We start from the raw sequence: 144,179 nt of genomic DNA on the forward strand, positions 1-144,179 counted from the left end.
CCATGTCCCAGTGGCATTCGTTCAGCATTCACTAATTCACTTGTGTGTGTTGAGAGTCAACCGATGCCAGGATGGATCCCAGTCTTGGAAGTATCTAGCGCTCTATAGGAGGATAAGGGACTACCAGACAAACACAATGGAGAGGTAAGCCTCAAAGGGGAGCACCAAGCTTCCTCTGAAGAGCTTGAGGATAGCTTCCTACAGCAAGCTGAGTGGAAGCAGAGAGGAACAAGTGTAGTCAGAGCTGTCCAGGGTGAGCAGAAAGTGGATGGAGAGGAAAATGGAGTTCAAGGCAGTGACACAACAAAGAGAGGGCCCCTGTGTTGGCTTTTCATAGCAGTGGCAAAAGCCTTGAGGTGTCAAGTTACTTAGGAGAAGGAGGAGGAGGAGGAGGAGGAGGAGGAGGAGGAGGAGGAGGAGGAGGAGAGGTTTCTTTTCAGCTCATAGTGTGAGGACCTTAGTCCATGATGCTAGTTTTGGCCTGTCATGAGGCAAAACATCATGACAGGGAGCATGTGGTAGAGTGGAGCTTCCTATTTCATGGTGGCCAAGATGGAGAGATGGGTGGAAAAGGAAAAGGAAAGAGAAAGGAGGGTGGTGGTGGCACCGAGTCCTAATATCTCTTCCATGGGCACAATCTCAATGACATAACTTCCTTCCATTAGACTCCACTTCCTCAAATTTCCACCATTTCCTAGTTGCACCATAGACTAGGGACCAAGCCTGCAACGTGTGCCTTTGGGACCATGGAAGTTCCAAATAGTCGTCGACTAGGTAGTGAGGTTGGGAGTGGGGCCTTGCTGGGACTGGGCTGAAATGCACCTATCTACTTATGCCCCGGGTGACTTGTGCCCAGCATAGCTTGGGATGGTCCCTTTTCACACCTGTGCACTTGACCTTTTACATTCTCAATCATGATTGTTGTGGCCAATGCATGCCACCCTATTTAATCTATATTCAGAAACCTAAACTTAATCCCAATGGTTTAAGGAGCCAGGGAAGGACTTTGAAAAGGGAAGACGTGATCACATTTGCATTTTAGACAGGTCACTTTGACCATAGTAGGAGATATGCTTTGAAAATAGCAACATCAGAAGCCTAGAAAATTTGGGGAGAGGAGGGGAGGGGTATTGTACCGGTGAAGATGAGGGTCATCAGGGAAGATTTGGACAACAATGATTGTCAGGTTCCATGTGCACAAGAAGCTCCAGGACTGGATGACTCTCTGTCCATTCACCATTTATATATGGACTCCTAAGGTTTGAACATGGGACTGTGCTGGTAGCCTGGCTCCTTCCAGTAGGAAGAACTCCATCATAGCTGAGAGGAGAGGATGAGAGCAGGCCCCAGCTGGGTACCACTGTCTTGACCACGGAGCTTCACTGTGCTGGGCAGGGTCCCAGCAAACTGCCCAGGTTGAAGCCAGGGTCAGGACTGGGCAGGGCAGGCCTGGCTTGGGGATGTAGGAGCATCTTGGTGGGAGTGAGGTTCTCTGCCAAGGCATCGTCTTTGACAAGGAGGAGGGTTTACATCCTGTAGGCTGAGGAATGTTACAGGCTTGTGAATTACATTTTCAAAACTGTTTTATCAACACCTCTAAAGTAGAAAAACTCCAGTCAAGGCCACATGTGCCGACCATGTGTGTTACCACTGCAAAGAGCAACCAAACAACTCAGCACTGAACTTGTCAGAGCATAATCAAAAACTCCACTAATGGCTCCAGCATGAACCCCACCAGGCCCTCCCCCAGCCACCAGAAGCAGGGCCAGCCCCAAGCACCACCCTCAGCACCACCCACAGCAGCCACTTTACTGGGCTTTCTGGACAAACGCAAAAGCTTGCCTTACACTGCAAGGTTTTCTAAGTTCCCATGAAGGCCATCCTTCGTAAGTTTGCTGGGGTACGTCGCTGGGGGAAGAAGTACTACTGAAATCTAGTGCACCAGCTCCAACTCCAAGAGCAGGAGAGTCAGCAATAGGAAAAGCTTGGAAATGTTCTGAGCCTAGGAGGAAGAAGTAAGAAGTTTAGAACATACACAAAGAAAAACATCTCTGACTTAAAAAAAAAACAAAACTCTATTGTTTGATCGTCCTCACATTCCTTCATGCATTGGTATAGTCTGAGGAACATATAAACAACAACAACAAAACCAAAAAAAAAAGTGAAATAATTGAAAAGGAACCAGTCCGATCTGACACGGAGAGAAAGGGGGATTATTTATACAGATACAAAAGAACCATGGTGCACAATGTGTGATATTTGTATTTGGTTTTTAAATTAAGTATATGGTAAGCCCCATTTACTATTCAGAAATCCAAATTTATAAAGCAGATTTCTTTAGGGTCATTCTTGTTAGTGGGAAGAGGAGGTGGAATTGGAATAAGAGTGTATTACTATTGCAAAAAAGGGAAAAAAATCCATTAGTTTGTGAAACGAATTCACCCTAAGCTTTGTTTAAATAACAGCCTGCTGGTGCATTTAAACACACACACACACACACACACACACACACACACACACACACACACACACACACACAACTTTAAACAGAGTTTAAGGAATAAAGTTTGTGTTACATGGTAGAAATTTTGCAGCATTTTAACATAAACAGATTGGATGACTATTCAAACATATTTGCCTTTCTTGAGTAAACTTTTAGTAGGCAAAAAGGACAGTGACTTCAGACTGATGGCAGGGTCCGTGTAAGGAACAAAGACAGAGGGACAAATAGGGAGGAACAGAGGGACACTTGCATCTAAAAACTGTAGGTGCTGGGGAGATCCAGGGGGGAATGGTGGCTACATGTGGTCATATGTCATTGTATACATGTATGAAGTTCTTAAGAACAAAGAACACTTTAATAAATTAATGCGTTATTTATATCCAGAACTGTAGATTATATAAGCAGAAGTTAGGCGTTGGAGGAAAGGTAAAAGGCTACTCAGGGTCTTGTTTTGCATGAGGAGGAGGTTGTAGGGAGGATAATGAATCATCACGACTTCACATTTACTTGGTTGAGATCAGGGACATTGTTTCAGTACTGGGGAATCAAACTTGCAGGCTCGGCAACTCCTACTGAGCTACAGCTTCACACTGTGTGTTTGTGTCAAGGTATTTTTACGTAGCCCAGGCTGGTCTCGTGAATGCTGGGATTATAGGTGTGTGCCACCATCCTGGTTAGGTGCATTATCAGGATGATGATTAATGTGTGTGAATGTGCAAGTGCAGGTACATATTCATGTGGGTGCTGATGTGTGTGCGCATGTATGTGGGTGCATGTGGAGGTCAGAGGTCAGTCTCCAGTGTCATTCCTCAAACACTGTCCACCTTGTTTTTTGAGATGGGGTCTCTCATTGGCCTGAACAAACTGAGGAAGTGAGGCTGGCTGGCCAGTGAGTCTCTGGAACCTTCCTGTTTCCACCTCCACAGTGCTAAGATGACAAGTGTGTACAACCACTTATGGTTTTTTTATGAAAGTGCTCTGGGTGGGGGTGCTGAACTCAAGTCCTAATGTTTGTGTGGCCAGCACTTTAGGGATCCTTAAATATTATTGAAAGGCAGCCCACTGCAGAACACACTGGGAAAAAATTGACAGTAAGTCAACAAAATTGTTAGTATCGGTTCTTCTCAGTATGTAGAGGCAAGTGAGGGACATACTGAAATCCAGGCACAGGCATCGATAAGCATAAGGTCTGGAACACACGTGTTTCTTTTCTGGCATGGGGTGTTGATCAGGTTTGGGGTGTTCACATGCAGGTAAAGTTGGAGAGAGATGAAATGAGGTCTGTGCAAAAGTTGGGGTCCAACGAGAGAAAGTTAGCACTGGGGTAGACAGTTTAGTAAGGATCCAAGGATCCCCGAGAACACTCAAGGAAGGGTTCAGCATCCTTGACTCTGCCTTTCCTGTGCTTTGGATTCACAGTTCCCTCATGATGACAGGTCTTCAGTTCAGCTTTGAAGAGAGCTTGGGGGCAATGAAAACCTTGGTGGAAGATTTGGGGTAATGTGGATGTTGCAGAAGGTTTTTTTTTTTTAGAGAGTTGTGAACACACCTGGCCTGGTGTGAAGCTGAGGACATGAACCCACCTGGCCTGGTGTGAAGCTGTGAGGGCACAGGACTTCAGAAGCAAAACTCTCCATGAAAACTTAAGAACCCCAAATTTGTCAGGAGCTTGGAGAAGAGTTTCCATTGAGTGTGGCCAGCAGAGTTAATGGCTTTGCTGTTTTGGTGATGTCAGAGGGTTGAGTGTACTGAACAGTTTTACTATCAGAGCTAAAAGATAGATCTATTCAAATGCAAAATGAAAAATACTCACAAAGCATTAAACTAGACTTTGCATTTTAAGTTAGATTAAACGGGGTGCAGGGGAGCTCAGGCTGTAAAATGCTTGTTATGTAAGCTTGAGGACCCGAGTTTAGAACCCAGAACCTAAATGAAAGCCCGCCATGGCAGTGCATGCTTGTAATCCCAGAGATGAGAAGGCAGAGACAGGGAAACCCGTGGGGCTTGCAGGTCCAGCTGAACCAGGGAGCTGTAGCTTTACAGAAACCAGGGAGTTGAGCCTTCTAAAAAATTAAGGTGGAGAGTGTGTGAGGAAGATACCCAGTGTCAACCTCTGGCCTCCACGCCCATGTGTTGCCCATACACAAAGGTTCATGTGCATGAGCACTTCCACACAGACATACACACACTTCAGACTGAGCAGCGGAGAGAGAGCACTCACTCCGAGAGGCAAACCACACCTGGTCCTGGTGGGGTACAAAGGCAGATGAGCCCAGGTGAGCTTGCACAGGACAGTTAGGGTGCATCCTTCTAGGTCCAGAGCGTCCATGGGTTTGGCTGAGGTTATGAGCCCCACGGGACCTCTGTGACCCTTTCCTTATACACAGGCACTGATCCTGAGGGTACGACACAGACCACCTTGGACGCTAAAGCTGTTACAGAGGTGACTTCAGTTCTCTTCAGGTTCTGTCCAGGTTCACACAGAGTCACACTGAGCAGAGGTGGTGGCAGCTCTTTTTTTGTCTTTTCAAAAGCTCAACTGGGGGCAGTGGCACTCGCTAAATCAAAACATCAAGACAAACACGAAAATAAACACGTCTGCCTTTCTGTCTTGAAAGAAGGTGAAAGATGGCTGCAGTGTGTCCGTCCTGCACCTCCGGGGCCCAGGGGACGCCCGCAGCTTTTGGACATGCACCGTTTGTTTTCAATGGGAAATTACTCGAAATGTAATAAGGAAATATTTTGCTGAGTAAATAGATTCATTTACATTTTGCGGCCTGGATGGCTAAAAAGAATCCCAGCCCTGCAGCTCCCTGGGCTGCCGTCCCTACTCAAAGAGAGGGATTTCTCTCTTCACCAGTGTTTCTGTATTTCCAAGGGTGTTCTCCCTTTGAAATAAGATATTTTAAGACACTTGGAATGCAGAGGGGGGAAAGAGACTTTATTCTACTGTGATGGGGGAAAAATCATTAACGTTCTGTGGCCCCAGCCCTTCCTGCATTCGGCCTCTCTGAAGAGAATTCTGTTGTCTGGGACTCTGGGGTTTTTATAATGCAGACTTGGGGGCAACTGTGCCCCAAGATGCTGCTGGAGCAGCGAGGATGAAGTGTTTACATTGGAGAGGACAAGGGTTTTTCCTGAGAATGCGAAGTGGAGAGGGCTAAGCCCGGTGAGGGCGAGTAGAGAGGAGCCGCACATGAGGAGGATGTGCTGTGGAAGCTGAGAGAGGCAGGCTTCAGGCCAACAGGGATTTCTGTGGTGAGTCTGGGCTAGAGGAGCCTCAGAGAGGATTTGAGATGATTGGCTTCGCTCTGGAAGGGTAGTTCCTTCCACATTTTCTGGCAATTTCCCTCTTGTCTCACTAAACGTTGGAACTGATTTCATTTATGTTTTTCAGCACTGCAGTTCTCTGAATCGAAACGTATGTGCTGAGGCCAGACCAGGCTCTCTCCTGTCAGCTTGGGTTGTACCACAAGCACCAAAGACTGGTCGAGCTTGGCCCTTCTCTCCTGGCTCTTGCCTTGCATGGACAGTTTCGCCTCACGGGAGAGGTCGCCTCCCTTTGCTCTGTTCTCTGCCACGTGTGCTAACCCTCACTGATTGCTCGAGTCCCAGCACAAGAGAGAGGGCATTTTGAAAACATCCATCTAGGGGCTGGGAATAGGGCTCAACAGTTAGGGGGGCTGCTGTTTTCGAGTTTGGTTCCCAGCACCGGCATGGTTATGCAGCTTGCCACTGTAGCCTGTAAGTCTGGCTCCAGGGGATCCGCTACCCTCTGGCCACCTCAGGCTCCTATTCGACTTGGTGTGGGCACAGACACACATGCAAAATGAAAATAAACAGTTTAGTTTTTCCTTCCTTCCCTCTTTTCTTTTTCTCTTCTTCTTCTTCTTTTTTTTTTTTAAATGCATAGTCTTGCTAAACAGCCCAGGCTGACCTTGAATTCACCTTCTTCCTGACTCAGCCTCCTGAGTACTGGGATTACAGGCACGCACTACCATGCATGGCAAAACACCCATTTCAAATGTCCCGTCCAAGTCACCTCCTCTTTGTCCTCATTTGTTGAGTCCTTGAAGAAAGTCTTGAAATGACTACTCCTTTCAAGTGGCTGGGGGATCCCTTCTCAGCGATCTGCCTAAAGACCTCAGGACACTCCTCGGGTTTACTAAGCCCAGGTCCACAGTTGAAACATTTAACAGGGTTCCTGGTTTCCTTGCACGCATTTTTCTGGCCTCCAAATGACTCGTCCTTGGGCAGAGAGCAAAGCAGAGGGAGAAGAAATCCTCTTGCCAGGCTGTTATCGGTATACCTCGTATTCACAGAAAGCCGCTGGCCTCGGGCGGATGAATTAGTGAAAACGCAGAAACCATAGAGGTTTTGCAGATGGGTGTGGCGGCAGGAACTTGTGGAAGATTGCTGTGGTTGCTTCTGTTTTCCTGGTGAATAATGAAGGCTGTTCATCGCGAGGGAGGAGGAGAAGGAGGCACGGAGTAGTTTTCTAGAGCGGTGGGGAGGAGAACAGACTGAAGAAAGTGCTGTGTAGCCGCCAAAGACCAGAGTGCCCACCGGAGCTTAGGGATCCGGAAACAAAATCTGTGAATGTGGCTGTGCTTTTACGAGGCAGGCTCCTGATGGCTCCCCCAGGGCGGTGGGCTTGCTCACCTCCACCCCTGACCCACCCCCTTCCTCAGTGTGGGACAATGGATGGCTTATACCTTTGGGTTAGCTGTTCATCTTCTTACTTATTTTAAAACAAGGTCTCTCTGCATACAAAGCTCAGGCTGTCCTTGAACTCATGATTCTTCCACTCAGCCTCTCGAATGCTAGGACTCTAGGCCTGTGCCACTGTATCTGCTTGCTCCTCCTCCCCCTCCCCCTTCCCTCTTCCTCCTCCTCCTTCTCTTTCTTCTCCCCTCCTCTTCTCCTCTCTCCCTTTTCATCCCCTCCTCCACCTCCTCCATTGCCCCCTTAGCTCCTCACCTCTCCCGTCACCCCCCCCGCCCCTCCCTAGACCATCACATTGCATGATTTGCTTGATGATGTTGCACTATTTTCTTAGGCTCTGCTTTTATGTTTTTGTGTGCTTGACATTTACCGCCTCGGTTGACTTGTGAGTTCGCTGATTATTTCACCTGCTCAGTCCGCCTCCGCCCCATCTGTTGAACGTTTCATTTCAGCCATCGCAACCCCCCTGTTCCAGGATTCTCTTTGTTTGTGATTAAGCTTTCTGTCTTTTCACTGTACTGTGTTCCTGACTTTGTCCGTACCTGACTTTGCTTTCTTAAGACAGCTGGTTTCCGATGTTTGCTTTGTGAGTCCACCATCTGCTAGTCCTCAGAGACAGTGACTTTCAATATTTTTTCCCTTTGAGGGAGCCTTAGTCTCTGGCTACTTGGTATGCCTTGTGCTTTGTTGTTTAAAACCGGACATTTGAATCTGATAGCATGGTAATTCTGGAAATCAGAGTTGACTTATGCCTCGGAGTCTGCTGTTTTTCTAGCTGTTTTATTTCGTTTGTTTAGTTTTTAATTATTAGTTTGTGTCTGTGCTGGTAATCAGCCCCAGGTGTAAATTCAGGGTGTCCTTGGGTCTTTCTGAGCCTCGGTCACCCTCTAGAATTGTGCAATGACTTTCTAAAGGTCCCCTCGTGTGCCTCAGAGTATTCTGGTCCTTAAACATACAACTCCCAAAGCAAAGAAAGTAGGAAACAGGGGGACACAGGCTCCTTTCCATGCCTTGGAAGTCATTGCCCGGCAGAAGGAGCGTTCAACAAGGCTGCTAGCCTCTGCGCCTGCGCCTCTGCAACCAGATGGCAGCCACTCGGCAAAACCCAGATCCAGACGTTCAAGGAACAGATTTCTCTTGGCTACCTGAGATACCACTAAAACACCAGAAAAGCTGAGTGCCACAGGGCTGGAGACTGGAGCTGTGATGACGCTATCTGCTGGAATAGCCTGAATTAACCAGGATTTGCCAGACAAAGCTCTCAGGAGGTAATAATGGACTCCAGCGTTCCGAAGCATTCTACCAGGGCGATTCCACCAGCTGTCTAGAGGCACTGCTCTGCTACCTGCCCTGCTGACTTCTCCCCACTATTGATTTCAGATAGCCAGTGCCAGCAACAGAGCCATAACTTAAGGTTATAAATAAATGCCTGCACACCGTCCAATTGAGCAAAGCGCACTCACGTCACAGGACTCGTGGGCATTTCCATTTGTCTTGATTACAAAGAAAGAGAAGCCGTGAAAACTGTCCGAACCTTGCTGATTTGTCAGCAATGGGAGGGGTTTCTCTGCTGACTTGGGTAAAAGCTCTTGGGTTCTGAGCGGCTCTTCCCTCCAGTCTGTCTGCTCTTCATAACGAAACACTACAAGGCACAGCACGCCTTTAATTTTGACATTTAAGAATCTTCTCATACTTAGAATTTTTTTCTCATTCTCTTAAATCTAGACCAGATCAGAAAAACTATTTCTGTCTTCAAGAACCACACAGTAAATATTTTGGCTTTGCAGGCCATATGGTCCCTGTTTGCAACTACTTAACACTGCTGTTGTAGCACAATTAGCGGGAGACAATATGTCAGAACGGCCTTGTGCCAATAAGGCTTCATTTGGGGGCGGCGAGACGGCTCCGTAGGTAGAGGCACTTGCCACACGAGCCTGATGACCTAAGTTCCATCCTCCTCAGAACCCCTGGAAAGGTGGCTGGAGAGAACTGACTATGTAAAGTTGTCCTGTGACCTCTAATGTGAGTAGTGGCATGTGCTCCCAAATATACTCACCATGTGTTTATGCACACTCAAACACACACACACACACACACACACACACACACACACACACACACACGCACACACGCACACAGATACACCACACACTAATAATAACAATAAATACATTTTTAAAATAAAAAAAACTTTATTTGGGGATGCTGAAAATTTGAAAGTAATATAATTTTTACATGTCAAACAATATCATTGTTTTCTCCCAATCATTAAACAAGAACAACAAACCACACAATTTTAGCTCATGAATTTCACAGAAGGCAGGTTGCCTTCAAGTCACAGTTTGTTGATCTCTGATATAGACACTTTTAAAAGAAGACTATGGTTAACAAATCAAGTTTTGGCTGGTGGCCCTTTTCCGTGTCCCTGTTCTGATCCCTCCCACTGTGGTTCACAGGTTGTCTCTCGGCTGTGGGATAATGCCGTGGGATGGTGTCACATCACTGTGCTTTCATTTACCCTCCTGACGCACAAGTACAGTAGACTGAAGGAATCATAAAATCAGAGTGGATGATCAACTGGAAGAAAATAAGCAGGAAGCAATGAGTGTGAACATCGGGTCTTTCCACCTGTGAACTCGGTAGCTGTGGATCCAACCAACCCAGAAATATATATATATAGTTTCCATATATAAATGGAAAATAAGTAAATAAATCAAAATGCTGCCATCTGTGCTGAACATGCACAGGCTTTCTTCTTGTCCTTGTTTCCTAAACACTATAACAAGACATCTGTTTACATAGTATTTACTTTGTATTATGCATCGTAAGTCTCCTGGAGATGATTTAAGGCTCACAGGAGGGCATGTGCGCTATACATAAATAGTACATCATCTTATACGATGGATTCTGGCTTCTGGAAGCAGTCTTCTAAACTACCTTCATCTTTAATATAATTTCCAGTTATGAATTTGTATAGTTTAATTTTTAGCGATGGCTACATTTATCAAGTGTCTCACAATTTTTTTGGAAATCTAGCTGTTGGGTCTTATAAATGAGTGTGAAACTGCCTCAGACACACTCTAGGTCTTGGGACTGTAAGTAAGCCCACTGGCAGAATGCAGTCCTGCACCAAGCCTGCTGGCAGAATGCAGTCCTGCACCAAGCCTGCTGGAGGAATGCAGTCCTGCCCAAGGCTGTTCTCATTTCTAGCATGCTGACATTCTCTGAGGCCCACGACACTTTATCTTCTATCCCTGGCCTCTCAAGCAGCAGCCCTTTCTGAGTTCTGACCATCTCATTGGCATCCCTGTTTCTGTCCCAAATACAGTCTGAATTTCTTTCCAACAGGATCTTGGAATTCAAAACAAGAGATGACCAGTTATTGTCAGCTGTGGTTGCATTTATAAAATGTACATTTCAGAGACTCTGGAGGGAGAGAAATAGAACACGTAGCCCGAAACACAAGAGAAGAATCCATTGGATGTACATGGATAATAATGGGTGTGGGTGGTACGAAGTGGAGGGATTTCTTTAGCTTGCTGAGTCCCACTTCAGGGGCTTGAATTCTTTAGAAATATTCTGGTCTGAACTTTCTTATTGTAAGCTCCTATGACACCTACCATTTATGACTTACATCCCAAGATACTTACCAAAGGAGTCCTTCAAACCACGCATCCTGCTCTTTCTAGAACCTCCTCCCCTTGCTTTAACTGGCATCCTGCCCTTTGCACCCCACACTACGGTAGTTTATACACATATTTCATCTCTTCAATGCTGAAGGCATACTGCTGGTTTGTGGGACTCTTGCACTGGTGTTGGTGGAACAAGGTCCAATGTAGGAAAATATGATTTGTAGAGACTTAAGGTAAGTTCAGGGCACTACCTCTTTATGCCCCCAGAAAGGCTAAACACCGGGTGAAGTTTCTATAATTGCGAAATGAAGGAAGGGCTTGGGAGTCAGAAGCTGTCCCCACCTCTGGTGGGAGAAAGACACAGCTGCACATGGTGACAGTGATGACCTGAGTGACACCCCAGAGGACCACACAGAATCCTCTGGATATACACAGGAACAAGCTTCGCATTGCTCATCATGGGTCAGGTAATGCTCTCAAACTTCAGAAGATGACATTGATTCAATTCTTGTGACAATATGATGGGACACATGCTACGAGTCAATAGCTCACATCCAAAACAGTTTGGACAAGGGTTTGGGTTTGTTGGGCTTTTAAAATTATTTTGGAATCTCTTCCTCTTCCAGGTTATCTGGTCAAACCCTGATTAGTGGAGGACTAAATGTTTCTAAATAAGGAGCATGCTATCTAGTGTGACCTGGTACAAAGTTGTGAATTTGGAAGATGATGGTTTTGTCTTCCTAAGAGGAATGTATCTGCAGGAGGAATCAAAACCCATCGCCATCTTATAAGCAACTTGTCAGGGCACTGCGACAAAATGGCGTCACTGATGCTAAGCCCTATTAGAAGCATTTCATCCTGACGGAAAACTCTTTAAGATAGGAAGTCCCTGAAACTAACCAAATTCCCTTGGTCCCTCCCTCCCCAAAAGTATGTAAGCAGTAAAGACTTCGGAGAGTCACTCTCAAAGAAAATCAGGCTGAAGAGAAGACTCTCCCAAGCCAAGTTTCAAAGACTTTCAGACTAGCTGAGCGTCCTGAAAGAAGCAGACCAGCCAGCTGCCTGGAAGAGGTTTAGACCAGAGTCACCTGGAAAGCACACTCTCCAACCTGGTGAGCTGCCTGCAGGCTGTGCAGTGTGCTCCAGGTTCCCAGCTTTTGTGAACTGTCACCATGGTGGGCTGGCCCTTTGGTGATACAGCTCTCTTTGAGTCACTTCTGCTCCTGTAAGTATTCCCTCATCCTTGTTCCTGTAACTCCAATGAAACATTGGTTCCCCGAGTCAGTTCCCTATCTGGGGTGAGTAGATGTTTGTCCAAGTCTCTCCAGGAATAGTATCACACAGCACTAGTTGGTGCTGTTTCAGGGAGGCTATGGAACCGTTAGAAGATGTGGCCTTGCTGTAGGAAGTACATCTCTGGGCTTTGAGGGGCTATAGCTTCAGTCCATTTCCTGTGCTCTCTGCTTCCTGTGTGGTTGGGATGTGAGCTCTCCGTTTCTGCCTCCTGCTGTCTGCTGCCATGCCTTCTCCATCCTGATGGGCTCTAAACCTCTGGAACTATAAGCCTCAATAGTTCTTTCTTCCATAAGTTGCTTCTGTTCAGAATATTTTATCACACCAACAGAAAAGTAACAAATACACACAGTCTGAGGGGAAGTACATGCAATATTTGTAACAATTTTCAACATAAAACGTGGTCATGGTGTGGAATTTTCCATTATGCCAGTGGTCAAAGAGTTCCATATTTTGAAACATTTAAGATTTCAGATTCTAGAATCTCGACCATCCAGACAACCCCACATCTTACCATCTGTACTTACGCACAGTGTGTAGTCAGTACTGCTGCGTCACTGTGACCAAATGCCAACAGAAACAACCTAAGGGGTGAAGGCTTGATTTCCGATCCCTGCTTCACAGGGTTTAGTCCACAGCTGGGTTTCATGGCCCTGTGTACTTGGGCAGGTCACCATGGTGGTGGGAACATGGGGTCCAGGAAGTTCTTTATGGACAGTGAGCAGCAAAACAGGGAAGGCAAGTACCCATCTGGCTTTCTTGTGACACTTCTGCCTTTGGTCCTCTCTGGGACGAAGGGGTCCACCTCCAGCGGAGGTTTCCAGACACAGCCTCTGATGCACCTCGCCAATTTCCTGGGATATTCTGAGCCCAATCAAGTTGTCAGTGATGATGAACCAACACATAGCATCCTGACTGGCTCTTCCTTTTGGTTCCTAGAACACACACCAGCTTGAGTACTTATTGGGACTCTGTCTGCATCAACTCTCCCATCGGCCTTCACATGGCTGGCTGCTTCTTGTCCTACGGGTCTGATTCAAACGTTTCCTCAGAGACACATTGGAATTCAATATACCTCACAATTCCGTCCCGAGCTTACCACGATCCCTTCATTCCGTCCCAGCCTTCCCACCTCTAGCCGGTTCTCTATATCACTCAGCACAGGTGGAAGTCATGTTAATTACTTGCTGCTCATATCTTTTCATATTTGAAGGTCAGCCTGATCAGGGTAAGAGCAGTCCTGTAACCCGGCTTCTTATTTCTAGCACCTGTGGTCCTGCAGCAGGACCGTGGCATCTAAAGATGACATTTTAAAGAAAAAAAATAAAATTCCAGCAGTCTATCCATATTCACCTTATCATTGCTATCATTCTAGAAAGTATTTCTGTGAAACAGAGCCAAAGAGTTATTTCACATAACCAATGGATGCTGAGAATTCACATTCTAGTTTGTTCCTAGAAAAAGGTTCAGGAAGGGGCCCTGAGAGCATGCTCACGTCTGTCTGCACGACACCCTGCGGCTCCTCCAAGAATGAGAACAGTGTTTCAGTGGGGAGGCTGCACAAGCCGATGCTCTGTTGGAGGTTGGTTAAAAGATGTTTGTGAAAAAAAAATGTTTTCCTGAGTGCTCCCAGCTTTATGGAAAGTTGTCGCTTTAAAGGTACCTGGAGCAGGGTCTCTATGAAACAGCTGAAGTGTGTTTCAGGTGCTGTGGAGACTTTCTGATAGAGACCAAACCTCAGAGCTCCTGACTTGGCCGCATTTGCCCAGGGAGAGTTGTGTTTGTTCTGCTGGTGTCTGTGAGCAGGGCTTCCTGTGAAGGCAGCCTGTTCCACGAAGGACTGCCGCCCATGACCACTGCTGCATCTGTTTAAATTGTCCCCTGACACCAAGGGACCTGCTGGCTACTGAAGCTTTGCCTAGGTATCGTTGTGAGGCACATTCCATTTATAATGGTCACTTTCAAGAGAAGACCTGTCACGCTCTTGGAAACAACAGCAGGAAGGAATTCTAGGGTGTGTTTTCAGACTTCTTAGCCTCTTGTTTCTTGTGATACAACATTTACATAACATAGTGGAGAATGTGGTTCCAGACACCTCACTGGAAGTGGTCAGTGTTGGACGTGATGAAATGCATCAGGTAGATATATCAGGAAGAGGTTTAAGGAAAAAAAAAAAAAGTGTAGCTGGGCTGGAAGTCCTGCCAAGGTAGCTTTGCTGTATAGGTGCCACTATCAACCATTTTATACTCAGAAAGATCTGGGTGGTGACAGAGCAGCTCAGACCCAGGAGGAGGCTGAGACCGGAGTGGTTAGATAGAAGGCCCACATCCTTTCCTCATACTGTGAGAGTGGATCCACTAATCTAGTCTCCATAGAACCTTTGGAAGAGTATCCTGGCGGGGCCAGGGGTGGGGGGTCTTTGTTAATTTAAAAAAATATTTCAAACAATTATAAAAAATGTTGGAAATCACTTCAAAATTAACCAGACCCAATAACTACACAACTCAAGAAACTTTTATGCAATTAGAGTGGCCATTCAGAACAGGAATATAGAGCTTCACATTGGATTTTACACTTTCACTGTCAAATACATTTTTATGCATTTATCCACCAGCCAAAATGGAAACTTCATGACAGATCATGACAGAGCTAGAACTGGAAAAACAATTAGCTTTATCTCTCCTCTTTCTTTCTTTCTTTCTTTCTTTCTTTCTTTCTTTCTTTCTTTCTTTCTTTCTTTCTTTCCTTCCTTCCTTCCTTCCTTTCTTCTCTCTTCTTTCCTTCTTCCTTCCTTTCTTTCTTTTTTCTTTTTCTTTTTCTTTTTATTTATTTTATTTTTTTGATTTTTCGAGACAGGGTTTCTCTGTGTAGCTTTGCTCCTAGATCTCGCTCTGTAGACCAGGCTGGCCTCAAACTCACAAAGATCCACCTGGCTCTGCCTCCCGAGTGCTGGGATTAAAGGCGTGTGCCACCACTGCCCAGCCCTTCTTTCTTTTTTAAAGACAGAGTCTCTCTAAGGTCCTGGAACTTGATATGTAGACCAGACTAAGCTTGAATTCACAGAGATCTGCCTGCCTCTGCCTCCCAAGTGCTGGAATTAAAGACATACTTCACCAGCTCTTTCATAACTCATGTCTATCATTCCAGTCAGTCCTTTCTAATCCTCTAATATCTAGCCAATCTTGTTCTCTTTCTACATGTTATTCTGTACCTGAATGTACAATTGTTTATATACATTATTGTTTACGTTCAGAATATGAGGGAAAAATGCAAGTTGTTTTTTTTTTTTTGAGATTTGAGCATTCAAGTGAGGTTTCTGCCCAAATACTGGGTCTGGAGAGAGTACTAATTGTTTTAAAAAGCAAAACCTAAGAAGGAAACTAAGCCCTGCTCTCTTTTCCCCCTCCCCCTCCCATTTGAGACAGGATCTGTATCCCTGGCTGGTCTAGAATCCACTATGTAGACTAGGCTGGCCATGAATTCACAATGACCCACTTGCCTTTGCCTCCCGAGCACTGTCATTAAAGGTATGTACCACCACCACACTTCCTTGTGTCTCCAGTTCCCCAAGGAAAACCTTTCCCTCTGAAATATCAGCACCCTCATGCTGGACTGGTGGGGTTCCAGCTTCTGCAGGTAACCTGGCTCCTGGGCTCTGCTAAGAATGCCTCTTTTCTCTTTCCAGACTTGACCTCCTGTCCCCCGAAGTACCTCGTCACATAATCGCTTTTAAAAATGTTCCTGTTCAAAATGTCTTGTGTTTGTGTTTTCCTGATTGAACACTGACTTTTTGAGACTCTAGGAAGAAATTCTCTAATGGGAAGAAGAAGAAGGAAGGGGCAGGGGAGAAGAAGAAGGAGGAGGATGAGGAGGAGGGGAAGGAGGAGGAGGAAGAGGAGGAGGAGGGGGAGGAGGAAGAGGAGGAGGAGAAGGAGGAGGAGGAAGAGGAGGAGGAGGAGAAGGAGGAGGAAGAGGAGGAGGAGGGGGAGGAGGAGGAGAAGGAGGAGGAGGAGGAGGAAGAGGAGGAGGAGGAGGAGAAGAAGAAAGTTCTACAACTAATATTCAAAAGACAGAGAGAAAACACTTCTGTAAAGGATTTAGTGCTGAAAAAAGAAGTCAACTGTGGGCAGCATCTGCTGTAGACTTCATAAAAGTTAAGACAAGCTGACACTATTAAATATGATAGAAGAGAGCTTTTAAAAACGAAAGTGGAAAAATGAAGGAGTGCTATGGATTCCAGGTGGGATAAAAGATTTGAACTGATGTCCATTTGGAAAACAGGATTGAGAAGATTCCCAGAGCAGCCAGGGAGATTGCCAAACCAGGAAAGAGCTCTCTGTGCAAACACGAAGAAGGCTGGAGTTCAGACCCCCAGAAACTAAGTGGAGAGCCTGTGTGGCAGCCCTCTGCACCCCCAGAAACTAAGTGGAGAGCCTGTGTGGCAGTCCTCTGCAGCTTCGGCACCTGGGAGTCAGAGCCAGGGCTCCGGGCCCTAGGAAAGCCAGCTAACGACAGCTGCATTGGAGAGATCTTGGTTTAGTGAGTGACCCCATATCCATGAAATGAAGAGAGACTGAGGGATATACCAGATCACAACTTCAGGTTTCCACATGTGCACCTACACAATCCAAGTATACATACATATATGAACACATACCATATACGAGTAGACAAAAATTTCCATCCAGAATAGATAGAAGTGGAAAAAATATTCTGAGAGAAGATCATTCTGGAAACCATCTTTGTAAACTTAGTAAAAAGTTCTACGTTTTGGTAAATACAAGTTGGGAAACTTATTATTACGGAGCCAAAACAGCCCCAGTTGAAGAAATAGTTGAAAAAAACATCTTTTTCCTTTAAAACACTTGTATTATTTTTTGAGAATTCCATACAATGTATTTTGATCATATTCACCAACTTCTCCCTTGACTCCTCCCAGATCCACCTCACTTCCCTATCCCTGAATTCCTGTACTCTTTACTAAAAAAAGTTAGTAGACTGTCAACTTCAATTTATTCTGTCCATATACTTCTGGATATGGGGTCATCCACTGAAGCATGGTTCATCTACCAGGATCTACACCCTTAAAGAAACCAACTCTCTCTCCCAAGAACCTATCAACAGTCCATAATTCCTCATTTAGAGGTGGGAGCTCATAACTTCCTTCCCATTCCATGATAGAATATTGCCTGACTTGATCCTGTGCAGGTCTCGTGCAAGTCACACCACCGCCTGGCTTCTGCTATGGCTTGCTATTAGCTCTGACCCCCAGGCAACTTTATTTATTAACATACAAATAAAATCACATTTCAGTATAAATAAAATATCACTATATTTCCCCTTTTCTATTTTAATAAAAAGAAAAAAGGAAAAAAGTTATAACTAATATAAGAAAAACTATATACAAAAGTACAATAACTATATACCATATATAAGCAATAAATACCTAAACAATGTCTAGTCCATTTGCATTTGACAAATTCAGAGAAAATAATTCCATTACCTATCCTATTTTGGTAAGTCCAAAATGTACTTGATTCACTTTCTATCCTAACTTATATTACTAACAGAGTTTGTGAGTGCAGGGGCCCTGTTATGTGCAGAAGACACTGGTCCATTCAGGTCCTTTCTGGCCTCTTTCATCCACGCTTCCATGATGGTCCTTGAGCTCTGGGGAGGGAGTGTGGTATTGATGTCCCATTTATAGCTGAGAACTCCAGTTTTCTGCCCTTTGACCAGTTGTGAGTGTCCGTATTAACCATCATCCACTTCTCTAATGAGATACGATCTGAGAGCTGCACTAAACTATAGGCGGAGAGATATGGGTTTAGAAGTTAGCTTGATACTATGTTCATTTAGCAAGTTAATAGTAGTAGGGTCACCCTTGGGGTGGGTAATATCCCCAACCATGGATTCTTGGCCAGATTTGAAGTATCAGACATGTGTTTCCTCCTGTGGAATGGGACTTAAATCCAATTGGAAAGTGTTTGGTTAACACTATAACATTTGCACCACTGTTTCACTCATGGGCATATCATGCCATAGCAGTCATCATTCCAGTTCACAGTGCTCACAGTTGGTTAAGACTGTTGATGACTCCCCACTCCAGCCTGAGTAGCTTGTGTAACACTTGAAGTATTAGGAGAGATAGATATCAGGGAGGAATCTTTGGCTTTAAGGGAGGGATACCTAATTCTTAGGATGTTTGAAAAAGCCATATGAAGAAAACTTGTAAACTTTGTGTGTGTGTGTGTGTGTGTGTTTGTGTGCTTTTTGAGTATATTCATATAAAAGAGTTTAATTGGAGTTACCCTCATTAGAGTATGATGCTCCTCCCAGAAGCTATAGGTTGCCAAATAAAAAGGTCAGTGCTGGGTGCAGGATACACCCTTTGAGTTATTGGACAGAGATGTCCCAGAGACCCCCTAAATAATATAAGCTATTGTCATCACTCTTGGTTGCCCACCAAAACTTGATGATAAGACCCTATTGCTGAAGACACCATGCACATTGGTCACAGGACACGGAGGAATTAAATCGCTACTGACTAGAAACAGTTGGATTTTAGCAACACCTAAATATGTGTTTATATTAAGAATGTTGACGACCAGAAGTGACTCACACTTACCTAAAAGCTATTAAACAAATATTCCATGAATCCAGTCCTCAGAGAATTTATTGAGTAAGTCTGGGACAGAGGCCAAGAATCTATATTTAAAAAAATTATCTCAGTTCATTTTGACATAGCTAGATGGTCAGGTTTAGGTTTGTAAACAACTAGTTTTAACATCAGAGTTATGGGACTGAACCCTACTGACAGCGATGTGTGTGTGTTGGGCGGGGGGGGGGGGGGGCGGCGGGGGGGGGGGGAACTGGGGAGGTTGCTGGTTAGAATAGCACCTGATTTCTTCCTTATTGAGTTCATTCTATTGAGCAAAAATTAGTGACTGATTACATGTGTTTGAGTAAGGAAGAATGGGACCAGTAAGTGAACTGAGCAAGAAAAGGCAAAAGAAATTCCAAAAAGTGAAAGTTGCTCAATACCTTCTAAAATTAGTATTAGAACAGGCTTCTCTAGTCCAGAGCAACTCCAATTTTGTGTTTCCCAGAATTCCTCCTCTTTAGGTCATGCTGGCCTTGGAGACTCACTGTAAACTTGTACATACAGCTTGATAAAAAGATTCTTTCTTTGACTCTGTGAGAAAAAATTCTTTATTCATAGATCTGGAGATATGTACAGAAAATTGAGGCCACCTGTAAGGTAGTTTGTGACTCAAAGGTTACAGCCCTACGTGGCACTCTGGTATCTAATTCAGCCTTGAGTTGATATGTTCCATGTCTCGTAGGTACCATTAAGGAGTGATCCCAGAGTAGTCTCCTCCATATTAGGCCCTCTGATGCCCAGGCCAAGAAAAGTACAACTGCTGTGGGATGTTCTGTATGGCAAATGTGTTGCTAATTAGTCAATAAATAAAACACTGATTGGCCATTGGCTAGGCAGGAAGTGTAGGCGGGACAAGGAGGAGAATAAAGCTGGGAAGTGGAAGGCTGAGTCAGAGAGACACTGCCAGCCGCCACGATGACAAACAGCATGTGAAGATGCCGGTAAGCCACGAGCCATGTGGCAAGGTATAGATTAATGGAAAAGGATTAATTTAAGCTATAAGAACAGTTAGCAAGAAGCCTGCCATGGCCATACAGTTTGTAACCAATATAAGTCTCTGTGTTTACTTGGTTGGGTCTGAGTGGCTGTGGGACTGGTGGGTGATAGAGTTTTGTCCTGACTGTGGGCCAGGCAGGAAAACTCTAGCTACATACAACCTTCTCTCAATTTTTTCATAAAAGTTAATCTTGATTATCAATTTTGTTAGATTGAGAGATGCCTGCCTCTGGGATTAGGGGAACACATCTCTCAGTGTATCCGTGTGAGCATTTCCAGAGACAATTCAATTATGAGGGCTAAGTTCAATTTGATGGTTTAATTTGTTGGTGGGTCAGATATGAGTAGACTTCTGGATGTGATGGGGCCATGGAAGGTAGTATCCAATTGGAGGAAATGGGTCATAGGGTGTGGCTTTAAAGGGAATAGCTTAGCCTTGGTCCCTTCCAATTACTTTTCTGTTTCCTGGCCACTACGAGGTGAGTGGCTGTCTTCTACCATGTTCCTATCCACCTCACCTCCAGCTCAGATCCATGGAGTGAGCCAACCATGGACTGAGATCTTGGAAACTGAGAGCCTGAACAAGTATTTAGTGTGTGTGTGTGTGTGTGTGTGTGTGTGTGTGTGTGTGTGTGTGTGTGTGTGTGTGTGTTGGAGGTGGTGGTATGGGTGTACCACAGTACAAGTGTGGAGGTCAGAAGACATCTTGTGGGAATTGGTTCTCTCTCTCTCCACCATGTGGGCTCCAGGGATCAAACTCAAGTCATTGGACTTGGCAGTCAGGGCCAACTGAGTCATCTGGTTGGTCTTATTTCTTCTTAAGAAGTTGTTACTCTTAGATATTTGTCATAATGTATATACATAAAGTAAGTTTATAAAATAATGTTTCCCTGTGGCTTTTTCAAGCTTATACATCCCTCCTTCCCCGCTTCTCTTGCATTACCTCCCCTCCTTCCCTAGTTAAGCCCTCTCATTTGCCCCTTTCCCTTTCATAACACCTGTATCCTACTATTCTCATCTCTAAAGCTCCTTCTCCGCCCTCCCCCCCACCCTCCCACCCCCCCCCACCCCCCCACCCCCCGCCAATTCCCCCATTGTCTTTTTCTGTTTTCTGGCTTCTTCAGTTACTTCAGGTTATATACCTGTCTATTGCTGTGATCAAACACCACAATCAAAAGCAACTTGGGGAGAAAAGGGTTTGTTTTGTTTACACTTCCATATAGTGGGTTCATCATCAAAGGAAATTAGGACAGAGGCAGGAGCTGATGCAGAGGCCATGGAGGGGTGCTGCCTACTCACTTACCCACATGGCTTGTTCAGCCTACTTTCTTATAGAACCCAGGACCACCAGCCCAGTGTGATACCACTCCCAATAGGCTGAGCCCTCCCACATCAATCACTAATTGACAAAATGCTCTACAGGCTTGTATACAGCTTGATCTTATGGAGACATTTTCTCAATTGAGGTTCCCTCCTCTCAGATGACTCTAACTTGTGTCAAGTTGACATAAAACTAGCCAGTACAATACTGAAATCTAAAGATTCTGAACTAGGATCCACAAATAAGAGAGAACATGGGGCATTTGTCTAGGTTGCTTCACTCAGCAAATTATGTTTCAGTTTTCATACATTTTCCGGAAAAATCTCTCATTTTTCTTTACGGTTGAATAGAATTCCATTGTGTATATGTACATTTTCCTTATTCATTTAATAGCCAATGCCATTTCCTTGGTATTGTGAATTGAAGAGCAGTAGACATGACAAAGCAAGTATCTTTGTAGCAGGGTATGTAGGCACTTGGGCATATGCTAAGGAATGATATAGCTGGGTCATGTGTTAGATCTATCTTTAGCATTTTGAGGATTCTCCACACTGATTTCCATAATGGTCTCACCAGTTTGCAATCGCACCAATGATGACAATTCCCCTTCCCCTGAATCTTTGCCAGCACTTGTTGTTAGTTATTTTCTCAATCTTAGCCATTCATTCTGACTGAGATGAGGTGAAATCTCGAAGTAGTTTTAATTTGCATTTCTCTAGTTACTAAGGATGATGAATACTTCTTGAGACACTTTGTAGCTTTTTTTTATTTCTTCTTCTGAGGACCCTGTTTGGATCCATAACCTGTTTAAAAAGTTGTATTTTTTGGTTTGTGAGTTCTTTGTATATCCTGAATATTAATCCTCTCACAGATGTATACCTGGCAAAGATTCTCTCCCACTCCATGGGGTTCCTCTTCACTAGACTGATTGCTTTCTTTGATGTACAGAAACCTTTTAGTTTAATAAAGTCCCATTCTCAATTGTTGACTTTAATTCCCGAGGGGTGAGTCCTAGTCAGAAAGTCCTTCCTATATTTACATCTTGTAGATATTGCCCACATTTTCTTCTAGCAATTGCAGATTTCACCTTGCAGTTTTTTGATCCATTTGAAGTTGACTTTTGTATAGGGTGATAGACATGGGTCTAATTTCATTCATCTACATGTAGATATCCAGTCTTCCTAGCACCATTTATTGAAGATGTTTTTCCTCCAGTGTGTATTTTTGGCATCCTTGTCAAATATCAAGTGACTGTAATTCGATGAGGTTAAATTTGAGTCTTCTATTCTGTTCCATTGATCTACATGTGCGTTTTTTGTGTGTGTACCATGCTGTTTTTATTACCAGAGTTCTGCAATGTATCTTGATATGGTGATTCCTTCAGCATCATTCTGTTTGCTCAGGACTGCTTTGGCTACCCAGGGTCTTTTGTGTTTCTGTGTCAATTTTAGGATGTCCCCACATTTCATGGAGATTTTGATTGGAATGCATTGACTGTAAATTGCTTTGGGTAGAATTGCTGTTTTCACAATATTATCTCTTCCAATCCATGAAATTGTCTTCCTTAATTTCTTTCTTTAGAGATTTAAAGTTTTCATTTTAGATGTCTTTCACCTCCTTGCTTAGGTTTACACTTGGGTTTTTTTTTTTTTTTTTTGTTTTCTGAGGCTATTATGAGTGGGAGTGTACTCACAATCTCTTTCTCAGCATATTTGTTATTGGTGTATTTAAAGTTGATTTTTTATTCTGTCACTTTGATGAAAGTACCCACAATTTCTAGAAGCTTTCTGGTGGAGCTTTTGGGGTCTCTGTATAATGGTATATCATCTACAAAGGGATCATTTGACTTCTTCTTTTCCTATTGGTCAGGATGTTTCATCTTAGCAACAGAAAGTAGAAGAGGAGTAAACAAAACTATTCCCCCTGTATTTGCCTCAGCCTTTCACAGTGTATTCCCACGGGCCAGGTTTGGGAAAGCCTTCCCAATATTTCCTTCCTAATAATGTTTTCTTTTATTTAAATGTAATTTTAAAAGATTTTCGTGTGTGTGTGTGTGTGTGTGTGTGTGTGTGTGTGTGTGTGTGTGTGTGTGTGTTTATGCTTGCACGCACACATTGGTGACAATGGCCAAAGAGGCCAGAAGAGGGTTTCAGATCTTCCAGAGCTGGGGTTACAGGTGGCTGTTAGATACTCACCTGAATGCTGCACAATAACCCAGGTCCTCTGCAAGAGCAGCAAGTGCTCTTAACTGCAGAGCCCTCTCTCTAGCTCCGAATTGTACTTTCTAAGGCTGATAAGGCAAGTCCAGTTGTTGCTTCACCTGCTCTAACTGCACCTTGGCTCTTCCTCTGTCACAAGCAGCTTCACCTGCTCCTGTGAGAGTCCTTCCGTGAGCCTTCATGATTCTCAGATTGCATTCAACATCTGCAGGAATCATACAGCACAACTCTGGGTCCTGACATATACCTATTTTTAAAAATCAAAACTAGGTAAAGTAATGTTACACATATTGTCACATCCGGGGTTTCCTCTTCCATCTGTGTAGCACTTGCTCGATTCTGAGAACTCTGAAAATAAGCTGGTGAGCTGGCACAGGTCCCTGAACCACAGACTGTTGAGTTGTTGCAAACCTTTTTCCTGAAAGCATTTCACCACAAATCAATTCCCCAGATGCCCAGTTTCCTGGATGACTGAGGCATTCCCTCAGCTGCCGCCTCTTTCTTACACAAAGAGCATAAGCTCGCCTACTGCTTTCTCTGTCCTGGCAGACTTCATTCCTGCCCTGGCATTTGCCCTTTCAGCCATCCATGCCTCTGCATCTACAGCGTTTTAGGAAAAAAATATTTGGGAAAACTGGGCTGACCCAGTCCTGCTGTCTGCCCAGCATTCCCTACCCAGCCCATCCCTCACAGCATCTGGTTCCTGTCTCCACCTGTAGAAATGGAGCAAAAGCAAACTATCTTGCTTTAAAGATTTGAGGCTAGGCTGGAGTTCTACCATCACCACCTGGTGACATGTCCGGTCCCATGATCTGGCCTGCTTCCCTAGCAGATGTGGGGGTCTTGGCTGTGGCCATTCAAGGCCAAGGTCAGTCAGGAAGTTAGCTGACTACTCCTGTTTCTATGAGTGTGTGTGTGTGTGTGTGTGTGTGTGTGTGTGTGTGTGTGTGTGTGTGTGTGTGTGTGTATGCTTGAGCACTGTGGTCTGCCAGAAAGACTGTGTGCAGCAGCCATCAGCTGGTGAGTCTTGGTAAGTCTCAGAAGGAGGCAGCTGTATTGGCTTGCTCATATTGATGCCATTATGCCTCATAAGGGAAGCAAGGTCTGAGAACAATGGAGACCTCCTGCTGGCCAGCTCATCCTGCAAGGAGACCTGTAACTTACTAACCCCAGGGTCTTGAGAAAGCCATAGACACATCCATGGCTTTGTGTACCTCGTCAGAGTCTGAGTTTTTTCAAAGGTATTCAAAGGAGGAAGATTAAATTGCTGGGGGAAAATGTTGAATATTAGGTATGTGTACAGAAGGAAAAATCCTAGCATATGGGACAGCAAGAATGAAGCTTGGAGAGGCTGGAGATGGCTTTGTAGTTAAGAGTGCCTGCTGCTCTTCACAGTCAGCTACCTTGCTTATACATCCCAGAGGTGTGAGAGGACTCAAGTTCAGTTCCCCACGCCCATTTAAGCAGCTCATAACTGTAACTCCAGCTCCAGGAGCTCCAACGACCTCTTCTGGCTTCCTGCCTGCAGGCCTTCTTTCCTGGAAATCCTGGACCCCTCTTGAGAGCTGACCTGCTCTTACCTGTTTGGCTTGGGGAAACTTGGAGGAATGAGCAGGCAGTGAGCGAACCACGGGGAAAAAGATGACATGGTAATCTTTGCCCATACTTTAAAGGAAAATAAATTTCCCTGATTCATGGTTATTTACAGCATGGCAATCAAGCAAATGCCATGAAATGCCAATAATTTTTAAAATCAGCCTTAAATAGCTGAACTCTCAACAGCAGCTCATAAAGTCTGGCTTGGCGGTTGTTAGGTAGTTATGGTTAAATTGACAGTCCTTCAGGGAGTTAGGATATCCAAAAGGCAGAGGTCGTTAAGGCTTTAGTGATTAACGGTTGGGCTTGTTGGTTGAAGAGGTTTTATAGTGCACATTTAAGCTTAACTGCCTGTGAGAAGGTGAACATGAAATAGAGGTTATCAGTTCTCCACGGCTACTCCATCTTTAATTGACCTGGGAGTATGCCGGCTCTCTAGCAGTCAAGCCTGAAGCTCTGTGAAGGAGGAGGTCATTACTAGGGAACGTGATACTGTTGGACTACATAAATTTGAAACGAGACAGATCATTAGAAGGTAGTACAAATCCACCAACGATACAAAACAGAATGTAAGAATGAGAGGGGACTATTAGACATGAGGTGAGGGGACAATAAAGAAAAATAATAAGAACGTAATTTTCCTGAGACCTCTGTAGAAGATGGGAATTCACAGTTACTCCCATCTCTGCTTGATACACCCACAAGTGCTATATTGGTTCGTTTCTGTCTACTCGACAAAAGGTCGGGTCATCTAGGAAGAGGGACCCTCAATTGAGAGAGCCCACTGTGGACAGTGCCATTCCTGAGTAGGTAGTTCTAGGGGGCACAAGAAAGGTGGCTGAATGTGAACCTGAGACTGAGGACTGACATCACTCTACAAGTGAAACAAGTGTCCTGAAATACCAACAGATAATCCTGTCCTTACAAAAGCAAGGACTGTTTGTCACAGCATATTACAGAAGTGAATTAGTCCCAGGGGAGGTTAGTTTTATAGCATAAAACCAAAAGGGAAATGGGACTGAAGACTTAATTTTCTCTTACCATGATCCAGAAATGAAACAGGCCTGGGAAGGAGGAACTAACAAGGTGTTTTGAAGGCGCTGATGTGAGCCAGCTGCACAGAGAAATCATCTGAGAGATTGAGTGTACTCCTTCACTTGAGTCCCTCAGTGCTGCCTAGGAGACCTGCCCACCCTGGAGGGGGAGTTTCACTCTCTCTCAGATGAGGCCCTGTGAACTCCTGACAAGTGATGGACGCTGGCCGGGGGAGGGGGGGCAGTGAACATCTTCAACTGTGCACCCATTGGTTGAGCCCATCAGACTCCACTCGATAGCCCCAAACCCATAGCTACACAGATGGTCCTGTTAATATCAGCAAATCCCAAAGCAAAGCAAAGCTAGATACTGAATCCCAAGGCTCCACAACCCTGAAACAGTGAAACTCACTGGGAGCAAGACTTCGAACACATGAGATTGAAGGGACATTTTACATCCAGACCATCACATGTGCCGTGACTCCCCTCATGAGAAGGAACAGCTCCCACTATGATCTGCATGTCACAGATGGGTGCACAGAGACAGCATGGCTGTCAAGTCCAAGGCTGTAGGGTCAGTGAGCAGGGTAGGGCTGCCCTGGCTGTCACCAGACTGGCTCTGAAGTTTGTGCTCTGAATGCTGAGGGCAGTTGTGTGGTGCTACTCCATAAAAACTAGACATGAATGTGGATGCAACTCCAAATTTAAAACTTAAAACAACAGAAAAACATTCCCATCTCATTTCATACAAGGTACTGGTATATATATGTATATGTATATGTATATTTATATGTATGTATGTATATATATTTACTCACAAATGGACTATTAAAGGCAAAAGAAGAAAAACTATGAACAAACAGTTCACTGAAAAGAAATGCCAATAGCCTTATCTAGGGTCACCCATCTTCAAAAATGCAAGTGAAGACGAGACAGTGTCCCACTGCACTGTCAAATCCGGGAAGGTCTATTCCCTTCAATGTTCTGGCCAGATTGAAGAAAATCAGGAACACCTTATCAATGGAAATGCAAATTGGTAGAATTTAAAATGATGATTTGACATAACTTCTCAAGAAACTCAGTGCACCTATCCTTTGGCCCATTAGTTCAGTGCCTGAGTATCTACTCCAGAGGCACCTAATTACTTGACAGAGACACAGAAACACAAGGCTGTCCACACAGCCAGTGTTATGACAGCCTCACTCAGTGTAAACAAGACATCTCAAGGGCCCTGAGTTTTCCTGACTCTTTTTTCTTTTTGTCATGGGAATGTTTTCTTGATGGAGAAAACAGTATATTGATTTATCTTATGGTGTGTACGCCTTATCTACATGTGGAATAAAACTGAGTATCAAATAATAACCTCAAAGTCCACCAATGGGTATTTGGTAAACAAATTATAATAGGTCCAAAAATAAAATCGTATCCATTTATTTTAAAAATGAAATCTACACATACTGATGGAAAGATAAACAAGGACATGGGAAAATGGGGTAAAGCAGCATACACAGTAAAAAACACAAGACAAACATAAGTCTGTGTATTCACCAAGCTTCTGGAAGCACAGGAAAGACCCTGTTGATCATGGTCATCTTAAGACTTGGGACCATGATCCTGGAGAGGTGAGATGTGGGACTTTCTATCTCCTGGCTTTGAAAATATAGAACTATCTCTACAACTAATATAAAGTTACATCTACAATCTTATAAAGCACTGAAGTTTAAGCTTTTATTCAAAGTCAACAAACCAATCGTTGACTCTCTGACAATATATTAAAAACCTACTGAAAGCAGATTTAACAATTGAGCATAAGACCTCACACTATGGAACTACTAGAAGGAACACTTCAAGACACTGGCCTAGGTAGAGGTGTTTTTCAGACAGGATTACCCCAAATCAGGCTAAAAGAACAGTAGAAAAACGAGGTTACATCAAGCTAAAAAGTCATCCATGGCAACCAATCAACAGAAGGAAGAGATGATCCACATATTTGGAGATTCATTCAAACTGCACCCGACCAGATGTCAAGGTACAAGAGGTACAGGTACAGGGACTCTACTCCATAAAACGAAAACACAAACTGTTGACATTTGTTTCTAGGAGGAGGGAACTGAGAGGATCACTGGATGCTCATATCCGTATCAGGCCACTCCCTGACAAGACATTTTGATGAAATTGTGTCTTATTTGTACATGATCATTGGGTATGGGTGAGAGATTAGAGTAAAAGATTGGGGAAGAATAAGAGAAAACTGGCTCTATCTATGAGGTATGGAGAGGCCATCATCCATGCTGGGTGAAGACCTGCCAGTGTAGCTGCTTTGGGGTCATCTGTGCTCCGGTCAATAACCCCTTAGCCAATCTTTGTAAGTAAGCCCTTAAACCCATTCGTTCCCAGGGTGAATGGAGGTAGAACTGTACTTTGATTTGTTGTTATGACCATGGGAAGAGGGAGCAGATGTTCATATCTTCCTCAGGGAAGGAATTTTAGCGACATAGACATTTCTCAAGAGAACACATAAGAATGAAAAAAATGTTTAATATCATTAATTACTAGGGGATACTTTGGGAGACATTGCCTCAATCCAGTAGAGATTGCCATCGTAGAAAACATAAGAAAGCAAGGGCTGGGAAGCATGTGAAAGAAAGGGGATCCATCCACACTGTTGGAAGATAAGTTAGGATAGTTATGAGAATCAGGATGGCATTCATTCAAACAAAATAGATTAAAACAAATACTATATACATTGGAATAGCTATTCAATATGATGTAACTATGACCTCTGGATACACATTCGAATGAAATGAAATCAATGCATTGAAGACATATGTGTTCCCATGTTTGTTTTGTTGTGGAATATTAGTTTAAGATGTGTTATATTCATTCATGCTATAGAATATTTAACGATGCAAAGATGTATTGCAGTCTTTTATGTTGCATTTGTTTAACTCTGTAAAGCTGTGTTACTTTGCCTGTCTAAAACACCTGATTGGTCTAATAAAGAGCAGAACAGCCAATAACTAGGCAGGAGAGAGAAATAGGTGGGGCTGGCAAGCAAAGAATAAATAGGAGGTGAAATCTAGGCTCAAGACAAAAAGTGAGGTGTGAGAAAAGAAGGAGAGGAGGATGCCAGGGGCTAGCCACCCAGCCAGCCATGGAGTAAAAAGGAAAGAAAGATATATAGAATAAAGAGAGGTAAAAAGCCCAGAAGCAAAATGTAGTTAAAGAGAAATGGGATAATTTAAGTTAGAAAAGCTGGATAGAAACAAGCCAAGCTAAGGCCGGGTATTTATAAGAAAGAATAAGTCTCTGTGTATTTTTTTGGGAACTGGGTGGCGGGACCCCTAAGATTAGAAAAAAACTACATTGTTTTATAATTATTATTTTAGCATGGAGGGTATGGAGGGAGCAGAGAGATAATAGAGGTAGAGTTCAAAGACAGACTATACAAGAAGAATGTGCTCTAGAGTCTCCCACTAGTTGGTAATAATGTACTTACTGTAAACTTCAAAATACTTAAATACTTTAAAATATCTAAAGGAGAGGACTTGGAACATCTGTCACAAAGAAATGAAACTTTGGAGGGATATGCTAATTGCCCTGACTTGATTATTCTACAACACATCAATAGATAGATATCACACTCTACCGATAATCTGTTTAACTATTATATATCAATTAAGTCAAAGCCAAAACAGAATAACTGTATTAGATGTATTATAGGCCAAATTTACAAAAATTAACTGTGGACTAATATTCATTGTCAAAATCCTACACCCTCTACATGGGATGGATTCCTATAGAGTCCTGTGAGAACACATTGTTATTTTCCCCCAATCCTGGCAATCTTTTCACCTTAGAAAATGTAGGATTTTGCTGTCATTCTGTTTTGTTTTTTCAAATCCAGACAGGTTTCAGTACTAGGATACCCATGGGATAACAATCAGCTATCATTCTCTGGTCTGTCGGGACCAGAGTCCTAAGCCAAAGAAACTCATGCTCAGGAGGACCCGTATGGTACCATAAATAAAACAAGGGACTCTCTACAGTCCATGGAAACCACAACCTATATTGCCAGGAGGGATGGCTATTATGCCATGGGGGTCCTGTGGCACACACTTGTAATCACAGCCTTATGCACACTTGTGTGCAGCTTGCAAAGCATTTCACCTGCTGTCTTGGTGAACAGTGGAGACCTAATTCCACTGATGGAATGTTGGCCTTGGCGGGTCATACTTCTGTCCCAGTTGCTAGTTCCTGTACCCCCGCCCCCCTTCCCACAATGCTGCCTTCCAGGGCACAGGTGACCTCCCTCGCCTCCATGGGAGTCTGCTTGGCTCATTCCTACTCTCTGTTTATTAGTCTCTGCATTGAACTGGATGAATTTAAAAAGAGGACTATGGCCGGTGGTGCTGTGTGCTAAACACTGCTATTTAGAGCATGCAGGGAACACAGGCATCAGGCTGAGTTTGGTCATCCTGAGCAGTGTGGAGAGGAACAGAAGGAAAAGCAATCCTTGCCCCCCGAGTGAAGGACACCACTAAGCGCACTGTGTCTTTGAGGGGTGTGTTTGCTCTTGCTCGCCTTTGCTCTACTTCACGTGTAGGTTGGCATAGCCATTCAAAGTGACATCAATGAGTGAGTGTGTCGCCCTCAAAGCTCTACCTCGGGTACCAACTTCACCGCTGCAGTCGTTCAAGTCAGAAATCTTTCCAAGATTTCTGTCAAGGCATTTGTGTCTCCTATTTCACCTACACTTCCACTTCTATACAAACATCACGTGGACACATTACATTATGTGATAGTATTTCCCACTTACTGAGTACCTATTTGTCAGCCACTGTAGTAGGCAGTTCAGTATTTTTACATTTGTTTATTTCACTTCGTGAGTGTGGAGATCAGAGGACCACTTTACAGAACCATGTGGGTTCTGGAGAGCAAAATTTTGTCAGGCTTGGTAGCAAAGTCCTCACATAGTGAGCTCTCTTGCTGGTCCCTGTATTCTATGTCTCATTCATTGCTTCAATTTCTCACAGAGTCTACAAGGGCTAGCTCCTTCTTCCTACTTTGCATATAAAAAAAACCCTGAAGACTGAGTCTGGATCTTGTAGTCATGGTGGGCAGAGCCAATACTGCAATGCAGATCTGCCTGGCTTCCAAGCCAAGCTTCTTTCCTGTATAGAACACACCAGTAATGGACAGGGGGGCTCTGTATGAACAAAGTATAAAAATATGTAAGTATGAAAATGTCATGACAAAACCCATTATTTTATATGCTAGCAAAAGGGTTTTTTTTAAGTCAATTAAAATCCATGGATGAACAAATATAGAAAAAGAATGCTTATTGTATTATCTATGGAAAGAAAGAAGTTAGTGCAATCCAGTATCTGAACAGTCTGTGTTGTGCTCTTGTCCTTGGGTCTTAACAGGTGGGTTGGTGGCCTAAAGTGATGGAATTCAAATTTGATCCAACTATAGCACTCCCCATTCCATGACCCACATGTGAGCCGCTCCTGTCTACCTCCTCCCTCTGGCCAGCTTTCAAAGGCAAACAAAACCCATATGATCACTGAAGTCTAGAAACGAACTTTTATTTTAAATCTGTCAAGAACTCCCGACCATTATTAATTTTATTAAAATACAATTGTAAAATAAAAAGAGGGCGAGTCTCTTTCTCTTCAATATAAATTATGTGTTAGCCTTTTGGCTTCTGGCTCAGCGTGGTTTAAGGTGCTTTCAAGGGGCGAGGGGGCTCTGAGTTCCAGACAATTCAGACAGCAATGAGAGAAAAATAATAAATTAAAAGTGATTGTAATTGGAGACATTGCCCGGGATATGCTAATTATATGTTTTTTGGATGTGTGTACAGCTGGACTCCAAGCTTTGGTACTTTAAAGAAATCATGTGGATAGTGTCCTGTCATTGATTTGTGTTCATAATACAGAACAAATTCACTGTTTTTTTTTCCCCAAAAGATGGAAAAAATAAAACATGACAATTTCAAATAAAATACAACCAGCATTCATTTATCTAATTGCAACATGGTAAAACAAAAACATTTTTATTAAAATATTTAATATCAGAATAACTTATAATAGTATGAAAAAGAGTGAAGTATTCGTTCTTGTTTTTCACTGCCATGCTCACGTCTGGGCAGAGTTGTGGCGGTTTCTACCTCCCATCCTGGATCTTAGTGTACCAAGGAAGCAGCCGAAGAACCCAATACTTCATCCACTCATACAGTCATCATGTCCACATCTCACCTTGGGCTTCCTGTTACTGCAAACTGCACTTAAGAAAACAAAGTAAAAATATACATACAAAATACTTTCATATCAAATTGTCTTCGTTACACTAGATAACCCCCACCCCACAATACTATGATACATGGAAAAAGTGTCCTATGGTGGCCATCAAGACAGTCGTGTCCACTCAGCAACCAGAGCAACCTTTGGCTTTTATAAAAGCATTTTGTAAAATAAAGAAAGATGTCAGCACGTGCTGTGCTCCTGGATGTCATTCACACTTGCAAAAAAGCTTTCCAGTCTAAAAAATTACGAAATAGGTTACATACCCAGAAAAAAAAAAAATCCCACCCCAAAATAGCCCAGTCTTCTCGATTTGCTGTTGGACATTTGCTTTGTTCTCTGTGGCGTCTCCGTATTTCTCTATGTTTCTAGTCTTCCCAAGCTGGTTAGGATGTTGATGAACAAGACACTCTTCTTCCTTGACAGAGATTATTCTCACTCAGTGGTAGTGTCATTTAGAAACAAAATGTTCTTTCTTCAATGCAAGATTTCACTTAATTTTTACTTGCATGTCCTACTTGGCACAAATCAGAGACTGTTCATGGTTTGTTTCCCATATGTTTTAAATTTTAAAAATCAATTTTCTGCATGTATATGTATATCCACATACAGATATTTTCCCTTCATTTTCTTGTTCTCCTTACAATACAAATTGTCCATTAGAATTGTGACTTGAAATGAACCAAATAAAAATCTTTTAGTTACTCCATATGAAAGTCAGCTTCCATCACAAAGGAACACTCCAATGCAAACAAGATTATGTCTTAAAACTAAAAACTAGTTTTACACAGGAAAAAAAAATCAGTGATTTATATAATAAGGCTCTTTGCAAAGCTTCAGAAAAAGAAAAATCCAAATAAGTTGTAAAGGGCACTGGGATGCATTCCACAGTGCTTGGGAAACTAATTTCTGATTACAACGTGCTGTAATTACTAGTTTGAAAGTGTCTCTTCTTAAACATATATATCACGTGAGCTGGCTGCCCCTTTCATTTTGGAAGCTGCTAACATATCAGAGATGCAAACAAAACCCACAAATAAAATTCTCACCATCACCCTGGAAAGCACAAAGAACAATTTCCAGTCCTGTAGGCATTACCAGGAAAAAAAAAAAAAAATATATATATATATATATATATATATATATATATATATATATATATATATATATATATATATATATATATGCAAAAGCACTTCATCTGGGCTGAACAGATTAACAGATTTCCAAGTTCTCACATGTGAATGACTGAATTACTTTCAAGGGCTTTCAGCGATTCTGGCTTTGGTCCGGAACCAGTTTGGAATGATGCGGTCTAGCAAGTGTCAGCAGCGGCGGCGTAGGCGTCAGCTGTTTGAGGCACAGCTCCCACTGTGCCCACGTTGGAGCTTATCTCAGGGAAGCAAGGCACTTACTGTAATGGTAACGCAGATGCTTTATGCATAGTTTCAGGAACATAAAATAAGTTAATACTTTTGATTAAAATGATTTTTTTTTATAATTTATGTGTCTTTTTATAGAAGCAACTGATATATTTAGGATAGCTGAACTTAGGAGGTTTGGATGGGAGTCCTCTTCACCCCTGCTTTGGCTCTTAGGATGAAGATTTAGGTAAAAAATAAAAACAAAACTCCAAAAACCAAAAACCACTGACATGCTCAGTGCCCCCGGCCACACTAGAAGTGCTGGGCCAGAGGCAGCTTGACTGTCTTTACTTCTGCTATGTGGGAAGACTTCTGGATGATGCAGCTGGTGGTCCCCTGCACTTCATCTTTTCCCTGGGCGAGGTTTGTTAAGGCCATGGCTGCATTGATCTCTTTCCAGTACGTATCATCCTTGCTCACGCCTCTTCTGTTAGCTGCACTGCATGGGTGCAAAAGAGAAGAGAAAGGCTCAAACCCACCATAGTGTGCACTGGAGACAGCATCAGAGCAAGGCACCAGTGTTCTGCTCACCTGTCACCTTTATTCAAGCCGATGTCCAGAGTGTCTGTAGAGAGAAGCACAAATTCAGTCACTCGTCTCTTGGACCTTTTCTTTGAAGATTTACTGTATTTTCAGCTCTCTCTCTTTCTTTCTTTCTGTGTGTGTGTGTGTGCGTGTGTGTGTGTGTGTGTGTGTGTGAGAGAGAGAGAGAGAGAGACAGAGAGAGAGACAGAGAGAGAGAGAGACAGAGAGAGAGAGAGAGAGAGAGAGAGAGAGAGAGAGAGAGAGAGAGAGAGAGAGAGAGGAGGAGGGAGGGAGGGAGGGAGGGAGGTGCAGTTGCCTAAGAAGGCCAGAAGAGGGCATCAGATCCCCGGCCCCAGCTGGAGTTACAAGCATCTGTGAGTCACCACCAGCTGTGGGTGCTGGGAACCAAATGCAGGTCCTCTGGAAGGGCAGAAACTGCTCTGGAACACTGAGCCATCCATCCAGTCCTGTTTAACCTTAGGATTTCTTCATTAATTGCCAAGAATAAAATTTCATCTAGAAAGATGGTTGAAAATTATTTTTTTAAACAGAGATCCCGGAGGTTATTAAGGTGAGATAGATTCATTTGCTATAGGACGTTGAGCCTTCCTGGGGAAGGGCTGTGCAGGAAGGTGTACTGACTTTACCAGTCAATGTTCTTGATCATTTCTCACCTATTAGCAACTGTCAGCACATTACCATGCCCCATAAAGTAGATTTATTTTCTTCAAAACTACAGAATAGGGACTTTCCTAGAAGCTGTTGAGGCTCCCCCAACCTTAATATTCTGCAGTTTGCTGAGACTCAAGCTGGAGGGAGGGGTAAGGTGAGATTGACATGCCTGGGTAGTCAACACATGAGTAGCATTTCATAGGGTTTGGGGGAAACGCTAGGGTCTGGAGTGCCATCAGCCTAGGATCTTCTGATCCTGCTGGGTTGGCCTGGACAGTCAGAGCCTCACCCTGCTGTGCTGGATAATTTGGGATTAGAAAGTCACTCATGTACATGGAGTAAAACAGCAATAATTTTAGCCCGCAGAACTCAATAATCGTGATTTATAGAAACTTTCTGTGAGTCAAGCCTCTTGGGTGTTGCTGTACAAATTTTTTAAAATCACATTTATATATTGATGGGGGTGTATGTGCAAGCCATCATATGTACAGAGGTCCAAGGACAGGAATTTGTCCTTTCCTTCCATCGTGTGAGCCCCAGGATCGAAGCCAACCTGTCAAGCAGGGTGGCAGGTGCCTTCAGCCATTAAGTCCTCTCAGAGTCCCCATTCTAACTTCTTCAGCTTCAGTGACTTTGCACGGGGCTGCATGTCTCTTTGATGCCCTCAAAAGTCTGTCCTATTATCTGTTTTCATTCACTAATGACAGGTTAAAGATGCGACCAGAACAGCGAATAAGCCAAGGCCCTTGGGCAGGAAAGTCGGTAGCATTGGACATTTTACAGTGAGAGGGGAGGGAGCAGAGAGGTGGGGGAGGGGAGAGGAGAGAGACAGAGACAGAGAGAAACAGAAAATTAATATTCTGGTCTTTGATCATTTTTTTTCCACAACTATTGCCAAAAGTAAAGCCACAGGTTATGGGATGTTCTGTCAATGGAAAGATTTGTCAAAGGCAGACTAAGTTCCATTAAGTACAGACATCAGGGAAGTCAGAAAAGAGCATGTTCTGATGCTCAGGTTTACAGCTGAACCGGTTCCCACCGGTGAGGGGACCAGAATGTAGCTTCTCACCCGACAGGTCAGCTGAGGGGGGTGACTGCCAACAAGCAGGAAGCTTGAGCTGTCCACGACATGTAAGGTGATGCAGAATCCTGAAATGGTGTCGCCTGCCTGCAGAGGGAGGTGGGGTTCCCCAAGATGAGGAGGAAGCCTTATATTCTGCAGCCCCAGAGTGGCCAGATGTGGCTGGCACCCACAGTGGCTGGCTCCTTAAAGTCAAGCCACCGAGAAAGGAGATTCTGGCAGCTGGCTGTGAAGTTACGAAATTTTGCTTACTTAGAAATGAATGTGCTTTCCACTTTGGTGCCTATAAAAATATCTCTGATGTGTAAAAACCCACACTCAAATCCTTGTTTGGGCATTCTAATTAGTTTCACAAATCTCTCTCTTTCTCTCTGTCTCTGTCTGTCTCTGTCTCTCTCTTGTGTGTGTGTGTGTAGCTAGAGTTTTCCTGCCTGGCCCACAGTCAGGACAAATCTCTATCACCTGCCAGTCTCACAGCCGCTCAAACCCAGCCAAGTAAACACAGAGACTTATATTGCTTACAAACTGTATGGCTGTGGCAGGCTTCTTGCTAACTGTTCTTACAGCTTAAATTAATCCATTTCTATAAATCTATACCTTGCCACATGGCTCGTGGCTTACTGGCATCTTCACATGCTGTTTGTCATCGTGGCAGCTGGCAGTGTCTCTCTGACTCAGTCTTCCACTTCCCAGCTTTATTCTCCTCCTTGTCCTGCCTACACTTCCTGCCTAGCCAATGGCCAATCAGTGTTTTATTTATTGACTAATCAGCAACACATTTGCCATACAGAACATCCCACAGCATGTGTGTGTGTGTGTGTGTAAATGACTCTACACACATGCACATTTGTGGGTGTGAATATGTGTGCTCAGCTCATGCTGCATAGAGCGCAGGAAGAGGTCACAGGGCAACCTCAGGTGTTGGTTCCGCCTTGTTCCAAGTAGAGTCCCTTGCTCACTGTCCTGTATCCTGACTTGCTGGTTCCTCCAGTTTCCAATGTTTCTTCTGTCTCTACCTCCTAGCTCCCCGTGGAGCGCTGGACTTGAACTTATGTCCTTCTGCTTGCATGACAAGTGATTTTATCCAATGAGTCATCTCACTAGCCCCCCCTTTTTTTTTAACGAACGGTACAATGACATCCTATATACGGGTCCCAAGAGTGAAGTTTACACGTTATTAAGGCACATGGGTACATTTGGTGTTGTAAGGTCAGACTGGTTCTGAAGACAGGCAGACCTGCATGAGCTGTCACAGCTGGGAGACAGCTGGCACTTCTATCAGGGCTAAAACGGTCCCAAAGTGCACTCTCGAGGATTTCAGACCGGTTGCAAAGGCTGACTGTCATCACTTGGAAGCTTTTCTGCTTCTAGGATGGCTTGAGTTCAGAACATAGACTGGTGTTAAAGGGGCATGCTTCTTGTGTGGCTAGTACTGGGGCTTCCTAGTGTGAGGAGGGTATTTCACTCTAGAATTCAGTTCTCTGCTTAACTTTCTAAGGAAACACTCGTCCAAAATGAGGATAGCCCTACCTTAAGTTTCAACATGCTTTGAGTTTCACAGCATCCGAGATTTTCTCACACCACTGAGGAGTGATGAGTTTAGTCCACAGATGAACCACAGAAGGAAGTTCATAAACAACCCCCTTCTTCTTGGAAATATTTGTGCATTTTCTGGAAAGCAAGAACTCTAAAAATCTGCTAGTTTGGGGACTTCTATTTATTGTGCTGTGATGGGATCTGGGGACGTCCCAGCTATTTTAGAGACTGACACCATCTGAGGACAGCTCAGCAAGCTTACAATCCACAGCCAACACTGGATGGTGCTACTAAGTGCTCTGACTTTTTCCCTCCAAAGCGAATACTTGCTTCCTCTTTTCTAATTGAGCTAGTTCCCTTTATAGTCCCACAGTCAGTATTTCAGGAGCCTTGGGGATGTTGTCCCCCATCACTGGTGGTCATGATGCTCAGGTCGCGCTTGCCCACCCATGACAGCTGGTCTTATGGGCTCTCTTCTGGTAGGAGTACTGGGGGTTCCAGACAGGAGAAGTGAAGGTGCAGAATCAATACTGCTGAAAGTCAGAAGAAAGCGGAGGCCCAGGCTGCAGATGTGGGGTAGGCTCCTGGCAGAGAACATGAGCACTCACAGATCAGGGTCTGAGCGCTGACATTTGCTCAGGGCATCTCACCCTGCAAGTAGCTTGGCTCAGCTTCCCCAAAGTCTAAGCTAAAATGCCTCTTTAGATTCTAAGGCTCCAAAAATCAGCTCCGCTGTCAATTACCATAAAAGCAATTGGTTGGCAGGAACTGCTTATTGAACCAGCCAAAAGAGTGTGTTTTAAGACCAAAAAAGAAAAGGAAAGAATAAAAGAGGTGGGCAGTTAGGAAAATCTCGGATGCTGTGAAACTCAAAGCATGTTGAAACTTAAGGTAGGGCTATCCTCATTTTGGACGAGTATTTCCTTAGAAAGTTAAGCAGAGAAACGATTACACGAAAAACGAGGTTGCACAGGGATTCAGGTTGCCTGAGCACAGCGCTCAGGAGTCAAGGGGCCTTTGGACCATCAGACATGCCGCTCAGAAGCATACTAACTGGGAGGTAAATTCCTAAAATAACATCTGTGGGCCTAGAAAGTGACAAAAGTATGGCCACATCTTTCTCCTCTGTGGCATGTTTTTCAAATTTAATGAATAAATCCTTAAATTGGGAATGTTTTGTTAAGTGTTTCACGAAAGAGGACTTGCGCCAAACTAGCAAGAGGACTAGCACGTAAACCAAACTAGCAAGAGGACTAGCACGTAAACCAAACTAGCAAGAGGACTAGCACGTAAACCAAACTAGCAAGAGGACTAGCACGTAAACCAAATGAAGGAAGATTAAGCGTGTGACTATTTTTCACATTAAGTAACGTGAAAATCGCACAGCGACATTTCTCTAAATTAACATGAGAAGAATGAGAGACAGGAAACTGGGGAATGGAGGAAGCGGGGAGAAGGAAGGAAGGAAGGAGAGCCACTGAAAGTGTTCTGCCCAGAGGACAGCAAAGCAGGCCATTTGGACCAGGTGGGTGGGGGAAAGGAAGCTATGGTTTATATTCTAAGATGATGGAAGACAGTATCTACCTCACCTGTCACACCTGGCTTCATGTCCTTGCAGGGAAGGATCTAAAGCAAGCCGTAAATCCCAGTGTCTGAATGCTAGGCTTCCACAAAGGTGGTCCGTTTGGGCCAGCAACATGGCTCAGGTGGCAAAGGTGCTTGCCACCAACCTTGACAGCCTGATTAGAACCCAGAACTCATAGGGTGAAGGAGAACAGACTCTCCTGGGTTTTCCTCCGACCTCCACACTTGCACCGTGGCACTTATGCTCCCAGCACCCCCCCCCCACATACACACAAATAAATAAGTGTAATTTTTAAAAATGGCATTTCTTATTTTTACCTAATAAGAAAGTAATGCAACAGGGAAAGGCTATGTCCTAATATTTATTGAGCCCTAAACCTAAAAGGTTCTGGATCATAAGAATATGCTAATACATGTGTGAGCACCGGAATAGAAGGCATGTTCTAACTGCAACTCTGATTATGACCTTTCCCTACTGCAATTTGAGATTTTCCAGATTAAGTCTTCTGATGATTAGGTTTCATTCTGAGTAATTTCTAGAGAAAGAAAATAATTTACTATGCATAAATTGCACACTAATGCTTTTGCTCTCACAGCTAATTGGTTGAATCAGGTGGTATTTTTATTCCACTTATTGTAGACAAAAATAAATGAATTTAGTATTCACATATAAAAAAGAAAGACAGTAATAAACGTTCACCGTGGAAAACCTGGAAAAAGGTGTGAGATAGAATTAAGATAGGATATTTAGGCCGAATAGTAACATTTGTGCACTGGTTAGTTTTTGTCAATTTGACACAAGCTAGAGTCATCTGGGAAGAAGGAAGCTCAGCTGAGGAATTGCCTGCATCAGGTTGGCTTGTGGGTATGTATGCCCAATGGGCATTTTCTTGGCTAATGATTGATGTGGGAGTGTCCAGTCCACTGTGAGTGGTGCCACCCTTCGGTGGTCCTGGGATGTAGGAGAAAGCAAGTTGAGCAAGCTTGGACAGCAAGGTAGGAACCAGTGTTCCTCCATGCTCTCTGCTTCTGTTCCTGCCTCTAGTTTCCTTCCTTGGTTTTCTGCTTTGTCTTCCCTTGGTGATGGACTAAATAACCTGCAAGATGAAATAAATGTTTTCCTTCCCAGATTATGTTTATCACAGCCATAGAAGACAAACTAGGACAGGGTAGATGGCCTTCTAAGCCATTGTCACTCATCTATTTTAAACAGGATATTCTGTACGTGTAGTTTTAAACGTAATTTATTTTGTGTGTACTTGTGTTTTTCTAGCATGCATGTCTGTGTATCATGTGTGTGCCCGGTACCTGCAGAAGAAGGCCTCAGATCCTCTGGAACTGGAGTTCCAGGCAGTTGTGTGACACCATGTAGGTGCTGGGAATCGAACCTAGGTCCATCTAGAAGATCAGTCAGTGCTCTTAACCACTGAGCCATCACTCCTACCTCATCAGTACATGTCTTGGAGCCCTCTTCCTCACCAAGCCTCTGCTTTTTCTTATCCTGTATTACTCTAAGGAATAGTTTACTGTTAGACTTTCCCCAAGGTGCAAAACACGGGAGGAACAGAAGTAGGTTAGAAGAGTTCAATAGCCACCTCCATCCAATTTAAACTAGAATGTGAAGCAAGAGACCCCGGATGTTAGAGAATTGTTTAGAATAACAACCCACGTTTATTGACTGCTTATGCTGACGTCAGGCTTTATTCCAGGAACTCTCCAAATGTTATCTGGTAACAATAACCTTATGAGACTGGGCACCGACACCTTTATTCACAAATAATACTGCAGCTTAGAAGGTCCAAGAACTTGCAAGGGACTCAGGAAGTGGGGGACTGTGAGGCTCATCTCTGAGTCAGCCAGCACTGAAGGTCATGCTTGCAGCTACAGATTTCCACTATGCCAATAGCTCTTCGATCAAAGGACCTGCAGGGACTCTAGTGAGCCTAATGCATCACTAGCCAGAAAGGCCACGGAACAGACACGAGTTAAACACTGGTTCACCTGCCATGCATGAGGCCCTGGCTTCTGTCTGCAGCACCAGCAAAATCCAAATACACCAAACACAAACGTGCACGCGCGCACACACACACACACACACACACACACACACACACACACACACACACACTATTCAACTCTTTTTCTGTACTTTTTGCTAGGCCTGTAGGCCAAGGACACAAGGACAACAACAAAGACTTGCTTTCTGTCTCTATTGTTTGATCTGTGATCAAGGCATCTGTCCAAGCCCAGAAAAGGAAATCTAAACAAGCCCCCACAGCTTCCCCAGGTTTTAATTGGAGCGACGTTTTAGGAGCTATGAGAGCCCTGTGATCACTTTCCTGTAGCCCAGACAGAATCACTGCGAAATCACTGCAGGAGAGCCCTTGTCCCACCACTTATAGAAGACGCTGTTTGTGGTTCATCCTCTCTCGGGGACAGATGGAGTTTCTGCCCAACAAGGAAGAGAAAGAATGAAAACACCTACCAGTGTAACACTCATCGCTGGAGGACTAGACTGCCTCTAACGGTCCCAAGAGGGCTTTCCCCTAAAACTTGGGTTGACAAGGAGAGGAGTGACTCTGGGTCACTAGCGAGTCGGCTGCCTCTGGAAGAGTCATGAGGTATCTGGATTTTGTGAGCCAGCGGTGAGGTGGGGCCCACTGGAAACCTTCTAATTAGTGAGAATTAGAAAATGAAACCAATCTCATCTTTATGGATAGATCTAACACACACACACACACACACACACACACACACACACACACACACACACATGCCGCTGTCTTGCAATATTCCAGCTAAATTATTCTTCTCAGGGCTACTATTAGGTGGCTTCCAAAATCGTTTAAGAGTTTGAGGAAAAATCTTTCCAAAAATTGAGCCAGTGTTTCCCTTAGCATGGCTCCCACATCTGGCCCAACATCCTTTTCCTTCCTGCTACCTCTCATGTGGGCTGGCTCCAGCGAAGGCTAATGATGCCCAGATGGCCTGGATCTGTAGGATCCCCACCTCAGCGGCCTTTCTGTCAATGCATCATCCCCTTTGGGTCACGTCAGAGTATAAAAATTAGAAGCCTCACTCCTCTATGTGGGCCGATGGTAAAGAACTCTTCGTCTGGATGAGGAACACTGACGAGTCAAAACTTCCAGGGACCGCATAGTATTGTCATTAACAGCAATGCACAGCATCATTCTCTTTGCAGGAGCACCCACGCTGTGGTAACCCCATAAATATGCTGCTTAGCCCCTTACTGGGGAATGGTAGCCTTAATAGGTTTTCACTATTGAGCAGAGTACATGGGATTTTGTTGGGCGATCTTTGTCCATTCTCCTGGCTACTGTGCTGGTGGAATGCACAATTATTCTGGCTCCATTATTCCTGGCTGTCTTTTCTCCTAGGATGCACAGCCATCCTGCTCTTACCTATCTGGACTGGCGGATTCAAAGTGCAGGGATTTGTGACTTCCAAGTAATTTCCTAAAATAAGCAGAGTGTCACCCAATGGTACAGTTTCGGTTCACTCTCAGTCTTCCACTAACCATTTTGAGTGTTCTGGATGGGAAGCCATTCTGCACAGTCGCCCTTTCCAAGGCTGCCCCACCCTTGCTGAGTTGAGAGCGCCCAGTCTGCAACTTTGCTTTGAAGATTAGAATGTAGCCTGTGGGAGGGGGGAGCTGGTGGGTGACCAGACAGGAGGTCTGAGACAGTCGATAGCCACTTTGCTTGGCTTCTTGTAGTAGCTATGAGGGTGGTCTAGAGGAGGCCACAGAGACACTGGGTAACACGGGGGCAGAGCTTGGACTCACCCAATAGCACAGCTGGACCCCTTCTCTTTCTTGCTGTCTGGGGCCTCACCAGCTGCGTGACTTTCTGTGTCTCTGCTTTTTCATTCAGAAAATGGACCACAGGTTCATGGGGTGGTTATCAAAGCCACATGACAATATTTTGTAAAATATCAGAAGATATTCAAATACACACATACACACACATATATATACATGTATATATGTATATATATGTTACTATAAAGGTTCTTATTTTTAAAAATGCTAACTTCCTATCTCACTTTATTCTTTTGCATCTATAAGTGGGGTTGAAGGCAGTCACTGAGAAAATCAGCACTGTTTAGAGATTAATATGAAAACCGCTGGGTAAAGAGAGAATATTTAACTCCAGGCAAAGCCCATCAACTCAGATTAATGAACTAAGTGTGTGGAATCTATCATCTTCAAAGACAAAGATGGCGCTGCCGTTGCTCTTTTGTGCCAGAACACCACAGCACGCCAGGACAAAGAGCCCTGGAGCCACATTAAAGAGCTGCTGACCTCGGGTGTCTGATGGATTTTGTTACTTCATTTTCTCAAGGGGAATATTGGAGATGCTACCCAAAATGCTTCATGCATGCAAGCTAGGTTTCCAGCCAAGTCTCAGAAAAGGACTTCCTAGCTCCGCATGAATCGCTCCCGTGTGCCCGTATGTCTCAGGAGCGCTTGTTGTCTATAAAAGCACCCACCCTGCATACAAAGTGGGCGACTGGTTCTGAAGCCCGCATGCTCTTAGTTTTGTTCCTTCATATTAACACTGGTCTTCATCCTCCGTGCTCTTCCATAGAACAAGGGCTGTTCCCCGCAAGAGCAAGCTTACAGCTGCCCACTGCAGTTCTAGAAGGATAATGTTGTTTAATAAACACACAGCTGAATGACATTAGGCTACAAACTTCTAATATGGCTTTCTTTAGCAAAATAAAAACCTTTTAGATGGAAAAATATTCACTTGTAATAATCTGGAAACGGGCTGGAACGTCGGGCTCCCTCTGCGTTTTCAAACTCTTCGGTATCTCTGAAAAACCATCAAAAAGTATTTTTCCTCTGATATATGAACTGCAGTGTATCTCTGAGTTGGCTCACCCTGTTGCCAGGGAGTTCAAATTCCTCACATCACCATCTCCAGAAACGATACTTCAGACTGCGGGATCTTGGGGTTAAACCTGTCTGACTGCATTAACACCAGAAACGACACAATAAAAAGACGACATTCACAGACATCTTGGCTCTTTCAGAAAAATAGCAAATGACAGTTGAGCTATATTTACAGTTCAACTGCTATATTTGTTACAAAAGGAAAAAAAAATAAGTTTTAGACACAAGATGGACTCTATCACCAACCTGTCTGTATTCCAAATGCACTTCAACATTCTGGATAAACTTGAATCTTAAAACTGAATTTAGCCCAGCATGAATCTTAAAACTGAATTTAGCCCAGCAGCGATCTGTGTTCCTGCATTTTGACCTTTAGGTTCCGGTCTTTTCAGCTTTTAAATCTGAAACAGCATGTAAAGACTGAACAAGAGTGAAGGTGTACATGAAATGAAAAACAGAAGGCCATACCAAAAAAAAAAAAAAAAAAAAAAAAAAAACCACTTGCCGTGCAAACATGAAGATTGGAATTAGAATTCTCAAGTAAAGATGGACACATCAGCACACATCTGTTATCCCAGCACTCCTATGGCTAGAAGGGAGGTATGGAGACAGAAGAATTCCCAGGAGCTTGATGGCCAGTTAGCTTGTTATACAGAACAGCAAACAACACAGAAACCCTGTCTCAAACAAAGCAGAAGATGAGGACTGATCCCTGAGGGCGTCTTCTGACCTTCATACTTACACTGTGCTGCGTAGATACCCTCCCCAAATTGTTTCTGATAACACTGAAGGAAGGATGTGAAAAGAAGCAATGCACCAAGGTGAGGTCACTGCCTCCTCCTCGTGTGATAGCTGTGGCTTGAGGTCAGACAGCCCCTATAAAGTGCCCTTCTGCGACCCATTTTGACCAAAGGAACACTGAAGAATCCTTCCTACCTTGAGTCTGTCTTGCTAGAGGGACCCATTCTAAATTTTGCCAAGGCCTGTACATCCCAAAGCAGGCAGAAATGAAAGCCCCTAGAGAAGAAGGGATGAGTGTGCCCGTGCAAATCAGCCACTCCTGCACTTGTATGGCAGATACCTTGTTCTGGCTAAAGCTACCGGAGCAGCCATATTTGACTATGTTCCTTCCTAATCATTTACTAAGTAACACAACCACTGTGTGGTACACCCTAAAAAGATACAATTGTTGTTTTTGTGCGTCAGTTAAAAAAAATAAAAACAAGTTTTAACTAGAATATACACTGACTGCATTCTAAATGTACAGTTATCACATAGTACCTTATAACTGTGTGCAATTTTTATGTTATGAATCAATTAAAAGTGAATTTGAATCAAAACAACATCTACTGAGTTACAGTGGCATACAGAGCTCACTGCACTATTGCCATCTGAATTTAGAACACAGGGAATTTCTACAAAAAAAGTATAGGAAGTAAGTTGCTTTAACCTAACAAGCTGGTCTTGAAGAGGCAAAAACATTTTTTTTTTTTTTTTGGTTTTTCGAGACAGGGTTTCTCTGTGTAGCTTTGCGCCTTTCCTGGGACTCGCTTGGTCAAAAACATTTTTTTTAAGTGTTATTACATTTGTGTGTGTGTGTGTGTGTGTGTGTGTGTGTGTGTGTGTGTGTGTGTGTGTCTGTGTCTGTGTCTGTGTGTGTTTACACGCATACATGTGGAGGTCAGAGGACTACTTGTAGTAGATAATTCTTGCCTTCCATCATATGTATCCTGGGGATTGAACTCAGGTCATCAGGCTTGGAGGCAAACACCTTTACTCACTGGTCCATCTTGCTGGCCCAGTTTTATAGGTAACATTTTATAGGTAACAAACCACATTCTTTGCAAACATTTGTATAAGGCACACGATTTGAACTGGGATCGCAAGAAAAGAGTGAGCACACTCTCCAGGCGAGTGACATCAGGTGAGTTATTTACACACTCTGTGCCTGCCTTTCTCACCTGTAAAGTGGGATAATGATAACAACCCACTCCTAGGACTGCCTGGAAGATGGACAAGGAACCCAAAGCAGAGCTCCCTGAACAGGCACGGTATGGAGCTAGGGCTGTGGTGTTAGGAGCTGCACTGTAGGCAGCTTTGTGAGGTGCCCAGACTGCTCTTGGGTCTCCTCTGTCTTCCTCAGAGCGGGTCCATTTTCTCAGAATTTTATAGAGAAGAGAATTCAACTCCAGCAACAGGGGTGGGGTGGGGTGTCTCCAAAGGGCAGATCCCTGGGTCCTATCTCTGGGACCAACGGTGCTGACAGGAAGAAATACCTCAGGAGCCCAGACACGGAAGGCAGGGGAGGCCCAGTGGGAAACCAGTGCAGCAATCTGAAGCACGGGGCGTTTAGTCAAACCATGCAGGAATTTCTGGGCCTCTTCTCAAGTGTGGCAACACATGGCAACAGCATTTCTTTGGTATTTAAAAAAAATCGTTATTGGGTTTTCAGTCTAAGGCTGAGCACAACGTATTATGTTCTTGATTTTGCTTTAGTGTGGGCTGCAATTCTAACAGTTCTGGAAGGGTGTACATTCAGGGGAGGGTAAAGACACCCATTCCCATTGCCCTTTGCTTATACATGGACAGAGTGGAAACAGAGAAAACGCTCACTGGGTAGCAAACAACTAACCCCTCTTGTGTAACTTTTGCTCTATTATAATTTTTCTGTGCCATGCTATCTTATACAGGAAATCATTAGTAATACAAATTTCAGAATCAAAGAATCCAAGCCATCATTAGACTGCAGAGTACTTACTCAACAGGTCTTCTAATTGGTGTAGTCATGATAATAAACTGTTGCAAAGTCTACATTTGTGTTTTGAAATGAAACACATTGGCCCAGCTTTATATTGTAGTGATGGTGGGGATTTTATTATTATAGGTCTTCTATTTTATTATTTTATCTTTCCTATGGGAAAATAGGGTAACAGACAGTAATCCACATGGGATCTCAAAATACAGATTCTTTCTAGGGAGGATAATCAGCTTTTGTAAACCAAAGTCAACTGTTTCTGCTGCCCTCGGTTGACTATTTTATTTGGCCCTTCCTTTCTCCGAAGAACAGAGCACTGTTTCTTTTTCAACTGACACAAAGATAAGGCTCTGAAAACAGGAATGTTTTTACTTTTTTTTTTTTTTAAAATTATGTTTATACTTTTTTAAATTTGTGTGTGTGGTATATGTGATATACCACATATGGGTACACATGCCCACATGGGTGTGTGGAGGCCAGAGGACATCAGCTGTACTGCTCTGTAACTCCTTGCCTTCTTCTCTTGAGGCTGTCTCTTTCTGAACCCCTGGAGCTAGGCAAGGGCCAGCAAGCCTCAGAGATCCTCCTGTCTCTGGTCCCACAGCACTGGAATTACAGGCACATTCATCCACATCTGTTTTTTTTTTTTTTTCCCCGAGACAGGGTTTCTCTGTGTAGCTTTGCGCCTTTCCTGGAACTCGCTTTGTAGACCAGGCTGGCCTCAAACTCACAGAGATCTGCCTGCCTCTGCCTCCCCAGTGCTGGGGTTAAAATTGTGTGCCACCACCGCCCGGCCACATCTGGTTTTTTAATGTGAGTGTTGAAAATTCAAACTCAGCTCTTCATGTTTGTGCAGCAAGCACTCTTACCGACTGAGCCAAACAGGGTTATTTTTATTCTGTTATTTCTGCGGCATCCCTGAGAGGGAGTTGGGACTATCTGGTCTCTGAAGAGGTCAAGATAATGTGGGTGGAACTGCCCTGTGTTGTAGAACACGGTCCTCTAAACATGTCAGGCTTTACATGGTAATCAGAGCAGCTCTGATTACTCTTAAAAGACTTTCAGGATCCGAACTGCTGATCTCCCCATCATAAGAGGAGGGGTTGGGGGGAGTCATTTACCCCCCAAACCCACCCCGTTTTGGAGATTCAAGCCATTCCTTCCTACATCTCCCTTCCAGCTGTATATAATCCAACCCCAGTTGGGTATGATCCTGTGGCCTTGGGAGGTGACAGAAATGTAGAGGGTGAAGTTCAAGGGGAGGGGAACTCTATCTATGCAACCTCAGGGAAGTCATCATCCATGCTAGGGTGAGACTTTTTGGTGATGCAGTTGCATTTGGGGTCATCCAACACCTTTAAGTCACCCTTAATACTTGCTATTGTGAGGCCAATAAACTCTCTGATTCACTGAGTTGACTTTGGTTTGTTGGTATCCTGGGAGGAGTAGATTTTTGTTCACGTCTTCCCTGGGAAACGTTCATGCAGCACCATGAAATCCACTTGGCAGCTCTCGAGCCTAAAGCCACGGGCACGGAGCAGAGGGATTGAGATACGAGATTTGGCTGTGACGGTGGATTGAGCGGTCCCTATCTAGGCTGCTGCTCTATTGTGAATGGATGGATCAGTGGGCTAGTCATCGTTGATGTGGGCTTCCGCAGAAAAGATGTGTTCATCCCTTCATTCCGCTCTCTCACACTCTCTTGCCCTCCTGGATTCTGCCATGGGATGGTACAGCAAGACAATCCTCACTAGATGCCAGTGCCTGGATACTGAACACTCCAGCTGGCAGAACCTAAAAAAACACACTTATTTTCTTTGCAATCTGTGACCAAATTGTTGAGAATGAATCTAGGAAAGTCCCTATTAAAGATTCCAGAGACAGGCCGGGCGGTGGTGGCGCACGCCTTTAGCCCCAGCACTCGGGAGGCAAAGCCAGGCGGATCTCTGTGAGTTTGAGGCCAGCCTGGGCTACCAAGTGAGTTCCAGGAGAGGCGCAAAGCTACACAGAGAAACCCTGTCTCGAAAAACCAAAAAAAAAAAAAAAAAAAAGATTCCAGAGACAGGGGGTGAGAGCTGAGTGACTCTTGGAGGGTTGGTCCAAAGGTGGGCTGAATTTATTCCTCCACCAGAGCAAGTGGGGCCATCCTGTGCTAAGATCATCTCTTCCAATGGTCTACCAGAAATAAGTCACAAGTCTAATGCAACAGGGCTCCTGTGATGGCTATTCCTGGTTGTCAACTTGACTGCATCTGTAATTAGATAAAGCCCCAAAGTGGAGGGACATACCTGTTAAGAATTTTTGCTTACTTTGAAGTGGGAAGATCCACTTCTAATCTGGATCTTTGAGGTGGGAAGACACACCTCTAATCTGGACCACACCTTCTGCCAGAAGTCTACATAAGGACATTCCTCTCTTTGTCTGCTTGCTCTTGTCTCACTAGCAAGTCCACTCCTTCACTGGCATTAAAGCCGCCTTCTTCTTCTTCTTCTTCTTCTTCTTCTTCTTCTTCTTCTTCTTCTTCTTCTTCTTCTTCTTCTTCTTCTTCTTCTTCTTCTTTTTGTTTTTTTGAGACAGGGTTTCTCTGTGTAGCTTTGCACCTTTCCTGGAACTCATTCTGTAGCCCAGGCTGGCCTCCCGAGTGCTGGGATTAAAGGCATGTGCCACCACCGCCCAGCAAAGCCTACTTCTTAAGGATTCCTGCCTATACTGAAGACTGGCTGAGACATTTAGCCTTATGGACTGAGCAACTACTGGATTCTCGGACCTTTCGTTCATAGGCAGCCACTGTTGGATTAGATGTCCCACACAGCCTGAGAGTCATTCTAATACATCCCCTTTCTCTATACAAATAAATCTCAATTCTGTAAGTTCTGTTACTCGGGAGAACCATGACTAATACAGTTCTACACAGCAACTCAAAGAATCTAACTCATGAGGGCAATTCTATGGTGATAGGAGACATTATAAAACATTACAAAATGACCACACAGCGTTGACAGCATGTACAAGACCTATGCAAGTTCAAGCCAGACGAACTCCCGACATGGAGAGGGGATGTGGGCATGAAGTCCCACCCCTAGCTGTGGCAATTGAGAGAAGCTGCTGGGAGAGGAAGAGTCAATTTTCCTTAAGGGCGTGGCTCCTGGTAGGTTGGATATGCTCCAATGGATGGCATAGAGCACAGAGTATATGGACAGAATAAATTAGAATTGAGAGAGAGAGAGAGAGAGAGAGAGAGAGAGAGAGAGAGAGAGACAGACAGACAGACAGAGACAGACAGACAGAGAGACAGAGAGACAGAGACAGAGAGACATGGAGAAAGACAGAGAGATAGAGACAGAGAGACATGGAGAAAGGCAGAGAGATAGAGACAGAGAGACATGGAGAAAGCCAGAGAGATAGAGACAGAGACGGAAATATATTTTCAGGACAAATCAGATCCTCATAGTTTTGGGGTCTGGTGATTAGAGTGGTTTGAAAATCAAATTTCACAGTCCCAAATCCATGTAAACTGCTAAGACATCCAGAAATAGTGAATGAGTGATGTGAAGCCAACAGAAGTTACTTCCTTGAATCAAGTATTAAACAAAAGAGCCCGGCTCTCACACACAGGAGTAAACAGATGACATATTTTCGTCATAGAAGGACAAACACATTTTCTTGTGTTTGTGGGTAGTAACAGCCAGGAAAGTCATACATTCTTTGTAAGACTCCAAAGCCCCCTTTCTAGTAGAATATGGTTGTCTTAGTCACGTCTCTATCATCCAGAGGATGGAAGCAAGAGTGGTCTGGACAGGCAAGCCGGGATGACTGAATAGCTTCTCAGAAGAAACTGTGAGCTGTGAGGATCCCTGAGCCTAGAAACACCCACCAGCATCATTGCTCGTGATGCTCTCTATTAATTTAGATGCCTGTCTAGTTAGACACACCCCTAGCTGACATACAGAGGGAATGTGCCACTGTTTGGCAAAGTGTTTGCACATGGGTTAAGCAGAGAGTTCATGAAGCTGAAGGCGTCAACCAGACATAGGAGAAAGGCTCCTTCCCAGGCCACCCACAGTGGGAGTCCCACACAAGACATTAAAAAAAAAAAAACAAAACACAGATGCGAGCCATTGTTCAGGCCTCAGGGCATCACTTTAGCTCGGTTACTCAGTGTCAGCATATGACAGGAATAGTGGGAGGGAAGAGGAGGTGGACGGTGAGGCTTTCCAGGGGGAAACATGGTATCACCATTCCCAAGCCCTAAGGAACTAGATACGTTATTCAGTCAGCCGATTTACAGTGCATTTTCAGAGGTTCTAAAGTCATCTTAGAAGACACGGATTATTAGACAAATTGGTTGGGAAGATGCCTAAACATAAAAGAGGAAAGGGAGAGTTTAACAGGAGTTTGTGTGGAGCAAGTGTTGAAAGCATCTGTCAGTGGGCTACAGGAGTGAGTGTGGTCTCCTGTTATCCATGATTTCACAGTCCACAGGTTCAGTTACCCACCGTCAACCTCACTCTCCCAAAATTAATTAGAAAATTCCAGAAACAGGCACTAGTAGGTCGAAGTATATAACGTTCTGAGCTATCTCACTCCATCGGACCTTAGGTGGAATGGTCCCCATTTCCAGGGTGTCTACACTGTCTCTATTTGCCCTGGACACTCAATGGTGTCAGATAGCCCAGTCCCACAGCGCTGTGCTCCAGGAACCTCTATCTGACGTTATAATGGAGTGTGAGAGCACTGACACGGAGGATCCGGATGCCGAGGAGAGAAACTGCCAAGTGAAAAGTGACAGTGGAGAGATGGAGATGGCTCTCTGGGAAGTGTGCTTCCTGTGTAAGCACGAGGGGGTACGTTTACATCTCAGAACTCAGGGAAAAGGAAGCCAGACACAGCTGCCACCCCAGCACTGCCGAGGGCAGAGAAAAGAGGGTCCCCTTGGCTTGCCGGCCGCCAGCCCCACCCTTGGTTCAAGGTGGAGGGTAACAGAGGAAGACATGTGGTGTCCTCCTCTTGCCTCTGCACAGGCACGCGCCTGAACACACACTTACGCACATACCACACACAAATATACCACAGTCACACACATGGGCACACACAACATTTTAAAGACTAAACGTTTTCTAAAGGTGAAATAATATTTTATCACTATATCACTATAATTATTGAGTTTTATTGTTAGTTATTATAGTAGTCTCTTACTGTGCAATTACAAATTAAGCTTTATCATTGCTATATCTGTATATATGGAACCCATGCTTTCAGACACTGAGGGTCTCAGAACACATTTTGCATGGACAAGGCGGGACTGCTGCCTTCAAGCCACAGGTTAGGATTAATTGAAGAAATACCCACATGGAAACTCTGCTAATTTCATCTTTACTAAGGCACAGAGGAAGGAAATAATGACTCAGGTTTCTAAAGCCACTCCCTAGTGGGACCCAAGGCTCTGCTTGGCTTACCTTGAATGGGACAAACCTGTTTGCCGATAGTGACTACAAACTGTTATGAAGGTACGTTCACTGGACTTTCCTCCTGAAACAGTCAGGTATACTGAAGAAAGGACAGAGAGGGCCAGGAGCCCCAGCTCCCATCCCCAGCTCCCTTGCTTATGTGCTGGAGGTTTGGGTTAGGTGGCTTAATCACACTGGCTTCACTTTTTAAATGTGTGCAAAGGATGTTAGAAGAGCACACATTTAGGATGGTTGTGAAAATCAGAAGTAATTTCTGTAAGCCACCGAGCACCCCGTAATGACAAAAGGCCATTCTGCACTTGCCTTGGCTGCTTTTTGCAGCAAAAGTTGAAGACTTACCTTGAAATGGAACAGATAATAGGAAACACAACAGTTCTTCATAGTTTGTGTTGTCTAAGCCATGTTATGTCTAGGCAGCGGCAGTGTGGAAAATTCTCAAAAGGGCATGATGCATAATTATGGCAGCTTCAGTTTTGTAGCAGCCTGGAGAAGGTCACTTGGGTTGGTGAACAGCCACAATACGCAACACTTTAGGAAGGCATCTTCAGTGACAGTGAGAATGGGTGTGTAACAGGCTGTTCACTATCTGGCTTCATGCCTGAAGCAGCCTTTGCACGAGCAGCTTGCACATACACTATTCAATCACTATGCTAGAAGATTGTATTTAAAAAAAAAAAAACAGAAACAAAACACTAGAGGTTGGACACAGGGCCTCTTGAATGTTGGTAAGCTCTGCTACTGAGCTATATATACCCTGATATTTTTTTTATTCTGAATTGCTTGAAGCAAGTTTCAATTATGAAGACCTTATCTGAGAGAGAGAGAGAGAGAGAGAGAGAGAGAGAGAGAGAGAGAGAGAGAGAGAGAGAGAATGACATAAGATTTCTTGTGAGGATCTAATTCAGTGCTTTACTTGCCTTTCACAAGTTGCAAACCACACAGGCACAGCTGCACAGCTGTAGCTGGGCCATTGCTTCCTGCGAAGCCAGCTCTCGGGGTCTTCTCTCTGACTGCAGCAGGAGTGCATGGGTTATCAAATACTCCTGCTATCATCTTAGACCTGACAGTCCACTTTTTTTTTTTTTTTTTTTTTTTTTTTTTGCCTCACCTCGCGTAATAGGTAGAATGTTTGACCTCCCTTGGAATTTTTTCCCATCTTTGGATGCTTGGTGCTTTGGTAGGAAATATATAACCACATTCTAATGAGTTTGAACTTGCCTGCATGAAAAACAAATTATCTTTTGTTGAGTGTCAGGAAAACAAAATCCTATACTTGGTGAACCGTTTCACTTCGTAACCACATGATCTGTTTAATCTGTTTTTGTGCACATTGACAAGATTAAACATATTCCTGGGTTGAGGGTTCACAATGGCAGAGAGCTTGCCTGGCATGAGAAAAATTCCCGTTTCCCATTGTCAGTAAACAATAGGATGGGACACCGATTCTTTCAAGTGCGTCAGAATTTTCTTTATGTTCTCTTCAGTTCTGGACTCGGTTCATTGGTTCACCCAGCAAACACTTACTAGATGCAGGCTGTGTCCCAGCTGTGGTGACAGACCCTAGAAATAATAATTCCAGAAGGATCTCATCCCAGAGCTGGTGACCGTTTGGTAAACGAATGACAGGTAGTGCCAAGAAAGATGTGAAAGGATAGAGCAATGAGCATCAAGAGAGGATGATGCTCTTGGAGCCAAGCAGCAAGCAGTCTCCTATCCTCATGCTGTGTACCCAACCAATGACGTCGTTATTCAAGTGCCAAGACACAGCAAAGGTCTGCAAGCATTTGCCGAGGTCTTACGGCTTTGCGCACAACACAAGGAATGGAGACTCTCTTTGAAAAGTACCAGGAGACACCATGGATATTCACGTGGAATCAGATTTGGACGTCTGGAAGGTGCCTCTTGCTGTGGTGTAAGACCAAGGAGTCAGGGAGGATCCTTGAAGGGACTTGGGGGAGAAACAGGGTCGGGGTGGAGGGGCCTAGAAGTAGCAATGCAGATGGGAAGGCAGGGTGAGGACGGACTGGGGAACTGTTAAATGACCGAGTGGAACTGCGATTTCTTAAGACTCAGATAACTCATTGAGAGAATGAGTTATTGGTAATAACATTCTCTGAGTTCAAGGGGAACAGAAGAAGGCTAGGTTCCCTCCACAGCAGGCAGGACAGTGTTTGGGTTCCTGTCCATCCAGAGTATGACATGTCTTGATCTTCAAGCACAGGTATAGATGGACCATTAGAGATTGATGATGATGTGAAGTCAAATTGATGCTGGGCTACTTAACAACATAGTTGAAAATATTCTTCTTAAGGTATTTCTTTGTAGAAATCCGGGAAAAGGTGGATGAATAGATTAATGAATACATAAATAATAAAAGGTTTCACTGCAGAATAATACATTAGCACAAAGAGCTGAACATTTTCCCATATGCCCATCTACTATTATTCAGCATGTGATTTTAAGTATAAAATACCAACATCTTGAAAGACGAATTATTTTAAAATCTGTAGTAGTCACACCCCTTCATACATACTGCATTTATTCTCAGGAGGAAACACACTCAAAGGGTAAAGGGAAAGGAAACCATTTCCCTAAATGAGGGAAAGACAGGGCCGGCCATCTGGCTGACATCCAGGCCAGAAGTTTTGAGACAAATCCCAACTAATCCACCCTTTACCTCGGTTCTCACTGAAAGTCCCACCTTTGACACGAGGAACCTTACATCTGCCACAAAGTGTCCTTACATTTTTAAAATATTGGATTCCATTCTATGTGAAAAAATGACAACCTTAGGAGATTGCAAAGAGACATGTATTAATGTTTTAAAGGAGCACAAAAGGAACCCATGGAAAGTATGAAGGAATGATGGGAATTTCTGTTGGAAACTAGAGGTTCCTTTCCTACTGAGGCCAGGTGCTTCTTAAAGAATAAACAAGGCCAGCAAGATAGTACAGCCTGTAAAGGAGCTTGCAGCCAAGCCTGATGACCTGAGTTCAAGCCCCAGGATCTACCTGGTTCATGGAGAAAACCGACTCTGAAAGTTGTTCTCTGACCTCAACAAGCATGCTGTGGCATGTGCATGGACTCTCTCTCTCTCTCTCTCTCTCTCTCTCTCTCTCTCTCTCTCTCTCATTTGCTAGTGCCCCTTGAAAACCACAATTTTAATCTGTTGAAATGGCACAAAGGACACAAATGAAAATGGTCGCCCTCCCGCCCTCCCCCTTTGTTTTCTCAGACAAACTCTATTTGGCTGGCTTCTGCCTAGCTCTCCAGGCTATATTCTGCTCCCTGGCTGGAGACAGCTTTCCCTAGGAGGGCGGCCCTGCTTGGTGCGTGTACCGTGTACCCGTGTTCATTTGTCTGGCATCTAAAAATTAGAACACAACAAGCTTCTAATCATCACTTGTTAATTTGAAGCAAAAAGAATTCTTTTTTCCATTGAAAGCAGATTGTAGTTTAAAAAAAAACAACAGCATTCTCCAAGGTCATATGCTATTGGCAAAGCTCAAGAAATCCTTGTAGTCCAACTTGCTTACGTTCAGCTGTGTTTACTTAGACCTAACTTGACAAAGTCTGCCACTGGTTATCCAGAGCAGTCATCTGCCCTCAGATAAATAGATATTACACAAACTTTTGGAGGGAATGGCATTTGGCCCCCATAATTTTGGAATAATTTACTATGTACCCTCAACCTAAAAAACACCAAAGTGATTCACAGTATGTTTTTTGCAAAAGAAACATAAATACTTCATATTACAAAGGGAGCCGTCTCCATGACCTTTATGGATGTTAGATGATTTACTAGTGAGGCATGGGACCACTTTGGAAGGTGTGGCGGAGCTCTGCTGCAGGCAGCTGCAGGCAACATTTATTTCAGTCTTTTCAATAACCATCCAGATTTCAAGGAATTTCTGTAAACAAGCTGTCACTTAAAGAAAATAACTTTCCATCAAGTTCTGCACCAAACCCCAGAACAGAACATGCATATGAAATAAGAATTGAGTAAATGACTTCCAGAGGCGTCTTGGAATCGTGTTTACACCAGGGGCAGAAGGCGAACCCTCCAGGTCTTACCGCTGTATCTGACACTAAAGGCAGATTTTTGCTTTTACAGTAACAGAAACCATTTCCTTTGCATCGGCTCTGTTCCTAATTAGACGAGAATTTTTTCTGGCCTATCATATTTACGTTGCCTGTTGTCAGATTTGCACACCAAAAGATATACATGCTTTCCTCTCCAAGCTGAGACGGAAGCGAAGAGGGAAGCACCTCTATTCCCCAGTGCTCAATCAACAAATCTGTCAGTCAAGAGATGTGTCACAGCCCTGCTGTTGTTAACAGTTAGCTCCATGAACATAGGGAGACGGAGTGTCTGAAGCTAACAAATGAGAGAAGTCACAAACTGAACACAGACCACCATATCCCTGGATGCTTATTTTAATTATAAAATTATGAAGAGGGTCCCCCCACCCCCACCTCGGAAACTACTCTCTTCCCTGACACTCGCTGTACTGTTGGGTGAACAGAGCCCCTTCTGTGGCATGGGGGTCACAGTCGCTACCGCTCTCTGGTAATCCAGGCAACGACTGTGAAGCTTTGAGTTCCGATTCGTTTTGATGAATCACTTTGAGGGCTTTGACTTTTACCCTAACTTGCAAACTTTGCTTAGATAAGCAGTCTGTAAATTAAGCTAAGGAGGCGATAGCTCTGCTACACCGGAGCAACAGGATTGCTGTTGCATTTCGATCATGGAGGCTTTTCAAAAGATTGTCTCAGCACATTCCCACATTGTCTTCCCTCATGCTTTTGCTCTGAGGTCCACAACAGATGAATTTACATATATGATGATATGTAAAGGTGATATATATAAGATGATACATATGGATGATAGCATTATAAAATATTGTATCTATAAATATATAAGGCTATAAAAGATCATACATGCCTACGTATAAAAGAAGGGATGTGTCTTCCTGTGTGCTTGCCTTTAATATCAGCAAATAAATCTGCAACATGTGTGGAAGACGAGAACATCATCCTTATGCCCATTTCTTTGAGAGAATGCAGTGAGGCCTCATTTAATTTTAATGTAAAACTGCAGTCTTCCCAGATCTAGAAGATTCTTCAGATTCTAACTATAGTCATAGAACCAGATTTAGGAAAATGAGGGCCTGTGGACTTCTCTCCAGAAGCCTAGCCATGGGAGAAAGCCACTCACAGGCCAGCCAGCAGGGTCAAGGCTGCTTCTGTGGAAAAACTCAGTTTTACAGCGCTGCTGGACAGCCTGGGAGAGGTGAGTGGGGAGGAAACGTGGAGACTAGCAAAGAAGTAGTCATTCACCTTGCCAGGAGGGCTAAGAAGGCAGTGATATGCAAAACTCAAAGTAACTAAGTTCTTTAACAAGTGAAGAGCCCTCTTGCTGGCTGGCTGCTTATAAAGAAAGTCAGTTGTCAAACTGGACCAGGCCATATAACTCCAGACAGAAACCTGATATGGACACTCACTCACAAAAGGAAACACAAAAATCCTATGTATGCAAATTATTTTCCATTCATTGAGACTGTCCCGAGTCAGCGTTGTGTCTCAGACAGGAAATAGACTCAAGTTCATTCTCTAAGACCATTAATTCAGAAGAAAAAGCCATGAATCAGTAACCAGGATTAGTCTGCCGAATATCTGCGTGCGACCAGAGGTCTGTGACTTTCACAGTATTAAGCAATGCTGGAGCAGACATCATAAAACAAAAACAAAATCAAAGAAAAGGAAAAAGGAAAAGGAAGAAAAAAAAAGCTTCCCAACAAAAATGTGAAAAATTTCCTCTATTTTCTGGTTCCATTTTTCCCGGAATTGAAACACCACAAAGTAACAATCCCCAGTGCTCTTGCTTCCAGCTCACTGGGGAAGAGCAGAGATTCAGGCACATTTTTATTTCACTTTTTTACAAGAAGGTGACCAACATTTTCTTAACCTCACAAGAAGCTCCAGGTTTGGAATATGTCTTGGTTAAATGTCAGCAAAGGAATTCACTCATCGTTCAAAAACCATTTTTTTTCCTTCCAAACTTGGAGTGGATGTAGAAACTGTGTGGTGAGTGGAATTACAGAAAGGCTCAGGGCCACAAGGGGGAATCCAGCTTTTACAGTGCTGGAAAGAGAAGTATCCACAGGGGGAGGAGGGAGAAGGTGACATACAGCACCGCGGAGCACTGGCTGTCAAGGTCGTGACCTTGTTTGACCCTTGTGAGAGCTTCCTGAGATACTTTTATTTCCTTCATTGTATGTACACATATAAAACAAACCAGGGGAGTTAGATAAGCTTGCTAATGTTTTGTAGTTAGTAAACAATAATGGAAACACTGGAACCCAGCTCTTCAAGACCAAAAACCATAATCTTAGCGGGAGTAGCCAGTGACTGAAGCTCCAAGGCCGCCATCTTACATGATTCGGAAACACCCCAAGCAGCGCTGCTGCATCCAGCGGAAAAAAGTCATCATTTTATTCCTGATATCTAGACACAATACAGACTGTGATCAACATTTTTCTTACCTGCTGAATATGAATAAGAAGTCAGAATCGGAGGAGTGACTCTTCGTTCTATCGCTCAGAAAGAGCTTTGATGAAAGTTGCCCCTCCTCCTCCAGGGTAAAACATACTTAACACAACATTTATCATTTTAACCATTTTTAAGAGTCCAAGTCAGTGCCATCGAGCACACTGGTATAATCCACCCACCTCCACCATCCATCTCAGGAAGCTTTTCAATTTCCCAAACTGAATGTCCACACTCATTAAACATCTTCCCCTGGCTCCTTGTCTCTAGGTCCTACAACAGTTTTCTTGTCTCTATGAATTTGACTACTCCAGATACTTTATACCCACAGAGCCCCACAAGGGTTGTCTTATAAAGTAGGCTATGTAGGAAGGTCTGTCATTTTCTACATACAGCCTCTCCGTGAAATCAGACATTCCTGGACTCATCGTGCAATGGAAAAATTGAAGACCAGGTTCATCTTGATTTGTGGCATGTACTTAGCCTCCCACTCCTAAAAAGGGTTTTAAAATTACATTTTCATTTATTTATTCTGTGGGAGAGGGTGGTATGCACCATGGTGAGCATGTGGAGGTCAGAGGACAGCTTGCAGGAGTTGCTTCTAAGGGACAACAGGAGTTAGGTAGTTGGAGAAAAAGTTTCAGGATGGGATCAGCCTGACCTCGAAGACCTCTGAACGCTTCCATCTTAGATGGGGATGCTAAGAACATCCACCCCCACCCTTGTCCAAAAGAACTCTTTTTCCTCAGCCTTTTCCTCTCCAGCAGACTTCTGGGCTAACTCCCAGCCAGTAGGTTAATCCCTACCCTCGTCCCTGCTGTGCTGTGGGCTTGGCAGGCTTTCTTCTCAGTGGGAATCTCAAGGGCTCCCCACCCTTGTCTTTCAGGAAGCCAGGTCCCTGCTGTCATTTAACATGTCCCTCTAAATGCATTCTGGTAGGTTCACATTAAGAAGGAAAAATGGAGCCAAGCTCTGCACACACACACACACACACACACACACACACACACACACACACACAGACACACTCTCTCACCTGGACCTCACCCCCATGCTACTCAGCAGGCTCTGACTTTGTGTGTATGCTGTGTGTGGTGTATATGCTGCAATAAATCCTGTGTCCATTGGAGTGCCAACTTCTTGTCCTGTAATTCTTGATGGAGAAACAGCCTCGAAAAAAGCTCACATGCAGCAGTTCTCTGCTTCTACCGTGTGGTTCCAGGTACTGAACTCGGGTTTTCAGACTTGGTGTCAAGGGTCTTTACCAGGTGAGCCATTTTGCCAGCCCTTAGCTTTCCATTTCTTCATCTAGGTCTTGAAGAATTCCTTATTCCAGATTCACAGTGACTCGATTACCTAACCTCAGTGGCTCACTGTTAGCTTATGCTTGGCAGGAACAGGGCTGACTGCTCCCCAGCAGTGCCAACTCAAGGTACACCTCAACATGGTTTCCCTTGTATGTGCTTTGCTCATGGACTATGGGAGAAGACTAGATGATGCTTATGAACAAGCAGCCATCACTCAATAAATAAAGAATAGCATCAAAGTAAATTACTGTATCTATTTACAGTTTGGCATCATATTGTGCTACAGTAGAGAATCCCACTGAAGGCTTGCCCAGAACTATTCAGCATGGAACCAATGGTTCCTTCAGACACTCACTCAACCCCATCTCTCAACAGTTATACCCTTGACCTTTAACGCTCTGATCCTTAGCATGAAGGAACAACTCCTAAAGTCTCTTTTTCTCAGGCTCATTTCTACTTTTCTTCCCTAGTTGATTCCTATAATCAAATGAATTCTTCAAATGTATGTTTCTCTACCCCACTAAGAGGCTGTAACTTTTCCCACCTCTGGATTTCTTCTCATTATGTCTCTCCTGTCTTTCTATTTCTGAGCTACCATCATTTAATACAACTAGCAGGTAATTGTATTTACCTCTTCTGTTTTGTTCTGGCTCACTCAGCCTCAAAATCAGATCTTTCCACTTTTCTGTGAGTTTTTTTTTTTTTTCCCCAGAGAGGGTCTGATGACATAGCCCAGGCTGGTCTTGAACTCTCAGCTCTCCTGCTTCAGTCTCCCGAATGCCAGGATTACAGGCGTACACCACCACACTGGGCCAGATCTTCTAACTCCTATATCAAGGCAGATTGATCTGACCTATACTCGACTATGAAAACACCCCATATTTTCCAGGAAAGAAAATGACACATAATTTCCCTAAATTACCCAAACGCAAATACTCAGTGGTATTTGAGTGGTATAAAGAGACGATCCAGTGCCCTTGACCTTGGCTGAGTTTTCCTAAGAAGAAAGAAAAGAGATTAACATGATCTTAATAAGCTCACTAGAGCAGACAAAGTATGTTGCAAATCACTGGGGTGATTTAGCACCTAATAGCACACCCAGGACACACAGCAAAGCCCCATGGGCTCCAGAGAACACTCCAAAGCAGGACCAGTGGGAACAGGACCCAAATTCCAGTTCAATGATTTCCACCTTTTTAACTTCGGAACCAGAAATCGTGTGATGTTTGTTTTTTATCCCTAATTCTCTGCAGCCCTGCTTCCATGTTTCCTTCCCTCCCTGACTCTTTCCTTCCTTCCTTCCTTCCTTCCTTCCTTCCTTCCTTCCTTCCTTCCTTCCTTCCTTCCTCCCTCCCTCCCTCCCTCCCTCCCTCCCTTCCCTTGGCTGACTTTGAATTTTTTACGTTTTGGATTAGCATGACTTATAAATTGAATCTGGACTGCCCAGCTCGTGCTTTGACTTGGCCTCCAGCTGTGGCACTACGTTGAAGGTTACGGTGCCTTTAGGAGATGGTGCCCACCTAGCAGAGGTAGATCACCAGGGTGGAACCCTGGAATGGCATACCTATCCTTGGTTCTAGTTAACATCTCTGTTCCCCGTTTGCTTCATGTGAACAAGCCACTGCTCCACAGCCATTCTGCCCCATCTTCTCCAACAATGCACTGAAACACCCTGAAAGCATAAGCCAAAGTTAACCCTTCCTCCATTAAACCATCTCTGTCAGGTGTTTTGTCAATGACAAGAGAAGTAACTAACACAGTATGTGTAGTTAGCGATCGTATTCATTTATAGGGTGTGGTGATACAGCAACACACGCATGTAGCACGTTCTGATCAAATGAGGATATTTACTATTTGTTTCCTTCCCATCGCTGTGTTTGCAGAGTCTTCTAATCCTTTGTAAATTCTAACTGGGTCTTTGTGAACTATGTTACCCCAGCGTGCTGCAACAGCAGAACAAAGTCCTCCTAATTTATTTTGGTACACCTTATCAGAAGGGGTTGGGAAGGCAGAGGCGGAAATAGAAGGTTAGGCAGCAAGTCGCACAGGTTCTTAAGATGCATTTGGACCAGTGATATTTGTAAACCACCTCACTGCTCTAAATGTTTCCTTCAGAAATGTGATAGGTGCTAGTCAAGTATGCTATTCAAACAGGATGACAGTAATCTTTCTGTAATGCTAAACATAAAGCCACAGCTGCTAGATTGTCCTGGAGAGACAGACCGTGGCATCTCCCAAGCCAGATGCTCACTGCTGAGGAAGGAAGGTGTTTCAGAGGAACATCTCGCACCTAAACCCAATGTAATTAAAGTCAGTATCCACCACAGAAGATGTGAAAGGGAAAAGAAGAGTCATGGGGAGAGATGGTTAAGTGGGGAGAGGGATGGGGGCGTTGGGTGGAGCAGGCCCAGAGCTTTGAAGAGCAACCTGGAAACCCAGAGAAGGCATGATTGCTCACAGATAAGCACTAGAGAAACCAGGAATGTCAATCATGAAGGGTCGTCTCCTCAATGGAGGAAATGAATACCTGTCTTCCATGCAGAAGGCTGGGAGTAGATGTTGTTAACGACCTGGTGACCTTGGCTGTCTGTAGAGCCAGATCTCACCCAAATCCCTCAGACTGTTCATCCCAGAATCTCCCTCCCTAGGCCTTTATCTTTAGTTTTGTTTCTCAGTCAATAGGAGCCATCTTTAGGGGAGATGTCACATGTACTTCATAGCCTGCTGACCTCTACACTATCTCTGTCAGAGACCACACCAGATCCTGGGCCCTTAAGCTGTGGAACCCATCTTCATGGTAGAGGTCACACATACTTTGCAAAAGAATTTTGATGTAGTCACACTTTAAGCTTTATTGTGCACATAGACTGAGATAATTGTTATCAGGGAACTTTTTCCCAAGATTACACTACATTTAAATGTGTCTACAATAAACTGCCTGGTGTCAGATTCCAGAAGTTTGATCTAGCCTGGCTAACTAAATTGAGCTGAACTCAGTTTTCCTTCTTGCCTCTCTGCAGATTAGATTGTTTTGCCTCCAGCAGCAGAGCTTGCAAGGGACCCCCACAGACGGCATAAGTTGCCAAATAAAAAATGCAGTGTAGCCGGGCAGTGGTGGCACACGCCTTTAATCCCAGCACTCAGGAGGCAGAGGCAGGCGGGTCTCTGTGAGTTCGAGGCCAGCCTGGTCTACAGAGTGAGTTCCAGGAAAGGTGCAAAGCTACACAGAGAAACCCTGTCTTGAAAAAAACCAAAAAAAAAAAAAAAAAAAAAAAAAAAAGCAGTACAGGTATAGGATACCTGCCCTTAAGGTGTTTGTTGGTCAAGGGTGTCCAAGAGACCCTCCACCGAAGAATATAGGCTGTTGCCACTGCTTCCGGTTGCCCACCAGAACTTGATCTTCAGACCTTATTTCTGAAGATACCACACAAGTTGGTCACAGGACAAAGAGAAATCCACTTGGTACTTTGCTGTGGGATGTTCTGTATGTCAAATGTGTTGCTGATTAGTCAATAATTAAAACACTGATTGGCCATTGGCTAGGCAGGAAGTGTAGGCGGGACAAGGAGGAGAATAAAGCTGGGAAGTGGAAGGCTGAGTCAGAGAGACACTGCCAGCCGCCAAGATGAGAAACAGCATGTGAAGATGCCGGTAAGCCACGAGCCATGTGGCAAGGTATAGATTTATAAAAATGGATTAATTTAAGCTGAAAGAACAGTTAGCAAGAAGCCTGCCATGGCCATACAGTTTGAAACCAATACAAGTCTCTGTGTTTACTTGGTCGGGTCTGACGGCTGTGGGACTGGCAGGTGAGAGAGATTTGCCCTGACTGTGGGCCAGGCAGGAAAACTCTACCTACAAATGCCGTCCAACGTGGTGGCAAGAGTTTCCACCTAAAAACCTGAGAAAAGATTCTAAAACGGAGCTAAAAACAGTTCCTAATTGTCTCTCTCAAATGAGCGGCAGCTGTTGGTTTGAGCTACTGGTGGGTTCCTAGCATGCGTGCTCGACCTGCCTATGGCGGGAATGAGGCCTTTGCAAGTGGCACTTTGAGCTGCATAGTGGATTTAGCCTTTGCTGGTGCAGAGCAAAAGGGGAGGTTTCTGGGCTACACGCTGCTTGGCTAAAAGCATAGACCCCCGATAGCTCCCAGAGCTGGCGGTAAACCATGGCCATGTTGGGAAGCTGAGGTGGGTGGAGCCAGCAGCCACAGCTGCTGCAGTTTAAGGCAATAGATTCACAATAAGACAGATTCAGATGTAATAGTTTACAATGTGTGTAAAAGATGCGTAGGCTTGAAAGAGACAAAAAAGATGATATATAGAGTTATAGAAACAAATACATAGTTTTAAAAAATAAAGTCTTTAAAGAGACAGTAAAGGTAGTATAAAATATAAGCCATGTAAAAATGGATATTACACAGAGAATCTGCATTGTGTTGTCTTTGGGACTTGTAACTGCAGAAAAACATTTGATTGTAAAAGCTGTTGAGTTATACCAAAATGTATATTTTAAAGATACCTTGACTTCAAAATTTGAATATAAGGATATGTTACTTTGGAAAGGAGACTCTGCTTTTGTTTCCACAGAAAGCCAGAGGCTATGGATTTGTTCCAGATTAAGACACATCAGGTTTGACCAGCCAAGACCCCCTGAAAGGTCTCCTATGACACCATGGCCCAGATGATCCAACATCCAGAATGGTTTCAAGGCAACTGGCTCAGACGATACAGCCTCATGGACTATTCCATAATCCTAAAATTTTCTTTGTTTCCCCATAAGATACAGCGTCCCCCTCCAGCAGGAAGTAGTAAGAGAAGCTACGCCCAAATTCCCAAATTATATGTAATTTTACTTTGTTAAGGTTAAAACCTTCCTTTTTGAAAAAAAAAAATGGGGGAAGTGCTGTGGGATGTTCTGTATGTCAAATGTGTTGCTGATTAGTCAATAATTAAAACACTGATTGGCCATTGGCTAGGCAGGAAGTGTAGGCGGGACAAGGAGGAGAATAAAGCTGGGAAGTGGAAGGCTGAGTCAGAGAGACACTGCCAGCCGCCAAGATGAGAAACAGCATGTGAAGATGCCGGTAAGCCACGAGCCATGTGGCAAGGTATAGATTTATAAAAATGGATTAATTTAAGCTGAAAGAACAGTTAGCAAGAAGCCTGCCATGGCCATACAGTTTGAAACCAATACAAGTCTCTGTGTTTACTTGGTCGGGTCTGACGGCTGTGGGACTGGCAGGTGAAAGAGATTTGCCCTGACTGTGGGCCAGGCAGGAAAACTCTACCTACAGTACTTACTAGAAAGATTTTCCCTTCTGGCTAGCTTCCACAGTGCCTGATGGTACTACTCAGCTGTGAACTTTGTGAGTTACAATAATGACCAGTCTGGCAAGATAGGCTCACGTGTGCAGTCATGGCACAAATATTATGGAGGTAACCAACTACTTTCTGAATGACTTTAAGTTCTACTCTGCAGGAGGAAGCACTGGTACTATATATATGGCCAACAACTCATGGTTGGGGAGCTCATAGGATCCAGGGGTATACCTACTACTATTATTTTGCTCAATGGACACAGTATCAAACCGCCTCCCAACTTCATTTCTCTATACCCATATATTAATGCGGCTCTCAGATCTCTTCAGAGAGGTTTCTTTGTGCTATGGTCAGGAAAGACTGGAGTGAAATAGTGTCTTCTGGATGCTGTTTTCACAAGAGCTGCACAAGATCAAGCTGGCCAACATTCCAGCATGGAGAGAGGAAGGGCTCAGTTATCAGCCCCTACTCCTAGCTGAGGAGCTAGTGACAGTTGATGGCTCCTAGAGGAGGGAGAATCAGTTTTATTTAGGGGTGTGGTCTCTGGTAGGTCACCCATGATCCAGTGGACGGCCCCACACCCATGGGTATATGGGCCGCACGAACTGGACTCAGTGAGCTATTAAAAAAACAAAGGGGACATGAAGTAGGGAGGGTGGGGGGAGTGGCCCTAGAAGGAATTAGAGGGAAGTGTGTGTATGTGTGTGTGTGGGGGGTAAATATGATAAAAATACACTGTATGTATATGTAAAATTCTCAAATAATCATTGTATTTAACTTTAAAAAATAAATATCCACTAAAAAATAAAGCCACCTTATACCATTATCTGTCCATGTCATGTTTTTATACCATTCTCTCTCCCTATAACACAGTTTCACTTTTATTTATAGTGCATAATTCATTTTTTTTTATAAAGGATAAGGACTAGATAGACTGATAAGGAAAAAAAATCAATGTTATTTCTGCCTGGTCTGATTTCTTTTCTATTTTTTAACCGGAAGTTTCTCTGCTACCTCTATTTCTTGATTAGCCAGTTGAAGAGAATGGACAGATCCATAAATGTGGATACTCACAGACTTCTAGACCATCTGTTCTGACTCCACCATGCCGTTGAAGTGGGCAAAAAGGTTTAAAAGGGAAGGAAGGAGTGAAGAGTAGACTCTGAGATGCTGGGAGGCTATGTGGGGGTGGGGAGATAGAAGTGTCCCATGTGGGCAGGACAAGGGCAGGGATAGAATGCCGCTCACTGACTTGAGCTTGTGCCTAGGCTGTGGGGGACGGCTGAATCCCAAGCCGGGGGCGGGGGAGGAGGGGTGGGAGGGCAGGAGGAGGAAGTGATGTTTCTGATAAGTCAGGAAGCGATGTGATGGAAGACTCTCATTCATGTTCTCCACATTTTCCATCCAGCCCACCATACTGTGTGCATGCCTTGGAGAGGAGGGGCCCCTGGCACTGGAAGAGACTCGCTTTGTGTCTGGATCAACATGCCACAGAACAGGAGCACATGGAGAGAACAGCCACAACCCATGAAGTGAATGTGTTTAGGAAGCACAGGTGCCACAGGCCGTGACTCCAGCACTCAGTCCTCCACAGCATGGACCCCTATGCCAGGAGACACCACTGAGATGCTTGTGTCATACAGCTGTAAGGGGGACAAAGGGGTAGCTGTGCACTTTTCTGGAACCTCTTACACAGCTTTCAAAGCAGACCATTTACCAAAAAAAAAAAAAAAAAAAAAAAAAAAAGGAAAAAAGAATAGCTCCAGATAAACTCCCAGTCACTGCTTTCAAGAATTCTCTGCAAATTATTATTAATTTTTTTAGTCCATTTAACCAGGATGGAAAACACCATAAAACTGGATGGAAAGAGCCTGAATCGAGCCCCGAGAGTGCTCACTTCTCTCTCTGGCTCTGCTGTTAAGTAGCTGCAGCAGGTCGCTCCCTCCCACCCTGCAGAACGTGGGAATAATTATCCGTACTTTTACCTCATAGAGTCATAATGAGGATCAAATAGAATAACAGATGTTCGTGCACTCTGCAGTACACAGTGCAACACAATATAAGATATTATTAGACCTAATCTGGCATGGGATTTGCTAATCAAGTACCAGAATAGTAAGTATGAGAACGAACTTTGTAAAAATATTTCTACAGTTCAATCATGGATGGTAACCCTTTTTTTCCTGCCATGGTAAACAACTGCCTTCTCTTTAAATGGTATTTTTTTTTTTTAATCACACATCCAAACCTTAGAGTTTCAGTGTGTTCTGGCCTTACTTTACAACTTCTGTCTGGAAGCTCTCTCCACATGGCTCCTTCCTTTGGAGGCGAGCACATCAGGATGGGGTGATGGGCAAAGGAGGCTACACATACCTCCCCACCTGGCAAAGGGCATGCCATTGGATCTCAGGCAAAGAGTCAGTCATCCGTGGGTACCACCCAAAGGCAGGGACAATTCCAAAAACCCCACCCAGCCCCACTGGTCCTACAGCATCCAGAAGCTCACTCACTTCTGATTCGGCTGCCGTTATAATTTGTAGTCTGTCTGGCACTGAGAAATCTAACGGCAGTCTCTGTGGTTTAAATGAAACATGTCTACAGCTGCTGGGAGCCGTGTTTTAAAATGTTCCGTGTTATTTTAGTTCAAGGACAAGCTTTTAAAATTAAAAGAAAACGTTGGTTTTAATTACAGATTAAGAGGGAAAGTGGCTTAAAAGGAATGCTACTGAGCCTCACCATTGGAGATAGCATCAGGATTTTTAAAAGTTAATCCTCTTCAAGTAAACATCTTCATTGATATGGAGGATTAAGGATAGAGCATACACCACACATGGGGACCTCACTGTTGTGGCTTTTCAACTACGGCAGCCATACTTCACCCACTCGGTATTACATTACTGTCACACTTTAAACCCGGGGTGTAAAGTTTTAGTTACCGCTGGACACAGCGACAGACCTAACAGGAGACAGCTGACCACGCGGCTTTACCCTAAATTTAAGAAAAGCCCCAAATCTTAGAGTCGAAGCTTACAAAACATTCAAGTTGAGATAGGCTGTTTGTAGCACAAAGGGCTTCCTTGCAGGCTTATTTGAAAATATTATCTGTACTGTCCTTGAAGCTTGACCTCGCTGAAGCTTTTTAAAATGTGGGAATCTATTTTGAAAATTAAGCCATGCCTTCATGGTCTGTGGATTTGTCGAGAAGGGCATGGAAGTTTTAAGTCGAACCTACAAGCAAGGCAGGCCCTAGGCCTGGTCTCTCCAGGCCTGCTCTGGGTATCCTGTGGCCACTCTGAGAAGGAAGGAATATCCCTGTGGGCCTGTCCCTCAGCAGACTTGCTGTCCCTGCAGATAAGCAGTTGCCCTTCTAAGGAGCCCGGCCCTTTGGTCTCCTGTGACAGGGCACCTTGCTTATTTATTTTCTTGCCTGCCTTCCTCACAGTTTTGGACTGGATAGCTCTCTGTAGAACTACCACTGTGTAGAACTACCACTGCAGGCAACGGCCTCCCTCTGCTACTGTGCGTCTCCAGATCCCTAGCCATCTCCGCAAAGATTCTTTAGTCTTCCCACTGTCTGTCCAAAGCTGACTGTATCGAATTGTCCTCTGTCTCACATGCTCACAAGGGACTCTCAAAGAGCATGGTCAGCCGTCAGAGGATGCAGGGGTGGAGTAAATTCTGAAGGCTAAAGGTGGCTGGCAAAAATGAAGGAGGTTGAGGGCTGACCCTAATCTTCAGGAACGATGCTTGCAGTAGCCAAGGAGTCCAATGAAGAGCTTTTAATCTCCTGGAGAGCCACAGGTTTCTGTGGGAAATGAGGACAGTACCAACGCCGCCTGCTTCATGGAGTTGTGAGAGTTGAGTAAGGAAATCAACGGGAGGAAAACTCAGTGAGTAGCTCTTGTGAGTGTTCAGTGACACTGTGATTTCTGTCACTCCAATGCTCTCGTGTGAGTGCTTTGGAGTGCTCTCAGATCTTGTCGTTACCAGCTGTCCCCAGAATTGGAATCTGTACATTTTGACGGAGACACAGAAGATCATCAACTCTGGAGGGACAAATGACCCACTGTGGCGGCAGAGGGTTGAGAAAGTCATTAGGACACAAGATCTTTGGTGGAGAGAGGGAAAGACCCAGGAAGTAGAGGCAAACTTAGAGAAGGGGGGCGGAAGGATTTCACAAAGATAAACCCCCATCTTGGTGATGTTTTCAAGTCAACCAGCCTGAGTTAGAATCCTGGCTCAGCAGCAGCTCTCACACACACATTCTGTTAACTTAGACCTGCTCTCATCCTATAAAGGAGGGCAGTGACATAGGATATTATTAATAACAGAGGTATTGTGAGAGGACTAAATGACGTGGAGGTAAAGTACTGCACACACCGCCAGGCATGCCTGACCGTGACAAACGGCAGCTTCCATCACTATACAGCAAAGTCTACTGCACTCCTCCTGCCACCCAGTGTTCCTCAGGCCACTGCAACTCCCTGCCAGCTTGCTCAGAAGTCCACTGTTAACAGCCCAATGCCCAGCTGCATGCTCAGTTGCCCACTTTATGTTGTGAGGTAACATAACTACAAGGAAAGTAGAGAGCACATGAGAGCGAGAAATGGGGGCTTTTATGCAGATAAATGAGCACAAATGAATGAAATATAAACTTGAACTTACTTATCTAGATGGGTTCTCATTACTCAGTGTGTAGACTGTCCATACCCAAAGCATTTAAGCAGTATACTTTTTGATAACATAATTAAAAGGTTTCAGTCGCTGTTAATACTATATTTATCTGTACAATGGAGGAGGGATGAGACAACCCTTTCATAATCTCTTGTTATGTGTTTACATTAGGAAGGCAAAATATTGTCCTACAGAACTTTTGTTTTAGTGCCACACGAGTATGTTACATTATGTGGGGAATGGACTTTGTAGATTTGATTAAGATCAGCAACTAGTTGACCTCAAAATAGAGAGATTACTTTTGATCATATAGATGGGTCCAGTATAATGGCATCAACTCTTAAATGCAAAGGTTTTAATGGTTAAAGGTGAAGGGGAAGTCAGAGAAATTCACACTTGGCATGTGATAATGCTGTTTGAAAAAAGCAAGAAGATGCTGGGCAGTGGTGGCGTATGACTTTAATCCCAGTACTCGGGAGGCAGAGGCAGGTGGATCTCTGTGATTTCAAGGCTGGTCTGGTCTACAGATCAAGTTCCAGGACAGGTTCCAAAGCTACACAGAGAAACCTTGTTTCAAAAAAAACCAAAAAAAAAAAAAAAAAAAAAAAAAAAAAAAGAAGAAGAAGAAGGAGGAGGAGAGAAGGAGGAGGAGGAGCAGGAAGAAAGAAAAAAATCGAGAAACCAGAGAAGGATCAAGAGAAAGGATTAGAATCAAAATGGCTAGGAATACTAATAACCATAGGGAAATGAATTCCACCAATGGCTTGGATAGATTTATAAGTGGGTTTCTTTATAAGGAGTCGAATAACTGACATCCTGATGTTAGCCTGTGAGACCCTGAGTCAAGACTCCAGCATTCTGCACCAGGTGTCTGACCTACAGAATTGTGACATCATACAATGCTATTGATTTATAATGTTTATGGTAACTTACTATGTGAAGTAGAAAACTAATACACAGCCACAGAACTTCTCTTTTATTTGTGACTAGACTCACAAACCCCACATTGTTATTGAGGTAACACACAATGCCTCGTAGTCTCAGCTACCTCATGTCCTTGGCTGATGCATACAAGCTATCTCTTCATGGCAACATGTGTGTGAGGATCTGAAGCCGGCCTCTGCCATTTTTTGTGCCCTCCTTGGTTTAGGACTCTCTTTTTCTATTCTTTTTAGGATAAATGTTGAGATACACCATTACCAAGCAGCATCTTCAACAAAGGGCGTGGGGGATCACTGGGAAAGAAAACCCTGTAGGACTAAAGATCAGAAACCATAAAATCACTAGAAGAAAACCTAGGGGAAGGCTCCGTGACACATTGAGGCAATGATTCTTGGATATGACCCTCAGAGCACAGGTGAAGGAAAAACTAAACTAAAACATTTCCACAGGGGGTTGGGGATTTAGCCCTGGGTTCGATCCTCAGCTCAAAAAAAAAAAAAATTCCACAGAGCAGAGGATACAATGGAGGGAAGAGACAGATCATGAATAGGGAGGAAAAAAATTCACAAATCATGTGCCAGATAAAATTCTGGTATCTAAAGTATGGAAAGAATGCTAATTACTTAACAAGAAAATAACCCCATGGAACATTAAAACACAAACAACAACAACAGCAAAAAACGTGTATGGTTATTTCTCAAAAGAAGACATACAAATGGTTAAAGACATATTAAGAAATGCTAAATATCTCTTAAGTATAAGATTAAAGCCACGAGAAATCCCTTCTTATCCTTTGGTGGCTAATATATATATATATCTGAAACACACATTAGAGACACCAAAGGTTAATAGGAATGTAAATTACTATAGCCATTGGGGAAAACAGCATGACAGTCCAGAAAAAGCCTGGGTGGATGACCATGAGATCAAGCCATTCCAAGATTGAGAATCACATACGGTTAGTAATAAATGTGCTGCAAATGTCAGAAGACTGAGATTTTTAACTGTTCTCACCACAAAGACATGATAAATATTTGAGGTGCTATGTGTGTTAGTGAACATGATTTGATTGTACCACGTGCACACATGTATCAAACTTCCCATTGTACCCCATAAATGTGTGGAATTATTATTTGTCAATTAATAAAAGGAAATGAAAAACAAAGAAAGAACGACTTCAGATCCCCATCTTCCTAGAAAAAGCTTGGTAAAGGAGCAAGCTGCAACCACGGGCTCAGATTGGATCTGGTAATTGCTTATGCTTTTCCGACGGTGAAGCCAGCTAGTGGAAGGACGCAAAGTCCTTGAGCTCATTGGTCTTCAAGGACAAACCAAAGCAATAGCTATGTAATTCAGGGAAAGACTCGTTTGATAAAGCGCAAGCCACTAAAAGATGACAATAAGTCACTGTAAGCAAAGACACTAGAAATGTCACTGGTTCAAGTGAAAGAACCAGCCAGTCTTGGAAAGACCTGGGGACAGTAGCCTATTTAAAACGGTACTGTGTAATCGGTGCTACAGCTGTGTGTGTCCACAGAGAAGGAGAATCAAAACACACAGAAAAATATCCTGAGGCCAGTTTATCACTGCTGATAGACACAGAATTACTGTGAAATATTTCCTTGGACCAGTCACAGTCAAACCAACCAAGGGGGATCTAAGCAGCAGTGCTCTTCAAAGACACAATACATGTTCTTGTCAGAAAGAAAAAAAACCCACAGGAGGAAGAGGGAAAAGGTGATAGAAGTCTTAAGGGGAAGCAAATCTGTTTTTGACATTTTCAAAACAAATCAAGCACACACACACCACATTTAGTATGTCTTTTAGTTAATACAATGTCTTCAAACATGGTGACCTTTTCCTCCCATGGCTTTCTCTGTGTCCTTTTCACCAACTACACTCACAGCACTAGCTAAAATCATAAAAGTAACTCAAGTACAAAAGGGTAAAAAAATATTTTGAAGCATATGATATTTAATGCTCCATTTATTGATCATTTTGCTTGAAAGAAATGTTGGCAGAGTGTAGTGGAATTCATAGTTCCTTGTTTTCACTTAAAAATTCCCACCAGTTTCCCTTCAAAGGACTTCAAGTTTTCCATGGAAAGACAAAAAGAAAAGTGAGTTTCTAGCATCTTCTGTCACATGCTTAACTGCAGAGTAGACAGTCCAGAGTAGACAGGAGCATTTCAAGGGGTGTACTTCTAAGGGGCACATCTGCCAAGTAGCCCCACATCACATTGTTATAACTATAGGCATGATTATTTAATTCAATTATACCGAAAGTTTTTCTAGAAACAATGTAACTCAGGAAGTCTGCTATCAGAACAAGCCATGTTTATACAGATGAAGCCTATCAATAATGGTTTTAAGGATTTAAAAGGGTTTTATCTCTCTCTCTCTCTGTGCGTGTGTGTGTGTGTGTGTGTGTGTGTGTGTGTGTGTGTGTGAGAGAGAGAGAGAGAGAGAGAGAGAGAGAGAGAGAGAGAGAGAGAGAGAGAGAGAGAGAGAGAGTTGGGAGAGTGAGAGAGAGTTTGTGTGTGTGTGTGTGTGTGTGTGTGTGTGCGCGCGCGTGTGCCACATGTATATGGCTGCCCACAGAGACCAAGCCAAAGGGCCTTGATTCTCTAAAGCTGGAGTTGCATGTAGCTGTGAGCAGAACTTGGGTGCTGGGCATGGAACTTGGGTCTTCTGGAAGAGCAGCAAGCACTTATAAACAGCTAAGCCATTTCTCCAGGACATTTTTAATTTTTTAAAAATGTATAATTATGCATGTGTATGAGGTGTGCCCCAGCACGGGTGTACCATGATGTGCATATGGAGGTCTGAGGTCCTTGGAGATTCCTTTCTGTCTTTCAACCCTGTTGTGGTAGGCTCTCTCCTGTTTTGTGAGCTACATTCCCCAGGCTAGACTGCCTAAAGCTTCCAGATGATTCTCTTGTCTTATTATATATGTGCTGGCATTGCAGATGTGACCCACCGCAGCCAGAGGTTCTACATCGATTCCAAGGATTTAACCACGATGCCAGGCTGGCTTGGCAAGAGCTTTCACCAGCTGAGCCATTTCACTGTCTATTAATAATTCCGTGATAGCTCAGAAATTACTCTGAATTTATTATTTCTTGAATTGCATATGTATGCACAATTGTGAGTGTGTCCAATGTCTCAGTTTAAAAACTATCTGAAACAAAAGATGTATTTTTTATAATAAAAGCATTTACTAAATCTGTATTACAGAATTCTCCTTTAAGTTAGCTCACTGAATGTTTGATTCATTTGTCCTTTAAAATTATACTATAGAATGTAAATTTAAAATCAAATATAGACATAGCAGTGCATGAAAACAATCAAACTAATCATTGTCAAGTCAGAAAAGTTGAGAAAGTCATGAAAGATGAACTACATATGGCATCGCATTGGTGTAGAAATCTAAATAGGACACTACAACTTGAACATGTGGACAGGCTGTAAGCCACTTCTCCCAACAGAGCGCAGAATATACTGCAGGTCAGCAATTCCCAAACAGAACCGAGGGGATATCAGTGGAATCAGGAGAGTCACCAGTTAAAGGACACTCACCAGAAGAAGGTCATGCCTTTTCTGCCTTCTTGACTCAATGAGAACTTAATGGGTCTTCACCTGTCAACAAGTATTCTTCAAACAAATCAGTAGACGTGTTGAGAAGGCAAGAAGGACTCCTAATAAAGGCTTTAAAAGCATCAAGAGTTTCACATGAGTGACATGTTGTGGTAGAGTGTGTGCTTAGCTTGTGTGAAGACCTGGGTTCAATCACCAGAAAGAAAAGGAGAGGGAGAGAGGAAGGGGAGAGAGAGAGAGGAGAGAGAGAGAGAGAGAGAGAGAGAGAGAGAGAGAGAGAGAGAGAGAGAGAGAGAGAGAGAGAGAGAGAGAACGAGGAGGAGGAGGAGATTGAAAATATTTTCAAGTAACATCTGTTCTCTCAACTCCTATGAAAAGTAAGTGATACTATCTGGTTGTACTTATCATTACGATAAAATGCATGTAGAAAAACCAAGTTCAATGGCTGGAAAGTTTATGTTGCTCCCAGTTTCCATCAGAGGTTGGTTGGCTCTATTTTGGAGCCTGTGGAAAGGGGGAGCATCACAGCAGGGAATGCCTTGAGGAAAAAAAATTGTTCACCTCCTGGAGGCAAGGAAACAAGAGAAAGAGAGGGCAAGGGTCAGCATCCCAGTGACCCCTTCAAGGGAAGCCCCTACTGGCCTAACTCTCTCCCCCTGCCTCATCTCCTAATGGTCCCACCATTTCCCCTAGGCTGGTGACTCCACTTTTAGCACATGAGGTCTGAGGGAAATTTAAGGTCCACTCTGTAACAGAAGATAAAAAGATGATGACATTCTTGGAGAATGAAAATAAGATACTAAAATAAAAAAGATCAACTTCAGTATAAAGCTGGTTAATAAATGGGGATGGGATTGAAGCCAAAAGCAGTAATTTGAAAGATAAAGTTATGAAACTGTTCATGACATACAGGAGAACAATGAATAATGAATGAGAAAAAGCAGAGAAGCAATGACTCACAGCCAAGTTCTTCTCAATGACTCAAGGCCAAGGTCATCCCAATAGATCACAGCCTAAGACCATCTCAGTGACTCACAGACCAATATCATCTCATAGGTAAATTCTTTCAAACTTTCACGACATGAAGAAGAGCTAATACATCATTTAAAAGTTTCCAGAATAAAAAAAGGCAAAATAGTTTCTAGTTCTTTCCACAAGATGAGCATAACTCTTTTACTAAAGCTATGTAAGAGCATCAGAATGACATAAATTTATAGACAAATCTCACTCAAGAATTTTGATGTAAAATCACTAATTGGAATGTTTACTAGTAAAATGTAAGCTGAATTCAGAAGAATGATATAGTATGATGAAATGAAAAATTCCCCAAGAATTCAAGGACATTTAGATATAGGAAAATTTCTTTTTAAAATGACAACACAAATAGATTAGAAAAGATAACTAGAGAATGATCTTGAAAACTGTAGAGGTAGCACTCTGTAAGTGCAACATGCACCACTCTGTTTGCTGGGTTTGGGTTCCCTTATTATTCTAGGAATGACTGAAGAATTCCTTTATGAAGCAATTTCCTTATTCTTGGTTTCTGATAACCAAAAGCCTTCTGCAAGTATATAGTTAATGGTAAAACAGAAGAAAATTACATTTAATGTTTGCTATCCAATGGTGTTTTTTAGAATCACCAAGATGACACAATAAAAGGAGGGGGAGGGAGGGGAGAGGATACATATAAAATGGTACCTGAACAAGATAAGAAAATTATTCAAAATGCAATAGCTTTTCTATATATCAGTTCTATATATCAGTTAACTGTTATAACATATAACTGACAAAAATTACATATAATGAAAGAATTAAGATCACATAAAGTATCTAGTAATTGAGTTCATAAGAAATATGAAAATTATATGTAAAGTGTAAAGACATATTGAGTGTCATAAAAGTTGACTAGAATAAACACTCCTCAGTGGGAAGATTTGATATATTAAAGACAAAAGTATTCCCCAGACTAATAATGATAATAGTCAGACTAATATTCAAAGTGATACCAAATTAATTTCTAACAAGAATATTTTTTTAATGGAACTTGTCAAATTTACTCAAAAGTTCAGCTGGAAATTGAACTTTTATTATCTGGAGGAAAAATGAAAATGGACATATGGCACTAAATGTCAAAATGGTCTATCAGACCAGAGTTGGGAGGGTGGTCTGCTCTTACACATTGGGTATATTAAGTCTGATCAAATGCAATATCATCTGGAAATAGCACCCTACTTCCTAGTATGTAATAAAGTTAGCCTTTCAAGTCAGTTAGGAACTGTTGCTGTATTCAGTCAATTGTGTGGGGGAAAAAAAACTACAAGTTAAACCCCAGCACTTGGGAGCAAAAGGCAGGAGGACCAAGAGTTCAAAGTTATTCTTGGTTATATAGAGTTTGGGAAACCCCAGAAAAAAATTAAATGAATAAACACAGAAGTCAGGTCATTACCTCATATAATTTACAAAAATAAATTCTAAGCATAGATTACAAGCTGTGCTACAAAATTTAATTATTTAAAATAGTAGAGAAAACATGGAAGCAGGTGGCTATAAACTTGGGCTAGAGCTTTCTAAAATGACACATCACACAAAGTCCACCATGACAGACACAACTGAGCCCTGAGTCCCCTAAGCCATCCTCGGGGCCCAATGTCCTCCCAGGGTGGGTAACAACGTGGCAGGCCTCTGCCTGTGCATGTCTCTGAGCTCTGTCTTTTCTCAGGATGGGTAATGTGACAGGCCTCTGCTTGTGCATTTCTCTGAGCTCTGTGTTTCCTCAGGATGGGTAACGTGGAAGGCCTCTGCCTGTGCATGTTTCTGAGCTCTGTGTTTCCTTCTCGCCTGCGCCTTCCACACAGCCACAGATTTTCAGGAGTGTGTCACTAACAGATTACATCATCATCTTCCTTCACTTCACACAAGAGGAACTGGAGGCTTGGGTTAATAAAGGGACTTACCTTAGAACACAAACCCACCGCTTGCAGCTCTGACTCAGCTGGACTTCCTTAGCCTAAGACTTTGCCTCTGCGATTTCAGTCTGTGACCCTCCCTCAGGTCACTGGTTCATGAAAAGAAGGAGGCGTTAACAGGAGAGAAAATCTGGGCCCAGCGATGCTGTTTTCCAAACTTCAGCAGAGGCCACCAGTGTTCTAACTACAATAAAAATACCGATTCGACTTGGAATGTGTCGGTGGAGCCCCTCTTTGGGCCGTGTACACTGTCATTTAATGAAAGTGAGGGACAAGTGAGTGCAGGTTGGGTGCTGGCTAAGCCTGCACCCTGGGCTCCTCTCTGGCTCCTGGAATGCCTTCCACTCCTGTGTTCCCAGGTGGGAGAAGGAATGGTGTTTCCGAGGAGATAAGATGTCATGAAATCACAATGAGCTTTGATTTTTTTTTCTCTAATGAGAGGAAAGTTATTATATCTATAAATGAAATTTTATAGCTTCAACCACAGTAACAGTGAAACAGTCCTCAAATATCTTTTAGCAGAGTTAACCATTACTATCCCGGATGATTTACGTTTATATTTTCCAAGCAGGGTTTAAGGGGTGGGCGAGATACTTGAAGAAACATCTTCTGAAAGAGGAAGGTCACAGGTTAGAGAAACCGTGGTCCCCATGAGACGTGAAAAGAAAGCCAAATTGGGGCCGTATTTCTTAAGAGGTCTCAAATAAAGGAACCGGGAGGCTCAGCAACTGAACTCAGACCAACTACCCTCCTGACGCAGCCGTGACGGGACCCTCAGTCCAGGTAGACAGATTTAGCAGCTTACAGGGGAGTTCTGGTGGGAAGGAAACAAAGCCGTGTGGATGGAACCAGAGCAGTAAGTGAACATGGGAAACAATAATATCCTCAGGCCTGGCTTCAGCTGCAACTCAAGAGGGCCATGTGGACCGCAAGAGCCACGGCAGCACAGCAGTCAGCTTGCACTAGGCTGAGACATCACAGTAAAGGTCCTTGGCACCAAAGAACTTCTGGCCTGGGATTTTACATTTAGAAATGTAGGACCTAGTAACACTTAAGGAATTCTTGCTCTGGCCAGATAGCCTTTCTTTTTTTTTTTTTTTTTTGCCTTGAAGCCATATGACAAATGATTCTAAATTCCACGTTGCCTTTTAATGCATCTGCTGTCTAAATCAGTGTGGAAGCTGGAAGGACAGCCTCTGAAATCTGGCCCTTCGAAAAAGGGCACATTTCAGGGTCATAATGACAGTCTTGGCAGAACAGGGCATTCCTGCTCCAAACAACCCTGCACACTGAGCCTTGTCCACCATCGCCTGAGTCTGGCTCTGCGGAAGGGACAACGCGTTCTTAGTGTACAGGCGGCGATGTGGAAACGCAAGAGCAGTCTGTCCTTTGGAAGTCTCACTGTGTGGATGGTTTTCTCCCACCACTCCTCAGTGTTTCACAGGTTTCCTTTTCCCCCGAGTTCTTGGTGTTTTCCTTTTAGTTTCTACATTCCCAATATGCTCTTCTTTGCTATCGTTAAACAACAACTCACTCCTTTATCTGAATGAAAACTAGTCAAAGGCAAAATTTGTTTTGTCTCACACATCTGTACAAGTGCACACATATGCATGCACACCCACACCCACACATACACACAACCACACATACACATCAACCCATTGTTTTCACCAGAGATGTTTATTTCTCTCATTATATTGAAAATGCTCCAAATGTCAGCAGTGGGGAAGTTTTTAATCCTATGTGCAGTCCAGCAATTCTGGAAGATACTGGAGATCACTGAGGCTACAGGACCAGTGGGTAAGACGCTGCCTCGTGTCCCGAGCCAGTGAAGTTTAAACATCATTCCAGTTCTCTTATATTGACCTTAGGAAGAGCTGATGGACTGCTCCCAATCTGACTCTAGGAAGCACTCCCAATCTGAGCTCCAAGTTTGACCTGATGGAGTACTCCCAAACAGACCTGAGAAAGTGCTCCCCATCTGAGCTGAGGAGGTGCTCCCAATCTGAGCTGATGGGGCACTCTCCATCTGGACCTGGAGAAATGCCCACAAGGAATTCCTTCACAGAAGCTTGGGTGCCATGAACTGCTCCATCCTACTGGACCAGAAGGAAGTTCATGATTCACTTGTCTGACTGGAAGTCTCAGGACTGTTGGAGGCAGAGGAGCAGTGTGGCTGTCTAAACCTCAGACTAAGCCACATTGAAGTACCAGCAAACCGGGATGCTATTCGCACTGGAGTTGTTCCCGGTGGTGACCTCAGGCTCCCATGATGCAAAGGCACACAGAAGATGGCACCATTCACTTTCAAAAGCTGCTGTGCTCTCCTGGGCACTCAACCTGCTGCCACTACGAGCAAGCGCATGCGCGCACCCCAGAGACTTCCAGCCACCACTGTTAACTACTGTTGATCTTCTACAAACCATTCTTTTTTCCTCTTTATAACTAAAGATCATCCCCAGGTACCACTGGCCATCACAGCCTGCAATTTGTAACGTCAACAAGACAACCATTTCACGATGGCCATTAAAAGAAGGACACTGGGCCAGCAGGAAGGCTCCATGAACAAAGCATTTATTTGCCAGTAGGCCTGACAACCTGAGTTTGAGCCCCAGAATGCACATAAACATGGAAGGAGAGAATCCAGTCCACAGAATCTCTCTCTCTCTCTCTCTCTCTCTCTCTCTCTCTCTCTCTCTCTCTCTCTCTCACACACACACACACACACACACACACACACACACACACACGCACGCACGCACATGCACACACAAACACACCTTGACTTTAGTACACATGCACACACCATCACACACAATAATAATATATGACTTTTTAAAAAAATTTTAACGAAATTAGTAGAAATGTACAGGCACCCATTCTAAGTTCTCAAAAGTTCAACACTAATGATTCAAGAATTCTTAAGCAAATACCAATTAAGTACCTGGAACTACCCAAACCAACTAGACCAAGCAATTCATATCCAAAAAGCACCTTTTTGTTCCTATGGTAGCACCCAAAGCCATTTCTTCACCATGAAGTAAGAGATGGGATCTGAGGACCCTTCAGGAAAGTCCATGACCACCTGCCCCTTTAGAGCGCCACCCTGAGAGGAGCTGTAACTAAGTTGACACAGAGGAGGACAGGTTCAGTACCTAACTGCTATTTAAACATCCATCCTCCACCAACCTGAAAAACAAGGAAAAAAGTTCTCAGAAACAAACAAACAAGAAAACAAACTGCTTAAGGTAAACACGTTTACTAGCCCCCCCTTGCTTCCAGGAAATTCACAGTTATCAACAATCTAATAAATCATAGAAAAGAAGAATATGTGGCTTTAAAACTTCAAAGGACCAAAATCTTCAGGGCTGGCAGAAAGTACATAATTACCCAGAGTAAAACTTCTGTAAGACCCACAACGCTACACAGAAAAATTTAGACAGAAAGATACCTGTTGGATTTTAGAAACACAGTAGGGAAGCAGAAGTCAGGGAGATGACCTGTAACTAACTAATCAAGGAATGGGGAGGGAGGGAGGGAGGGAGGGAGGGAGGGAGGGAGGGAGGGAGGGTGAGAGACACAGAGAGAGAGAGACAGACAGACATGACATGGAGGACGGGAAGGGGGCAGAGGATCCACCTCCGTGTTCATTAAACAGAACATGTCATTTTCAGAGGCTGTAAATTTTTTTTTTTTTTTTTTTTTTACATTTTCTCCAGTCTCAGGCTACAAGGGGGTGTCAATGTCCCTTATTGAGTCTCATTCTGTGCAGAACGTTTAAGGACAGAACTAAACTTAGAATTGGTGGGGGTTATTGACTTATATTCATTATACATAGAGAAGGGGGAAAAAAGACTCTTTTACACCAGGGTTTGAATTTGGCTTGAATTTTAATGACATTTAGAAACCCCAGGGTATGAAAATGTCTCTTAATGGAAACGCTGACACAGTCTTAAACACAGTGACAGGGACAACGGACAAGTACATCCAAGGAACAGCCCAGGAGGTGACCGGCCTCTGTGGCAAGTCTGAGCATCAGAAACCGGTCACGCTGGATTTATTGACAGATGCCAGCAGAAGAATCAGAACAAAACCCAGAGAATGTCTCTGCAGGATCCAAGTCTCCTGCTCATAAACCTGTTTTTAGTAGGAAAATTGGTAAAACGTAGGGTTCATCATTCTTACACATAGACAAGAGGAGAAACCTAAGGTTTCTGCATAGACTGTCTCCTATTCTAAGATGTAAGTTGGGGTGAGGAGTAGTCTTTACACATGGGAGGCATGAGCTCTAAGCTACATCCTCAACTCCAAACGGTCATTCTTAAAAAGGCAAATCTTTGTTCTGGCTTCTTGTCAACCCTCAAAGAGACAGAAGAGTTCTGATGAATGGGTCTAAACCTCACTTTGTTTCTGAAGCCTCGTCTCCAAAGCGATGTTTACAGTGGAGATAAATGTGCCTGCTAGAGTTTCCTTCATTGATGGATGTTCTTCAAATTAGCTATTCTTTCCCACTCATTACCTATGAATTTCCTGGAAGTTTCTCTTTTACCTAAAATCGAATTATTTTCATTTTACAATCTCTTTTGAGCTTGATTTTATCTAAGCTTTGCCTGGTTTCAAAAATTTACATTTTCTTTCTTTAAAAATCTGAGTTTTTATTAACTGTAACTTATTCAGGATCTTTTTCTTTCTCTTGTCATGGTTCTAAATGAAGACCAACATACACCTGTGCACATTTGAATGCCTGTCAAGATTTTAAGAGGAGACACACTTAAACATTAAAACACCAACTCACTCACTTAAGAAATACTTATGTAGCAAATAAATTACTATTTGAAGTGCTAGGGAGCCTATAAAAACTCAATCAATGCATCACCAATTCAGGGCCATGGAGAACTTGTAATGCGTGCAAGGCACTGGGCATCACTACCTAACAGAAAGAATGTGCCTGCGCTTCAAGACATACTTCGTGGACAGCAAGATGGCTCAGCTGGTAAAAGTGCTTGTACCGAACCCGCGGCCACCTTAGTTCAATCTCCAGACCCCACACAAGGTGGAAGGAGAGGATCAAACTTCACTAAATTGCTCTCTGGTCGCCATATGTGTGCTTTCTACCGCGCATGCGCACAGCCCCCCCCCCCCCCCACACAGAGAAATAATTTTGAAAATAAAACACCCAAACATTTTGTTTGCATTCAGACAAGTATGAAATTAGTATTGTTATCTGTCTTAAGCATTACAATGTAAAAAAGGACAGGTATATATGGATCAAACCCAGCTCTGAAAAAAAACAAAAAAACAAAAACAGTGCATTCTCCAAGCTACGATGCCACTCTGGCCTCACCTGCAAGTCATGCTGCTACTGAGGCTGAGAGTCTCAGATCTTCATTTTGGCTTTCTTAGGTACCCATGAGGTACCAGAGATTGAGTCACTCAGGGAGTGAGTGACTCTCAGTCTCTGTCTCTGTCTCTCTGTCTCTGTCTCTCTCTCTGCCCGTTCCTCCCTCCTTCCCTCCCTCCCTCTCCTGCCTGTGCCTCTTTCGGTTATTCGCAATGGGGGAGATACTTTGTGTAATTCCATTTGTATTTTTCAAGTGAATCTATAAAGTAAATTCAAGCATCATTTTTGCTTAAAATTCTCCACATAAGCTCTGTGAGTAAGTTTTACAATCATGGTCATTATTGAATGTTTACTAAGCACCTACAGATTGTCTAAGGTTGTCATGATCTTACCCAATGGTTAGAATGTCATAAATCTCATTTGAAATATTATTGCTTTGAAATTGGTAACTAGGAAGTTCTGCCCTTTCAAAATCCATCAGAAAGTCACTGTTCTTTACCCAAAGAAGTTAGGGTCCAGTTAAGGTGTGCAAACCCTGAGGGTTCTGACTAGACGTTAGAATGACTTTTTAAAGGGACTGGGGCTAGGAGCGTGGGTCAGGGGTAGACCATTTGTCTTACTGCCAAAGGCCCTTGGTTTGATCCCAGCTTTAAGTAACAACTTCATGAAACTCTCAGAGAAGGCAGGAAACAGAAGAGAAAAAGAAGAGTCCTTAAAACACACCCTGAAAGCAGTGTTTAAATTTATGATGTCAGAGCCAGGCATCTGGTGTATGCCTTTAATCCCAGCACTCAGGAGGCAGAGCCAGGAAGATCTCTGTGAGTTTGAGGCCAGCCTGGTCTACAAAGTGAGATCCAGGACAGGCACCAAAGCTACATAGACAAACCCCCAAAAAACAAAACAAATTTATGATGTCAGAGGAGCAGATAATTTTGTATTTTTATATTTATACTTAAATTTCTGCTATCTTGGAATTTCACTCACGTTAACTACCTCCTCCCCAGATGGTGTTTGATAGATAAGGTACAAGGCTGAAAACAACTGGGTAAATTTCCAAATAGCCTTTAAATGCCACTGGCTGGACCAGAGACAGGTGGTCTCATAATTTTCTGCTGTAGTCTATCAACTGTTGTTACCTTGTCAGGAAAGCATTGTTTTAAATAGTCCAAAATGGCAAAGCTCAACAGGAAGCAGACAAGTTACAACACCTAATAATAATAAGAGTCATGATAATAATAATAATAATAATAATTGGAACTAAAAAATTGCATCGAAAGCAGAAAGTCTGGTCTACAAGATCCAAAGACAAACCTCATATGCACACAGATCCACACGCACTGTCCTTCACAAAGCCACATCACTGCCTTGATAGCCACATGCTCCAGTACCAATCTTGAAGTTACTAATGCAGAAGAATTGATTTTCATTATTGAAAAACGTCTGTTAAAGCATCTTCTAAAATCTTTCCTATGGTTCATTTATGCAAGTCTCATTAAGAAGTGGCTGGTCCAAGCACGGGGTTCCTGGACCTCATACCATGGTGTGGGAATGACTCTATACACAGGAGAACCTCAGACAGAATGGACTTGCTGTTGAAGAGCAACATGCAGCAATTGTCAGAACCAGAGTGTACTTCTCCAAAGACGTGAAGCCCGGAGTGAGGTGACATCTCAGGCTGACCCAGTGGCTTGCTGGGTTCATTGGCACACCTGGACCTTACTACAGACACCAGCTTAAATTCTAACATACATGAGTGTGCAGGAAATGAGAGGGAAGAGAACATCTTATCCCTCCAAGGGTATCTTCAGCTAAGACAAAAACACTCAGAAATGGCAGCTGGCCCTTATCGTCCACAACCTTTGGTGTACCTTTTCAGCAACTCCACTGCCTAGCTCTCTCATTTGGCTTCAATTCTGCAACCATGGCAGACAGTCCAAATAGTCCCTGTATCTTAAAGTGTCTGTCCCATGTACCAAGAACATGGCTTCTTTTTGCTCTCCATCAAAAATTTCCCTTTACTGGGGACATTCACCTCAGTCAAGCACAGGAAAAGCTAAACATGATTAATTCACAGCACACAGAGAGCCGTCCTGGAGGCCTGGATGTTTTGTCTAGGACAGATGTGACTAATTAAGTCAGCTTAACAAGATGAACTTACAACGCTCAGCCTCTTGGGAGCAGGTTACACCAATGAATTATATACTGACGGGGCGCTCAGAGAAAGGTCTGAATGTCCCAGGCACTTAGAAAGAGGTTCATTTGTGAGCTGTGAACACGCACACAGACACAGACAGACAGACAGACACACCCCTTGTTCTCCAGCCAAGTGGAAAGCAGAATTCCTTAAGTTTCATTCCAGGCTTTCCTGATAGCCTCTAATCACCACACTTAGAAATTTCTTCCCCTTTTTCCATAGAAAAGAAAACTCAATAGATTTGGTTTTGAGGCATAAGGCAGATTTAAATCCTCTAGGAAAGGTCCTATTGAGGACTTGTTTTCTAAGGTGGCATAGTTAGTTGGTCTTGTGTGGAGAACAGAAGGAAGAGAGAGGACAGAGGGATTAGTGAGGACTAGAAAACTTTATCCCGATGCCTTGGCCCCACCTCAGCACCAGAGGCTTGGGTGTCATCAGTTTGTTACAGAAATTCGCTCCAGCGAATCGCTGAAAATTCCTATGCACAACTCCTTAGCCTAACATGCTGAATATGAATCAACTGTTTTAATTCACAGGATTTCTTCCCGTGGACACTCACGGAGTAGACTGCTTGCCTTCAACGTCACTTAATTGTATTTAAAACATTGGGAATTCTGGTCAGTTGTATTGGAAATGTTTTAGTGAGTATTTACTGAGGATTTATTATGGCTTTGGTATCATGCCAAAGGCTGCAAAATACAGTGAAATAATGTTTACATAAAAACCACCAAAACATTCATGCATTGATGATTTCTGCTTCATAACCTACAGACCCTCTCCTTCCTCTGATGATTTAATAAGAATGGACAAAGTCAGGTGTGCTGGTGTACACCTTTAATCCCAGCACAGGATTAAAAGCTCACACAGCCAGCAGGCCAATCTCTGTGAGTTTTAGGCCACTCTGTTCTACACAGAGAGATTCCGTCTTAAAAAAAAAAAAAAAAGAATTGGTGAAATAAAATTTCACCAGCACCCCAAGATCCTTCCACACACCAATTTCAATTCCTGATTCCATCTTCACAATGAAGTATATTCTTAGATAGCAAGAAAAAAAAGGAGAGAGATGTAATTGTTATTGCTTAGCCTAGACAAATGAACAAATCACACTTAGAATGTTCTTTTAAAATGGAGTTTACATCTTTGTATACAGCAAGGTGAGGTAGGAGTGTTAGTGAACAGCAGACTTCAAACATTGCTGTTCTGATGAGGAAAGAGACACAACCAGATGGAAATGAAGGACTGTGGAGTAGGCTCAGATGCCAAGGAAAGTCACAGTGGTTACTCAGAAAGCATTCAGAGTCCCCTGTGCCACACACGCTAACCTGGCTGTGATAATGCCATCACTCAGTCCCCTGAAGATAGACATTTATTGTTTGGCCTGAAACTTAGCACAGTGCTTTCAGGCCCTTGGTCTTTCTCTTAATTTTCCAAGCTTAGACATTAAAGGGAAAAAAAAAGTCAGACTGTTCTTTTTAAGTTTACACACATGCATGAAAAAGTTTACGTGTCTAGGTTGCTTTCTCACTGGCTGGACAAGGAAAAAATGGGCCTTACTTCTAAAGCAAGCAGGCAGATGAATGGTACTTAATAGGGACCAAGTACTCTTGGAATGGTTTAAGAAAAATAAACAGCCAACCAAAATATTTAAGTCTGAAAAGCATCAAGTGCAGGTACAGCATTCCTTCTGACCCTGTGTTTTGTCACTTTTGAAAAGAGCACACGTTTTCAAAAGACTCAGTACAATGGGCATTTTACAGGCATATAACCTTGTTTTTACTAGGTAACATAAACGTGTTTATAAGAAACATTTTTCCCCTAAATAAACAGTTGCTACCTAACTCACCCCATTAATTGCATTTTTCTTCCAAGAAACCTTTGCTGTACCTGTGCATGTACATTTGTACCATCATAGCTGTAGCTGTGTCCATGTTTCTGCAGTTTGAATAGTTGACTGTAAAAATCTCTCAGCTTGCTCAGTACTCTCTACCATAAAGGGACTTTTATATTATCTCAACCTAGTCTGGGATTAGGATTACATTTACATTTTTTTTAAACTGAAGCACTTGCTATAATTTTAAATGTTCCAGAAAATGTGTAGACCTGAAGACTTACTCAAAGTTTGAAAAAACAAAAACAACCCAATAGATCCATCAATTCATAATTCTGGGGACACTGATTTACTAAAAACCTGACTTTTTCCTGAGTTTGGTCATTTATAAAGCTTTCTTACTTATGAATTTATCATTTATCTTCAGGGCTAATTTATTGCATCTACACAGTCACAGGTGTGTGTATATATCTGCACATGTTGGCCTGGGTGTTCACTGTATCTGTGTGCATGTGTTAGCCCAAGGTTGACATCTGGAGTCTCCCTCAACCATTTGCCATCTTATCCATTGAAGAAGGGCCTCTTGATTAAACCAGAGCCTGTTGATCAAGTTGGTCTCACTAGCTGGCTTTCTCTAGAGACTCTCTGTCTTCCTCTCAAGGGCTGGAATTACAGAAGGGCCACCACACCCTACTGACATTCATGTGGGGCTGGGGATCTGAATTTGGGTCCTCATGCTTGCCGCTTGTGTGACAGATGTTTTAGCCACAGGGCCACCTCCCCAGGCCCTTCATGATAAGTAGAAAAAAATTCTGCTTGATAACTATGCATTTGTTTCTAAACCTACTTTGTCATCTTCCATGTTAATTTGTGACTATTTTTTGTTTATTTACTATTACCTTCAAACTTGTGGTTAGTTTATTTTCTGACTTTCATTTTACCCCCTTTTACTTCTGTTTTTCTTTTAGATAACTGCATTTGGAATTTCTTGATTTATTTTCCTTTCTCCAAAAATATTTCTAAAACTCTGAATTAACTCCAACTTTTACTTAGCTCCTAGCAGTTAGATATTAATATAGAGTTTCTTCGTTTTCATTATTGGCTAAATGGCTTTTTATTTTAACTTCTTCCTACAACCAGTCCCTCTTTCTGAGGCTGTTTTTTTATTTCCGTGTGCTTGGAATTACCTTATGAGGGACCTAGAGATGCAAACTGTAAAGTGTCGACTCAGCTCTTCAAGGGTGTCCTGACACTTCCGAGATGATAAATGTTCACACCTGTGGATACCTGAGGAGATTTCAGGCTAACCAATTGGAAGGCTGTACTTGACTGTGGATTCCTTCCTAAAGCTCCGCTGCTGCCATGCCAGGCTCCTCAACAGTGTTAGGTTGTGTAGAGGTGTGTAGTCCCCATAGCAAGGGGTAAATGACTGGGAGTAGTGGGTTAACTACCCAGTAAGAGTTAAACAAATACCATCATTTCAAAGAGAGGGCCCCAGTAGTCAAAAAGAGCCTGCCATACATAAGTCACGTCTTTATCATGGGAGCTGATGGATAAGTAGCACCTCCAGACCTCTGTCCTCTCTTTCTGCCGTCATATGCTGGCCTTCCAAGAAGACTGCTTAGGTCATTGGCTCCAGCTACAGGTTTCACCTTGAAGTCTTTCTAACTCAGTCTCTGTCCTATGATATACCTTGAAAAATTAGTTTTATAATGCAAAAAATGACTTTAACTAAATGCTACCGGAAAAGTCTCCAGGGACAAGGAATTACCTACCTCATTCTTCTCTAAGAGTATAATTTAGATATCACATCTGCCATGATGTTGGGCACATGGTACTCAACAAATTCTTAGGGAATATACCATTGTTGTCAATGGTAGTGGCATAACCATGGAAATGATTGTTAGTGGAAAAATGATAACTACAGGCACTGATTGGTGGTGGATGGATAACTACAGGCAATGCCTGATGGTGGTAGGTTAACTGCAGGCAATGACTGATGACGGTAGGTTAACTACAGGCAATGGTTGATGATGGTAGGTTAACTGCAGGCAATGGTTGATGATGGTAGGTTAACTGCAGGCAATGCCTGATGGTGGTAGGTTAACTACAGGCAATGACTGATGACGGTAGGTTAACTGCAGGCAATGACTGATGACGGTAGGTTAACTGCAGGCAATGACTGATGGTGGTAGGTTAACTACAGGCAATGCCTGATGATGGTAGGTTAACTGCAGGCAGTGATTGATGATGGTAGGTTAACTGCAGGCAGTGACTGATGACGGTAGGTTAACTACAGGCAATGACTGATGACGGTAGGTTAACTGCAGACAACGACTGATGGTGGTAGGTTAACTACAGGCAATGATTGATGACGGTAGGTTAACTACAGGCAATGACTGATGATGGTAGGTTAACTGCAGACAATGACTGATGACGGTAGGTTAACTGCAGGCAGTGACTGATGACGGTAGGTTAACTACAGGCAATGATTGATGATGGTAGGTTAACTGCAGACAATGACTGATGACGGTAGGTTAACTGCAGGCAGTGACTGATGACGGTAGGTTAACTACAGGCAATGATTGATGATGGTAGGTTAACTGCAGGCAATGCCTGATGGTGGTAGGTTAACTACAGGCAATGACTGATGACGGTAGGTTAACTGCAGGCAATGACTGATGACGGTAGGTTAACTACAGGCAATGGTTGATGATGGTAGGTTAACTACAGGCAATGACTGATGATGGTAGGTTAACTGCAGGCAATGACTGATGGTGGTAGGTTAACTGCAGACAATGACTGATGACGGTAGGTTAACTACAGGCAATGACTGATGATGGTAGGTTAACTGCAGGCAATGACTGATGACGGTAGGTTAACTGCAGACAATGACTGATGACGGTAGGTTAACTGCAGACAATGACTGATGACGGTAGGTTAACTACAGGCAATGACTGATGACGGTAGGTTAACTGCAGACAATGACTGATGGTGGTAGGTTAACTGCAGACAATGACTGATGGTGGTAGGTTAACTGCAGACAATGACTGATGACGGTAGGTTAACTACAGGCAATGACTGATGATGGTAGGTTAACTGCAGACAATGACTGATGACGGTAGGTTAACTACAGGCAATGACTGATGACGGTAGGTTAACTGCAGACAATGACTGATGGTGGTAGGTTAACGGCAGGCCGTGACTGATGACGGTAGGTTAACTACAGGCAATGACTGATGACGGTAGGTTAACTGCAGACAATGCCTGATGGTGGTAGGTTAACTACAGGCAATGATTGATGACGGTAGGTTAACTGCAGACAATGACTGATGACGGTAGGTTAACTACAGGCAATGACTGATGACGGTAGGTTAACTGCAGACAATGACTGATGGTGGTAGGTTAACGGCAGGCCGTGATTGGCAGTAGGATAACTGCAGGCAGTAGTGTAGCTACAGGCATGGATTAGTGGTAGGGTAACTACAGGCAGAGGTTGGTGGTTGTAGGCTAACTACAGATGGTGACTGGTAGTAGTAGATACAATCATAGTGCGGGCAGAGGTGCCCCTCCTGGAACCCCGTGTGCAGGCTCAGCTGTGCTCTTCAGCCAATGCTTAACCATGGTGTGTTCTTGGTTGGTTTTCCCATCTGTGGTGTGACTGGCTAGGCCGAGTGCTTTCTTGTCTAGAGATCTAACATTAGGCTCATTCATTGGTGTTTTTAGGAGCCAGGCTGCATCAATACCAGATGTAGATCTCACCTATCCCTTCTTCCAAAGTTAGCCTGCTCAAATACTCCTTAAAAGCAAATCTCTCTGAGCTAAAGTCAAGATAGAAATCTTTGCCAACCTGCTACTCCATCTGAATGCTTTGGACAGGTAGAAATCAGCTCAATATTTCTGGAATGAACATAACATTTTCAAAGCTATTTATCAGCTCTACTTGTACTTTCCAGGAATGAAAGTGAAATTTCCAAAGTAAGTGGATCCAGGCTTGTGTTTTTCCTTCTGAAAATGCTGGCACGTGTGTTAATTTGTATTCATTTCCTATCACATCTAGCAACCAAAGTATGTAAAAGAAAAGATGGAACATAAAACATTTGCATGGCTGGCCACAATCCAGCACAGTCCTCCACTGTGTGTGTTACTCACAAAGGGAGCACATACATCCTTTACATATCGTTATCAGGCAGGTGAAGTGGCTCAGGGAGGAAGAAAACTTGCTGCGCGAGCGTGAGGACCTGAGCACCCCCATAAAAAAGCTAAGCATGATGGGACATGTGCCTGTAACCCCAGTGCTGGTGTGTCAGAGACAGGAGGGTTTCTGGGGCTTGCTGGCTACAAGCCTAGATCCAGGGCCAGTGAGAGACCAAATCTCGAGGGAATAAAGCTGAGAGTGGGAGAGGAAGGCACCTGGCACACACGAGCCCTTTCACAGATGCACACACAAAATACACAGCAAAGAAATAAACACTGTTATCACATCATCATGCTTAAAGTTATCAGTAAGAATGGAGATTCTTATCCTTACTATTAAAGAACAAAATATCTCAGGCTCTCTGAGACTAACAAACGTATCTACCAACAAATATATCCATTGCCAGTTTAAAACAAATCACAAGCTTTATGTCAGAATGCATTACGGCAATCCATTCATCTTATGGCTTTCTTATATCTGTTATAATAAATCCCTCTGCCACGGTTTTCTCTCTGTCTCACACAGGCCACCGTAATTACAACCAAGCACGGGCTTACCTGTGCGATAGACAAAGTTGCCTTCCGTTTCTGACGACGACGGAGACACCAGCTCTTCCTCAAATTCATTGGAGCTAAAAGACCCCGAGTGGTTCCTTTGCCTTGTTTGCCCCATCATAGCAGAGCTTGTGGCCATGACATGCCTCAAAGAGTCGTTAAGGTAACGGTTCAACAAGCTGCTCTTGTACTTGGGAGGTGACACATAGTCCTCGGGCGCCCTTGACTCTGGTCTCACTCCAGCCTTTATCACTGAGCTCTCCCCTTTAATCACAGTGTGATGGGCAGGGGTGCTATAGCCCGCTTCGTTCATGTGATTTCTTGGGGGGTTTTCTCCATCTGAGGGGAAAAATATCACCAAGTAGTATTTGCACATACTTCTCTTAGCTGCTCAACTGTCACATTTAGCCATCAAAAATACGCACAATGGAAGAATATATGCCATATGTAAGATTATTTTTGATATATAAGATTAATTTTAGGTAAAAGGATGCAGGAACCTATGTAATTGTTCCATGGGGTATTTAATTTTAATGAAAACGCTTTTTTACCCCTACGGGACAAATCTATAAACAGAGGAAATGGCTGTAATTCCTGTTGCTTTATAAAATTGTAAAGGTGAAGTTACCTCATGCAATAAAACCCAAATCTGTGGCACTACAATATTTTGTGGGGTCAACCATTCAGACAGCATCTAGGGTGAACTTATTACAATGGCAAAGCAAAGACAGGAAAACAAAAGCCTGAACGAACCTTCAGAGCAGGAGTCGTCGCTGCTCACGCTGAGTCGCTCCGCGTTGCCCTGCACATACTTGTTGTATAGCTTTATTCTTAAGGCCCAGCTCAAATCTGGCTGACGAACAGTGTTCTTCAGCCGACGTCTAGCATTAGCAAACCAATTTGACACCTAAAACGGCATTAGTTTTTCAATTAACATAGCATTAAAACGTGGTGATTATGCAGTAACTTTCTCTTAAAGGGTCCAAGACCAGGACTCCCGCTATACACCTGTGGTCTTAGCTACTTGGGAGGCTGAGGCAGGAGAATCACTTAAGGCCAGGCTTTAGGGTCAGCTTGGAGAACAGTGGGAGGCACCATCTCAAAAGAGAGGGAGAAGAAAGGGGAAGGGCAGGGAGAGGGAGGATGAATGATACAAGAATCCACAAACGTGAGTGGAGAAGTCAACGGTGATGTTGAGTTGACCAACTTGTGTTGCCCTGAAATTTTGAAAAATAAGACAGCTTTCTGAGGATGTGCCGGTATGTCCTGTTTGGGGAATATTTACGCTAAGGTACTAGAGACACACACAGATGACGACGGCCCAACAGGAAAGCGAAAGTCATACGTAAGACTTAAAGGAAAGGAGGGTCCGATGTGAGGGTGACAGGCTGAGGTTCACCTTCAGGCTGAGCTGTGAGCAGGCAAGCTGACGCGAGTCGAGGTCCAAGCCTTGGAAGCCAATTAAGGAGCTGGACACTTAAAAAGAGGAGCTAGCAAAATGATCAAAGGTGGTGCAACCAGGAGCGGGAAGAGGGGAAGGCCAGGACACCCTGCATGGAACTGAAAGTCCACTGTTAAAGACATCAGTGAAGACAAAGAAATAACATTTGAATTACTTTCGTTCTTCCTTCACCGAGCCATTGAGTTCCTAGAGGATAGAATGTGCTTTTCTCCTAAAATATCAGGCTATCAGGATATCAACAGCACATAGCTTAAAAAACAAAACAAAAACCAAAACCAAAAAAACTAAAAGGACAGTATTTGCTTTTAAAAATATGAACTATATCAATACCTATTTTTTCTATGAATTTCTTCCAGAACACAAACTTCTATTACTATAATGGTTTGTGTGGCAATGTTTTCAGTGGAAGACCCTTTTCCTCTCTTTCTTTCTTTCTTTCTTTCTTTCTTTCTTTCTTTCTTTCTTTCTTTCTTTCTTTCTTTCTTTCTTCCTTAGTCATGCTATAAATATATTTAGGCTGTTTATAGTATAGGATAAGTGTTATAAATATAAAATAAGTACTTTTGAAAACTGCTCAATATCTAATTATTATTTGAAACTATAGTGATTGCTGCTTAAAAAAGGAAAATTAGATTTTCCTCCTTGTCTAACATGTATTTTTTTTCTCATAACACTTGACTACACTCATATTGCCCCCTTCTGCCTTGAACAAGATGGCCGTCCTTTCACAGTGTGTACCAGACCACTGCAAAACCTTAGTCTTCATCAACCTCTCTTCCAGTCCAGCTGAACTGTTATTACCATGATTCAGTGCTTCAAATTCTCAGTTTCTCCATCCTCCTCACATAGGCAATATCCAGGAGTATTCACTCAACAAATAAGACAGTGAGTAGCTACTGCATACTAGCTATGGTATGAAGTGCAGGCCTTGGCAAGGCCATATCAACACACACACACACACACACACACACACACACGAATCTACAAATATGACACACTCACCTGAACCCCTATAATAACAGTAATAATCTGAGACCCAGGGCAGTCATTCACCATGGAAGCAACAAGCTCCTGGTCTCTTCCTCACTAACTTTCCCACCCTCCCCTCTGGTTCTCTCGCTGCCCAAATTTTCATGAAATCCCCATGACTATTAATTGGTAGCTTTAGAAACATTCTCTCAGACTTCCCTTGTTTTCATTCTGTTCTCTTAAATGGATCTTAATAACTATTATAAATCCAAAGGGGATGCATTGTTTTGACTTAATCAGTTTACTTCTTCAAGTCATTATTAATGTCCTGCTGCCCTGTGACTGTGGTATAATGAAAAGTGGCCTGGTTCCCTGTTCTGAGTTGTCTAAAAACATGCCACGTCATGTAAATTTAGTTAACTCATTCTAACTTTTCCTGAACTTCATCTAGGGGCTGGGATGTAACACAGTGATAGAGCGCTGGCCTAGCATATGCAAAGCTCTGGGTTTGATCCTTAGCATGAAAAAACAAAACAGCAATCCCTTCGCCTGCTGTAAAATGATTCAGATGTTCCCAACATCTTTATCAGCTCTAAAAGCAGAGCGCTGGGAACCAGCCTTCACTGTCTACATACCCGCCATCCTCTCGGCAGCTCGCCGTCCATCCTGCCTCCTGCTCTCACCCCTGTTCCTTCATAAGCAGTTGCCAGCGACCAGGCCTACCTGTGCACCTCTCACACGGAGGAGGCCAGCCTGTGTCTTCTCCTGTGTTTATAACACATTTCATAGGACCCAACACCAAACGTTTTTGTGTTATTTTCTTTACTAAACAACATATAATTTAGACTATATGAGTTAGATCTTAACTAATGTTCACTAACTTGCATTATACCCATATGGTACAGTATGAAACTCAATTCTCACTACATTTCATATAGTAAAAGTGGAATGACTTACTAGTTAAGAAAAACAAACAACCGTATACTATAATTCTAATGTATAAAAATGGAAGAACATTTAAATGTCAGAGGGAATTAATTGGCTTTTCACAATTAGAGATTTTTTTTTTCCGCGAGACAGGGTTTCTCTGTGTAGATTATCTATTTTTAATGTGTTGTTATATATTCCTAGTTCTCAACCTATTATAATGACATTAGGAGATTTTCCAGAAAGGTCAGTGATATCTAACATAGGCTTTTTCTTAAAATTTGAACAACACCAAGTCTAGTAGCATACATACACTGCCAGTATTTTATCACCAGAAAGCTACAGTACAACTTAACTGCTAAGTGTAGGCTGAGGGGTTGAATAGTGACTCCCTGGAACACCAGAAGTACTAATGGCTGGTGAATTTGCATATTTTTGCATTTTTCCTCATTGACTTAATGTAAATTACTTGTGTCACTGACAGTAAAAACATAGACTCACATTTTCTATGTTTGACACCCACTTTGGGTTCCTTCACGTTATTGTTCATATTCTCTTACCAAGGGTAGGTTCTAGAGCAGCGTTTTAATGTCAGAAGTGCCTTTAAAACTGCATATTTTATAGCGAAAGCTTAAAGAGCCAAATACCTAGAAGCTGGAAGCGAAAGTTTTCCACACATCTTTACCGAAGGCGTTTAGGTTTGTTGTGTGGACAGAGCAATGCAGTGAGGACCCAAAGGGATGAACTGTCGTCTGTCCAGTTTTGAACATATCAAATTAACAAATCTACTCTGAGTTATTAGCATAAATATTGGACATCTTCTTTCTGTACCTATAACACTTGGAATGATGTATAAGGCCACATCTAAGATTTTGGTTGAATATGTGACAAGTATTATCTCAGAATAAATACTCAACTACCAGCAAAACCAGCTATGCCAATGTTGGAAACAAAATTTTTTTTGTAATACTATGATTTTTCCAAATGTACATGAGCACATCACAGGAATGAAATTTTATTAACAAAAGAAGCCCCAATACCCAAGCATTATTCCTTGGTAAGCTACATACCTTACAATAATGCAAACTTTCCATCTCATACTGCTAGTTATTGTCCACAACAACACAAGCTATTCCTATTTTAGGAGTACATAGCATATTTTTTATAGTATGTGAACAGTGTTAGTGATAGGAACTAAGCCAGTATAATAAGATTTTGTTTGGTTGACATCAAAGCATGTCACACAGAAATACTCTCTTTAATTTTGATCAAAATGCTTCTTATGATTTCATAAAGATGACATGTGCAATAAGAGTTAAACACAGGTATAGCAAATTAGGACCAAACTGTTAAGGTGAATGAATAACAATAAGTGGGAGTCACATGATCAGTTCATTCATTTCTATTTCATTTTCTCAGGGATGAAAAACGGTAGGTACTAACCAATGTCCTCCAGGGGTCTATGCATCAGAAAAAGTACTAAAACACATTTCCATCTTTTTACTTCTGTGCTTCATGGGAGATTGCTGACTAGGTTTCACACCTTTCCTTGGCAGTTTAAGAGAAGCAAAGGAAAGGAAAATTACAGTATAGGAAAAGCTTGACACACACTCAGAGGAAAATGTAAAATGTGAAATAAATGCCCAAACTTAAGATATTTTGTTGAGGAATAAAATAGTTATGGTGACAGCGTGTTGCAATAAGCCATGAGGAAGAAGTGAGAGGGGCCCTGTAGTGACCAAAACCAAGAGTTCAGACAGATGCAAAGGCAGCTTTCCAAATCTCCCTGCAGGTATAGAGGTATGGTATATTCGTAGACAATTTGAAAATAAAGCGAGGCATACTTGTGCTTGTTCTGAAGACTTATTCTACAGGATAAAGCTATGTTCTCAAACTAAAACCAGAGTTCAAAACTTCCTGTAACTGTCAGAAAGACATTCTGGAAAGCTGTGTGACTCGAATGCCATTTCCCAGAAGGCAGAAGCGATTCAATCTACAAGCACGTAGGGGTAGTGTGCTGCTTGGAAAGAGTCATACTACAGGGTAAACCCCATGAATAAGACATGACCACTCTTCTTAAGAAGGCTCACTCCACAGGAGAAAATGACTCACAGGGAGAGTCTGACTCAGGCCATGGAGTCTAATTGCAAGGATCAAAAGCCTGACTCAGATCACAGCTCTATGCTTTTCCTCCAGAAGTGCAAAATATTTGCATAATTTATGCAATTTCCATAAAGCTGGAATATGCTTTGGATGTCTAATTCATGTTTGACTCACATAAATTCCTATATAGATGGATGTGTGGGCATACATCGCACATTATGTGTATCTTTTGCATATGTCATTGTGCATAGTTGAAAATAACTGAACCTCAGATGGATTACAAATAAGGTCCTTGGGTGGTAATTTTATGCACTTCAAGTTTTTCCACTTATCATTTTAAAGTTTAAAAAATTTATCTTACTGACGATAATGAAAAAAATCATTGTTATACATATGTCACCTATTATTGCAAACAATCTTTGATTCCCTTAAGAATTACATATTTTTATATCCTGAATGGTATAAAAGAATAAAAAATTTTTGAACGAAAATTTCACATAAATTAGAAAAATGTAATAGTGTTACCGAGATATAAGTGTGAAAGCAGTTATTTGTATTAAAATTATCATTACAAGTGGCGAGTAACTATATAACTAAATTAAGAGTATAACTTTGCATTTCAGTTCATTCAAATTAACAATTAAAGTATAATAATTTAAATTTCTCTCATAACTACAAATGTTACTTTTTAATCACTAAACAGTTTTAAAAAGCATGTCAAATAGACTTGCTTTACATATGAATAGCAGTGAAGCTACATGATCAGCCAAAATAATATAGTGTTTTATTGCTGAACTTTCTACTATTCTTCAAGCACCTCTGTAAGTGGGCATATGTCCAGAATAAGTAACAGGCCTGTTTAAATTAACATTGGAGCATATGCATTTATTTTCATAAGTCAAGTTTTTCTGATTGTAACAACTATTTAGAAACTGCTTTTGCAAGGTTCACAGTTTTGTGTTAAACAGATCTCAAGCCAAGAATACAGAATTAGTTTTTGCCTCCAGTGCTGTGGCAAATCACCATTATTACAATTTCCTGTTGATAAGAAGGAAAGCAGATGTTTTTCTCTAAAACTGTATTCTGAAAATAAGCAGAAAAATACACGCTGGAATTTTGTGGGGCCTTGCAACAAGCCAACACAAATGCTTTGTCAAACTTTCCAGTAATTCTTAAATGAAATTGTAAATACTCTGGAAGGAGATTTTTATTTTATCGAGAGCAGTTTTATATTGGATCTCTCAGTGTCCTCTTGTCCTGCGTTCCATGAAATGTCCAAACTTTCTCGCTTGTGCTACTGTAATATTTGGAGTCTTCCGGCTCACCCTATGGCCTCCTCTTTATGAATCTGTTGTTTACACAAAAGTTGATATCACTATGTTCAGTGAAGAAAACTGTCGTGTGATGGAAAAGCATTTGATCCAGGATTTGTTTCCAAGACCTCTGGCCTTTACCCACAGCTCCCCTGCACCTTGGTAAAACTGGTAGTAACTGCACTGTACCGACGGTTTGGGGTAATAGCAAACACGACTGTGCTCAGAAAAGCTAATGAAATACAAAGCAGCGTTTGTTCACTAGAAAAGAAACACGCTGGCACGATTTCCCTACAACTGACAAACTGAACCGGCCGCTCACAAACTGGAATCTTCTCTTCTTAGACCAGAAGAAAACAGTAACAATGTGCTGCGGTTTCCAACTGGGCCAGGATGATGCAGCGTTTAGAAGCCTCTTCCCACCTTTCCTGTTTTCTGGCTTACCTCTGAATAATGGTTATTTTTACTTATTCTGTACATATGCTTTAATTGGGGGTCTAGCATGCACCCACAGGCCCCAGGGTTCTCAAGGCTTGACCAGCATCTTCAGCACCACCAACTTGTTAGAAATGCGCTTTATGGTCCCTCCCCAAAACCACGTAATCAGGAACACAGAGCACGATGCAAAAATCTGTGCTCTGAGTAGACTCCCTAGTAACTGATACACACTAAAGACTGAAAATTACGGTGGGTGGCACCATCCTTATCCATCATGGCTCCTGAACCAAGATTCCTAACCACCTTCTTATCACACTGCAGCTGGCCTTGTATTCCCTCCACTCTCAACACGGCATCACCGAAACTCCTTCTGGACCCAATCATTCGCACTGAGGTGATTGATAGGGGTGAAGTCTCTTTTCCACGACAGGACCTGGCACCTGTACCTAGCCCTTATCCTTGTCAGCGACAGAAGCCAGAGTGTCTGGACCCGCCTATGAACGCTGTGCATCATCCTAGGGAGAGGCGCAACCGCAGGGGCACTGTTTCTGCTCCCCAGCGGCTGGCGGGGAGACGGGACCCCGGTTTGAGGGGTCTGGATTACCTGTACTAGCGTCATCTGCGAGCCGAGGGCCAACAATATCTTCTCGGTCTTCGTGGGGTACGGGTTGTCACGGTGCTTATAAAGCCACTGCTTAAGAGGCCGTGCCATGTCTTGCAGGGCCTGTCGCTTGTGCCTCACCTTCCCTCCATTCTGCCGGGCCCTGGGACATGAGGAGAGGAGAGGGACGTGTTAGTGGCACCTTTTGGGTGGCCTGAAGGACCTCCATGATAGGTCGCATTTCTGCGACGTCAGCATCCAGCCCGGGCTTAACCGAACCCCACCCCCAACAACCCAGGATGTCTATCATGCATCGCAACTCTGAGAGCCCCACAGTTGGGGCAAAGCAAGAAAAGGAAACCCCACAGCTTCTCACTGGGGGCACTAGGTCTTGCTCATTTCTCCGAATAGCCTGCTGGCCATGGGGTCCTGTGCCTTACATTTATATTGAAAGTGGAAGCTATCTTGATCCCAATAAGGCAGGGCTGCAGGGGTAGGGATGAATGCCACGTGGTTGGAAAACTGTTCTTTTGACTGAAGATCTGGACCCAGAGCTAACTGACCCTTTCCTCGCCCGCTCCCCCAAGCCATTGAGTGGTCCTGGCCTCGGGGCGGGGGGTAGGAGGGTGGGGGTGGGGAGGCCGGCCCTCCAGGTTCTCTTGCTTAGGTCCTGGTGCTGCAGTTCGCCAGTGGTCAGGGAACACATACTGGAAGGCGGAAACAAAGCAAAGGATGGCGGAGGGCAGCCTAGACTCCCTAAACTCTCTCATTTCATTTGATGCTGGAAGCTGGGAAAACGGCAGACCCTACAAATCAGTCTAGGGCCTCTTTCCCTCTTTCGGAAGAGTGAAAAGTGTGAAACGGCGTCCCAGCAGGCAAAGGTTTGTAAAAGACCTCGGGAAAGCAGACTTCCAGGAGGAGCAGGCTAAGCAGCCTTCACTCTATAGCCGGCGTAGGGTGATGCGCTCCCGAGAGGCTCCGGGAGGTGTCGCCGCGCAACTGCGAGCGCTCCCAGCCCCAGTCCCCGCTGGTGCGCCTGCGCCCCTGCCTCCCGGGCGTCAGCTTTTTCGAACTCTTTGAAATGCAATTCCATCCTCGCTGACTGGTTGTAACAGTTTGAGGAAGCCTAATCTCTATCACTAAGCGTCAGTGCGGCAAAACAAGCAATTGGTGTTGTGGTTCAGGAGGAGGCCGACCTCTCTAGGAGACGCGAGGACCTTGCCGGGCGCACACTGCCCTACATGCCCCGGGACTGGAGCAGATGGCTCACCCCGAAGCTCTCAGGCGACGACAGCCCGCTTACTCCCAGAAACCGAAAGCCACCCGCTCCGCAGTCTCCTCCTCCGGGCTCGCCGCGGGCCCAGCCGAGCTGTGAGCGCCAGGGACGCCGTATGGGGAACCCACCAAGGTGAACCCCGAGGCCAAGGTGAGCTCCTCGAGTGACAGAAGACGAAGCTCCCCGAGGCCTTACCTGAGAGCCGTCTGTTCGACTCTACACTGTCAGAGCATAGTGCTCAATCTGTTGCCAAGACACGCAGAAAAAGCAAGAAACTACTCCAGGTCCCCGAGTGCCAGGGACCTCTAGGTGCGGGAGGACAGGGCGCCAACTCGATTTCCACCAAGCCTCTTTTGAACCGTTCTAAGGAATTAATTCCTCCAGTTTTGAGAAGGCAAATCCTTAAGAGCAGGGCGTGCGAGTCCAGGAGGCATAGATCTGCCCTCCTGGGAGAAACTGGGGACTCGGAATCCCCAGATCTTAGTTTGCGCTTCATACCCCCTACCCCGCAACTCGCCGCCTTTACCCTCCGGACTCATGGGTCGGCACCGACCCCAGAGCGTGAGCCTACCCGGTCCTCCGGTGTCTCAGGCCGAGGTTGTCCTTGAGGGGCGGGCCGTCTGGAATGCCCACCTCCGGGCGTGTGTGTGGATTGTCCAGGACGCCACCGTATGGCCGGCTGCCACGATCCCGCTCCGGGGTGCCTCGGTCCTCAAAAAGCACGGCTCCCCCGAGTTTGTTGAAGACGATGGTGTTCATGGTGACCGCTGGCAGGGATGTGCGACTTCGCCGCAGCGCCTCGGAGCCGGGCCGCTAGGAGCTCTGCAGCAGGGCTCGGGTTCTAGAAGATCAAGGCGCATCACGTTACTCCCGACTGTGCCCAGGTTCCCGCAGTTCAGAAGCCCAGAATTTGGTGGGGGCTGCGGGACTGCTGAGCTGAGGGGCAGGGCTATATTGCTGCTGGTAGACTAGTGAATGCCCTTCTTCAGCACCTGGCTACCTACACACTCACACAGCACTCCTGGGACAGGTCCCGGCCCTTCTCCTCCTGGCAATCAAGCTCCCACACCTCCAGGAACTTCAAACATAAATAATTTACCTACTGAGGTAAAGAAATCAATTTCCAAACGAACTTTCCGGTCTCTAAGAGAGACACAATTAAGACAGCGAAGAAAAATAAGTAAGGGACATGTTCATTAAGCACCACACACAGAATAAAGCCTCTTCTAGGGTAATCAGGAGGAGTTGGAAGGAGGAGACGATTTGGGGTAACATGAATAATTGCATCCACAAGGGCGGCCAGTGTGTCCTAGGTGTCAAGGGATGTTCATGTTTTCTAGATGCTTGACCACAGGCGGAGACCCTTCTTTTAGTTAACGTCTCCCGCTGAGATAAGGACAGCGAGAGAAGTTAGTAGAGCCCCAAACCTGAAAATTAAGTGGTCTTAGGACAAATGTCTCACAAAATCTCCAATCTTCCTGGGGAGCTCAAAACGAAGATGCTAGGTCATGGATTCCTGGGGATTCCAATCCTCAGGAATTTGAGCCCATTTCAGAAGCCTGAAGGCTCCTAGCAGGCAATAACCCTCACACCTTTCAGACTGTGGCCGCTGGGCTCCGGACAGCCCGCAACTCGCCTCTGGAGTTGGAGTGCCTGGAGGCCTCAGCTCACCAGGTACAGCCATCCGGAGCAAGGCCGAGTGTCGGTAGGAAAGCCGCAGTATCGCTGCGAGATCCGGACCATGCCCGCCGGCCAGATTCCCCCCTTGGCAACTCCCAGTAGCTCGATCTACTCAGAGCCGCTCACACAGCGCCACCAGCACCCCCCTTCAACACATACATCCTGCTTCTTGAGTGCGCAGCGCCTACACTCGCCAACGCCCCCTGCCCCGCCCTCTAGTCACCGCAGTGGCGGCCACACGCGACATTTAGGAAAAGCCACAGCAACTAAGCGACGGCCACCGTCAATATTGGTATGGAAAGTGAAGTCAGACCTCTGGTGGCCGCTGTGTTGCGCCCTAGGGCTGAATTCTGCGCAGACAGGTACCGGTCGGGGTGCGCACTCAGTCTAGGTGGTTAAGTGTCAAAGCAAGTTTGTGAGCTCGGCGCCCCTGTTCCAACGGTTGGCGATCAAGCCCCTTTGCTGGTGCAAGCATCCTTCCCCCAGACACTCCACCTCTTCCCACACAGCCCAGTCCCTAGCAAAGCCATGGCCAGGTTTGCCACCTAGGACCTTTCCTACAGACTGCAAACACCGCCATGGTCCAGGTCTGCGACTGCGGGCGCGGTGGCGGGAGGTTGGCACATGTCCGAGAGCTCCGAACCATTACAATGGGTCGGCGTGGGGCGTGGAGGCCGTTAAGACCCACGATTCCTAATTCTTCCTGGCTCCCATGAAAGGTCCCCAACACCCCATCTCTGCTCTTGTGAGCTGCACTTACCCAGATTCTCTCCTAGCTGTACTGGGGAGCGCGCTCCCTGCGGAACTGTCCCGCGGATAATTAGAAAGCAGAGCAAAGGCGGCCAGGTGGGCTGCCAGCTGCTTCCCAGATCCTCCCTCCAGCCTTGACCAACACCCGGGAGCGTCCCCCACTAGACCTCAGACAGAGGTGGGGGAGGGGAGGGCAGAGCCCTAACGTGCAGAGAGCCAGGGAGCAGCCGCACCGCAGCCTGGGCGAGCCTGCGGCTCGGCGCTCAGGGGAGGGGACCCAGGGCCGTACCTGTGGCCGCGGGGCCCGCAGCCAGCGGCTGACTGTCCCTCCTCGGGGCTAGGCACACTCCCATCCCCGCCGCATGTTCTCGGCGCAGGCTACGAGGAGCTCACCGCCGCCACCGCCGTCGTCTCGGCTTTATTTACCCAGACGGGCGCGCGCGGCCCGGGACCCGGAATACCGAGGCCTTCTCATGTTTCCTGACTGTCTGGCCCAGCCCGCGAACATCTCGTGGGCCCGGTATCCATGTTCCCGGGCAGTGGGAGAGGAAGCAATCGCGCCCGCCGGGCCGCAGGAGCTGCAGTTAACCCCTGGCGGAGAAGCTGCCGCTGGCCGCGCCCCGAGCCCCCGGCAGCAGCATTCTCCTAGCCCGGCGCCGCTTCCGTTGCTCCCGCCTCGCAGCGCCGAGCAAAGCCGGCTTTTTCCTTCGCGCTCAGGGGAGTAATCCAAGAAGCCGCCCGAAGCCTGGGGCTCCAGAGGTTGCGGTGCAAATCCCGTGTCTTAGCTGCTCCCAGTGCCGGAAATGTCACTATGTATGGCAGGGCGCGAGAAGGTCGCGGAGACGCACCGGGTGTTTCCCTTCTGATTAGCTGGAGGTTAGAGCTTCTTGCACCCGGGAATTCCTTTTGGTGCCGTTGGGCTGGCCAGCGAAGTCCAGGCTGTGGAGGTCAAGGCCAGGCAAGCGTGCGCTTCCCAAGACAAGAACTGAAGAGGTAGGGATGCGGAAAGGCAGAGGTGGGGCCAGGCAAGTTCAGGTGCCTGTGCTGCGCTAATCAGGAGTGCAGGAGACCGAGCTCGGGGAGGCTGTAACTACAAGTACCCTTTGGTTGGAACCCGAAGGCATCTGGAGTAAGGAGAAAGTGGCTACCACACGCTCCAAGCGGTGCTTTGTAATCCACCGAAGACTGAGCAGAATTTGTGGCAGCTTTAGAGTGTCCCCGAGGTGGAGCACCAAGTCGCCTGCTCGGGTGGCTGGGCCCTGCTGTTCTCGCTACTGTCCATCTCTTTTAAGAGCTAAAGCAGGTTTTTAAAAACCGGACAGAATTAACATCATTTCTCCCTTAACTATGGCCATGCAGGGCTGATCCGCACCTAAGAGTCCTCCTTTTATGTGGTCTAGAAGTGGCTAACGTATGTAATAAAGCTGCTATTTCCAGGACTAACAGCACTCTCGGTTCTTCAGAGTTGCTATCTCCTCAATTAGTGGGCGGAAACCCAGCATGGCACAATCTAAATCAGAAAGGAGAGTGGCTTTTCATTTCTGCGCGCCAGGCAGATGCGCACTATGGTTTGACTGCATTTTGCGCTGTTCCCAGATTTCTGTTATATAATGTTCCTTGGTCACGCTGCTCCACTGTCTTTTGCGCTGCGCTTGTGCAGTAGGTTGAGAACAGGCTCTGGTCTACAGGGGCCACCACAGCGGCTTAAACCGCATGGACACATCTTACAGTTTCAACCACCGCTTTTCTGCCGTCCAGTTTCACAACAGAGGCAGGCACAGCTGACAGTCCATAGGTAGAAAGAGTCCATTCTCTTCCGTCGTCTCTGTGTGAAGATGGTCGGTAGACACTGGGATGAACTCAGTTGCAACCTTCCCTTCTGACCGACGTTCTCGCCAGCTGCCCTTCCCTGGGGCGAGGCAGCATTCGCGAATGTGATTATAATTTTATAATATTCTATTGGTTTACGGAGCTGCGTGCTATAGTAATGCTACTGTAGTGCAGAACAAAGCAATTTTGTGATTTTTTTTTTAGTATTTCAATGTATCTACATGCATTAAAAAAAATCCAGGGGACATCACTATACATCGGCAAGCTAGTCCTCCCCCATGAGATATACAGAATTTAAAAAAAAAAAAAACTTTTGTCACATACACCTTCGACTCACGTGAGGTCACTGAAAATTAATATATCACATCTCCTTTGGACTGGGGCTTAATGGTTAGGATCTATTTTTCAATGGAGGGACAGTAGAGGGCCCTTGTTAAAAATGAAAGTGTTTTCGGAACAGTTCACAGAGAGCATTCCAGGTTGCAGCCTTTGTGCGAGAGGGAAGTGTCTTCTTCCACAACAGCCCAGACACCTTTATTGTATCATATGAAATTTCATCTTTTCCTAAATTGATTTTTACTCGGGCTCTGTGAAGTGCTGTACTGTCATCCCCAGTGTGAACTTGCTGTTTTTTAGGCAGCTGTTGAGAGAGTGAGGCACATGTAGGAGGTGCCCTTTCCCTGAGGAAAGGAACCCCCAACTGAGGAGGCAGAAAACCCGAGACCTAAACAATTCTGGTTAACCTGATATTGGTTTAGCGTGAATTTACTAAAGTGTAAAATAATAATAATGTTTCCATAAACTTGCCTTACACTATTTTTATGGTGTTTTTTAAAATGTGGAAGTAACATATCGCCATTTCTGAAGCTAGAAAGATGTTTAAGGACATTAGGCAAAATTTTGATCTGTTTTATTTAACTTAAGATATAATCATAGATATATGTTATTTTCACCTTACAGTGTGTGTGGTGTTGCTTTTGGCGTTTTGATATTTTTACCAAGGTATCTTGACGTTTCAGAATCATCATTGGTCAAAGTGCTTGGGAGGAAAACGTGTTTTTAAACTCACTTTCACACTTTTAATACTTACGGGCAGAGAATGAGCAGATGGTGCAAAAGTGTTCTGAGATAGCAAGTGTGTGAACATCGGACCAGGCTCACTTCACAGTTAGCCGAGTTGACTGTAGAGGCAGAAGTTGGTGCTCTAGGACAGCAAGCAGTCCAGTGAGGAAAAGTGGGAACACGAGCAGGCTCTGAAAGGTGTCCCACAAAGTCTGTGCTTGTTTCCAATTTAATTGCATAAATAACAGCTGCTGGAAGAGTGGGGCCTTTCCCACATGTGAACTCTCGAGAACAGCAGACCTCCCAAGTCCACCTTGGCCTTGCAGTGTTCAAAGGACCCACCAAAATGTGGTTACTGCGCTATACACACATCTTTTTGACCTCTCTCAGTGCCTTCACACACAGGATTAGAAATACACTAGTTTTTCTTTCAGTCAGTCAATAAACAAGACCAGGCTGTGTACAAGAACATACACTCTCACACAAACGCTAAACAAAGTAGCTTGCCATTAAACTAAAACACTTGCCTTTTTACTAAGTGATGTCACAGAGACTTTAGTATATACTCTGTGTTGCTGTAAATTCTTTTAAACTGTTGCATAATGCTCCGTAATCTATTCAGTCATTCCCACACAAGCATTTCTGCTCCGGTTTTCATCTTCATAAAATTACTACACATCCTTGTACACGATTCTTCCTATTCATGCTTAAGCATTTTTTTTCTATAAATAGCCACATGGCAACAGAATTGAAGGAAACATTTTTTTTAAATTATAAATTGATCAACATTTCCAAATTTTCCTTCATTTTAAGTCTTTTTCCCACCCTACTTCACCCCCCCCCCCCCAATGATACACAGACGTCCCTGAGGTCACCTCTCCTCATGTAATAGGCAGTATTTGTAGTTCAGTGTTTGCAATCTGCCTGGACAGATAGTGCAAAGTGTCTCATTGTTTGGGGGACCTTTTCTTAATGTTCTTATTTATTATTGTTGTTAATAGAAGTGTTTTGACTTTTTGTGGCCCAGGCTGGCTTTGAACTCATGAGACTCCTTCTTCCTCAGCCTCCTTACTTCTAAAATTACAGGCATGGAGCCCTGTGGCTGGATAAGCTCCTTGACTTTTTAAATCAACTTATTGATTTAGAAAGCTTATGCTTATGTATATGTGTGTGTGTGGGGGGAGGGTCACATATAATAAATATTCTGCCAGGTCCTTGTCTCTGTCTTCTGGAAGGTGTAAGCATGACACATATATGTCAGTTTTTCTTTTTATGATATTTGGTTTTGTCTCTTACTGAAGATTTTTTCTTTCTTCCTTTCCCCCTTTTTAAAGATGTATTTGTGTGTGTGTGTGTGTGTGTGTGTGTGTGTGTGTATGTGTGTGTGTGTGTGTGTGTGTGTGTGTATGTGTGTGTGTGTGTGTAAGTGAATGTATACCACCCGAGTGAGGGATTTCCCATGGAGGACAGAAGAGAGTATTGGACTCCCTGTAGCTGGAGGTCAAGTGGTTGTGAGCCACTCAACATAAGTGCCGGGAACTGAATTTGGGTCCTTCTGCAGTATACACTCCTAACCACTGAACCATCTTTCCAGCCCCCTTACACTTCCTTTTAATCCTGTTAAAATTTGTTTACATTTGGCTTTTCAATTCTTCTGAAACTTAATTGTCTTGTGAGATAGAGACATACATTGATAGCTAAAAGTTTTTAATTGAGTAGCTGATTAGCCCATGAATATAATGGGAAATTTCTCCCTACGAATTTGAAGTTACTTTTCTGTTTCTGGAAAATCTCCCTTTCCAGGTGTAGGCTGACTTAACAAGACAGAGGGATATCACAGAATGACCAGGATGCTCTAGTATGTTTAGTCCTCAATTTTTAAGAGCCACCTTGAGCTCTAAAGACTTTTAAGATCGTACCATCTGTAATATGAGGACACACAGCACTGACATACTTCCTGGCTATGGTTCTGAGGCAGATGCTTGGGCTTGTCTTTTATCGACTCAGAAGCAGGACAGTAGTTTAGCGGCATGTTCCTGGGAGCCAGGGGCACCCACACTCAGCTTTTCAGTAACAAGGGATGATTGGTCCCGGTGAGCAATGTGAGGTAAGATAGGATTGCTTGTACAAGTATTGAGAAAACTGCTGCCTTCTCCTTGCTCAGTTTTCCATGAATATTAGCTTTTCTTCTTCACACAAAGCAGCTAATTAAAAACTTTATTATTGTTATCATTTTAGATTTATTTTATTATTTTACATGCATGAGTGCCTACATGTTTGTCTGTGTACCAAGTGCTTGCCTGGTACCTGAGGAGGTCGGAAGAGGGTGTCAGCTTCCCTTTGATTAGAGTCAACCAGATGGTTGTTAGCCACCCCATGGGTGCTGGGAATTGAATCTGGGTTCTCTGCAAGAACAAGAGCTTTTAACTGCTGAGCCATTTCTCCAGCCCCAATAATTAAAAAAAATTTTTTTTTTAAAAACAGAGTCTCACTATGTAACCCAGGTTGGCCTCAAACTCAGGATCCTCCTGCTTCATCCTTCTGAGAGCTGGATTATAGCTATGTACCACAATGCCTGGCAAGATAAACATCTGTGATAATATTTTATGAGTCAAATTTACCCTGTCCCTTTAAAAATGCAAGTATTTTTCACTGCAATTAAAAAGCAGCTATATATTTAAACAATACAAATAATAAGCCATCTGAGGCCCAAGTGGAGTGTCTCGTTCTATTTCATGGTGGTTGAAGGAGGATGGAGAGAATCCCTGCATCTCAGTAACAATGCACCTCAGAACTACAGCTCAGGTGTCTGCTGTGCACATGAAACACAGCTAGATTGGTGTTCTTCAGGGACCTGGAAGCACTTCAACAACAAAATTATTTTGAGAACACCATTCCAGCTTGCAAAACAATTTTCCTTTATGCCAAAAGTGGTTGTGCTTATAGTTCTGACTACTGTGAAAACCAAGTTGGGAGGATTACTTGAGCCTAGGGCTTGGGGAATGTAGTCAAACCCTATCTTGTGAGTCAGGAGGGAAGGAATAAAGGAAGAAGGGAGGGAGGGAGAGAAGAAGGAAGGAAGGAAGGAAGGAAGGAAGGAAGGAAGGAAGGAAGGAAGGAAAGACGGAAAGGAAGGAAGACAGAAAGAAAGGAAGAAAGAATGAAAGGAAGGAAGGAAGAAAGAAAGAAAGAAAGAGAGAAAGAGAGAAAGAAAAGAGGAAATTGGTGTAATGAATATAGTCAAAACTGACCCCTGCCTAGTAGGGCTCAACATGGAATCTAATGGACATCAGATAACAAGATTTCAAATTTTAATTCCTCTGTGTATAATTCAATATGTGCCAAAATTTCATAGGACTCTACAATCAATACTCTGATTTCATTTTATAATTACACCAGTATCTATGTATAACATATCTGAATAAGAACATCAGTAAAGTGGGTGTGAGCTGAATCAGTCTTTGCAGTTTACAGGTTATTTCTCTCCCACTGAGTTGGCCAAAAACTTCTAGTGGCTTCCTTTTGTGTTGATGGAGGGAAGGGTGTGTGTGTGAGTAGTCCTTCTTGATTTATAGCACAAAATTCCTACTAGAATTTTAATCTAGTAACTAGATTAAGACCCACTTGCCAGGCCGTGGTGGCACATGCCTTTAATTCCAGCACTCAGGAGGCAGAGGCAGGTGGATCTCTGAGTTCAAGGCCAGACAAACACAGTGAGTTCCAGGACAGCCAGAGCTACACAGAGAAATTGTGTTTTGAAAAATAAAACAACAACAAAAAGAAAGAAAGAAAGAAAGAAAAAAGAAAAAGAAAAAAAGAAAGAGAGAGGGAGGGAGGAAGGAAGGAAGGAAAGGAAGAAAAAAAGAAAATACCTACAATAATGGCTAGTTTATCTTGATTATGTCAGTCGAGGTGGGAGACCACACTAAGAGCAGGCAGCACTGCTTTCTGGGCTTGGTGTGTACCAAGTTGAAACTGAGCTGAGCAGCAGTGGTTCATGGCTCTTTGCTTGCCCAGAATTTGTCTTCTCTTTAATTTAAATTTAACTTTTTTATGTTTGAGAATTTCATGAGTACTGTATTAACCATTTCCACTCTGCCTCCTTTCCCTCCAACTCCTTCTATGTTCCCTCCTCTCCATCACTTCATTTCAAATCATGACCTTTCTTCTCCTCCTCCTCCTTCTTCTCCTTTTTCTTTTTCTTCTTCTTTTCTTTCTCTTTCTCTCTCTAAACACACACACACACTTCACAATTTGCTGATTCCATTTAGTGTTTCCCATATGTATGTGTGTTTAGGGCTAAACAACTTGAGATTGGCTGTGGTGGCTCATCCCTGGAGAAGACTGATTCTTTCTCGGCAGCTCTGGTTGCCTGCATCTCTCCCTCTGCATGTCTTTATGAATATTTCCCCTTTCACACTGGCATGTCAACTGGTGGTATCATTGTGTGGGTCTTATTTAGGCAACTGTATTGTTGAGATTTTGTGGGTGCAGCATCCCTGTCCTGTATAGAAGAAATTATCTGACAGCAGGCAGAAGCTTGTCTTGTAGGTAATTCTAAATCTTATTAAGTTGACAACCAATATTAACTATCACAAAGATATTTCCCAATTCAGTTGCACTGGGATTCAATATACAATTTTTGAGAAGAAAATATACAGTACATAGCAGACCGTGACCATTGCCAGTTGATGAACAGCATCGTCAAAGACGGAAGGAACTCAGAGCTTCAAATGGAACACATAGGTGAGAGCCTTCTGGTCTACTTGGAACTGGGTTCAGACAACTTCTGTAAAGTGCAACACAGTCAATGTTCAGTAATTGGGGTCATTTAGACTGGGTTGTATTATTCAACTTTGCCACTATGTGCAAAAGTAGCCATTGGTCACTCTTGACTATGAGTTGAAGGAGCGCTGGTATATTTCAATAAATCCAATAAGTTTTTATTTAAATGGACACTGAAGATTGAATTTTAATACAATCTTCCCGTGCTACAAATATTGTTTTTCCATTTTTTTACAACTATGTAAAAATGTAAAAGCAATTCTCAGGAGCCAAAACAGGCAGTGGTGTGTGTGTGTGTGTGTGTGTGTGTGTGTGTGTGTGTGTGTGTGTGTGTGTGTGTGTGTTTTCCCTGGATGTATGCATATACATGATGTGAATGTCTGGTGCCCTCAGAGGCCAGAAGACAGCATTGGATCCCCTGGAGCTAGAGTTAGAGATGATTGTGAACTGCCAAGTGGGTGCTGGTGATCAACCCTGTGTCTTCTGCAAGAGTGCAAGGGCTCTTCTCTAACTAATGAGCCATCTCTCCAGCTCCTGATGGTTTGGAATTTGCTCAAAGGAGAGGAATGGTCACTGTCTCTCAACTTTGAGCTACTAAGAGAGGCAAATAAACATCTTATTTTAGTTTCTGTATTTGAGGCTTCCTTCGTGTTCACAGTATTTAGTCAGTGCTCTAAATAATGCATTTGTACCAAGATGATCTTAGTGGCCCGAGGTGGGCTTAAGAAAAGGGCTTTTTATTTATTTTTTAAATTTCATTTATTTATTTATTTATTTATTTATTTATTTATTTATTTATTTATTTATTTAATTTTTCAAGACAGGGTTTCTCTGTATAGCTTTGCGCCTTTCCTGCAACTCACTCTGTAGCCCAGGCTGGCCTCGAACTCACAGAGATCCACCTGCCTCTGCCTCCCGAGTGCTGGGATTAAAGGCATTTGCCACCGCTTCCATGGCCTCCTCTAAAAGGTGCTTTTTAGATAACAAAAGCTACTACAAGCAGGGGAGCTGGGAGGGAGGCTGTGGAAACTGCTCTTCTGCCCACTGCTGGGGCCTGCTCTCTATGTGTTTATAGGGAACCAGCCCAGTTAACTTTACACTGTTTTAGCTTGCGTTTTTAAAACTCCAAGCTTTCTTACCTCTTTCCCTGTCTCCTGTCCCTCCTCCCCTCCCTCCTTCCTTCCCTCCTTTTCCTTTCCCTCCCTCCCTTCCTCCCTGCCTCCCTCCTTCCTTCCATCCTTCCTTTCTTCCTCTCTTCCTTCTTTCTCTCTCTCTTTTTTGTTGGTTTTTCAAGACAGGGTTTCTTTGTGGTGTTTTGGTACCTGTCCTGGAGCTTGCTCTATAGGCCAGGCTGGCCTTGAACTCACAGAGATCCACCTGGCTCTGCCTCCCGAGTGCTGGGATTAAAGGTGTGCGCCACTGTCACCCAGCCTCCTCCTTCTCTATTAGTTTTCAATGTATCTTCAAGTGTCTAGGTTTTAATGCTATATCTTTGTAAGTGGATGGTGGTGATTAATTTTTAGGAATTACTGTTTTCTGGCTGGTCAACTCATCAGGTCCTAATATAGAAAAGCACCCACAAAAATTTAAACTATATTTTTGCTGTTTTTAATAATCAATCATAACTATTTATGGGGCACCTGCATGAAAACCCCCGTGCCAAGAAGGACATCGAATTTGATTGGAAAGACATGGTCCTGGGCTCACTTACAACCCCGTTAGGAAAGCACAGGAAAACAAACCTCCTCTCAAAAGGTTTAGGGTATCTGATATAAAGATTGCCTAAATCCGTTCAATCTATAAATCATCTGTGCACAGGCATGAGGGAACTCGAAGACGATAGAATGACCATTTTATGTGTCTGCTAAAGATTTTGTAACCATATTACCAACATCCTTCCCAAAAACATGCAAAAAGAGAACATTATTTCAGAAATTTGAGCCTGATTGAAAAACAGTATTTTCACTTCTTACATCAGGCTTTTTCAAGTTTTATGCCCAAATCCTCTGGGTTTCAAGAGAGATTTTTTTAGAGCTTCCGTTGAAAGAATAAAAAAGGGGGAAAAAGTATGGTAACATGAAATGCTCTGAGTTTAGGTCCTGATTTTCCTTCCTCCTTCCCTGGTCTGTGCCAAACACTACCTCTCCTGCCGCCCCCCCCCCCTCCCTCACTACTCCAAACCTCTTGTACCGGTGAAGGCGTGGGAGAGCAGGATCCGAGAGAGGCATTGTTTACAGAAACTTGTCTGTATGGTGGTGAAACAGTTCTTGGTGCTTGTGGAGGGAAGTCTCCATTTGTCCCCAGTATGGCGGGACTGACTGCTTCCCAAGTATTTGGGCCACCATCCCTCAGAGCAGGCAGCAGATACTGAGTCGTGTGTCAAGTCACAGTGTGACCTGAAGTCATCAGCTGTCTTCGGATTTTTTATCTTCATTGGTGACTTTTAAGTGTGCTGTGATGTCCTAGGCACTCTGGATAGAAGAAAAGGTGTTTCTCCAATTAATGGACAATTGAAATGGCCTGAAGTCTAGTCATGGGGTAGGAGCAAAAGCTGTAAACCTTGGCTGACAACTTGGGATGGGGGCAGATGCATGTCTTTGGGCTCTGTGCTTAACAGCAGAAAAGTCACTAACACAGTTCATTGTTCATTCTGCAGGCGACGTATTGCTAGGTGAGGAGCAAGTCTCATCTCGTCATCACCTGGCGCAGGACGGCTTTGTGCAGCTCCAGCCCGGTGGTAACAGGAGCCACACTTCACCTTAGTTATGAGTGCTCACTCTCCAGATGACTCACTGAACAGGCCAAGGTTCCTGTCGACGTGGAGAATGTCCTACTGGAAATGAAAAACAACATGCCTTGCAGTGGCCCCAGAGATCCTGCGATGATGGAGCCTGGTGGCAAGTGGCCTTGCTCTGAAGCAGAGGCCCAGGTTTACAAGCAGTCCTGTCAGCTCCGAGGTCCTCCTCACATAGTTTTGTCTGTTTTGTTTGCTGTGTCTTGGGCCTGTAGCTAACGTCTGTGGAGGCCAAGGCAAGAAAACAACCCAAAGCCCACACACCATGTGCCTAAATACTTACAAGTTATACGTCAAACTAATACACTGCTAAATAGAGTGGGTCTTAACAAATAAAACATTATGCTGGGGGGAAAGTCTATATGAAATTAAGATTTTTTTTTTGTTGAGAAGATCTCAGACACAAATAAATTTGTTATTACACATTGGTATTTTGTATTGGGTATTTTGTGGCTAGCCTTATAATCGTTAGATGAGAAATAAGATGGGATACATAAATAATAATTCATAATGTACTTACATCATGAAATACATTTTTATCTTTTTTTCAGCAAAAATCATTAATTGTGCAATCAGAACCAATATTCTCTCATGATTTGTGTTTTAAAGTGTTAGAAACCAGAAAATGTCCAAAATCAGAAAACAATTTTCACCAAGGAACATACAATAAAATAAACATGAAGAATTTTAAAATAGAACTACATTTATATATATTATTTGTGAAATGACACACAAAAATTTAAACAAAGAAAAGGAAAATTAGGATGAACATGTAATTTAAGCAATGGTGAATTTTTCTTTAATTTTTATTTAAGTTTAAAGTATTTTACACATGTAATTTTTGCAACACTATTGCCTTAAGAACAGTTGGCTTTGGTGTAGAGTGTTGGTATCAGACTCATGAATGCCTTCTCTAGATTTGCATATTTATTGATTTACTTGTAATGTTTTAAATTGTATTGTGTTCTTTTGGGGAGAGGACCTCATGTATCCCAACCTGGCCTCAAAAGCTTTGTAGCTGGTGATGCCATTGATCTTTCTGCCTCTACCTTCTGAGTACTGGGATCACAGGCATATTCATGAGTACTGGGATCACAGGCATGTTCATGAGTACTGGGATTACAGGCATGTTCATGAGTACTGGGATTATAGGCATGTTCATGAGTACTGGGATCACAGGCATGTTCATGAGTACTGGGATTACAGGCATGTTCATGAGTACTGGGATTACAGGCATGTTCATACGTGGCTTATGTAGTGCTAGGAAGCACTCGCATGGCTTTGTGCCTTGAGGCTAGAACTCTAATGAGTAAGCTACACTCCCAGCTTCAACATTACCTGATGTTCCTTTGTTGCTAGGTACAACTCCTGCAAAGATTAGCTACATCCCTTCAGAACCATGCATTGGAAAAGCAAGAAGATGATGTCAGTGCCCCCGCCACCCTGCCCCAGAATGGGCAATGGGATGGGAACCGTGTTGCATGAGACAAGCCTATGCTGTGTTCATACTTTCTGTGTATGACTGAGTTACTTTTCTCTGTTGTTAGAAATAGTGCTTCCTTCCAGTGTTCTTGGTGGTGTAGCCCAAATCTTTTCAAGGTTAGAGTGTGAGCATCCTTGAGTTTGAGGGTAGAAGGCAAACAATATACAGAAGCATTTCCTCAAGGTCTGAATGGTGTTAAGTCACAAGAACGCACACTGTGGTCTCTTTTGAGTTTCCAATAGATTACTGTTTTTGTTTGTTTGTTAGTTTGTTTTAGGTTACCATGGAGCTTGCATGAAACATTTGATAGCTACAGTGCTTATTGACATATTTTTAAAAATCTGGGGCTTTGGAGATGGTTCACCAGGTAAAAGGCCTTGTCACCCATGAGTTCAGTCCCCAGAATCCGTATGGAGGAAACAGCCCCTCCCAGTTGTCCTCTGACTGCCACGTGCACTTTAGCATGTGTATGCCCTTATTAAATTTGCCCCTCTAGTAAGTAAATTGAAATTGAACTCATTGAAGGCTTTTGATGAGTGTACAGCCTTTAACGGTCCCAGGGCTGTTAACACATACTGAAACCCCTAGAAGGACAGTAAAATCTTTCTGGGACAACCTGCATTTTTAAAGGGTGTAGGATGATTGCAGAATCATCCTTTGGGAAACATTGTCTTCACTGATAATCAGGTGTGTGTGTGTGTGTGTGTGTGTGTGTGTGTGTGTGTGTGTGTGTGTGTGTGTGTCTGTGTCTGTGTCTGTGTGTGTGTGTCTGTATGTATGTATGTACATACTTGAGCAAGGTAGTTTTTGTAGGAGGCAGCTGGCATGGGTCTGAAGATATTTCACAGCTGTACCTAATGCTTCCCACCTGGTGCTTTTCCACAGGATGGCCACAAGCCACTGGAAGCAGTGGCTACCCACTAGAAAGACATGGCCCAGGTCTCAGCTTATCATGCCCAAACTCAGCTTTTCTGGGCTGCAGGGTGCACACCCCTATAAGAGGGCTACTTCCTGAGTCATAAGTTGAGAAAAATAACTCTAGAGCAATGCCCACCAAGCCCTTTGATTGCACATTTTTATCAATTAAAAATGTTGCTCTAACATATAGTAATTGTTTGTAAGTAGGCATAACCCTGTACTGTTATTTATGAACATTTTAAATCAGGTGAGAAGAAAACCTTTCAAAGACAGAGAGCAGGCACAGCCAGATGGTAGAATGCTTGTCTAGTTCGTGCAAAGCTGTGGGTTCAAGCCCCAGAGCAAAAGAAAGAAAGAACAGTATCAAACCAAAGACAGATTAAATACTTTATCTACAGACTTAAAATTTATGTATTCATTAATACAAAAATATCCCGCTCCTAGAAAAATATTGTTAATGAATACTAATAACTGTTAACATTACCAACTAGGTTATTTTAGTAAAAGCAATGGAATTTAATTGCTTCATGCTCTTTTTCCAAATCAAGGTATAATAGTATAAACATTAGAATCCAGGTTCAGATTATAAAGGCTTGTTTTGGTGCCGACATCGCTTGTAAATCTCCCACCGGTTTTTGTTTTGTGGTTACCATGAAGCTTACATAAAACATCTAACAACAATTATACCAGGCCAACAAGTGGATGTTGTTACGTCACAGAAAAATACTCAATAGGGCTTAGGGAGATGGCCCGGTCATAAGTGCTTGTTGCACAAACATGGGGTCCTGAGTGCAGATCTCCAGAACACGGATTAAAGCTCTGTATGGTGCACTTGTCTGTAACTCCAGCACCTGGAGTGTGGTGTAGGGGAGTCCAAGGATCTCTGGGGCTTGCTGGTCAGCTAGTCCTGCTGCATCGGTGACCTTCAAGTCCAGTGAGAGACCTTGTCTCAAAAAATAAGGTGGAGCATTCCTGAGAAAGAAAGCTAACATGGATCTCTGCCCACTTCATGAATTCCAGTGTGCCCAGAAGCATATACATGTGCATACACACACACACACACACACACACACACACACACACATCCCAATATTCTATACTTTCATACTCCCCACTTTTTTGATGTAGCAATTTATATTTCTTTATATTCTGTAACTCTTAACAAATTATGATTTTAAGTATTTTTGTCAGCATTAGTGTGTTATGAATTTGGTTATGAATTCTGAATTTATTTTTTCCAGTGAGTTTTATACTTTAATATTTCCCTAGTAAGCATTTTTAATTTTACAATGTTGTCATCCCTAGGAGTCATTTCAAGGCAGGACATAGATTGCCTTAAGGAATGGGTTTCTGACTAGACTTAAGAGTTTTTAGCCACAGCCACAAATCATGCAAAATATTTTGCTGAAATTACACCTTTAAATCTCACTTGATATTAATCAACTATTTTAAACCAGTGAGCAATCATGTTTTTATAAAAAAGGCCAGTATTTCACTGAAACTCTTTGGGAGAGTTTAAAGTGGATTGAAAAGTTGCATTCCCAATTTTTTTTTTTTTTTTTTTTTTTTTTTTTTTTTTTTTTTTTTTTTTTTTTTGGTTTTTCGAGACAGGGTTTCTCTGTGTAGCTTTGCGCCTTTCCTGGATCTCGCGCTGTAGCCCAGGCTGGCCTCGAACTCACAGAGATCCGCCTGGCTCTGCCTCCCGAGTGCCCAATTTTTTAAAAAGAGTTACAAAGAGTTTCAATTGCTAGTATAGGTTATTTTCAGAAGCAAAATCTCACAATGATGGGTACAATTTTAAGTCACCAGTAACTGGAAACAGCTATTTTCTCAATTCTTGTTAAATGTATCTTTACCTGAAGGGGGCAGATGAGGAGTGTTTTCTATGTCCTTTTTGGTTTTGTTTTTAAATATCGGTAAGTTAGATTTCTGCTCGAAGGCAGGTCTTAAAAGATTTCAGAGGTTGCTGTGGTCTTAAGCTGGTATTTGGGAGATAAAAGCGTTTGTGAACATTAGAAGGTTGCCTAGCCGTGGGGGGCTGTATAGCAGGAGGTCCGTATATCTTACACATGCTACTTTGGCTTTGATTGTACCATGAAGCAACCAGAGCCAGGTGCAGTTGCATACTTCAGTCATCCCAGACCTCAGGAGGCTGAGACAGGAAGACGGCCAGTTCAAAGTCAACTGGGGCTAAGCAGTGAGACCCTGCCTCAATGAGTCATTAAGCAAATAAAATTCAGAATGAATAAGTAAGAATGAAGCCATCCGCTGCCAAGCATGGATTCCATTCTGGGAAGGGCAGGGGAGCTGATGGGTGACTTGCAGTTTGAAGTAAGTAGGTCCTCGAGGAATGAGTCCTTGCATGTGGGAGAACAGACATCACAGAGAGCCGATATCGTGGAGCTTTTGGACACCAAGCACTGTCCCAGGGTTTTCTTGTATATCACTTCATTTAAAACTCACAAGGATGTCTGAGGCCCAGCCGGATCACAAACTTCACAGTTAAGAATCTGAGCTCAAGGTCAGACAGCTGCTAAGTAAAGAAGCAGGGACGTTTGTTTGAAGATGATAACTTCAGTGATGCACATGAGGAGGTCAAGTGCTGGCCTGTCCACCTGCCCTGCTGATATGCCCAAGCTGGAGCTCCCTACTGGGACTTCTGAGGTGCTCCAGAGCATGGGTGCTGACCACTGGTCTCCTTGGAAACAGACCTCACTCCTGCTGCGGCAGTTCTCTGTGCTCTTGCCTCCAACACAGACCAGAGGGTGGACCAGCTGAAGTTAGCCTCTGGTCTTGTAGAGCGCCGATTGACTGAAGTCTGTGCGCTTCTTCAGGGATATTCCCTAGCATTTAAAGTTTATTTTATTTTATTTTTGATATTACATACTTCAAGATTTGTTTTTGAATTTTGCCAACACATAAGATGTAACATTAATGGTCAGGGCACTTTCTCTGACTGCCGCAATGATGGTTTGTGTCCTCGGGAAGACGTCAGCAGAGTCTGTAGACACTCTATTCCAGGCAGCATACACATTTATGTTTGTGTCCTGGCTTTTCTCACCATGTAGCCCCACAAGGCTTGACACTAGGTAGACCATGCTAGGATCACAGTTGCATGACCTCTGCCTTCTCAGTCCTGGGATTATAGGTGAGAGCAGCCACACCTGGCTGTTAAAAGTAATCTGTTTAAAGTCATTGAAAATGGCTGCAGTAATCAGCTACAGTGTCAGAGTGGTCTAAAAATCTAATGCCAATGAGCTCCTACCCCGAACCTGGAATTCTTTTAGTTTCTTAATAAATCTGTGTATTTTTAATGCTATAAGAACCATATGTGTTAGTAAGAAAACTGAAAATTAGGGAAGCAAAATAAGAAAGTAAAACTCTTTTCTCACCATCCAGGGATCATCTGTTAATATGATTTTGATCAACCTTTCAGGCAATTTAAATAAAAAACACAGGTATTTTATCAATATTTTCTAAATTAATGATCTTCACTTTCATAAATGAAGCTTTTTATGGAGAGATGGAGGTAGGGTCTTACACAGCTCAGGCTGGCCTTGAACTCACTATGTAGCTAAGGATGACCTGAAACTCCTGATAATTTGCCTCAGCCTCCCATGTGCTATGATTACAGGTGTGTGCCACCAAGCCTGGAGTCAGTTAAGTTTTGAAAAAAAAATATCTTTGTTGTCCATCCACGTTCAAAATCTTCAATTATTCCCCAAGTGCCCTTTATGGCTAGTCCTTCCACCACACTTTGAAGGTGATTGTTTCTCTGTTTTCTGTCTGTTTGAAAGCCAGCATCATCTGTAAGGTTTTCCCATCACATACAGAGTTACTGCACTGACCAGACCAATGACCCACCGGAATCATTCCCCTTCTTCATTTCTTTTCATGCATTCTGTTACATCCATTTGACTCTTTCACTTCCCCTCTATTTTTTACACACTCCAACTTAGACCTAAACTTTGCTCCATTCACATTAAGCATTTTAGCAGGACACATCACAGGGAGTGGTTTCCATCTCATTGTCTGTCACAGTGGGAGACCCAATATTTAATGGTTCCCATAAGTGGAACCGAATTGACAGGGTGCAAAAAAATCTGCTCTCTCCATGGTTCCCGTATGCCCCTCTCCTGTTGCTAGAACGATCTTTGGTGTGACTTTGGAGGTTGGGGAATGTTTGATTCTTCACAGCTCTTGAATTTTTGCTTTTAAAACAAGTTGATAATCCTGTGAAACTAATTGATAACCTTATTCAGGTTGATGATTTCATTAAGATCGCCAATTTCTTTTTTATAGATGGCATTGTTCGGTAAAATAAAGTTTTCTCTTATCAAATGGAGATTTTTGGTTACACTGAAATAGAGTCTTACTAGAAATACAACATAAATATTTAAGATTTCCTAATATGCTTACTTAGTTATTGGCTCGAATGATGACATATATGAGTAGGAATGTTTCTTTTTTATTTTTATTTTTTTTGGTATTTTCACATTTTTTATAAATATTTTTATTTTATAATTAATTTAATTTTACATATCAGCCACGGATTCCCCTGTCCTCCCTCCTCCCGACCCCCCAGCCTTCCCTCCTAATCCACCCCCATTCCCACCTCTTCCAAGGCAAGGTCTCCCCTGGGGAGTCAGCCCAGCCTGGTAGATTCAGTTGAGGCAGGTCCAGTTCCCTTCTCTCTGCACCAAGGCTGAGCAAAGTGTCTCAGCATAGGCCCTAGGTTCCAAATAGCCAGCTCATGCACCAAGGACAGGTCCCAGTCCCACTGCCTGAGGGCCTCCTAAACAGTTCAAGCTAATCAACTGTCTCACTTATCCAGAGGGCCTGCTCCAGTTCCATGGGGGCTCCTCAGCTATTGGTTCACAGTTCATGTGTTTCCGCTCGTTTGGCTGTTTGTCCCTGTGCTTTTTCCAATCATGGTCTCCATATCTCTTGCTCATATAATCCCTCCTCTCTCTCGCCGATTGGACTCCCGGAGCGCCACCTGGGGCATGGTTGTGGATCTCTGCATCTGCTTCCATCAGTCACTGGATGAGAGTTCTATCATGACAGTTAGGGTGTTTGGCCATTGGATCACCAGAGTAGATCAGCTTGGGCTTTCTCTCGACCATTGCCAGTAGTCTATTGTGGAGGTATCTTTGTGGATTTCTGGGGACCTCTCTAGCACTCTGCTTCTTCCTATTCCCATGGGGTCTTCATTCATTGTGGTATCTTTTTCCTTGTTCTCCCACTCTGTTCCTGATCCAGCTGGGACCTCCCGCTCCCCTATGCTCTCTTTCCCCTGACCCTTGCCCTCCATTACCCACCCCCTACATACATCATGTAGATTTCATCCACTTCTCTGTCACTGGACAATCCATGTGTCTTTCTTAGGGTCCTCTTTACTAGGTAGCCTCCCTGGAGTTGTGAGTTGCAATCTGGTTATCCTTTGCTTTATATCTAGTATCCACTTATAAGTGAGTACATACCATGTTTGTCTTTCTGAGTCTGGGTTACCTCACTTAGGATGATATTTAGTTTATATATTAGTTTTATGATAAAAGTTTACCCAGTCATGGATTCTCATTGCTTAAGTCTAAAAAATTCACAGTCAATGTCCTGGGTACTAAATGAGCTTGTAATATTTTTTGGTCAAACATGTTGTAGGCTAGCGCCTGGGGAAACGGTTTGGTGGGTAAGAGCACTTGGTGTGTATTCACGAGGCCTTGAGCTAAGTCTCCAGCACCCATATAAGGTGCTGGGCACAGCTGCAGTGTCTGTGACCCCAGCACTGAATGTGGAGACAGGCAGACCCAGAGACTCACTGGCCAGCCAAAAAAGTCTTCGCAATCAGCGAGAGACTGTCTCAAAGTGATAAGGTGGATAGTGATAGAGGAGGACACCCATGTCGTCTGGCCCTTGCCTGTACAAGACTAACGTTTGTGCACCAAATATATATATACACACACACCCCACACAAATGCCCCCACACAGAAGGAAGTCAGAGGCTGAGAAACTCAGAGTCAGGTGCCTTTGAAGCATCATCTAAAACCGATTCTGAAATCTTGTGAACATTTAGAAAAATGAACTGACAAGAAAGTAAAATTCCTTTTTTGTCTGCACCGATGAGTCCCTCCAGCTAAGTTCTTTCTAGGGCAGAGAGGGAAGCACAGTCTCAAAAGAACCGTGGATCTGTGTGTTCATCGGGGCAGGGCGTTTCTATCTGGTGATTTCCCCTTTTCACTTAACAATGCAGATATTGAACTTTGGAGTTTTCTGTGTTTATTTTTTGATGTCTCATTACTGACTGCCTTGAGTAGTGTATTGTATAGGTCACAAACTAGAAAAAGCCTTAACATCTGAATAGTCGTTTGTCTAATCTCTGAGATTAAACCCAAAGAAAATCATGTCAATGCATACTTGAGCACTCATGTTCACATGCACTCAGACACATATGCATGAGGTGCACAGACAGGCACTGGGTATAATCTGAAACTGTTGAATTTAGCCCCAAAAGTCACATGTTAAGTCCTTGGCAAACTGGGACAGCTGGCCTCCTTCACATTTCCAGGTAAGAAACCTCATGGTTAGTCCTCTCCTATCTGATTTAGACAATTAAGTAAACCTTTGATTTAGATACTTCATGTGCAAACTAATGAAAACTGACCTTGTAAGTACGTAAGGATTATGTATGTATTGTAAGAAGGAAATGGAAATGCATTAAAATTCTGCTAAGTTCAGGCATTAAAGGTCCCACGAACCTCGCTACCTGTTTTTTCTCCTAAAGAGGAAATACACTTGCCAATTTTCTGAGTATTCCAACCAAAGTGTAGAAAATGGGTGGGGTACAGAATTCATAACTTAGCATTTCCTCACCACAACAAATACATGGATAACCAGCTGACACAGGCAAAGCATTTCTTTGGGCGCACGGCTTTGAGACTCCCGTTTGTGATCAGGTACCCCCACCGTTTTACCAAGTCTGGGACTGTTGATGGTTAACAGCAGAGAGCACGGCACAGCAAAGTGTTTGCTGCTTGGTTGGGAGGAGAGATGGAAGCAGAAGGGAAGGACAGAGTGGGAAGGGGTACAGGAGTCCCACTCACCCCTTCAAGGCCACACTCCAGTGATCGGCAGACCTTCTATTAGCTCCCACCTCCCATCATGCTGGCCGCCTTCCACCATGAGTCTTTGGGGGAAATTAAAACCCAGACTATAGCAAGGAACCACGTGAGGAGGTTGCCCTTCACTACAGCATTTATTTGTGGGCAGTACTATTTATTCAGAGGTTATTCGTTGAACTGTAGGTAGAAATGGACCTTGAGATGCTACAGGATCTATCTTTTCACATCTCATCAAGACCACAGTCAAACTGTGATAGGATTCTGCCCCATGCTGTCAACGCCTTTGAAGAAGGGTCCATTTCATGCATTTTACATTTACTCCAAATCCTCATTGTTTGGAGGAGACTCCTTTTTTCCTTGGTTGCTGCTGGATCTTGTGACAAGGCTGAGTCTGTCTCTGACAGAGACCAGAGTTGGATTTTTTTGTTGTTTGTTTTGTTTCATTGTTTGTTTTTGTTTTTTGTTTGTTGTTTACACTGCCTTTAACCATTCTAACCCTGGCATCACTCAAATTTTCTTTCGAGCTTGTATTTTCACACTGCGGTGATACTGAGGCTGGCCTCCTGTTGTCCACAGCATGGATTTCATTGCATTAACCCAGGAGGACTGCAAGATGAGATGTGAGGGGAAAAGAAAACAATTTATCCTTTGTAATATAAGTGCTCAGAGTCTTTAAATTATAGCAGTCGTGAAACTGACAAATATACAGTGAGAATATTAAATGCTCACTCTTTGTTGCAGACGCTCAATAAAATGGGCGCTTCAAAGAGTAAAACTATTAGTTTTATTTATCAGAGTTTAACAGACTCTGTGGGATCCCTAAGTGGTTCTGCAGGTGTGAAGTTTTGTCACTGGGATTTATTGCTCGAGTCCCATTCTTCATTCTTAGAACCAATGATGAGTCTAATCCCAGGTGCTTTGGGCCCATAAAAGAAAAGGTCATACTCTGAGACATCTTTCATTTGTGTTTCCCTCTGGGTTAGGTTTCGGTTGCCAGTTTACAAATGCAGAAGAATTTTATTTAGGTGCTCAGTATTTTCCAGAGTGAAAGAGCTGAAAGTGAAGGGGTGTTTGCTTTTTCATGTCACTGTGGAAGAATGGATGCCCATTACTCTCCATTTCATTGTTCACGAGGTTCACTGGAGAGTCTGTGGCCCCAGCAAGTTCTTAGGATGGTTCAGGGACTATTCTTTTTAACAACATAACTCTTTATTGATTCTTTGGGAATTTCACATCACGCACCCCAATCCTCCTCACCTCCCAGTCCCTCTATACCCTCCATTCACCCCTGCAGTACCCCCCAAAGAACCCTCCCAAATCAACTAAAAACAAAACAACAAACAAACAAACAATACCACCTCACTCCTTCATCTTTCCAACACCTCTTCATTCATCCTAGTGGCCCTGGGTGCTGTGGTGTGTCACACAGTAGACCCTTTTGTCCAATCAGCCTTACCCACAAAATGTTCATTGCAATGAGTTACTGGTCTAGTTCAATGTCTCAGGTGCACCATCATCATTAGCTCCTCACCGAAACTGCTCTCACACACCCTGCTGTTACCAGGAGTCATGGGGATCCTGCGGTTATCACACAGGACCAGTCATGGACCACTCTTTAAATAGCAAAGTCGTAGTAACTTACCTCCAGCCTAGATCAGCCAAGGCCTCTTAACAGGGAAAAACAATGTCCCATGAGGCCTTCTCCTTGCAGATGGGGTTGGGGTATGTGGAGGGGGAGAGAAAGGCTGTTTTCTGATATATATATATATATATATATATATATATATATATATATATATATATATATATATATATTTTTGGTACAGAGAAATACCTGTAAAGCCAGCTAAGAAAATTATTTCTACAGCTCAGTGACTGGGGTGGGGATCTGCATTTGAACTCTACACATACTGTCAGTTGACTGAACAGTTAGTGTTTCAATCATGAAGGTTTAATCTAAATGTATAATTAAATTTAGACTTCTTTTAGTTCCCCTTCATGAAATTGCTTTTCTCTATCTCATGTTACAAAAATTAAAATAATGTGTGTATGTGTGGTGTGTTTGTGGATGTGTGTTTGCTTGTGTCTGAGTATGGACATGCATGTGCCATGGCACGTATGTGTTTAAAGGACAACATTGGGTGCCAGTCCTCATCTAGTTTGAGCCAGGGTTTCTTGTTTTGTTGTGTGTGCCCCTCTGGCTGGCCGGGGAGCGTCTATGGATTTGCCTGTCTTCATCTCCCATCTTGTGGTTGGAATGCTGAAGGGTTTACAGATGTGTGCTCTCCTTGTCAGATTTTCCTGGGTTCTGGGGATTTGAACTCAGGTCTTCACACGTGTGTGGCAGGCACACAACCCAAAATGTGGACGCCCAGCTCTAATTCCAGCCTCAGAAGGCAGAGGTGGGAGGTCCCCAGCCCAAGCTCACTAGTGAAACTAGCTCTATCTATTGGCAAGCTCTGGGTTTGACTGAGAGACCCTGCCTCACTGAATCAGGTGGAAGAGTAATTCAGCAGGACAACTGACATCAGCCTCAGGCTTGTACGTGTAAGTGCACCCACACGTGTGTCCACACATGGAATCACATCCACACCCCCACGAAGACAGAAAATATAAAATAAAACTGTAACTGGAGTTTCAGCCAGCAGAAATGGAGGGGAGAGAGGATGCAAGGTGTCCTTATCCCACCGGCTCTTCGGTAGCCCTTCTGGGAGCTGGCTAGATCATCTCTGCTTTCATCTCACAGGCCAACTTTAATCACTATACCTAGGTACATGACAGGCTGGGGAATGTAGTGTTGGCTCTGCCAGTCTGAAAACCCAGGATACCATTACTATGTATCCTGTTTGTGATCTACATGCTAAATTTACCTACTACCTATTTTTGTAAATGAAATTTTCTTAGGACATAGCCACAGCCATCTGTTTGGGTGAATATCTATGGCTACAATTGTCCTAAAAAAAAAAAAACATAGTTGAGTTGTAGTAAAAGAGATCACGGGGCTCTCACAGCCTAACACAGTTTCTGGTTGGCCCTTTGTAGAAAATATTTGCTGATGCTTTGTGCAAGAGAAGGGGGATGGTGAGACACTTGCAGCTCTCCACAGTTCTTTGCCTGTTTCTCTTCCTTTCTTCTCTTTAGACAAGCACAATTCATTTATAAAATCCATCAGCTTCCACAACAATGGCGAGAAAGAGGGTTTGCATGTTGTTCCCACACATTAGCATCCTCTTTATTTTAGGAAGAGTTGTAACTGAGACATGTCTGTGTTGTAGAACAGTCAGCGCTAAAAGGAGTCTGCTCTGGTGGTTTTATCTAAAGGGATTTATTACAGGGCGTGAAAGGGTGTGCAAAATCATTTGAACTTTGAGTGGAGAGAGAGGAGGGTCTAAGTCAGTAAACTGTGCTGATTTGCAAGCATACCCCAGCACAGAATAACACCAACAATCTTGTCTCATTTCTGGTACAAGCTCTAGAATGTTCATGCCGCTGAGCCATGGTGAGTGTGTGTCCTGCACAAGAAGCCAGTACAACTGCCAGCGTTGGAACTGTGGTTCACATAAACAGAACTATGGCCCAGATCATGTCTTTGACACCATGGAACTGGTGTGTGGCGCTGGGACTTCTCATAATGTGTTTCTTTTGCTCTCACACAGGCTGGTGGGAAGTAGTTAACTACCCACCTTAGGAAGGTGCTATAGCTGGAATCATACATGTCCTCCAAAGCCTGTGTGTCAAAGGCTTTATTCAAGGGTGGCACCATTGGGAAGCTGTGGGACTGGGAGAGATGGAGCCTATTGGGAGGTCAGTAGGTCATTGGAAGGACAGCCTGAAAAATTGGCTGGACCTGCCTCTTTCTCTCTTTGACTTCCTGACTAAGAGATGAACAGTTCTGTTCCACTATTCAGCCTCACCACAGATCCAAAAGCCATAGGCCCAATTATAGATGGGAACTTCTAAAACTGAACCCAAACCAACCTTTTCTCTTTACAAGTTGATTGTCTTGGACATTTGTGATAGTGACGAAACTCAGACTCACCCAGTAGGCAACAGCATATGTAGAGACCTGGCTTCCTCTTGTAGGGTTGCTCCTATGACATTCTCATCCAAATGGTTGGAATTTTCTCAGACTTGCCTTGAACTCATGATCCTCCTGACTCTGCCTCCCGAGTGCCAGAGTTATAGGTAAGTGCCACCATGCCTGGCTGTGAAATGTACTTTAAGTATCTGTTACAGAATTTGCACAAATGCTTCTACTCCCTTTCTACCAATGAAAACTTAGTTCATTGGCCAATTAGCTGCAAGGGATGATGGGAAACCTAGTCTCTAGTTGTGTAGTTAAATCGGGGGAGGATCAGTTAGCGACCGTCAACACTACTGACCATGTATGCATAAAATAATCTTGTGTAAATTTTCTACAGTTCATTTTGAAATCTGACTCAAAGCAAAAACACCAGTGCTGTGATTATTAGTAACATCATATTCCTGAAATACAAATTCACTTTAAAAATCTTAAAATAAACACAACAAAGACACATGTCATAGTTAGCTTCAGCTATTGCCTTGTTACAGCCTGGAATCACTTGAGAAGGGAATCTCAGTTGAAAGACTGCCCAGATCAGACTGGTCTGTAGACATGTCTTCAGGAGATACTCTTGACTGTTAACTGATACAAGAGGGTCCAGTGCACTGTGGATGAAACCATTCCCTAGGCTAGTGGTCCTGAGCTGCATAAGAAAGCTAACTGAGCCGGGTGTGGTGGTGCACACCTTTAATCCTAGTACTTGGGAAGCAGAGACAAGCAGGTCTCTGTGAGTTCAAGGCCAGCCTGGTTTACATAGTGAGTTCCAGGACAGCCAGGGCTATGTAGAGAGATACTGTCACAAAAACAAAACCAAACCAAATGAAAAGAAAGCTAGCTGAGCATAATCCTATGAGTGAGCCAGAAAACAGCTTTTCTCCATAGTTTCTGCTTGAGTTCCTACCCTGACTTTTCTCAGTGACAGACTATAACATGTAAGTTTTAAAAAAAATCACTTATTCTCTTAAGTTTCTTTTGGTCAGAGTATTTCATCACAGTAGTAGGCACAAACTAGAATAAAAATCCAAACATAAATGAAACCGTGTGTGCGCTTGTGAGTTTGTGTGTGCATGCACAAGCACTTTTGTGTGGAGATCACATGAACCGGTTTCCCCTTTATCTGATGTGAAGAAACCGACAAAGAACATTAGTATCATATGTGCATTTCTCAAGGAATGTGTGAGGTTCCTTCATGTAACACACAACACTGCTTTAAAAATATCACCGTTCTTCCATACTTCTTTCAAACCCCCTGTTTGTTACCACGTCTCCCCAACACCTCAGATTTCCCCAGCATCAGCCCAGCAGGGCTTTTCCATCTTCTTCTTCCTGCTCCCCATCTTTTTCTTAATATATCATTTTAAAACTGAGCTGCTCTTCCGAGTTTCATCTCTGCTTTCCTCGTTACTCATTCTCTCCACAGGAGACAGCTCAGAGCTGACCCCCAAGCTAAAACCTTTCCCTTTCTTCACACTCCTCGGATCCTGCTGTCTCCCGTCTCCGAACTTGGTGTAGTGAAAATACCAAGAATGAGACTGGCCAAGAAAGAATTCCTAAAATGGCAGGGAGGGGTGGGATCCACACAGACAGACATGAAGGAGGGTGAGAACACTTCCACATTAAAGTGTCTCGTTTCCATTACACATGAGGTGAGGATAATATGGGAAATAATGGAAAACCTCTCACCAGAAAAATACTTTCAAAAACGGATTTCATCAGTTATCCTTCTCGAAGGCAGAGGAAGCATGTGATGCTGCTCACAGTGGGCCATGGATACTCACAGTGGACCACAGATGCTCACAGTGGACCACGGTACTCAAATCCATACAGAAAGAGGGGGAGGGAAGGTAACAGAAAAATTTTGATCACTCTTTAAAAACGGCCATGCCATTAAAACCCCCAGTAACTGTCAGATCAATGTCCTCAAGCTTGGATATCGACATGCTGTGATCTCAGGAGTCCACGAGTGGTTAAGATGTTAGAACGCTTGTGTTTCTCCAGAAATAATACTAACGTGGTTAATGTGAGTGGGTCTTGGGTTATGAGGAGGATTGCTTTTATCGTCGAACATTTATCTAGTTCATCCACAGTCATCCACAGTAGCCTTTGCCTACATCAGCTGATGTGAGTTACTGGGAAAAGGACAAAAATGGACTTACTATGTCAACAACACTTGTATCCCAGACAAAAGCCAAAAGTCCCTGCAGAGTATGAAATCAATGATGGCCTTTCGGGTGTTCACATTCCAAATGCAATTAGAGACCAGCACAGTCCCTGGCAGATGACAGTAAAGTTGTATTCTGAAGTGCATACTTCAGAATCGTAGATTCTGAGCTCGGATTTGTGATTTGGCATACACACGACAGCCTGAGGAGAGTTTGTATAAATGTGTCTTGACTATACTAGGAGGAAGGCTCAGTGGCCAAAGCCCGTGCAAGCATGAAGAACGAAGTTCAGAACCCCCAAACCACATAAATGCCAGGTGGACCACCTGTAACTTCAGCCTCAGAAGGTAGACACAGGACATCCCCAAAGATGGCCAGTAAGACTAGCCACACCATCGAGCTCTGGGTTTGACTGAGATATCCTGCCTCATTGAATAAGAGGAAAAGCAATCAATGATGATTCCCAACATCCTCAGACCTCCACATCCACTCACCCACACATACACCACCCCTCACATAGGCACATATCACACACACACACATCACAGACATCACACACATACACACACACACACACACACACACACACACACACACACACACACACATCACACACACACATCACACACATACACACACACACTAAATAAATTGCCTCAATTGAAATCCAGGGAGGTAAACTAAATATTCTTTCTAATTTTTCACTTCTCCTCTCTACTTTAGAATTATGCGGCCATGTCCTCCGTCCTGGAACTTTGCAGCACGCCCCCCCCCCAGTAGAGAAAACAGACTGTTAGAGGAGACTGAAGAAAAGTTTGTATTCCAAGGTAGTGACATTTGCAGTAGGATTGTCACTTCCAATGACACAGAAAGCTAGACGCACAGGTGACGAGCTTGTGGTATTGAGCAAGGGAAGGTTCTGAGTTAGAGTTGGTCACGTGAGCGGGCTGAGCTTCCCTGGATTGAAACATACGCTGCTAAGTTCAGAATGTAAGTGGCTGGGGTGCAGGCAAGATAGGAGCGTAGGGAGCCTGGAAATTGCAATTGTTGCGGAGTCGATAAGTGAACCAGTTTCTCCTTTCTCATCAGGAGAAGAAAACAATTGAGAAACACTTCGCATTTGCAATAACTACTAATCCAGTTTTATGAAACCCACAGAACCAGGGACAGTCTCATTCAGATAAAGTCACCGGGAGATACTTTTACTAGGATTCGCCGATGTGGGGGAGGGTGGGGCATTCACACATTACAATATGTGAGGTCCAGAGATCATTCATTCCTCAGGAGCTACTTACCCTGCTGTTTGAGAAAAGGTCTCTCCTCAGACCCTGGAAGCCACTGATTAGGCTGGACTGGTTGGCCAGTAAGTCCCAGGAATGCTCCTGTCTCTGCCTCTCCAGCACTGGGATCATAAGCACACACCACTGCATCTGCTTTTCACATGGATTCTGAGGCTTGAACTCAAGCTCTCGGGCTTATGTGGCCAGTACTCTTCCGACTGAGCCATCTCCCCAGGTGATACGTTGACTTTCAAGGATGTGGCTTTGAAGTCTCACTGATGCACGATTCACCCATATTCTTCTAAATGTACAGAGAAAGGGACTTGCCTCACAAAAAGTTGTAAGTGTATCTTCCAGCATGTGATATTGTAACTGACCGCATCCCAGAACCCAACAGGTTTGGAGGAGGCTGTCTTTGGATGAGAAACTGAGGCAATTTTGAGAGGTCAGTCAGCCTTGGAGTCTGAGTGAACATCCAAAACACAGGTGTTTCCCACTCTGCTCCTTACCACCTTTTTTAGTTAGCTTTAAGTGGCTTCCTTTTTGTCTAAATGACAAATTATAACCCAATATAAGAGCATATAGAGATCAAAGGAAAGAGAAAAAAATTAAAGGAAAATAGAAAGATAAGAAACTGCCAAATGGAGGTAATGAGCCTGGCAGAGCCTTGAGTAAGAGTCAGACCCCACCAGATCCGCTTCTCCAGCAAAGGATCAAATACAAAGCCCATCAGGGTGACCACCAACGAGACTGATACCGTCAGCGAAGTATGTATCCTGGAAAAACAAGGTGGCAGAGGAAGACCCTGCAGGGGCAGGCTGTGGAGGAATGAACTTTGGAAAACAAAAACTGCAGCACAGAAAAGAGGCAGGCCTAGCATGTTTTCTCACTTCTCAAGACAGCTTTCTCATTGGAGACAGTTTTCTCATCGGAGAGTAATTTGAGTGCTTTCAAATGTCAATTACATCAAAGAGGAGGGAAAACTCCCCGGAGAATTGTCTTCTCCTGTAGCTTAGCATTAACAGTCACTTTGAAACAGGAAGAAACTCCCCAGAATGATTTTCACAAGGCATCCATAGGCTATGCATTTTGAATGCTGTGGTCCGTCCCGGCAGGGCGGAGCTTTCCCACACCCTAAATCAGTAGATCCTCACTTCTGCAGACTTTTCTACCCGGATAGGGATTCGAGGACTACAGCAGTGGTTCTCAGAGGCCACCACAGTGAGAATTCGGTTTCATGAGCCCGACTTCCTCAGATGATGTGGGAAAACTTGGGAGGTATCAAGAAGGGCTGGGAAGATGGCTCACTGGGTCAAATGATTTCTGCATAAGCAGAGGACTGGAGTTCAGATCCCCAGCACCCACGTAAATGCTGCTGGGAGCGGTACTCCACTTCTATCCCCGGAGCTCCAGAAGCAGAGATGAGGGGTCTTGGGACAAGCAAGCTGGCTGAACTAGCTGAATAAGAAAGTCAGTTCTTTGTTCAAGTGAGGCAACCTGTCTCATTATATGAGGAGGAATGATAGTGGATGACACTCGTCATAAACCTCTGACTCCACATGCACATGCTCACACATGCATGTGCACCTACACACATACGTGATTCCACATACCTACAATTGTGCATTTACACGCATTCAGCACACTGCGTACACATAATACAAAGAAGGAGGAGCTGGGAGAGTAGGAGGGGAGGAAAGGATGAATAGGATGGATGGGAGGAATGGGAGAAAGGGAGAAGGACAAGGAAGGAGAAGAGAAGAGGAGAAGGAAGCCAGGTCTGTCGGTGCCCACTGGTAATATCAGTACTTAGGAGTTCAAGGCCAGCCTGGGCTACAAAAGGTAAATTTGTTTCAAAAAACCCACACACATGGAGAAAAGGGGGAAATGAATAAAACTATTAAGAAAAGGAGGCAAGGAGGTAAAGCCCTCTCCTTGGACAATGAACCTTAAACCCCCCAGTATTAGAAGACTTGGTTTCTGAAATATCTCAGAGTACCCACATCCTCACTCATGGCTGTTCTGACCATTGCAAATGTCTTCATTCTTCACTGTTCTCAGCACACCAAATTGTGGGACATACTTGTTCAGGGAGTGAGGAGTCAGAAAATGGGAAACCATCGAGATCTATGGTCTCTTCCAGGGCTACGAGGCTGCCCAGAACCTGTGATATGCATCCTTGACCACTAGGAAGTTTGCCTCCTGATTTTAAGGACCTCCCAAGAAATGCCTAAGACCAGGTCTCTTGACCCAAAACAGCAGCTATTTAACTGGGACAGCATCGTTCTGAAGACTTGAGAGACAATAAAATGTCACACAAATCAAGTCAGTATGTTGTTGGTTGTTTTTGCTCTTTTTGGGGATCCACCACCCAGCTCCCAAATAAATCACACATGAAGGCTTATTCTTAATTATAAATACCTGGCCTTAGCTTGGCTGGTTTCTTGCCAGCTTTTCTTAACTTAAATTATCCTTTCTACCTTTTTCCTCTGGGCTTTTTTCTTTTCTTACTGCTGTATATCTTACTTTCACTCTTACCCCGTGGCTGGCTGGGTGGCTGGGTGGCTGGGTGGCTGGGTGGCTGGGTGGCTGGTCCCTGGTGTCCTCCTCTCTTTGTTCTCTAGCTCCTTCTTCTTTTGCTTTTCCTCCCAGATTTCTCCTTCTATTTATGCTCTCTGCCTGTCAGCCCCGCCTATCCTTTCTCCTGCTTTGCTATTGGCCATTCAGTTCTTTATTAGACTATCAGGTGTTTTAGACAGGCAAAGTAACACAGCTTCACAGAGTTAAACAAATGCAACACAAATAAATGCAACACATCTTTGCATCATTAAACAAATGTTCCACAGCATAGACAACTGTAACACACCTTAAAATAATATTCCACAACATCGGTATCAATAAATACTATAAAATTTTTTTTTTTGAGGCAGAGTTCTTGATATGTAGTCCAGGCTGCCCTTGGCCTTGAATTCATAAAACTCCCACCTCTGCCTCCTGAGTGTTGAGATTACAAGCAGGCACCACCACGAATGGCAATTCTTACAGATTCTTTGTCAAAATTAGGATGCTCATGGACATTGCTGTTACTAAGGAAGGATTACTCTTGCCCTGACCAGGAGTGGGAGTTCTTCTCATTCATCTCCTGCTCCGTCTCCTCCCAGCTCCTTGACTTGGATGGTGAATCCATTTCTTAGCATTGTGGGTGTGGCAGAGACAAACAAGAAACACAACTAAGGTTTTGAAAAGGGTGCAGCCATCAATCCGTTTATTTCAAGTCTAAGTTTTGTGGCTCATTTTCTTATAAAAACAAACAAAGAAACAAACATGGTGATCTGCTCAGATGTTTAGCTGAAAATGAAATAAGAAAAAACGGGTATACTTGTTTGTTTGCTAGTGAGAGATGTTTAGTTTTATTACCTAAATGAAATGTTAAAGTGCTCACAAAAGCTTTGAACAACACATCCTTTTAATTAGACTCCTGTTTTCTCTAACTTTAGATATGAAGTGATTATAATACAGACTTAAAATAATTGATACAGACGTGACAAAACGTGACATATTACTGATGCCTTTGGTAGGCCACTCTCCTCATCCTTGGCTCTTGTAATTCATTTATGGTAGATATAATTGATTCTTTTTATCTAAAAATTAGGAAAATCATTCTCTATCAGGTATTGTAACAAAACCATTTTATTACACAGTAAAACTTATCCTATTGAAACAGTTCAGTGATTTCAGAGGCAAGTAAAAAATATCCACAACTCTTTGGCCACAGTTTGATCCTGAAATGTGTATGTTCTCTAGACTTTATGCACATGCATATTCACAGGTGGTTTTTTTTTAACATGTGTGATATGCATGAGTGTATGTGTTTGTACGTGTGTGATTACACATATATGTGCAGGTGTTGGTGTGTGCACATGTGTGTATGGAGGCCCAAGGCTGATGTGAGGTGTCTTTCTCAGTCATTTTCTCCTTTACTTATTGAGGCAAGGTCTGTTCCTGAGCTCAACTCAGAGCTGACTGATTGACTAGTCTAGTAGGTAGCTTTCCCTGGAACTCCCTGTCTCCCTGCTCCGGAGTGCTGGGATTACAGGCAGCCACTGAACCTGCTCAGTGGTGCTGGGGACCTAAACTCCAGTCCTCACACTTGCATAGCAAGAACTCCCCACTCTCCCATCCTTCCAGCCCCACTGTAGGTTTTTAGAATGCATCTCTTCTCTACTTTCCTTTGGCATGCTTCCCCTCGTAAGGATATAAAATGTACTTTATCCAACCTAACTATGACATGATATTTTATTATCTGTACGCACCAGAATTTACTCAACCATTCACCCTAACAATTGGGCGTCTAGGATGTTTCTTATTACAATCCTACAACAAACATTGTTAAAATGGGCAACTGTGCATATATACATTTTACTTATCTGAAACGTTTTCTGCAGGAAAGCTTCCTGAAGTGGCACACTGGAAGTGGCACACTGGAAGTGACACTGCATATTGAAGTTTGGTAAAGGCTGTCTAATAATCCTTCAAAAAAAAACCCCTTGAACGTTTTATAACCACATCAAAATAAACCAAGACTTGTTCAAAGTCCTTCTGCATTATTGTGTAACCCTGCCGTTTATGAGAAAGGACATTTTAGGCACTTCCAAATCCTACACAATTGTTTTCTTTCACTGTTCCATGTTACTGTGACCTCCAGTCAGATATTGAACAGAGGGATGGTACCAAACATCCTTGTCTGAATCTTATTATCCATCGAACTTAGTCTATGATTTTACCAATAAATATAAGGTGTATTGGGGACTCATAGATGTAAATGTCTCCCGTTTACATTTTTAAGTCTTAACTTCCAACATGATGATATTTGGTGAAGGGGCCTTGGGGGGATTAGGTTTAGATGACGCTTTAAGAGCAGGGGCCACTAATCATGGGATTAGTGTCCTTAAGAAGAAAAGAGGATCTCTCTCTTCCCTCCCCTTTCCCCTCCCTCCTTCCCTTCTTTCTACTAATTTTTTTCCTTTTCTCTCCCTTGTAGACATGAGAGGAAGGACCTAGAACAGGGTCCTCTGTAGAACCCAACCTTCACCGTCCAGATCTGTGAGCAACCATTTTCTGTTGCTGAGAACAGTCATGTCTCACCATCCCGAACTGTTGTAAGATACAATTGCTCTCGCTTGCTTGCTTCAGTCAGGATTTACCCCGGTAGATAGGAATGAGCTCCAGAGAGCTGCTGTAGTGCTGGAAACTGCTGAGAGAGCTCACCCCTGAACTAGAACTATACGAAGACATGAGGATGTCAGTGAAAATGAGTTATTCCACAGTGTGAACACATTCCAAAACAACATGTTGTACACAATAAGCATACATAAGTTTTATTTGTCAATTTCAGTGAATAAATTACAGATTTGTCCTCAGGTTTAGGAAGTATCAATCCTTTGGTATTGTGCATAACAAATTACTTTTCTCACAATTTTTTTTTTTTTTTTTACCAGTTTGCAAGAACAATTTTAAACCTCACAGTTAGTGAGGGTTCGAATTTTGCAATGGTTTAGTTTCTTCCTGTGCTCCGGATCTTGATGAAGTTGTAGCAAAAATACCAAATAAGGTGGCTGTCCCCTGAAAGCGTAGGTGGGCTGCAGGATCTGCCCCCCAGAAAGGCTCAGCAGCATGGCCACTGGTCACAGGCCCTGTGAATCTCTGAGTAGGATTGTGCACAGGGCAGCTGGCCTCCTCTATCACAGGTACTATAGTGGTGGAGAGGAGCCACACTGCCTTTCACGACTTACACCATCAAGTCACATACCACACACCCACTGCTCATCAGAAGGTCCTCAACAAGAAGACAGCACAATGGAAGTTGGGTCTTAAATGATACCTCAAGACCCACGTACAAAAAAACTTGTTTCATGGTCCGTGGCTCCAGTAGGAGATCAATGCCAGAGCCTTTAAGAGGAGGGAGGTCTGGGTCACTGGGAACACCCAAGAAGATTGGGAGGTGGTGCAGACCCCAGTCCTTTCTCTGCCCTTTTGCTCTCTGGACATGACGAAAGAGAGTCTGCTCTACTATGCACTCTCTTCATGATGAGCAGACTTGTCATGGTTCCAAAGGGATGATGAATTGAGAGTTCTGAAACTGTGGTTCATAATAATCATGTTCTTACTTTTAAAAGATTCATGTTTTTATTTACATCTATGTGTATACATCTTTGTGTGTGTGTGTGTGTGTGTGTGTGTGTGTGTGTGTGTGGCCTCTGCAGAGGCCAGAACAGGGTGTTGGATCCCATAGAGCTGAGTTACAGGCTATAGTGAGCTGAGAACTGAACTCTGGTCCTCTGAAAGAGCAGCGTATACTCTTAACTGCTGAGTCAATGCTCCAACCTTAAATTTTTTCTTGAAAGTTTGCCTGTCTCAGATTTTTTAATACAGGCTCTTGTTGCAAAAGGACCCCACAGTTATAGCTCCTCTGCTTTCTTTAGAGAACTATTTTCAGGCTTCATGTTGATGAAAAAAATGTTAGAATTTCTGGAGGATACTAGCCTCACAATGCTACAGAATTGTACTTGGGAGAACTATTCTTAGTGCATAGGTCACTTTGGTCCACAGCCCTGCTAGTCTAACTGGAGGTTCTGGATGAGAAGGTGGGATCTTGATGGGAAGGTGATCCTCCTGATGCACTCTTAGAGCTATGAAACTGGGGCTCTGATATCTGCACAAGTCCGTTTTTAGTCACTTAGCATCCTTCAGGGATCTTCCACACAGCTCAGCCTGCTGCTCATTCTCTTCTATAGTTTCTAGAACTGTGATAGATACTCTCCCTTTAATGCCTATCTCATAGGAAATTTCAATGAGGTTTTTTTTGGGGGGTGGAGAAAGGATAATAAATCCACATGTAGTTTAATTAAGACTGAAAATCTGTCGTAGCCACATACAGACTGCATGGAACTTGATACATACACTATCATGTTCCATTTAGAAACTGTCATACTAAAAATGTCCATTTTATTTTGCTTTTCATCATACAAGTAATAGATACACATTATTTTAAAAAGGTGAAAAATACAAGAAGGTAAAAAGGGAAAGCAGATCTATGGCTCAATCACCTCAAACAATTGCTTTTATCTGTCTTAGGAGTTTTCCTGTGAGATCTTTCAATGAGCATCGCAGGTACATTACATGTCTTTCTGCCTAGCACTGCACCAGACGTCTATTTTAGCAGCATTGAACGTTTGGGATAAAGTATCATTTTTAAAACCAAGAGCTTCCATCATTCTCGCACTCTGGGTTTCAGACACTGTTATGTCTTTTCACATTCTTTTCACAGCCATCTAGTGTTCTTTTAAGGGACCAGGTCTCATGCTGTGTTGCACAGGATTGCCCCAAACTCCTGGACTCCCAGCAATCCTCCTGCCTCTGTCTTTCAGTTGTGGGTACTACAGGTCCACACCACATAAAAAATACCTATTTTATTCAGAATTTTCTTGTAGTGCTTAGGCCATAGTTTTTGGTCACTTTTAGGTTATTAGGTTTAAATAATGCTTTCTATGTTTTTCTTTGCTGTGCTCTGTGTCCACAGACATCACGCTGTTTCTTCACCACAGGCTCCTAGGGATTTTTTTTTGTCCATGTGGATATTGGTGGCCTCTTGGCTCCTGTCTCACTTACCTGACATCTCAGGGTGTCAAGGTCTCTGTGTTGGTTTTCCTGGCTGAGGTTCCAGGTGGTGACCAGTGGGTGCAGGACACTGAGATTCAGTGACTGACTTCTCACCTTGGTTCTGCGGTTTAACACATAGCCCATCTCACCTGGGCATTGGCGTCTTCCTTCCTGAGGTTATGTCCCTGAGTGTCCACCCTTCCTTCAGCTGAGGACGGGGATGAAACATTGCCTGAGCCTGTGCTCACAGTCACTCTTCACTGCTGTCCCTCGTTGTTTTAAGACAGGCTGGCCTCCAATTTGTTATGTAGCCAGAGCCAGTCTTGAACTCCCGATCACATTTCCTTTTCCCCAGAGCTGGGATTACAGGTGTGCAGCAACACATCCAGCCCAACTCCTCCTGCTCCTCTTCCTCCTTCTTCTCTTAAAAAAAAAATAATAGTTTGGGGCCTAGACAGGTGGCCCAGCACTTAAGCAAAGGACACAAATTCAGTTCTCAGAACCCACCTGGTGACTTACAACATTCTAAATATAATTCCAGTTTCAGGGGATCTGATGCCATCTGACATCCTCAGGCATCAGACACATACACAGTATGCATACATGCATGCAGGCAAAGTATTCATATATATAAAATAGATAAACCTAAAGTAAATAATTTAGAGACACAGTAAAAAAAAAAAAATCCAGGAGGTTATTGCTGCGGTCTTGGCATTCTGTCTTAGGAAAGTTAAACACTGCAAGTAGGCGTGTAGTGTAGTGTTGTACAGTGTTCTATAGTAAAGTGTGATAGACGCATACATCAGGCTTTGATCATTTTTTATCCTTAGTTGGTGTTGTGCCCAGTGTGTGGCTGTACCTGCTCTTCTTTCATATACCTGGCAATGCTGCCCACATCCTTACAGATACATCAGTCACACACAGCACTGTGCCGTCCTGATGGCTGTGACACCACTACACGATAGGAATTTTTCAGCACCGTATAACCTTATGGTTCAGCCTTGCATGTAAGGTCCTCTGCTGACTAAACCGTGATGATGAGACTCATAACTATTCCCATGTCATTCACTGTGTGGGTGTAGCGTCTTGTTTATTCACTCAGCTAATGAGCATCTGGGTTGTTCGTGCATGTTTGGGCTACTGCGGATAATGCTGTAACAACTCAGAGGTTTAAAGAGGTGAGAATCCCAAGGGTTTTGGTTCAGGCACTCTCCGATGGGAATGGAAAGAGTCTTCGGTTCATCTCGCTCTCACCACCTTTCATGCTCACTCACAAGCTCATCTCTTTCCTTTTTCACCCTCTGTTCTGGCAAAGCCTTGTTTATTGCTGAGTTATCTTGATGTGCCGTATCTGCCGTGACTCTTTCCAGGATAGTCCTCAACTGATTCTTCAAATGTGATCACAAATTATTTATTGACTGGCTGCAGAACAGTACATTAAGTGGTTGCAAAACATGATTTATTTAAGAATGTGTCTCTATTTTCAGACATGGAGTTTGTTTCCATTCTGGGGCTATAATATATAATGCTGGGAGAAGCATTTTCTGGAGAAGACATCTTCTTTGGTTGTGAGATTATTTTCTTAGGTTAAACTCGGAAGCTGTGTGGTTACCTGAACGAGAGAGAAGGATGGTGTTAAACATCTTGAAACATCTACCCCAAGTCATGACTCAGAAAGATTGATTGCTTCTATGGGCAAGCATATGAGTGTAGGGGAAGGCCTCTCTGGTGGAATCCTTCCTTTTACTCACACAAATCAGCACAATATACAACTAGCTTACTATTTTTAGAATGTTAGGAATATGGGCTAGAAACAAACAGAAACATCTGTGTATATTTTATTGGTGGGTTTATTTTAGTCAGAAAGTAGAAACAAGCTTGTTGGAGTGGTGTTGACTTCCAGAATGTGGGCGTCCTTCATCCATTTCTCTGACGTCACCTGGCCAGGCTTTGTCGGTCCAAGAGCTTCCCTTCCCCATCCCGTCTTGTCCCATGGAGCGATGGCGTCACAGACACTCAGACGACTGCACCTGGCTTTTATGAGGGTTCTGGAAAGTCAACCCCAGGTCCTTGCTCTTGCACATCAAGTGCTTGCCCACTGCACCCTCTCTCCAGCCTCGCAAACACATTTTCATTTCCCCAATTGTCAAGGGGCCCATTAACCTATGATGACACAAAACTTTATTTTGTGGGTTAGTTTTATTGGTATGCTCCACTCCCAAGGTACAGTCTCACTCTGAAAGCCAGGATGGCTTCAGACTTGCAGTGATCCTTTCCTCCTGCCTCAGGATCTTAAGGGCACTATCATGCTTGGCTCACAACTACTTTCTTTGAATGTCCTCATGCTTGCATATTTTGTATTTTGGTTTCCTTGAACACTAAATAATCCAACCACATATATTTTAGTGCTTAACGCCTGTATGTTTAGGTAGAAGAGGGATGATGGAAGGGAGGAGGCAAGCTTGTCCTTCACATTCTGGCAGTGCCAGGACATTTGTTCTACTTCTGCATACATGTCCTGTGTCCTGTGACTGCCAATCCCTCAGCACTGGGCTCAGCTGCATGTCTTGCCTTGGCTATGAGATCCTCTAGGACTTGTCATAAGCAAGGTCTTGAAAAAGAGCAAGCTGTGTGTAGCATCCCTGCTATCACCAAGAGAACACCATTGGGCTTGACTCTGGGAGGTGTTTGAGAAATGGAGGGAGAGGGCTGGGGAGATGGCTCAGCTGGTAGAGTGCCTGCAGTCTTGAGGACCCGAGTTCAGGTCCCAAGCCCCCACATTAAAGCTAAATGTGGCTGTGCACATCCAAAGACTAATTGACAAGCTGAGTGTGTGCATGTGGGAGACATGCCAACCCTCAGAATTCACTTGTAAACTGGTCACCAGTTGGTGAGCTTGGGGTTTAGTAAGAGACCCTATATAAAGAGGTAGGATAGAGAGTGATATTAGAGACACCTGATGTCAATCTCTGGCTTCCTTGTGCATGTGCACCCATGGTGTACACACATACTACACACACACAGAGAGAGAGAGAGAGAGAGAGAGAGAGAGAGAGAGAGAGAGAGAGAGAGAGAGAGAGAGAGAGAGAGAAGAAAAGAAATGTGGGCAGAGCCCTGGCACTCCAGCCTTGTATTAGTTCAGACAGCAGCTAGTTGACTCCCAGCTGTGTGAACTAGTCCACTGAGGTCAGCAGGGCTGCTGAGCCAATTCCAGACAAGCTAGCAGTGAAATATATTTCATCAGTGGGAGGCTGATGGCATTTGTTACACAGCAAAATGAGACAATAGCTAAGGGCACATTAAACAAAACCCCATTTCTAAGCAAGTTCCCTTCATGTATTGGTTACCCACTACTGAGTGATCAGCCCTAAAATCATGTACATGCAAATAACACTAAATGTACCAAGTGGTCTGAACAAGTTTGTCCTCCGCTCCAGAAACAATTAAAGAAAAAGAGGCCATGAATTTGAGCGAGAGCCAGGAGTGGTATATGAATATAGAAAGGTGGGAGGGAAGAAATTTTATTTAATTTAATTTAAAAATAAAAATTAGAAACAAAACAAACAATTAAACAGAATATGATGCTTCTCAACTTCCATTCTGATAAACCAGAACTCTAAGTTCTGATTCTGATAAGCAACCCTAAGTTGGTGATGTCACAAACTGAAAATTTAATACATGTGACCCCCCCCAACATCCTCCCTACAGAGGGCTTTATAAGGCTGGTTGTTCGTCTTTATAATTGTGAAACCCCGCCTGTGATGGAGTGACATTCTAATAAAATACTGCAACTTAAAGAGGAGTTGGACATATTTAACTTTATAAACACCATGCTCGGCAACACAAGACACTGTAGAGTGCTGTTGTGTACCCTTGTGATTGTGTGGCTAACTGAGAGCTGCAGCTTGTGGAAGTTACACGGTGCCATGACAATGCATCGCCCCATGCATATGCCAGGCTGGCAAAAACTCAGAACTCAGAGCACAGGGCTCACCTGTAGCTCAGTGGGCAAGCACTAGCCTAGCACAAACAAGGCATACAAGGCCCCAAGCCTCTCTCCCCTCTTCCTCCCCCTCTCTCTTCTCTCTTCCTCCTTTCCCTGCTTCCCCTCCCTCCCTCTCCCCTCCCAATCTGAAATATGCTTTCTGTTTCAATGTGAACCCTTTTGTACCATCGGCTGAAGCATTATAACCTAAAAGGCCTTGAGTCAGACTCCTCTGTGTGAAGTATATTAGTCTAAAACAAAAGGATACAGACATAATTTAGTACAATCTGTAACTTATCAGGAATCTCCTGCAGTGTTGACAGGGGATGAGAAAAGGCTTCCCACACATTTGCTGAGTTGGTTTTATTTAAAACTACTCTCAGACCTGGAATAGAGGTGAGAGACAGTGGATGCTGTTTTGGCATAAGTGATAACTCAGGTGGGGATCTCATAGAAAGTAGAATGTCGTTACTCGTCTGCCAAGTGCAGTGGGATCACCTGGTTCTTAGGTGATGCTTCTCAACCCTGGGTGCAGATTGGAAGCAGCAGGTGAGTGTTCTAAAAATATGCCCAGACCCCATGGCAGACCAACTGAATTACCAGTTCTGGGAGTGAGGCCCAGGCTTCTGGAAGGCCAACAGCTTTCCCAGGTGTTCAATGCGCAGTTGGTGCTGGCGGGTGCTAGCCTGCAAGGAGTGATCGCATTATACAGGAGATGGTTCCGAGTGTCCGGTCTGACCTCAGAAAGCAGGCTTCTTATGAAAATAGCCCTGACTTACTTCTCCCTCTCTGTACCCCTGTCCAAGGTTCCTCTTCTTGGGCAGATATCAGTTAAAGACATTCTCTAACAGCCTCATTATAATTTAGTTACTTCTTCAAAGACCCTCTCTGTAAATCCAGGTTCATTCTGGGAAACAAATTTAGGAATTTAGCATAGGCATTGGTGGAGGCACAGTTAGTTCATAACCTAACACTAATCTTCAGACTCTTCTCCCAGGAGTCTGAATCCAGAGTCTAGCAGTGTTCAGGGCTAAACACCACACAGGCTCTTTCATGGCAGGCTGTCCTGAGGAAGTGTTGCATTAGATCCTCAGGGTTTAACCTCTGACCTTGCTGTGATCTGGTTCCTTTGCATCCTCTTCTCTCTATGAACAATGCCCACATCATCATGATAGTGTCTCTCTTCTTCCCCCACCTCCACAATTAAACTTAGCCACAGTGTCAATATCCACTGTTTACAATAATTTAAAAATTCCCTAGACTTCCTTCCACTGTGAGTTCCCCAAATATGGACTCAGGATAATTGGATCTGGAGACCAGCAGTCCTTCGGATGTCCCAGTCATGGGACCAAACCTGTTTCCAGTTTAGTTCAACCTAAAGAAAATTTTATGGTCCTACCTGCATGCTAGAAGATGGCTTATGCTGAAATCGTCATTTAATAAATACATTTATGTGGTCAATATCACCTACCCAAGGAATATGTGCTGCGGAAGTATTAGGAGAAAATGTTCCATGGTTCCAATTGGTCTGTGTCGCTTTTTATCATTAAAAACCCGAGCTAGAGGCAAGTCATACCTTGTTTTTATTCTCGGAGAAAAGAAAGATGGAGTTTGAAGCCGTTTTGATGAAAATCAGTCTCTGTGGCTAGGAGGGTGTAGTTGGGGATATAAAAGTTTGCCACTGAAGATCAGGCCACAGTGCTTAGTTCACAGGAACTGGTGGCTCTGGCAGAGATGGCTAAGGGGCCTCAGTGGCATTCTTCCACTAATTAGCAT

At 43.6% G+C, this 144,179-nt stretch overlaps 1 protein-coding gene and 1 long non-coding RNA gene across 4 annotated transcripts; one reads left to right on the forward strand and one right to left on the reverse strand.

The window, feature by feature from the left end:
- Nucleotides 1-31,558: 31,558 nt before the first annotated feature.
- Mkx (mohawk homeobox) lies at nucleotides 31,559-104,462 on the reverse strand. Of its 3 annotated transcripts, none has more exons than XM_052728395.1 (7): nucleotides 103,533-104,435; nucleotides 101,385-101,654; nucleotides 99,541-99,700; nucleotides 92,478-92,631; nucleotides 91,728-92,063; nucleotides 34,247-34,280; nucleotides 31,559-34,154 (listed from the first exon to the last, which is right to left on the reverse strand). In XM_052728395.1, the coding sequence occupies exons 2-7, from the start codon at nucleotides 101,570-101,572 to the stop codon at nucleotides 33,968-33,970; spliced, it is 1,059 nt and encodes a 352-aa protein (XP_052584355.1). In that variant the 5' UTR covers nucleotides 101,573-101,654; nucleotides 103,533-104,435; the 3' UTR covers nucleotides 31,559-33,967. The 3 variants fall into 3 exon arrangements, with proteins under 3 accessions (XP_052584355.1, XP_052584356.1, XP_052584357.1); XM_052728396.1 differs by lacking the exon at nucleotides 103,533-104,435 and adding an exon at nucleotides 103,254-103,434; XM_052728397.1 differs by lacking the exons at nucleotides 31,559-34,154; nucleotides 34,247-34,280 and adding an exon at nucleotides 80,389-80,798 and having other exon boundaries at nucleotides 103,533-104,462.
- Nucleotides 104,121-114,142, forward strand: LOC128103764 (uncharacterized). Its single transcript, XR_008215771.1, has 2 exons — nucleotides 104,121-104,236; nucleotides 113,577-114,142. It is a non-coding gene; the product is annotated as an uncharacterized LOC128103764 (long non-coding RNA).
- Nucleotides 114,143-144,179: the final 30,037 nt, after the last annotated feature.

The sequence above is a fragment of the Peromyscus californicus genome, unplaced genomic scaffold (assembly GCF_007827085.1).
Source record: "Peromyscus californicus insignis strain IS unplaced genomic scaffold, ASM782708v3 Scaffold_8__1_contigs__length_139910024, whole genome shotgun sequence".
Lineage (NCBI taxonomy): Eukaryota > Metazoa > Chordata > Mammalia > Rodentia > Cricetidae > Peromyscus > Peromyscus californicus.

Excerpts from the sequence above, each read along its gene's own strand:
- Mkx (XM_052728395.1), bottom strand. The coding sequence starts at position 101,572 with ATGAACACCATCGTCTTCAACAAACTCGGGGGAGCCGTGCTTTTTGAG. Across the intron at positions 99,701-101,384 it reads CTGAGACACCGGAGGACCGG|GGCCCGGCAGAATGGAGGGA; the intron begins GTAGGCTCACGC and ends CTCATGTCCCAG. Across the intron at positions 92,632-99,540 it reads CGCAGATGACGCTAGTACAG|GTGTCAAATTGGTTTGCTAA; the intron begins GTAATCCAGACC and ends ATGCCGTTTTAG.